This window comes from Sus scrofa, chromosome 1 (genome assembly GCF_000003025.6).
Source record: "Sus scrofa isolate TJ Tabasco breed Duroc chromosome 1, Sscrofa11.1, whole genome shotgun sequence".
Lineage (NCBI taxonomy): Eukaryota > Metazoa > Chordata > Mammalia > Artiodactyla > Suidae > Sus > Sus scrofa.
In genome coordinates, this window is record NC_010443.5 from 175,851,078 (window position 1) to 175,995,256 (window position 144,179).

At 35.8% G+C, this 144,179-nt stretch overlaps 2 long non-coding RNA genes across 3 annotated transcripts; one reads left to right on the top strand and one right to left on the bottom strand.

Moving 5' to 3' along the window:
- LOC106506887 lies at nt 304-7,275 on the bottom strand. The gene is made up of 3 exons (XR_001302533.2): nt 7,077-7,275; nt 5,311-5,401; nt 304-2,294 (listed from the first exon to the last, which is right to left on the bottom strand). It is a non-coding gene; the product is annotated as an uncharacterized LOC106506887 (long non-coding RNA).
- On the top strand, nt 49,773-107,744 carry LOC110262095. 2 transcript variants are annotated; one of them, XR_002346644.1, is made up of 3 exons: nt 49,773-51,167; nt 55,557-55,618; nt 105,697-107,744. It is a non-coding gene; the product is annotated as an uncharacterized LOC110262095 (long non-coding RNA). The 2 variants fall into 2 exon arrangements; XR_002346645.1 differs by lacking the exon at nt 49,773-51,167 and adding an exon at nt 53,843-53,985.

A 144,179-nucleotide genomic window follows, 5' to 3' on the forward strand; every position in this document is an offset into this window, starting at 1 on the left:
GAATTATAAATTCAAAGTGGGTAATTAACAGTATTGATTTTTAAAAGCTATGAGAGATAGTTATATTAAAGGGCTAGAAGTAGGTATCCTAAGATATTGATTATTATTCAACTTTTTTTTTGTCTTTTTGCCATTTCTTGGGCCGCTCCAGTGGCACATGGAGGTTCCCAGGCTAGGGGTCTAGTTGGAGCTGTAGCTACCGGCCTACACCACAGCCATAGCAACGAGGGATCTGAGGCACGTCTGCAACCTACACCACAGCTCACGGCAACACCGGATCGTTAACCCACTGAGCAAGGCCAGGGATCGAACCCGTGACCTCATGGCTCCTAGTCGAATTCGTTAACCACTGAGCCACGACGGGAACTCCTATTCGACTTTTTATTAGGGAATTGTTCTAATTTGATCTTTGGTTTCTAAGAATTTCTAAGGCAGGGAAAGAGAGTCAAGAATACATATGGAATATAATAACTCGCATTGAGAAAAAAGATTCTATGAGTCAGTATGTTGAGAGGTTTTTTTTAGCAGGATGGAGAAGTTTCAGAACTTTTCAAGCATATGAAAGGGAATTATGAAAAGGATTGTATTCAATTATCCTTCATTTCTACAGGGGATTGATAGAGAAGCAGGGAGCTTAATTTACAGCAAGAGGAAGAATTAATTTAGAGGATTTTTTTTGGCCCAAATTGTGATTAAACAATGTATCCGTCAACTGAGAACTGCTAGGAGTCCCTGCTTATTTATTTTTTTTTAAAGTGTGAATGGAGACATCTTAAATCCTTATTCATGTAAATATACATTCTTCCTTCACGATTCTTTGATAATTCTATATGGATTCCTAGCATTTCTACAGAGTTAAAAGCATTAAGGGGAGATACATTTGCTGGAAGATTTTTTTCCCCCAAGCATATTATTTTTTGTTTTATCCTTTAAGATAAAACCCAGCACACACTGTCTGCTTTGATAGCTAAACAAGCCTATGAACATTCATGTTAAAAAGGTATTAGAGAGGCCAGGCAAAAGCTGTTTAATTCTTTTTTGCCTTTCTCCATTTTTCTGGTTACAGTGTAAATGTAAAATTCATTTGAGAATTTGCTGTGAAGTTGTGTGGGCTGCTACTTTCTCTGTCAGCACAGTGCATGGCCTGCCAGTGCCTCTGAAGGGAGATGGGCTGGACCTGTGGCACTTTCCAGGTTTGTTTCTTAAACTCACTTCATGGATAAACAGCTTCAGTGAGTTTTTCAAGTGATTCCCAGGAGGTGGAGAACCTCCCTACTGTTCTCCATTAGAGTAAAATTTATCAGACAGTTAAAAGCATTTCATAGTCTCAGAATGGAAACATAAAATAAATTCAAGTATTTGGATTTTTGCCAAGTCCTTCAGAGAAAACTCAAAAAGACTCTTTTTTTTCCAGTGGGCATATCTTGAAATTTCCCTTTAGATTATGGTTAAATAGAGGCGAGATCCATGGCTCATATCTTTCCAAGTTCAGACATAGGAAATTATTGCCCTCCTAGAGTATTTGTCTGGCATCAACTGAGCCCAGGGTTAAGGACAGTTGCATGGTATGTGTGTGTGTGTTGTTCTCCCCTTGTGTAGAGAGTCAGAGAGCAGGTAGTATCCCAAAATGAAGGGAAATAAGGTAATAAGTAAATATTTGGAAATTAAAAGAAGGTCATAGAAAAACCTAGGCGCCATCATGATTTTGAAGGCAGGTCCTAGAGATGCAAGATTCTAATTCTGGTTCTATATACTTTCCACCTTGCAAGTCCTTGGGCAAATTGCTTAATCTCTCCAGTCTCAGTTATTTCATCCATAAACAAGGAATTCTAAAAATAAGTATTTTATAGCATTGTTATGAGAATTGTCAGACAATGAATGCAAAATGACTGTTACATAACAAGCATTCAATATATTAGGTGTAGTTGCAAACGTTAAGGAGAAAATGTGTCAGAGAATATCACGAATGACAAAAATATTTAGCTGAATTACCTGGCTTCACAAGAAGTTTGTAATCTCTTAGCTCTCTGTAGGACAGTGCAGAATAAATGCTACTCTCTGGTAGGCTGGATGTTTGTTGCTATGCACTTCGGTCCCAGAGGGCTCTTGTTCTAGGCTGGCTGCTTTGCAGTGCACCTGATGCTCCTGTTGGCAGTCTCTTGAGGATACAGGGTTTGGGTCCAGGGCTTTGCCTCAGATTTGCCAGATCAAGTGAGACAGTCTTCCATCCCCATGAATATGCAAAACTCCAGGGTTTCCAGCTGCTTCCTTGTCATTTACCCCTGGCTTCATCCCTGTGAGGTAGATGTGTAATTAACATGGATTTTATCGTCACCTTAAAAGAGAGAAAAGGTTCTAACCAAGCAAATGTGAATGTGGTGGAAAAATTAATTGTCTGCTTCTTCCTTCTTAGCAACTTACTAAGAATATTGTGCAAATATTTTTCAGTTCCTAAAGTTCACTTGTGATAGAATTCAAGTTTTTTTCTCTTTTAAATAATCATTTATCCCAAAGGAAGTTTTTCTCATTTACAACAACAAAAATACACACATGTGTGACTTGCCTATGTTGATATTTATTCTTTTTCATTTATTTAAATAGTTGTAGTTGGGAAAAAAAACCCAAAAACCAAGAACTATCAAGTCCAGGGTTTCTGAGTATCAAGCTGTATAAAGGATTTTCTTTGACCTTTTGAGAAAGTCAACATGAGGTGCCAATATTCAAATAACTATATCATTAAATGATTATTACTCTTTACTCTCTCTGCACCCCCACCTCAATTCCTGCAGAATCTGAAGTTTTGATTCATTTGGACTCTAAAAAATTAATAATAATAAACAACATTTATTGGGTGCCTATTATATGCCAGGCTGTTTCCTAAACCCTTGTACATCTAGGCTTATAGAAGATGTCAAGGATAAACCTGAAAAATATAGAGCTTCCTGCTTTTTGATATTTCTTATAGTGAAAGCTCAGGTACCCACTTTATCTTTTTCAGTGGAGGCATCCAGACTTGAGAATTTAGATCTTGTGAAGTGAGAGCACTCCTGGTCTGGATGTGTGTTGATGTTGCTTTGAAAGCAACTTATAAGTTTATCACATCTGTCAATTATTTTTATGAGTGCCTAGATCCTCAGTGGCTAATTTCAAATCTTGCTCAAGATTCTCCTCTCTTCCACACTGAGCTTTCTATCTCAGGCTCAGATCACAACGGCTAATATGATTATTAGTTTAGTTAATCTACATTTTGAAAATATATTTCATTAAATAACTAAAATGTATTTCAAAGGGAAATATAAAGTGACTTTTTGTCTGAAGTTTACTTTAATGAGGACAAATGTCTGTAGTCCTAAAGTGAGGGGGAAAAGACACTATTTAGCAAACATACATTTAAAAAAATTTAAACTTTATTTTATTTTTGGCAGCTAATATGAATAAAACATCATTCTACAGACCAACTGAACAGACCGATCACTAGAAATGAAATTGAAGAGGTCATAAAATCACTCATTCTAGTATCCGAAAGACAATAAAGGTAGTTCTCCTCATTACTATTCTTTAAAAATTCAGTTGTTCAGTTCCTTTTAAAGATATCCCTTTAAGAACTTGTGTTTTATTCCTCATAACCTTCATGCCCACATTGGACCGTTTATGCTGCTGTTTGAGCTGCTGATCCTATAAACTGAATTCAACTTGAAGATGATTTTATCCAAGACCTAGTTTCATGAAAATACTGCAGTAAAAAATACCTGTATAGGAGACTAAATAACCACACTTTAATTTGAGTAGACATAAAAATTATCCTTTCCATGTGCTTTCTGGGGCATCTTCCTATACTAGGAAGTAAACTCTACGTTTGTAGGGTTCATATTCCATGCTTCATTTCCCTGTAGTGACATGAACAGGCAACCAGAAGATTGTGCTCAGTGTCTCATCTTCAGCACAACCTCTGGAAAAACATTTTGTGTGACCTTGTTATGTATGCAGTAAGTAGATATTTTTCACTGCTTTATATCCCCCAAAATATGATATGGATCTCAACACTCATCTAGGAAAAATAGATTTATATGAAGTATAATGCCTAAGTAAATAAGAATTATAGGATAATTATTCAAACACATTAAATTATAAGGGAGAGAGGAACAGAGTGAAAAAGAATAAAATACTCAAGTAAAGATATAAAAATGTATTACTTTTGAGTTTTATACTGTAGGAAAATTAAAAAATCTGATTAGTAAATGGAAACAATTTTAAAATAAGCCTTCATTATTCCATATATAAGGAAAATGGAAAGAAAATATTATAATTTACTTCTAATTTTGACTAGGTCTAAATTATTTCAAATTACAGATTTAATTGGTCCAGACCAAGAAATTGAGTTACTTGAGTTTATTTTTATATGAAACATGGAATAAAAGTAAAATAAAAATTCTTGGCACCTTAGATACTGCTATAGACACTGTATCCACTCATGCTTACAATTGCAGGAGTATTTTAAATTATATAAAGCATGACATTTTGAAACTAATCATTTGTTATATTTCCAAATTCCCACAAGATGGCAGAATTTCAGAGCGTTTTAGAACATGTGCCTGGATAGGTAGCTAGAGTTATTTTACATCTTGTAACTAGGTTAAACACAAATCCTGTTTTCTGATCAGTGATGCAAATAATACTCACACAGAGCAGGGCCCAGTTCTTCCCCTTGTCACTTATAGCTTCTACTAAACTGCAGTAATAAAACAATGGATTGCATGGGGTTTACACTGCTCCTCAGGTGGAGAACCACTTTCTTGTCGTATAACTCTAATTTGAGGTCATTCATAATCATCTAGGAAGGTACTGCCTTATTTGTGTGTTTCATTTATTTTATTCATGAGGATCAGAGATGAGCTGGGATGCAGCCTTTAACAGATGGAAATCCACATCTAGATATTTCGGAGGATCTGACCACATGGCTGGGTGGCAAGCAGTGAGGAATAGTCAGTCTTCTCCATCACCAGGCTTGCCCCTATAGATATTTAAATGGTTAGGTTTTATTCGATAAGGGTTTGATATACTCTGGACGATACACATTTGTTGTTGGAATCCTTAGGGAAGCAGACTCCTTTCCTCCCTCCCTCCCTTCCTGCCTCCCTCTTTCATGCTTGCAACTGTTAGTAACTCACCAAAGAAAAACCTCTGAGAAGCCATTTAGCTTCCATAGACTAAGAAAGGAGATGAGGTTATTGGAACCAAATTGGAATGAGCTACTCTAAATAAAAGCTTAGGAGGTAGAAGTTTGAAGTTAGCACCTATTTCAAATCTTACCTGAGTTTATATTGGTCTTCTTTTTGTCTTCATAGATGGGGTCTTTATATTCTTTAATGTCTCATGTTTCTTTATCTATGGATAGGATCATCTGGGGATAAATGACATTTCTTTTTTAGAGTCACCAAAATTAGTATGTTAGTTAGAAGCTGAATTAGACAGCTAGACTTTTTCTTCATTTGATAAGTAGGATATGTTTAATTTTGAAAATTAATATATCTAAATGATAATCTTGGTGCTAAAATTATATTTCAGCCTGAATGCAAATGAAACTTACCCAGTGCTAATGGGACTTTATGTTACTAAATGCCAAAACTCATAAGAGAAAAAAAATTACTGATGGCAAGCATGTCTAAACTGATGATGAAGAATTTGTTATCTCAAACAGTTAGAACTGTTAATTACAGGATTTGGTTAGATGGGAGTAGCTGAACTTGGAAAATGACGATGTTGGATGTTTATATGGAGGTTTGTGTTTATAACTGATATATATATATATTTGGGGCAAAGTTTATTTACATGAGCTGAATTTGATCTGTTGCACATACTGCTCCCAAAATGCTTATGGCGACCATTTGGGTAATATTTCTTAAGGTTCTGCAAGCCAAATTGTTTTGGCTCCCCAGCCAATACATGGAGACACAACCACTGAAAAGTGGGTGCCTTCATAGAAATAACAAATAGCTTTGAACTCTGCCTAACTATATACTAATAATGCCAGAGACCACCTTGGGGGTCAAGATTCTTTTGCAGTCTTATTTCCCACCTCTGGTTCACAGGCTGGCTAACACCTCTCCTGTTCCTCTCAACATGTACTTGAAAAAAATTCAAGCTGGTTTGTTTTATAAGAGAGAGCTCTAAGTAGGAAATTAATTTCTTCTGGGAGGAAAAAAAAAACTCCTGAATATTGAAGATTTCTGTCAGTTCTTTTCATTTTGAGTTTTGGAAAAACAGCAACATGGGAAATTAACCACATTTAAAAATATTTCGGTGATGATCTTTATATCCTACTCTAATGGTTAAATATACAGATGAAAAATTCAGTTGCAGAGAACTAGATCTGCTCTAGCTAGTTTAAATATAAAGGGATTTGTTACTGGATGTTAAATAGCTTATATAATCATTGGGAGGAATAAACTCCCAAAGTCCTACCACAGAAATGGACTGCAAAGTTGCTGCTGCTTCTGCTTCCATAGAGTATTTTCCTGGCATCTTTGCTATAGCCCACCCCAGGAAATGAATTTGTTGTGCCTGCCTTACCTCAGCTTACCTCAGTTTGAAAGTCAAGTCTCTCATAAGTGTGTCTAATGGAAAGCACTAGCTGCAAAGGAGTTAGGCATATTTTTTTTTTTTTAAATTCTGGTAATAAACATAATTACTGAATTTTTAGGATTAATTTTATAATTATCTAGATACATTGTAACCCTTGAGATGCTGAATTATATGCTATATCAAGTATTTACTTAAAAAATGTTTTTTATGAATTTTCTTAGACCTACCTTTTTTAAGGTTTACCGTTGTATAAAGTATGGCAGAATATTGTATGCAGTTCTGGTTCTAATATATAATAAAAGGCAAGTAAAACTTATGAAGAAAAATGTAGTGAAAAGAGGAACTCAAAAAATACTTAGAGACAAATGACAATGAAGATATGACAATCCCAAATCTATGGGACATAGCAAAAGCAGTTCTGAAAAAGGAGTTTATAGTGATACAATTTTATCTCAGGAAACAAGAAAAATCTCAAATAAACAACTCAAACTTACTCACAAGTAGGTGCTAAAAAATATTCTCCCGCATCCCACAAGGACAGCAGCTTAAAAGACAAGACCCAGGTAGGAACTTCATTTTGTTCATGGACACAGCTAGATCAGTGCACACAATAAGCACTCAATATTTGGAGAAGAAGAAAGGGAACGAGAAAGATGTAGGCAGGAGAGAGGACAAGATGGCGGAGGAGTAGGAAGACACGCTCGCCCTCTCCCACAAACACAACAAAAAAAGCACATCTACAGAATAAATGACTCGCACAGAACAGCAACCAATCGCTGGCAGAGGAACCTAAACTCCAATAACGGCAAGAAATTCGTGACATTATTGGGCAGAACAGGAGAAAAGAGGAGAGTGAGAGAAGGTGAATCCGAGCGAGACGGGGGCTCCCGAAAGGGAACTGCGGAGGAGAAAGGGATCCCGCACCCTGGAAAGTCACCTACCGGGCGAAAGATCAAACGAACCGGAGGAATCTCCAGATGCAGAGAAGAGTGTAGCAGTAAGTTGGAGTACGGAAAAGCCGATCAAGAACCCAACGGACCATCTGAACTACGGGCAGAGTCACCAAAAATTGAGACGCCTGGGTGGGGGCTGGGCACCGAGACCTCGCCTCTAAAATAAAAGGATTTATATCCCTATGTAAAATTGATCTAATTTTGGATTTTCTGTTTTATTTTGTTTCACTAGGAGGTATACTATGACTGAAAAAATGTGTGGCATGTTTCTAGTGTGATATTTCTAAATCTGACTATTCTCACTTTGCCACAGCTCTATTTCCCAGTTTCAGTTAAACTTGGCCAACTTTACTTTTCCATGTTTACTGAAGTAGGGCCTCGTCTGCTTTAACAGGACCATCTTTATGAGGGAGTTCTCTATGGATAATGTTAGAGAGTGACAGGGGCCATTGCGCAAATAATGTAACATTCACTTTAGAATTGTCTTTCAATAAACTCACAGTGTTTCACCAGCCTTAACTTGTAGGCATCTTTATTATCCCTTTTTTATAGAGCTAGGTTCCTAAGGTTTAAAATGAAACAGGCAAGTGTAGGTCAAACATTTTCCATAACAATGCTGAATGAGTGAGGAAAGAATCCAGGACCTTTATCAGTGTTTCTTCTTAAAGCTCAGATTTCTGACTTTCATTTAAAGCCATCTTTTCCTCACTGATGAGTTCTGCATGCATAGTCAGCTAATGTGTGACTAATACACTAAGTGCTTCTTCCCCAGTGGAGAGAACAAGATCACTTGGAAGAGATTCAATTCTAAACCTTCTCTTATCAGGTTTACTTTATTAGCTTTGGTGTCTGGATATACACAGTATGCCTTATTTCTGCTGCAAGTTGAATTGTTTTCTAGGAGAGGAAAACATTCTTTGCCCTTGAGAAACCTTCAAAGTGAGTGAAAATTGCTGTGATGCAAACTCTGGGAAGCAATTTGTAAACCTTTGGGCCACCAGCATTGCTATTTCACATCTTAGTGTCTGTCATCCCTATTTTATCACATTTTTATATGCTTTGTTATGTCAGAAGAATTATTTCTTTTGCTCTAGGAGGCCCAGGGATATGATCTGACAAGAAAATCAAAATGCCAAGGCAATGTAATCTAGCGAGTGAGGACAATGTTGGAATTTAAGGAAAATTCCATAGGAAAGAAATTTCATTTGTTAAGCCTGTCCCTATCCCTCCCCCTCCCCCTTTCCTTTAGTCATATTTCTTTAGCAACCTACTGGCTGATGTCCTCTTTACTTCTACACTTTAAATAACCATCATCCCACATTCTGCTGTGGATAACTTGCATCCTCTTCAGAAACATGTGCGATTTAAGGGAAACTTATAATTAAGTGTCTGTTAGTGTTGAATAAATGTTTAATGAATTGAACTGAATAAAAAAATCCTTAAAGATTCCTGGGCACAGACTCTTTAGGCTTGGTGCTCTTAGTCAGTTTCATCAAGCATGCTCTGTCAAAACCTTCACCTGAGGATGGAGTCTTTTTTGAATATTATTTTATTGAGAAAGAGGGGAGGCAAATAGGCAATGCATTGATTTAAAGAAGGCAAATATTCTACCTTACAAAGCAGTCTAAGACATAAAGCAAAATAGCAAACTTTGGTAGATAAAATATTAAAAATCAGAAGTCAGAATTTTCTTTACAAATATAAGTGAAAAAGGAATGGAAGTTGCATGAAAACACCCCCAAAACTCAAAATGCCCAATCTTCCCATAAAAGGGAACACTAATATTGTCAAATATCTAATTAGAGGAAAAATTAAATTTTGGAACAACAAGGAGTGAAATCTACTAGGGCAATATCTGTCAGATGGAACTTGGGTGAGACAAGTGAGATGTGCCATGTGATGCAGTGTGGGAGTGAATGGCACTGCTAGCTGCAATTGAGTAGGAAAGAAAGGCTGAAAGAAGCAACAACCAAAGAAGTACAGTATGACCACTGAAACCAATGAAATTTAACCCATGAGTGTCATAGCAAGCTGCCACAGTCCTGGCCTCAATCCAGATTGCTAAAGTCCTGTGGTAACAAATAAGTCTCTTTGGAAGAATCTTAAGGGATTTTATTGAAAGTCTGTTGCAAGCCATGAATAGGAGGCACCATCCCAGTGCCAGCCTGAGCTAGAGATTTTCACAAAAAGTTATAATCTTCAGAGTTGTAGTTCTCTGACAGCCTCCATTGCCTTTCTAAAACATCTAGTCACCTTCTTATGCTGGAAAAGGGTGCAGTGAGGTGAAACTTGTTGGGGAAAATTTGAACCTCCATCCTTTCTTCTTGTATATTCCAATAGGTCAAGACCATACTCAGTTTCTGGTTATTATCTCCTTGTCCATTCCCACCCCCTTGATCCCTTTCACTCTTTCTGCCCACCACTGTTTACCTCTCTGGGTTTCCTTGCTGAATGCTCCCTGTTGTATTTCACCAATGAGAGGCATTGGCAGGGGACTAGAGAGCAGAGGGAGGGAGGCTAGGATATTTCTCCCCTTCTCCCTCCCTTACCATCTCTGGCAATTGTTTTCCCACCACTGCCTCCTCAGATGGCTCTTCCTTCATACATCCAACTTTCTGTGGGTTCAGGAAATGCTTATCTTTCAGTCTCCTCAGCCCTTGTGGTAGGGATTACTTTCATTAATATTGGCCTCTGAGTGCCTCCCCATTTCTTGTTTATTCTCTCATCTTGCTCACATTTCTTACCTTTTAAGGGATCCCTTCACCAAAATCTTTTTATTTGAATCATGGGGGGATGGAGGTGGGGGCTTAAAATCTCTTTCCTGCTGGGGGAACTGACTGATACAGTATCCAACCTGGAGGATCTTTTATTCTCTAGTTTCTAAATGAAGAAAAAAAATAGGAATTTTTCTTTGTTTTAATTATGTCCTTTCTTATAGGAGCCCATGTCATGGAAATATATTTTTGATTTAATTAAATGCATGAAAAATGGAAAAAAAGATGCAGTGAGCAGATTCTAGATCTTCTTAAGTCATTCTGCCTTAATGTATTGTGTTCATTAGTACATGGTTTGGGAAATAAAATTGCAATATTTTTGCCCCCACTAAGTTCACAAATATTTAGTGTTGGATGTTTTGTTATTAATGACAATTATTAAACCAAAAGTATATGTAAGAGCAGAGTGGTAGAAGTAAATACTTCTTAAATCATGACACAGGGATGAGAAGTGAATTGTAAATACTGCTGTAGGAATACATGCTTTTAAAGACAGAAAAATACTGTTATGTGATACTGGTGATTGTCCTTCAATTACTGCTGGCTAATTAATTTTTGAGTTTGAAACACTTTGTACATGTGTCAAGAACTGTAATATTTGAAATGAGCTTTTAACTTAAAAGCTGAAAACCTCTGAAAAGCTGCTAAAATAATGGAAGACAGATCTGTTTAATTCTTTGAATGATATTTTGCCTGGGATGGTGCACCCTTAAATGCTTTTAGAGAAAAGTAATTAGACATGACCATAAAACTGAAAGAAATAGATGACTCGACTTTTATTTTATTCATGAATTTGTTAACTGTCCCCTCAAATTTTCATCTGATAAGTTGTAGTTTCTATTGCAACTATAGGAATTAAGAAATCAATGCCACAATATCTTTTCCTCAAAGGTAATACTGTTTAGTCAGAAGGAATGTTTTTGTATTTTATTAAAGTATAGTTGATTTACAACGTTTCTTCAAGTTCTGTTGTACAGCAAAGGTACCTAATCACACACAGTTCCCTGTGCTGTATAGTAGGGCCTCATTGCCCATCCATTCCAAATATAACAGTTTGCATCCAAAATACCTATCCATCACACTCCCTCCCCCCAGGCAATATCTTCCTAATTTGTGGTAGAGTTGGCTATTGGAGCCCAGTTATAAACTCATATTATCTTAATAGCTAGCAGATTCAATCAAAAGACTATGTCTCTTTCCTGATAATTGCACTTAACGTTCCAAGAAAGGTTGTGATTGTTCTGAACTAAATCATGTGCCATCCCTGAATGTCTTTGTGACTAGACCTTGATTTACCCATTGTGGTCATGTGCTTATATCTGGGGAAAGTGAAGATAGGAGTTAGGATCCCATAAATTCAGATTTCCATGAAAAAGTTTGTATAACTAGAAGAGAATGAGAAAAAGTTGAGTGAAGAAAAACTGATTATCAGTCTACTACCATTTATTTCTTGACTGCTCGACAATAAACTTTCTTCCCATATGCATCATTTCAAAATGCCACAGCATGACAATGGAAGTATCAGACTTACAGCCAGTAATGTCCTCATTCCCAAAGCAGAGAGAGGCAAGTCAGTGTCTCATTCATGTGCTGCCTTCACCTCTCCTGTCCTCACCTACATTAACCTAATCCCTTCACATTTTAAATGTTTTCACTTGCAACACTCTACTACCAGATATTTCTGAATTAGTTAGGGCTCTTTTGTATAAGAAGGACAGAAAAATAGTGGAAAATATGTTAAATCAGAAGGAACTCATTTACTCCTATAAATGAAAACTTTACAGTTGGATCTCAGGCATCATGGATTCTGGGATTAAAATGATGCTATCGGGACATTGTCTTTCCCCAGTTGAGCCACATTTTCCTCATAGTTGTTTTGATTTGAGGGCAGTTTTTATAAAATTGTAGCACACTGACCACTAGGCTCTCTAAGCTTAATTACCTCAGTGGCACAGCAGGCAATTCCAAGATTCATGTCCACTTCTTCAAGCTTCAACAAAATTTCCAGGAATTGATCTGATTGACTTGGGGGAAATGCCCATCCCTGAGCCAGTTGCTACAGATTGGTGTGGTGTGGTGTGGTGTGGTATGGTGGGGTGTGTGTGTGTGTGTGTGTGTGTGTGTGTGTGTGTGAACGTAGAGGCAGAGCAGATAGAATATTCTAAATTGCTGGACTTGTATCATATGGATACCCCAGTGGTAGTGATGATGGGGAGACGTCATTTCCACCTGAACCACATGAAATGGGTTTCACATAAAAATGAGAGTTTACTTCCATCAGAAATATGTTACACAGAAAAATAATGAAGACAAAGACCATATAACTGTCATAATATAGAATAAATTACAGAGTGAAGAAAATAAATTAGTCTTTATTGAATTTTTGTAAAGTTCCATGTGTCTGGTATATTATTTTGTATTTATCAAATAAATTTGTTACATATAACATAGTAGGGAATGGTACTAACTAGGATTTTTGGAATCTGTCTAGCAACTTAAGGCATTTTGATATACCCCTTCCCACTTTAAAGAAGTTAATTTTGAATATCCTCCTTGGCAGGACTATCAGATTTTGGAAAATTAGGAAGAGCTTTAGGGTATGTGAAGAGAAAAACAAATAAATGGAGATGGAAAAGATGAGGACATGTAAGAAATAAGGTTGGAGTTAATCTAATCAGAGGAACTCTAGAAGCCATGAAAAATGTCATTGGGGACACACTGGGGTCTTTTCATATAAGTTCTTAAATGCTGAGCTGGGATATTTGGATTTGTCTTAAAATATAATAATAATAATAATAAAGAAAAATCCTTTAAGCAGAAAGGATTTTTAATGAAAAATATGTTGACATTTTTACACAGTGGGATGCAGGGGGATTCTGGAGAAGGCAGTAGATGCAAAGAGATATGCTGCCAAACTATTATCAGCTTCTTGAGTGGTCCAAGAATTCAGTCTAGAGAAGTTCAGGAGGAATTAAAAAGCAAGGCTAAAAAAAAAAAGTAGGAGTTCCCGTCGTGGCGTAGCAGAAATGAATCCGACTAGGAACCATGAGGTTTCGGGTTTGATCCCTGGCCTTGCTCAGTGGGTTAAAGATCTGGTGTTACTGTGAGCTGTGGTGAGGGCACAGACACGGCTCAGATCTGACTGCTGTGGTTGTGACGTAGGCCGGCCACTGTAGCTCCAATTAGACCCTAGCCTGGGAACCTCCATAGGCCCAGGGTGCGGCTCTAAAAAGCCAAAAAAAGAAAAAAAGCAATGTTCAGTTGGATTATTTTGAAACTCTGGACTACAAGATAGTACTGATGGAGTGCTCTAAAATGCAAATTCCAGGGATTCTGTTCCACATGTTCAGATTCGATAGGTTTGGAGTGGGACGCAGAAATATGTATTTTAACGACTCAAGATAATTCAGATGCAGGTCATTCACAGACCACAGTTTATTTCCAAGGAGAAATAGACAGGTGTTTGATTAATTATGAAGGGCAATCAAGCTAGGAGGAGAGGGGAGTCTGCTGCTGATGGTAATTGGAAGGTTGGGAAAGGGCCTTGATTGTAGGGAGAGTTGATGGATTCTGTTTAGATAATTCTTATTCAGGTTTATGTTTGAACTTTTGGTGTGTAAATTTCAGTTGGTATTTTCTGTGTATATAAAGTCGTTGGTAAAAAGATGTCTTGAAAAGAAAGCTATTAGGCATTTGTCCTTGATCAACACTACTGGAATTGCATTAGGAACTTATGGCTCTGCCTGGTTTAAGACAGTTTGACTTGGAATAGTGATGTTACTATAATAATGAGCCATACTGAAGCTGTTGTGTTTCTCAAAATGTCTGGTTTGACATTCTTTTCCTGTCTAGAAATTATGACTATCAAAAAAAAATAATCTAATGACATAGACAAATTAAGATGTGGAGATTTTTGCTACTACGGCACATCGATTCTCACATTCTCTTAGTTTATCTCAAAGTGGCCAAGATGTGGACAAATTACTTCTTTTAAGCTAAGCCTTTTTGTCAAGTTACAGTATTCTCTCTTTTCTTCTTCTTCTTCTCCTTTTTTTTTTTTTTTTGTATTTTTGGGCAGCACTCGAGACATATGGGAGTTCCCAGGCTAGGGGTCTAATGGGAGCTGTAGCTGCCAGCCTTCTCCGCAGCCACAGCAGTGCAGGATCTGAGCCACATCTATGACCAACACCACAGCTCACAGCAATGCTGGATCCTTACTGAGCAAGGCCAGGGATGCTAGTTGGGTTCATTACCGCTGAGCCACGATGGGAACTCCAAGTTATTACTCTCTTAATTGCCAAAATAGTTTCAATAAAGGTCCACTACTCTGAGCAAATGAAGTGTTAATAGTTTTTCTTTTCTCTGTTATTTTCAGATCTGGACTAACACTTTCTGGAGCTCTGTGAATCATGCTGGGTAACCAAGATATTTTTGTGACATGATAACAGTTTAACCTCTCATAGCTCCCTGCCACAATTTCAGTTATTTCAGTGAGGGAGGGAAAAGTTGTCTTCATAAGTTAGTCAACATTTCTAAGTATCATTTACTGAGGAAGCCCTTAACCGAAAGCATTTTCTCTCCATGGTATTCTGGGTAGTGTCATGAAAGGTAATTTATATAGGTTTACTTAGAGAGAAAATGCTTTTTTACACCGCTTTTCTTTCTTAATGCTCCCTGTCTGACCTAATGGGGTTATGAGTTAATTTCTTTCATCTCAGTTCATGGTGTCCTAGGTCAATGTATATATATGTGCAGGAGCAAAGCAGAATTAAATGAAAATTTACCCCCCTCTCTGTATTTATTATCTTGATAGATTTAGATTCAGTCAGAGTCCACTTTTATCTATTTTTTATATGAACACATATAATTTTAATCCTTTGAGACTTTCTCCCTAATTCTGCTATGTTTTGCTGTATGCAATCCATATTGCTACTGTTTACCTTTCACAAAAGAAAAGAAAATGAATTATAATGATAATTATTTAAGTATATATAGCAGCTATTGATTATTCATGGAAGCTTTCCACTATTTTTCTCTTCCTTTTTGTTAAGGAATTTTTTCTGTGCAACAAGACACATTATTTTAGTGCAAGATCAAGACCAAAGCAATTAAAACTGAAAAGTTATATAATCTGTTTCCTTCTCTGTTAATTCTCTCTCTCCTCCCCCCTACCCCTTTTCTCTCCAATGTAAGCTCTAGTGCTGTTTTTCTAAGATATCAGGAAGATATGTCAGATTATTTCTTTCTTATGCCATACATAAGAAAAATCCTTTACCCTCAAAATCCATGGGTACTTATATGTATGAATCTATTTCTCTCAGGGATTGATCTCTCTGTCCATTTTTCAATTGGCTGGGTAGTGAAGCTTAACTTGAATTATGCATTCTGGAAGAAAGCAACCATCATAGAGTGTTCGTATGGTTTCCTCTGCTGCTTTGCTCAAGTCCCACAGATAACTTTTGAGACTGATTAGGAGAGTTACTGAAGTCTCAAGGAGGATCATAAAAATATTCATAATTATGACCTGACAGAAAGTGCTGCCCTACTGAATTGTTATCTTACGCAGGCTCTCTCCCCTTGGTGTCATCTTCTGTTTATAGCCCTGGACCAGAGTGCATTTGGCTTTGTCTCTAATCTCTGCCATGGCGTCAATGAGCAGTTGATTACAACTATAACACACACACACATACACATACACACATAAACCCACACAGCCCAGAAAAACTGAAGATAACATAGCTATCAGAAAAGTGTGATTTAATCTTCTTTTTGTATGTGCGGGAATATGTATATTTTTTTAACTAATAAGGACAGTATGGGCAATAAAAAATCTTGTATCTGAAATGAAAATATATCTAATTGAGCACCAGAAAGGCAATGTGCCTAAGGGATATTTGGTTTGATATTCTTAATTAAGAAACCCACTAGAGTCATGTTTGTAAATTTGTTCCACTTCTGTGAGCTTTAGTTTACCTCTTCTAAAACAAAAATCCTAGAACTCTTAATCATTTGACTTTGTGAAAACTAATGAGGAAAAATTGTGATACAGGAAAATATGAATAAAATTGGGGAAATGACTGCAACTTAAGCACCAATATTTTAGGGGTAGTTTCAATAAATAATGATCATACAGGAGATTGGATGAAATCTAAAATAGTATTTGAATGCAGTGTGTCAAAGTTTTAATACTTTTTTGGAAAATTACAGAAAAATCATCATCAGTTTTCACATACTGTATTTATTTGGCTATTAATACTGTGGTCTAAGATTTCTTTTGGTATAGTATTTTCCTGTTTTTTTTTTTTTGGTTATTTTTTCCCAAGATTTTTTTTTTAATAATTTTGTTCCCATAATTTTCTTAGCTATAATTTTCACACTGTAAAAGTTATCTATTATGAGTATGTATTCAAGGAATTCTAGTACATTTATGAAGTTCTGCAGCCATCACCACAATTCAGTTTTAGAGCAATTTGATCACTCCCCAAAATTCCCTTATGAAGGTGATCTCTGGTTCCATAAAGTTCTACTTTCTGTCTCTATAAATTATCCTTTTATGGGCATTTCATATAAATGGAATCAATATATAGGCTTTATTTCTGACTTTTTTTCACTTAGCATAGTACCCTTGAGATTCATCCTTGTTGCTGCCTGTATTAGTAGTTCATTTGTATTTGTTGCTGAATAAAATTTATCAGGTAAACCATCTGGGCCTGGAGTTACCTTTTGTGGACTATTCTCAAGTTGAAATCAATTTTCCTTTATTTTTGTTTTTTTCTTTTTCTTTTCTTTTCTTTTTTTTTTTTTTGTCTTTGGTCTTTTTATGGCCGCACCTGTGGCATATGGGAGTTCCCAGGCTAGGGGTCTAATTGGAGCTACAGCTGTCGGCCTATGCCACAGCCACAGCAATGCCAGATCCAAGCCACGTCTGTGACCCCCACCAGAGCTCACGGCAATGCCGGATCCTTAACCCACTGAGTGAGGCCAGGGATAATACCCACAACCTCATGGTTGCTGGTTGGGTTCATTAACCACTGAGCCATGATGGGAAATCTGAAATCAATTTTCCTTTTTTTTTTTTTGGTCTTTTTCTAGGGCTGCACTTGTGACATATGGATGTTCTCAGGCTAGGGGTTGGATCATAGCTGCAGCTGCCAGCCTACACCACAGCCACTGCAACACAGGATCCGAGCCATGTCTGCAATATACACCATAGCTCAGGGCAATGCCAGAGCCTTAACCCACTGAGTGAGGCCAGGGATCAAACCTGCAACCTCATGGTTCCTAGTCGGATTTGATAACCACTGATCCACGACAGGAACTCCCAGAAATCAATTTTCTTAATTCATGAAATCTATTCAGATTTTCTAGTTCTCCTGTTATTTTTGGTAATCCAAGCCTTTCATGAAATTTTCCAATTTCCTTTAGGTTTTTAAAACTATTGCCCAAATTTGGTGATGTAAATCGACAATTATTTATTATACTTAGAGTTTCTGTGGGTCAGGTATTTGGACACAGTACATCCAGATTGGCTGATTTCTTCCCAGATGTCTGTGGCCCCATCTGGGAACGCTGAAATGATTGGTAACAGGAAAACTTTCAAAGGTTTCTTCTCTCATATATCCGGTGCCAGTACTGGGATGACCTAGTCTTTGGGTTAACTGAGTCTGTTGATTGGACCACTTACATGTTACCTTCCAGCTGTGTGACTTCCTGGTCAGACTCTACTCCACTCTCAAGCAAATACTGATTAGTTTTCTGTCATAATAGATTAAATTTGTCCTTCCTGGCATTTAATAAAAATGGAGTTATGATGTAGATATACTTTTGTGCCTGTCTTTTTGTTGTTTTTCTGCATGTTATTGAACATTTTCATGTTTGTTTTATTTATTAAGTTGTATGTTAGTGCGTGGATATACTGCATTTTATCCATTCAATTCTCGATAGAAATTTGGATTTTTCCAATTTTTGGTAATTATATATAAAACTGCTAAGAACATTTATATACAAGTCTTTGTGTGGATAAATATTTCTTTTGTCTTTCATTTCTCAAGATCACCTTATTTCCTGTGACCTTGCCAAACACCCTTAAGGGATCTATAACTTTTTGTTCCTTAAGGCTTTGTACATACACCATTATTTTGCTTTGCAAATAAATTTTACCTCTTGCTTTCCAATCAGTTTGCCTATATCTCTGCCTGACTGAATTGCGCTGATTACTACTTTGAGTATATCATGGATAGTAGTGATGAGAGTAGACATTCTTGCTTTCTTCCTAATTTTGGGGGGAAAGAATTCAGTATTTCATACTAAGTATAATGTTAACTGTGGATTTTTTTTTTTGTAGATGCTCTTTATAAGGAAATTTCCATTTATTATTAGTTTGCTATAAATTTATAATCAGTGTTCATTATAATTTGTTGTATGACTTTTCTGTATCAGATGATCATGCAGTTCATTTTTAGTCTGTTCTTAAAGTGAATTAATACTTAATTTTCAAAGATTGAGGTAGGCTTGTATTCTAGGGATAAACTCCAATTGGTGATGTATTTTTTTTTTCATATTGTTAAATTTGATTTCTTTATGTTTTGTTAATGACTTTTTTGTCTATATTTGCATCTTTATTGAGGTGGCATTTCTCTACAGTTTCTTTATTTTAATGTTTCCGTCTGGTTTTGGTTTCAGAGTAACATTGTCTTCATAAAATTAGTTGAGAATTTCACCCTTTTTAAGTTAGAATAGAATTGTATTATTCTCTAAATGCTTGATAGAATTCACCAGGCAAGTCCTCTGGAGTTGAAGTTTTGGGTAGTATTTTAAAATTGAAATGAATTTTCATAACACATAAGAGCTATACAGATTTTCTGTTTCTCCTGTGTTAGTTTGGGTAACTTGTGCCTTTCATGAAATTTTCCAATTTCATTTAGGTTTTTAAAAGTATTGCCATGAATTTGCTCATAAATTTCTCTTATTGTTATTTTAGTTAATTAGTTTCATCTTTAATGATAGCTATTTATCTAAACTGTTGAATTTATTGGCAAAAAACTATTCATAATATCCCCAGGTTAGCTTTTATCAGTCCATAGGTTGTTTAGTGACTTGTTCATTTTTCTTTTATTGACATTGATATTCTGTATCTTCTTTTGTTTTATTTTAACTGGGGTTTTATATCTCTTGTTTCTATGTTTTTATTTTCTAATTTTGATTTTTTCCCCTTCTATTTACTTTGGATTTAATTTTATATTTTAAAGTTTATTTTTTTAAGTAGGATGTTGAAGATTTTAGATAAGACAGTCTTTTAAACAAGTATTTCTGGGAAACCTGGACAGCTGCAAGCAAATCAATGAAACTGGAACATACCCTCACGCCATGCACAAAAATAAACTCAAAATGGCTTCAATACTTAAATGTAAGAAAAAACACCATCAAACTCCTAGAAGAGAACATAGGCAAAACATTCTCTGACATCAATAGTACAAACGTTTTCTCAGGTCAGTCTCCCAAAGCAACAGAAATAAGAGCAAAAATAAACCAATGGGATCTAATCAAACTGACAAGCTTTTGCACAGCAAAGGAAACTAAAAAGAAAACAAAGAGACAACTTACAGAATGGGAGAAAATAGTTTCAAATGATGCAACTGGCAAGGGCTTAATCTCTAATATATACAAGCAACTTATACAACTCAACAGCAAAGAAGCCAATAACCCAATTGAGAAATGCTCAAAAGACCTGAATAGACATTTCTCCAAGGAAGCTGTACAGATGGCCAACAAGCACGTGAAAAAATGTTCAACATCCCTGATTATTAGAGAAATGCAAATCAAACCTACCATGAGATACCACCTCACACCAGTCAGAATGGCCATCATTAATAAGTCCACAAGTAACAAAGGCTGGAGGGGGTGTGGAGAAAAGGGATCCCTCCTGCACTGTTGGTGGGAAGGTAAGCTGGTTCAACCACAATGGAAAACAGTATGGAGGTATCTTAGAAATCTATACATAGAACTACCATATGACACGCCAACCCCACTCTTGGGCATATATCCTGACAAAACATTCCTTGAAAAAGACATATGCACCTGTATGTTCACTGCAGCACTATTCACAATAGCCAAGACATAGAAACAACCCAAATGTCCATATACAGATGATTTGATTAGGAAGAAGTGGTATATATACACAATGGAATACTACTCAGCCATAAAAAGAGCAAAATAATGCCATTTGCAGCAACATGGATGGAACTAGAGACTTTCATCCTGAGTGAAATAAGTCAGAAAGAGAAAGACAAATACCAAATAATATCACTTATATCTGGAATATAATATATGGCACAAAGGAATCTTTCCACAGAAAAGAAAGACTTGGAGAACAGACTTGTGGTTGCCAAGGGAGAGGGGTAGGGAGTGGGATAGCTTGGGAGCTTGGGGTTAATAGATGCAGACTGTTGCCTTTGTAATGGATTAGCAATGATATCCTGCTGTGTAGCCACTGGGAACCAAGTCTGGTCACTTATGATGGAGCATAATAATGTGAGAAAAAAGAATGTCTACAGGTATGTGTAACTGGGTCACCATGTTGTACAGTATAAAATTGACAAAACACTATAAACCAGCTATAATGGAAAAAAATGAAAATCATTATATAAAAATAAAATAAAAAAGATTTTAGATCCTTATTTTTTACCAGGATAAGCAATTATAGCTATAAATTCTTCTCTAAACACAACCTCAGTTTCATCTCATACATTTTAATCATTATATCTTAATTTTCACTCAGTTCAAAATATTATTCAAGTGTACTTGTAGGAATTTGCATTTTGCTTTTGTTGAGTGGCATACCCTATAAACACCAATTAGGTCAATTTGTATGATAGTATATTAAAGTGGTCTACATTTTTATTGGTTTTCTATTTCTTCTCTTAATTACTGAGAGAAGAGCATTGAAATTCCAACTGTAATTTTGGATTTGTCTACTTCTTTCATTTTAACTACAAATCGTGCTTTATAATGAAGTTGATTTTCATTCTGGTGCAAACTCCTTGTGCTATTACAGCATAGTACCATATATCAGCTATCAGGTCAGCACCAGTACATGGATCACATTTTTATTATCTCCTCTGGAATCATCTGTAAACTATTATTGGTATAAAGAAAGCCTTCAAATAACTATGCATTTGAAACTTCAAAATGAATGGATGAAGTCTTAATATGAAAATGAGACTGTTTAAATAACTAAGTGACTGAAAGTTATTTGAGATGTCACTAAGAGAGCCCAATAACTAATGGGAATGAGGAGATATGACAGACTCTAGTTATTTTAAAAATTTCCATATTAGATTTATAGCCTAATTAGTTAACACTTCCTACTGACACAGTTATACTTGGTATAGGAAATCTTTAGCCTGAAGCAATTTAAACTTAAGCCACCTAAGCTGTTATTTAAATACATAATTTACAGAAAACTGAGGCTTAGAGTTCAAGTTTACTTTGAGAGAACATGGTGAAACCAGGATCTTAAAAGCACATGTTCTTAACCACTTCACTATGCCTAACTGTTTCTCTAAAATTATGAGATCCTTGGCAAGGCTATTTCTTTCTTACAGTGTATAAGAATGCCTAAAGATACCTTAACTGAGAGACAATTCTTAATATTGAAAGTGTTCCTTTTCCTGATTCCATGACAACCAAGAAAACTTTTGACAAGTTGGCTCCCTCTTAGTTTTCCTACAGGGTGAGAGTCAGCTGGTCATGTCGGTATGAATATTCGGTATAAATGACAGATGTATTTCTTACTGTGATTTAATATACTGCCATTCTGCTTTATATTGATCTCTGGGAACTTGTCCTTGAGGGACAAATCCATTTTTAGTAGACCGATAAAAATCAGTTTATGAATCCACAAGGCTAAAGACCAGACTGAACTGTGTTGGATTCACCAAGACAAATGCTGACCTTATGGTATCCTGTTGGAGCTGGTACCCAGCCTTCCCTAAATCACATTGTTGGTGAAGTGCCATGATATTGGAAACCAGGAAGTATAAGAGATAGAAAGATAAAATGAGTCAAAAGAACCGGGATGAAAACAAATAGAGTGTAATGATAATACGCAGCCAGCTATAAGGTTAGTATATAAACTATATGGCATAGTAGTATATGATATATTGCTAGTGACAGGCTTTAAGTTTGAGTCTGTGCTTCTTAGAAAGCAAATCAAAGTGGGAAACATGAAAAGCTAAGGAGTCATATCAGTTTTTTTTCTTTTTCTTTGTCACTTTTTGAAATAACACAAGTAAAACTGATTATAATAGAAAAAATTTTAAATGGATAACTGTTCTTTTTGAATCATATATAATCCCTCCATCCAGAACTAATCACTTTTAACATTTCAGTGTGATTTGATATTGGAAAATGTTCATTTTTCCTGACCTCTGTTTATATAAATCTACATTAAAAATAGAGTAATATTTCCAAAACTCTTTTTACTTACCAATATTTTATGACTTCTTTTCTAAAATATATTAATTTTTATTTTTGCTGACTGCACAGTGCAGTGGTCATGATTGGATAAGTCACAACTTATGATTCTGTTTGACTCAGGTTTATTTTTTCTTCTACAGACAATGCTATAATGAACACCCTTTTAAGTCTCTAGATACATGACCAATTCTTTTTTTAGGATAAAGTTCAAAAAGTCAAATTGCTGGATCTAGATATGATCTGATAGACAATTTCTTCTTTAAATTGATTTTCAAAGAATAAGATAGATTTCAATCAGGTGATGACCCAGAAGTGAATAATAATAATACATTTCCTAAAACCTAAGTTAATAGGATATTAGGGTGTTTGAAATATAACATTAAAAATTCCATGAGGCCTAATCTGTGGACCTTTTAGCAAATACTAGTTATACATGTAAAACTGGATAACTATGAGTCTACAAGCCTAGGTCATTTTCCCTCACCCTGGTTAAAAACCAAATGACACAGCATATTCATTTCTTCACTTATGTATCAATTTATTTAATAGGTATTTACTGAGTAATTAATAAGTGCAAGGCACTGTGGTAGGCCCTTCACTACACTGCTAAGATAGACATGACCAGAAATATGTTGGGGGAGGCCATGCTTCAAACCTCCACAAATGTTTAAGTTTGCTCTTCTTTTGTTGCTACAGATTTTCTGAATCAGAATATTTTTATATGGGTTAGGCATATCCGAAAATGAATTAATATTATCATTTTGAAAGCAAGTGATCTAAAAGACTGCTTTATCTACAATTTCATTCAGTCTCTCTGAAAAATTTTCGCCCTTGGTTTGGGTTTTAATATAAAGTTGGCACAGAGCTTTCAGACTTAACTTACGATCCAGGGTTTTTATAGAGAATAATAAAAGGTTATTTAGAGTAGCAATTCTTATGTGAGATTCAAACTCAGTGTTTTGCTTTGTTTTTTTAAGCTTTTTATAATCCATTGGCCTGAGTCATGTACATGAATCCACCAATGAGTAATAAGAGGCAGTTGTGGCTGGAGGGAAGAGAGAGGCATAAATAAGGACTGAAAAGTAGGAGGGAGCAGATTACATTATGGTCTCTAGGCCTAGTTAAGGAGTTAAGTTGTGAACTTAGCTGTGTTTATATTTAAATATTCAGTTAAGAATATGTTTTCTTTAATAATTCTAACCCAGAATATTTCAGTTTCTATGGATATCTCCTGTTTTGGAAATCTTATACTTTTCACCATGGCATAGGATCTAGCCCTTAATTTTTTATTTTACTGCCTCCATTATGTTATTATTTCAACAACAAAATGTCTTTTGAGTGGAAGTTCTGTGTTATTGATAATTTTGTCTAGCATAATTCTAGACCTGTAGTAGCTATTCCATAAATATTGGTTGATTATTTATAATTCCTAAGAGGTTAGGGTAGGAAAAGAACAAAGCAAAGAAAATGCATGGCAGACATGAAAACATATGTCATTAAAGATTGGAGAATCAAACCATTTCAAAATTATTTTCTGGTAATTTGTGTCTCCTCTTCTAAGCCATATTTTAATTATATATCAGTTTTTATTTTTAAATGCTTTTATCATTAATTTGTTATTTCAGTAAGAAAGGTCTATATTAGCTTTCTTATAGAATGATTTAATATTCATTCTTGTCAAATAGTTTGGTCATGGCTCAGATGTTACTGTGAAATTGGGAAGAATACAGCATTGTTCCACTATGCTTTTGAAAAACTGCTCTATCTTTTATGTTAGGTAAATAGACACAGTTCTAAAAAGGGATATACATTTCCATTCTAATTCTTTTCATGCTTATGTTACATAAAGCATGTCCTGAGAGTCAAGAATGAACAAAAACTGCTTCTTAAAGAAGAAAGGATAAAGCAAGATAAAGACATCAAAGCTGTTGTCAATATATTTTATCCTGAAAGAAATAAGAAATTACCAGAAAAGATCAAAACTTAACAAAAAGAGGTTACTGTTACAAATCCTCCTGAGAATTTCAGAAAGGAGTAGGAAATTTTCAGGGGTGGAAATATATTTATCCAACTGACAATGGTCCTGTAAAATTTTCTACTTAATGTGAACAAGACAAGAGCTTTAATATATCTACTGGGTAACTGATGTTTCAAAAATTGGGGAAACATATCTAAAAACGCATAAAGTTGAAAATGTCTAAGACCAGATTTTGAAAAACTTTTAAAGACATTCAGTGTTCCTCAAAGTACAGGTTAAAGTTCAATGCAAACTCACTGAAAACTTGTTTCACCAAGAACCAGTATCAGCTGATTGTTAGGTCTAAATTTTCCTGGGTGCCTGGTACTAAAGAAGTGTTTTTGTTATTTTGTAATATATTATTTATTCAACAAATACTTTAAAGCTCCCACTTTCTGAAAAGCACTGTGTGCTAGGGAATGTAGAGGATTCAAAGATGTTTGAGGTAATTATTATGCCCTTAAGGAGACAATAATTGTAGAAGGTAACAATTGATGATATCTTTAAGAAAACTTATAAACATTAATTTAAATCAAATTAATGACTTATAATGAGAACTAAAATACCTCATATCTTTACTTTCAAGGAATATTTTCTTCAAGCTATACATCTGACTTCTCTCCTGGGACCTGTGTGAAAATTACCACTTTCCCTTTTGGCCCCATTCAACTGTATTGTGTGTGTCCTGAGGATCCTGGCACCATTAGGAATGTAGGACAGTTTTGAGTCCATGGTATGGAAAGAATTGCGTGCAGTTTTTTATAATAAAAAGGAGAAAACAGGGTTTCAGATAGGAATCAGGATTGGGGCATGCAAGCACTCTTCTTTCTTTGGGGGAATCTTAGTCATCAAAGCTGACATCAGGAGATCTTGGCATGATCATGATGGTGGTTTTCTGGGTTACTGCCTAGAATAACAGTACTTGTGCAAAGGGCATATTGATCAGAGATTAGAACAAACTAGGAAGATTTCTGGAAAATATCATGTGCTAATAACCTTTAACCCACAGGCAATTGTGCTCAAGGTGCCTAATCTTTAGCTTATGGGTTATTGAGTTTAGGGTGCAATTAGGCCAGAGGGAAGGACAAGGAAGAACTCTAAGTTACTCATTTTTTTTTCTTTTTTAAAAAATTAATAAATTAAGTTACTTTTAGTATTTTTATTGTATGATTGTTATTTTTTCCATTATATTTGATTTACAGTGTTCTCTAAATTTCTGCTGTACGGCAAAGTGACCCAGTCATACATACACATATACATTCTTTTTCTCACATTATCTTCCATCAAGTTCCATCACAAGTGACTGGATATAGTTCCCTGTGTTATACAGCAGGATCTCATTGTTTATCTACTTCAAATGAAATAGTTTGTATCCATGAGTTTTTTTTTTTTCCCCCTATGGAAGGGTTCATTTGTGCTGTATATTAGATTCCAGATATAAGTGATATCATATGGTATTCATCTTTCTCTTTCTGACTTACTTCACTCAGGATGAGTCACTAGTTCCATCCATGTTGCTGCAAATGACATTATTGTGGCTGACAAGTATTCCATTGTGTATATATACCGCATCTTCTGAATCCATTTGTCTGTCGATGGACATTTAGGTTGTTTCCATGTCTTGGCTATTGTGAATAGTGCTGCAGTGAACAAGTGGGTGCATGTGTCTTTTTCAAGGAAAGTTTTGTCAGGATATGTGCCCAAGAGTGGGATCGTGGGGTCAAATGGTAGTTCTATGTATGGTTTGCTAAGGTACCTCCATTCTGTTTTCCAAAATGGTTGTACCAGCTTACCTTCCCACCAACAGTGCAGGAGGGATCCCTTTTCTCCACACCCCCTCCAGCCTTTGTTACTTGTGGACTTATTAATGATGGCCATTCTGACTGGTGTGAGGTGGTATCTCATGGTAGTTTTGATTTTCATTTCTCTAATAATCAGGGATGCTGAGCATTTCTTCATGTGCTTCTTGGCCAACCGTATATCTTCCTTGGAGAAATGTCTATTCAGGTCTTTTGACCATTTTTCCATTGGGTTGTTGGCTTCTTTGCTGTTGAGTTGTATAAGTTGCTTGTATATATTAGAGATTAAGCCCTTGCCAGTTGCATCATTTGAAACTATTTTCTCCCATTCTGTAAGTTGTCTTTTTGTTTTCTTTTTGATTTCCTTTGCTGTGCAAAAGCTTTTCAGTTTGATTAGGTCCCATTGGTTTATTTTTGCTTTTATTTCTGTTGCCTTGAGTGACTGACCTAAGAAAACGTTTGTACTATTGACGTCAGAGAATGTTTTGCCTATGATCTCTTCCAGGAGTTTGATGGTGTTTTGTCTTATATTTATGTCTTAAAGCCGTTTTGAGTTTATTTTTGAGCATCGTGTGAGGGTGTGTTCCAGTTTCATTGATTTACATGCGGCTGTCCAGGTTTCCCAGCATCACTTGCTGAAAAGACTGTCTTTTTCCCATTTATACTCTTGCCTCCTTTGTCAAAGATTAATTGACCATAGGTGTCTGGGATTATTTCTGGGTTCTCTATTCTGTTCTATTGGTCAGTATGTCTGTTTTTCTACCAGTACCACACTGTCTTGACTACTGTAGCTTCATAGTTTTTCTGAAGTCTGGGACAGGTATGTCTCCTGCTTGGTTTTTGTTCCTCAGGATTGCTTTGGCAATTCTGGGTCTTTTGTCATTCCATATAAGTTTTTGGATTGTTTGTTCTAGTTCTGTGAAAAATGTCATGGGTAATTTGATAGGGATCACATTGATTTTGTAGATTGCTTTGGGTAGTATGGCCATTTCCCACCCGAGAGCATGGACTATCTTTCCAATTTTTTGAATCCTCTTTAATTTCCTTGATTAATGTTTTATAATTCTCAGCATATAAGTTTTTCACCTCCTCGGTCAGGTTTATTTTTAGGTATTTAATTTTGGGGGGTGCAATTTTAAAAGGTGTTGTATTTTTGTATTCCTTTTGTAATATTTCATTGTTAGTATACAGAAATATGACTGATTTCTGAATGTTAATCTTATATCCTGAAACTTTGTTGAATTCATTGATCAGTTCACATAGTTTTTGTGGTGATTCCTTAGTGTTTTCTATGTGTAGTGTCATGTCATCTGCATACAGTGACAGCTTTAGCTCTTCTCTTCCAATTTGAATACTTTTTATTTATTTTGTTTGTCTGACTTCTAATACTATGTTGAATAAAAGTGGTGAGAGTGGGCATTCTTTCTTGCTCCAGATTTTGGTGGGAAGGTTTTCAGCTTTTCTCCATTGAGTATTATATATTTGCTGTGTGTTTGTCATAGACGGCTTTTATTATGTCAACGTGTGTACCTTCTCTACCCGCTTTGGTAAGAGGTTTTATCATGAGAGTATGGTGGACTTTGTCAAATGCTTTCTCTGAATCTGTTGAGATGATCATGTGGTTTTTGACTCTTCTTTTGTTAATATGGTGTATAACATTTATTGATTTGTATATGTTGAACCATCCTTGTGCACCTAGGATGAATCCCACTTGGTTGTGGTGTTTGATCTTTTTGATATGTTGTTGGATTCAGTTGGCTATAATTTTGTCGAGAATTTTTGTGTCTATGTTCATCAAAGATATTGGCCTGTAGTTTTCTTTTTTGGTGGTAACTTTGTCTGCTTTTGGAATTAGGGTGATGCTGGCATCAGAGAATGTCTTTGGGAGTGTTCCTTCTTCTTCAACCTTTTGAAAAAGGTTAAGGAGGATGGGTATAAGTTCCTCTTTGGATGTTTGGTAGAATTCTCCTGTGAAGCCACCTAGCCCTGGGCTTTTATTTGTAGGGAGTGTTTTTATGACATATTCAATTTCATTTCTACAGAGTTTCATTTCTGTTCAGTTGATCTGTTGCTTCTTGATTCAGTTTTGGCAGGCTGTAAGTCACTAGAAAGTTTTCCATTTCTTCTAGGTTTTCAAATTTGTCAGCATACAACTGTTCATAGTATTCTCTCATGGTTTTTTGTATTTCCGTAGTATCCATTGTGACTGCTCCCTTTTCATTCCTTACTTTGTTTATTTGGGTGTTTTCCCTCCTCTTTTTGGTGAGTCTAGCCAAAGGTCTGTCAATTTTGTTTACTTTTTCAAAGAACCAGCTCTTGGTTTTATTGATTTTTTTCTATTGTTTTTTGAATCTCTATTTTATTAATTTCCTCTCTGATCTTTATGATTTCCTTCCTTCTGCCGACTTTAGGTTTTGTTTGTCTTGGTTTTATTGATTTTTTTCTATTGTTTTTTGAATCTCTATTTTATTAATTTCCTCTCTGATCTTTACGATTTCCTTCCTTCTGCTGACTTTAGGTTTTGTTTGTTCTTCTTTTCCTAATTCATTTAGATGGCGAGTTAAGTTGTTGATTTGAGATTTTTCTTCTTTTTTGAGGAAGGCCTCTATTGCTATGAAATTCCCTCTGAGCACTGCTTTTGCAGCATCCCATAGATTTTGAGTGGTTGTGTCTTCCTTATCATTTGTTTTGAGGTATTTTTAAATTTCCTTCTTGATTTCCTCATTGACCCATTGGTTTTTGAGTAGCATGTTGTTTAGTCTCCATGTAGTCAGTTTTTTTCTCATTTCTTCTCCCGTGGTTGGTTTCTAGTTTCATGCCATTGTGGTCAGAGAAGATACTTGAAATAATTTCTATACTCTTAAATGTGTTGAGGTTAGTTTTGTGCCCCAGTATGTGGTCAATCCTTGAGAATGTTCCAAGTGCACTTCAAAAGAATGTATATTCTGATTTTTTTGGAAGTAATGTCCTGAAAATGTCTATCAAGTCTAACTTTTCTATTGTGTCATTTAGGATCTCTATTGCCTTATTGATTTTCTGTACAGAGGCCCTGTCCATTGATGTGAGTAGGGTGTTAAATTCGCCTACTGTTATTGTATTCCCATCAATTTCTCCTTTTATGTCTTTTAGTATTTGTTGTAGGTATCTGGGTGCTCCCATATTAGGGGCATATATGCTGAAAATTGTAATATCCTCTTCTTGAATGGATCCTTTTATCATGAAGTAGTGTCCTTCTTTGTCCTTTTTTATGGCCTTCTTTTTAAAGTCTATTTTGTCTGAAATGAGTATTGCAACTCGTGCTTTCCTGTCTTATCCATTGGCATGAAATATCTTTTCCCATCCCCTCACTTTCCATCTATATGTGTCCTTTGCCCTAAGTTGAGTCACTTGTAAACAACATATTGTAGGCTCTTGCTTTTTAATTCAATTTGACACTCTCTGTCCATTGATTGGAGCATTCAGTCCACTGGCATTTAAGGTGATTATTGATAGATATGTATTTATTGCCATTTTAAACCTTGTTTTCCAGTTGATTGTGTGTTTTTCCGTTGTTCCTTTCTTTCTTTGGTTGGATGATTTCCTTTTATTTTATGTGTGTCCTTTTCTTTTCAGTTTTTGTGAATGTAATATTTGTTTTTGATTTGCAGTTTCTCAAGTATGTTAACCCCTTCCTGTGTCTGCTTGCTTTAGCCTCATAGTCATATAGGTTCAAACATATTCCTAAAAAAAAAAAAGTCCATATTTTCTTACTTTCCTTCCCCATATTCTACAATTTTTAAGTCCTTTTTAAACATCTTTGTGTGTCTTTTGCTATTCCTTGTGTTTATCATCACTTTTACAGTATTTTTTTTTCCTTTACATCTGTATACTGACTTATTTTTTGTCTTTTTTTTTTTTCCTTCTTTTCTGGGACTGCACCCACGGCGTATGGAGCTTCTAATCAGAGCTGTATCCGCTGCCCTATGCCAGAGCCACAGCAACGTGGGATCCGAGCCACGTCTGTGACCTACACCACAGATCATAGCAATGCCAGATCCTTAACCCACTGAGCAAGGCCATGGATTGAACCCACAACCTCATGGTTCCTAAGTCGGATTTGTTAACCACTGAGCCATGACAGGATGTCCTGTCTACTGACTTATTTGAGTGATTGCTTTCCAGTTATGATTTCCTACATCCTACTTATTCTTACCTCATTTTTATTTAGAGAGGCACTTTCAGTATTTCTTTTAGAATGAGTTTAGTATTTCTGTACTCTTTCAGTTTTTGTTTGTTGGAAAATTTATTTCTCCTTCTATTTTAAATGGTGTTCTTGCTGGATAGAGTATTCTATGCTGCAAGTTTTTCCCTTTTAGAACTTTGAATATATGTTGCCACTCTCTTCTGTCCTATAGTGTTACCGTAGAGAAATCAGTTGATAGCCTTATGGGGGTTCCCTTATAATTAATGCTTTGTTTTTCTCTTGCTCCCTTTAGAATCCTCTATTTGTCTTTAACTTTTGCCATTTTTGTTATATTGTGTTTGGTGTGGGCCTGTTTCAGTTCAACTTATTTTGGCCTTCTGTGCTTCCTGTATCTTGATATCAGTTTCCTTTAGATTTGGAAGTTTTCAGCTGTGTTTCTTCAAATATATTTTCAATCCCCTTTTCTTTTTTTTCTCCTTCTGTACTCTCAATTATGTGTAGATTGGCCTGCTTTATATTATCCCATAGGTATCTTATATTGCTTTCATGTTTTTTCATTTAGTTTTATATCTGCTGTCCTGATTGGGTGATTTCCATTTTTCTATCTTCCAAGTCACTAATTTGTTCCTCAGCATTATTCATTCTGCTCTTTATTGCCTTTAACTCAGATTGTGTCTCTGCAATTGAGTTTTCTTTCTTCCTCCTTATTTATTTTTTTTTCAGGGCCACACCTGTGGCATATGGAAGGTCCCAGGCTAGCAGTTGAGTTGGAGGTATAGCTGCCAGCCTATGCCATAGCCACATCAATGTGTATCCAATCTGTATCTGAAAACTACATCACAGTTTATGGCAATGCCAGATCCTTTGCATACTGAGCAAGGCCAGGGATAAAACCCACAACCTCATGGGTCCTAGTCAGGTTCTTTAACCACTGAGCCATGAAGGGAACTCCCTTCCTTACATTTTCTAGTTCCTTTCTAATGTAATTTGCATTACTGTTTGTATCTGCTCTTAATTCGTTTGTATTTACCCTTAATTCCTTGAGGATTTTCATGATCTCCCTTTTGAACTTGGTGTCTATTAGACTGCAGAGGTCTGTTTCATTGTTTTATGGTTCAAGTGAATTCTCCTGTTCTTTTAACTGGGAATGGTTCTTGAGCTTCTTCATTTAGCTTATATTTTTCTTTTTCTTTGAGTTTAAAGACACCAACTACTGTGGTCTTGGAGGGCTATTTCTATGCAAGAATACCCCTTTGTCTTTTGTGAGGGGTTAGTATTTATTTTTGGCATGGGAGTTTGGATATTTGCTTTCTCTTTCTTTAGTGTAAGCAGTCTATCCCTTGATAGGGTGCTGAGTGTGTTTCCAGGGAGAAGGAGGCAATGGGCAGGGCTAGTAGTCTGTGCCTGGCTGCTGGACTCTTGACAGTAGCAAGGACCTGCAGGAAGGTGGTACAGGCTACTCCTAGTTGCAGGGTCCTGGGAAGTGGTAATGAGCCTCAGGTAGATTTAGCCAGGGCCTGGAGCAATTGGCAGTGGCAGTGGCAGTGACAGAGTATGCAAATTCCCAGGGGAATGAAAGCAACAATGGGCGGTGTTAAGTCACAATTCCCTCCTCTGTGGTGCCCTCTGAGGTTATTGGGGCCACAAGTGGTACCTGTTCATGGAGCCCAGTGGTGGCAGGCCACGCCCACCTCTGGAGTCAGAGAAAACTGTGGTGGTTTGCCTCCACCACCTGCAGACCACACAAGAAGCTCGCTGTACCACTTAGACCACGCAGGAATTACTGCACAGGTTGTTGTAGGGTCCTGGGAAGTGACAGTGATCAAGCATGTGTGAGCACTTCCCAGAGCATTTGGCAGTGGCAGCAGCATAGCAGGTGCGTTCACAGGAGCATGAGAGCATCATTGGGTGGTGCTTGGTTGCAGTGCCCTGTTTTTTTTGCCAATCTCTGAGGTGACTGGGGCCACAGGTGGAACCTGTTCACAGACCCCTAGTGGAGACAGGCCATGCCCCACTCTGGTTTCTGAGATGACTGCTGTGGTAGGTTCCCACCTCCTGTAGATCACACAAGAAGCACCACATTGCACTGAACCTCCTGCTGTCCTTAGCTCACTCAAGAGGCACCTGGTTTCCTACAACCTGAGCAAGTGGCCTCTCACCACCCATAGCCTATGCCAGAGGTGCCCCACCCTCTGAGTGCCTGTGTATGTTCAGGGAATGAGATTCCTATGTCAGTCCACCCTCCTCCTCTAGCCCTCCCCAACAATGGCACCTTGCTTCTCCTGCAGGCCCAGTCCTCCTCCCAGGTTCTCTCAGCCTGTGGCACACTGCTTCCTAGCCCTTCGGGCTGTCTCCACACAGCCAAACCTAGTCCTATCCCTGGAACTGACCTCCAGAGCCTGAGTCTCAGCACACAGCCCTAGCCCAAGCAGCTCAGGCTGTGGTGTTCTAGGCAGTGGTGCAGATAATCTGCATGGCTTTCACTCTGCTTTTCCCTCCTCAGTCCAGCTGCTGTGCTTCTCTCCACGACTTTGAGGTCCCTCCATCTCAGCTGATCTCCCTGTCTGTTAGGTGGTTTCCCAGGGTATGGGCTCCTTTTCTCTTTCACACCTCCTTCTCAGATTGCTGGTCCTATCTTGATTCCTTTTCTCTCTCTCACTTTTTCTTTTGTTCTACCCAGTTATGTCAAGAGTTTCTTTCCCTTTTTGGAGGTTTAAGTTCTGCCAACACTCCTTAGAGGTTCTGTGCAAATCATTCTACATGTAGATGTGTTTTTTTGATGTGTTTGTGGGAGAAGGTGAACATGATGTTTTATTCCCCCATCAACTTGATCCTTCTCCCTGTTCAGTTTTAAAGTATTCATTTCTAAAAGAAGCATAAGAAATATAACTTTTCTCTTAGGTATATAAGATTCCTACATCATTATGTGTATCCTTTGTGAAGAAACCAGGATCCTGCCCCCTAGGCTATTTCTTGACTCTTCCTCCCTTGTCTTTGCATACCCTTCCTTCCCTTATCATGAATGGTCTGGACCTGCCCCTTGGAACACAGAGAAGGCCATGGAGGCTGAATGAGGCCTATTTCCTAAAAATAAGAAATGGAGGACACAGAAAATCTTTTGTGCCAAGGAGCCCCACACTGCCCTTCTTGGTTACACTACTAATATGAATATTAATTACTTTTTAAGTCCAAAGGCCAAGTTGTATTTTTATTGTCATAGAATCCATGCTGTCGTGTCTTGTTTTCTAACTGCTTTATGTACACACATCTTTGTGTATTCTCCTGGTGCAAGAACATATTTCTTTGATACCTCTAGTAGTTGGCAAAGCAGAAAACAAAGAAAAGTTTATCCTAAACAAATTTGGTAGAATTTCAGTAAAGGGTTTAAAAAAATATTCATCTGTTCACGTTTAGCAGGCAATTATACTCAAGATACACGATATATACAACTCTTTGCTTTTTAGGATAGACTATTTCACTAATGGGAACTTTAAGCCTAACTTTTGAGCTCTTTCCTGTAAGTTGGCCACTCTGAACTTAAGAAAGAATGTGGGAAAAGTTTAAAATGTGTAGAAGTTTTTTGTAAATTTAAAATAGCAAAACTTTTCCTATTTCCTATTGCCATGGATATTAAGTTCAATGAGGTCAAGAAAAGACATGGATATTTGGTCATAAGAGATTTTTAATCAAGCCTTTGTAATACATATATTTGCAATATAAATCACATGATTAAGGTATCCCCCATTAATTTAAGAAAATTATCTGTTCATCCATTCATCAAACACTTGTACACTTAAAATGTGCAAGACATTGTAAATATATGAATGAACAAAACATTTAAAAATCTCTGCCTACAATAATTATTGGTACTATTTTAAAAGAGGTTTAACTTGGGCTAAGTTTCTTCAGTGGTCTCTACCAAATTTCCCACTCTTTAAATCTACCATGGGTGAATTTAAATATATTGATTCCTCCTCCACCCCCACCCCCAGTTTCCAAATTGTATTTTGCAAGTATCTGTTGCTTTTAAAACATAGAATTGGCTACTTGAATAACTAAACAAAGAAAGTAGAGATGTTATTCTTAAGGAACTCCTACTAATTAAAGGGAGAGGAGTCTACACTTGAAAAAATCTAAGTGAATACACTCATATAAGTGTCAGAGAAGAGATGCAAGATAACTGATGAACATCTTTGATGTTTAGTCAGGTCACTAGATTTAAAATGGGGGAGGGTGGAGCAAGATGGTGAAGGAGTAAGAGGTCACACATACCTGCTCCCACAAACATCAAAAAAACACATCTACATGTAAAACAGCTCACACAGAACATCAACTGAATGCTGGCAGAAGAACTTAAACCTCCAAAAAGGTCAAGAAACTCTTGACATAACTGGGTAGAACAAAAGAAAAAGAGACAGAAAGAGAAAAGGAATCAGAATGGGACTAGCATTCCTTAGAGGGAGCTGTGAAAGAGAAAAGGAATCAGAATGGGACTACCATTCCCGAGAGGGAGCTGTGAAAGAGAAAAGGAACTCACATCTTGGGAAGTCACCTAACTGACAGAAAGATGAGCTGAGTTATCTGGACCTCAAAGTCGCCAAGAAATGCACAGCAGCTAGACTGAGACAGCAAAGCAGAGTAAGAGCTGCACAGATCATCTGAACCACCAGCCTGGACACCACAGCCTGAGATGCTCGGGCAGGGTTTGGATGCTGACATTAGGCTCCAGAGGTCAGTTCCAGGGATAGGACTGGGGTTGGTGGTGTGGAGACAGCCTAAGGGGCTAAGGAGCAATGCACCACAGGAGGGCTGGGAAGGAGAATGCCACAGCAGAGGGAACCTGGGAGAAGGTCTGGACCTGCAGGAGAGGCAAGATGCCATTGTTGAGGAGGGCGAGAGGAGGAGGGGCAGACCACCATAGGAAACTCCCTGCACCAGAGTGGGCACATGCCCATAGGCTTGCAGAGGGCTGGGTGACTCTAGGTGCAGGCTATGGGTGGTGAAAATCCTCTTGCTCATTTAGGGGAGACTGGGTGCTTCTTGTGCAGGCTACCAGTGGCCAGGTACCTCTTGTGTGGGCTAAGGGCATCAGAGGGCTAAGTGCAACATGGTGCCTCTCACACGATCTGTAGGTGGCAGGGACAGACCATGGTGGTCATCTCAGAGGCCAGAGGGAGGCATGGCTTGCCACCACTGGGGTCTGTGAATGGGCTTCACCTGCGACCTCAGTCACCTCAGGGGTTGGCAAAAAAGAAAAAAAAGAGGGCACTGCAACCAAGCACCAAATGCTCTTGCTCTCACTCCCCTGGGAACACACCTGCCTGCCGAGACCAGCTCAGCAGGATGGGGCTGAAGAATGGGTGCTGTGAAACTTAAGGAAAAAAGTTAACATAAAACAAGACAGAGAAATGTATCTTAAGTAAAGGTGGGAACCGGGAGACTCAAGGTCTCAGGGACCAAAAGTACCGCCTTAAGAAACCACACTGCTTTTATTGTGTTTTTTAGGATTACGTCAAGTGAGAAGGGGGTTGTAGGTGAAGGATATAGGTTTTTTTTTTTAAGTTATTTTAAAAATCACATAACTGGTTGCTGATTAAGCTTTTACTCTGACCTTTAGGCATTTAACAATCACTAGCATTTGAGGAAGCTTGGCATCAGCTATCTATGCGTAGCATATAGAGAATCATCATTCTGCTTGGGCAAAGGGCATGCCTATCTGCAGCAACCCTGTGTGCCTAGGTTTGCACCTTGGTTCTCCTTGCTAATGCATATCCTGGTAACGACCTCTCATAAACCCCTTGGGGCCATGGGGCTCCTCTTTTATTCCTAAGAAGATGTATCATGCTATGCAAACAACGTGCCAATCTGCACAGGTCCAGGGTGCCTAAACCAATGTATTAAGTCCTCATTCAACTGACCCTATGAATAACTTATGCTTTTAGGTCTTTGTTCTTAAGCTTAAGTCATTCACCAGCACTGCGACTGTTTTTCAAGCAGGAAGATGGGGTAAAGTAAAGCAGGACAAGATAGAGTTTTCAGCAAAGAGACTAAGAAAATATTGCAGAAATATGTCTCACGACACCTGCCCTACAGCTGACACTACCAAATGCTCTGGGTGGCATTCGGATGCTTGGTCACTGTCCCTTCCCAAGACCCTATAACTAGGAGCAGCTGGTGCAGCACCTCCTGTGTGGGCTAAGTGCGACAGGGTGCTTCTTGAATGGTCTGCAGGTGGTGGGGGAAAACCACAGCAGTTACCTCTGACCCAAGAGGTGGGCGTGGGCCAACGCCACTGGGGATATCTGAATAAAAGTCACTTGCAGCCCCAGCTACCTCAGAGGGCAACACAGAAAAGTACAGTGCAATAGAACACCACCTGTTGTTGCTCTCATTTCCCTGGGAGCACACCCGCCCTGCTGCTGCCACCGCCAAATGCTCTGGGCAGTGCCCAGACACTTGATCACTGTCCCTTTCCAGGACCCTGCAACTAGGAGCAGCTTGTGCAGCACCTCCTGTGGGGGCTAAGCAGGACAATATGCTTCTTGCATGATCTACAGGAGGTGGAGGCAAATTACCACAGTTATCTCTGGCTCCAGAGGTGGGAGTGGCTCTCCACCACTATGGGTCTGTGAACTGACACCATTTGCAGCCCCATTCATCTCAAGGGCACCATAGAGGAGGGCATTGTGACTGTCCATCGCCTGTTGGTGCTCTTGCACACCTGGGAACACACATGCCCTGCTGCTAAAACTGGTCAAATGGTCCAGGAAATACCCACACTCCTGATCTCTGTCACTTCCCTGGATCCTGCAACCAGGAGCATCCTGTGCAGCACCTCTCATGTGGGCTAAATGAGACAGGTTGCTTCATTCAAGGTCTGCAGGTGGTGGGGCAAACCACCACAGTTATCACTGATTCCAGAGGCAGTCATGTACTGCTACCAATAGGGGTCCCTGAACAGGCACCATCTGTTGTTCTAATCACCTCAGAGGAGGGCATTGCAATTGAAGACAAGCTGTTGTTGCTCTCACACCCCTGGGAATTCACACATCCTGCTGCTGCTACTGACAAATGCTCTGGTCACCTTGTAGATCTGTCTAGAGCTCATTACCACTTCCCAGGGCCCTGCAGCTAGGAGTAGGCTGAGCCACCCTCCTGCAGGCCCTTGATGCTATTGATGACCAAATGACCAGGCACTGAATGCTGGCTCTTCCCATTGCCTCCTTCTCCCTGAAAACACACAGAGCATTCTGGGGATAACAGCCTGCTCACAATGAAGAAAGAAACAACAAATATTCAAACTCCCATACCAAAAATAAATAGTAAGTCCCCCCAAAATACAAAGGGGTATTCTTGCATAGAAGTAGCTTCACAAGACTACAGTTTGGCTTCCCCAAACTCACAGAAAAAGCAAAACACAAGGAAGATGAAGAAGCTCAGAAACCGTTCCCACTTAAAGGAACAGGAGAATTCACCTAAAGCAGTCATCAATGAAACAGACCTCTGCAGTGTGACAGATATTGAGTTCAAAAGGAGACAGTGAAAATACTGAAGGAATTAAGAAAGGATATGAACAGTAATGCAGATTCCTTTAGAAAGGAACTAGAAAATATAAGGAGGAGCCAACCTAGAAAATTCATTTGCAGAGATGAAAACTGAGCTAAAGGAAAAATGAGCAGAATGAATAATGCAGAGGAATGAATTAGTGACATGGAAGATAAAATAATGGACAGCAGAGAGAAAACCAAATGAAAAAACATGAAAACAATATAAGAGACCTATGGGATAATATAAAGTGGACCAATCTACACAAAATAGGAATTCCAGAAGGAGAAGAAAAAGAAAAGGTGATTGAAAATATATTTGTAGAAATTATGGCTTAAAACATCCCAAATCTAAAGGAAATTGATATCAAGATACAGGAAGCACAGAGGGCCCCAAACTAGTTGAACCCAAAGAGACCCATGCCAAGACATATTGTATGAAAATGGCCACAGTTAAAGATAAAGAGATGATTCTAAAGGCAGCAAGAGAAAGCAAAGTGTTAATTATAAGGGAATCCTCACAAGGCTATCAGATGATTTCTCTGCAGAAACACTATAGGCCATAAGAGAGTGGCAAGATATATTGAAACTGCTGAAAGGAAACAAAATTTCAATCAAGAATACTCTATCCAGCAAGAATATAATTTAAGATAAAAGGAGAAACAAAGAACCCCAATTCGAAAGCAAGCATTTAAGTAAGCCTGCATACCGATATAAACATGAAGATGTTAAAACAAACAAACAAATAAACAAAGGACATCAAAATCACAAGCTGAGGGGAAGGAAAGTAAGAAAATATGGACTTTTTTTTTAGGAATATGTTTGAACCTATATGACTATGAGGCTAAAGCAAGCAGACACAGGAAGGGGTTAACATACTTGAGAAACTGCAAATCAAAAACAAATATTACATTCACAAAAACTGAAAAGAAAAGGACACACATAAAATAAAAGGAAATCATCCAACCAAAGAAAGAAAGGAACAACGGAAAAACACACAATCAACTGGAAAACAAGGTTTAAAATGGCAATAAATACATATCTATCAATAATCACCTTAAATGCCAGTGGACTGAATGCTCCAATCAATGGACAGAGAGTGTCAAATTGAATTAAAAAGCAAGAGCCTACAATATGTTGTTTACAAGTGACTCAACTTAGGGCAAAGGACACATATAGATGGAAAGTGAGGGGATGGGAAAAGATATTTCATGCCAATGGATAAGACAGGAAAGCACGAGTTGCAATACTCATTTCAGACAAAATAGACTTTAAAAAGAAGGCCATAAAAAAGGACAAAGAAGGACACTACTTCATGATAAAAGGATCCATTCAAGAAGAGGATATTACAATTTTCAGCATATATGCCCCTAATATGGGAGCACCCAGATACCTACAACAAATACTAAAAGACATAAAAGGAGAAATTGATGGGAATACAATAACAGTAGGCGAATTTAACACCCTACTCACATCAATGGACAGGGCCTCTGTACAGAAAATCAATAAGGCAATAGAGATCCTAAATGACACAATAGAAAAGTTAGACTTGATAGACATTTTCAGGACATTACTTCCAAAAAAATCAGAATATACATTCTTTTGAAGTGCACTTGGAACATTCTCAAGGATTGACCACATACTGGGGCACAAAACTAACCTCAACACATTTAAGAGTATAGAAATTATTTCAAGTATCTTCTCTGACCACAATGGCATGAAACTAGAAACCAACCACGGGAGAAGAAATGAGAAAAAAACTGAATACATGGAGACTAAACAACATGCTACTCAAAAACCAATGGGTCAATGAGGAAATCAAGAAGGAAATTTAAAAATACCTCAAAACAAATGATAAGGAAGACACAACCACTCAAAATCTATGGGATGCTGCAAAAGCAGTGCTCAGAGGGAATTTCATAGCAATAGAGGCCTTCCTCAAAAAAGAAGAAAAATCTCAAATCAACAACTTAACTCGCCATCTAAATGAATTAGGAAAAGAAGAACAAACAAAACCTAAAGTCAGCAGAAGGAAGGAAATCGTAAAGATCAGAGAGGAAATTAATAAAATAGAGATTCAAAAAACAATAGAAAAAAATCAATAAAACCAAGACAAACAAAACCTAAAGTCGGCAGAAGGAAGGAAATCATAAAGATCAGAGAGGAAATTAATAAAATAGAGATTCAAAAAACAATAGAAAAAAATCAATAAAACCAAGAGCTGGTTCTTTGAAAAAGTAAACAAAATTGACAGACCTTTGGCTAGACTCACCAAAAAGAGGAGGGAAAACACCCAAATAAACAAAGTAAGGAATGAAAAGGGAGCAGTCACAATGGATACTACGGAAATACAAAAAACCATGAGAGAATACTATGAACAGTTGTATGCTGACAAATTTGAAAACCTAGAAGAAATGGAAAACTTTCTAGTGACTTACAGCCTGCCAAAACTGAATCAAGAAGCAACAGATCAACTGAACAGAAATGAAACTCTGTAGAAATGAAATTGAATATGTCATAAAAACACTCCCTACAAATAAAAGCCCAGGGCTAGGTGGCTTCACAGGAGAATTCTACCAAACATCCAAAGAGGAACTTATACCCATCCTCCTTAACCTTTTTCAAAAGGTTGAAGAAGAAGGAACACTCCCAAAGACATTCTCTGATGCCAGCATCACCCTAATTCCAAAAGCAGACAAAGTTACCACCAAAAAAGAAAACTACAGGCCAATATCTTTGATGAACATAGACACAAAAATTCTCGACAAAATTATAGCCAACTGAATCCAACAACATATCAAAAAGATCAAACACCACAACCAAGTGGGATTCATCCTAGGTGCACAAGGATGGTTCAACATATACAAATCAATAAATGTTATACACCATATTAACAAAAGAAGAGTCAAAAACCACATGATCATCTCAACAGATTCAGAGAAAGCATTTGACAAAGTCCACCATACTCTCATGATAAAACCTCTTACCAAAGCGGGTAGAGAAGGTACACACGTTGACATAATAAAAGCCGTCTATGACAAACACACAGCAAATATATAATACTCAATGGAGAAAAGCTGAAAACCTTCCCACCAAAATCTGGAGCAAGAAAGAATGCCCACTCTCACCACTTTTATTCAACATAGTATTAGAAGTCAGACAAACAAAATAAATAAAAAGTATTCAAATTGGAAGAGAAGAGCTAAAGCTGTCACTGTATGCAGATGACATGACACTACACATAGAAAACACTAAGGAATCACCACAAAAACTATGTGAACTGATCAATGAATTCAACAAAGTTTCAGGATATAAGATTAACATTCAGAAATCAGTCATATTTCTGTATACTAACAATGAAATATTACAAAAGGAATACAAAAATACAACACCTTTTAAAATTGCACCCCCCAAAATTAAATACCTAAAAATAAACCTGACCGAGGAGGTGAAAAACTTATATGCTGAGAATTATAAAACATTAATCAAGGAAATTAAAGAGGATTCAAAAAATTGGAAAGATAGTCCATGCTCTCGGGTGGGAAATGGCCATACTACCCAAAGCAATCTACAAAATCAATGTGATCCCTATCAAATTACCCATGACATTTTTCACAGAACTAGAACAAACAATCCAAAAACTTATATGGAATGACAAAAGACCCAGAATTGCCAAAGCAATCCTGAGGAACAAAAACCAAGCAGGAGACATACCTGTCCCAGACTTCAGAAAAACTATGAAGCTACAGTAGTCAAGACAGTGTGGTACTGGTAGAAAAACAGACATACTGACCAATAGAACAGAATAGAGAACCCAGAAATAATCCCAGACACCTATGGTCAATTAATCTTTGACAAAGGAGGCAAGAGTATAAATGGGAAAAAGACAGTCTTTTCAGCAAGTGATGCTGGGAAACCTGGACAGCCGCATGTAAATCAATGAAACTGGAACACACCCTCACACGATGCTCAAAAATAAACTCAAAACGGCTTTAAGACATAAATATAAGACAAAACACCATCAAACTCCTGGAAGAGATCATAGGCAAAACATTCTCTGACGTCAATAGTACAAACGTTTTCTTAGGTCAGTCACTCAAGGCAACAGAAATAAAAGCAAAAATAAACCAATGGGACCTAATCAAACTGAAAAGCTTTTGCACAGCAAAGGAAATCAAAAAGAAAACAAAAAGACAACTTACAGAATGGGAGAAAATAGTTTCAAATGATGCAACTGGCAAGGGCTTAATCTCTAATATATACAAGCAACTTATACAACTCAACAGCAAAGAAGCCAACAACCCAATGGAAAAATGGTCAAAAGACCTGAATAGACATTTCTCCAAGGAAGATATACGGTTGGCCAAGAAGCACATGAAGAAATGCTCAGCATCCCTGATTATTAGAGAAATGAAAATCAAAACTACCATGAGATACCACCTCACACCAGTCAGAATGGCCATCATTAATAAGTCCACAAGTAACAAAGGCTGGAGGGGGTGTGGAGAAAAGGGATCCCTCCTGCACTGTTGGTGGGAAGGTAAGCTGGTACAACCATTTTGGAAAACAGAATGGAGGTACCTTAGCAAACCATACATAGAACTACCATTTGACCCCACGATCCCACTCTTGGGCACATATCCTGACAAAACTTTCCTTGAAAAAGACACATGCACCCACTTGTTCACTGCAGCACTATTCACAATAGCCAAGACATGGAAACAACCTAAATGTCCATCGACAGACAAATGGATTCAGAAGATGCGGTATATATACACAATGGAATACTTGTCAGCCACAATAATGTCATTTGCAGCAACATGGATGGAACTAGTGACTCATCCTGAGTGAAGTAAGTCAGAAAGAGAAAGATGAATACCATATGATATCACTTATATCTGGAATCTAATATACAGCACAAATGAACCTTTCCACAGAAAAGAAAATCATGGACTTGGAGAATAGACTTGCGGTTTCCGAGGTGGAGCGGAAGGAAGTGGGACGGATGGGGAGCTTGGGGTTAATAGGTGTAGACTATTTCCTTTGGAATGGATTGTCGATGAAATCCTGTAGTGTAACACTGGAAAGTATATCTGGGCACTTATGATGGAGCATAATAATTTGAGAAAAAAGAATGTATAAATATGTGTGTAACGGGGTCACCATGCTGTACAGTATAAAATTGACAGAACACTATAAACCAGCTATAATGGAAAAAAATTACAATCATTTTATATAAAAAAAATCAAGGGGACTATACTATTGAGTAAATCAAATATTCATTGGTCCTTACAATGACTGTATGTTTTCATTTGCCTTGCTGTTTTTTAGGGAGGCAAATCTTTTTGGAAGCATTTTTACTTTATCCTAGGGAAAAGAGTCATATTTAAAGTGGTTGAAGCTTCTATAGTGATGGTAGCCTTCTCTGCATAACAAAATCATGAATACACTAGGTTCTAGACATGTACAGATTTAAGATTCATGGTTTTAACTATTTGCCAGTTATTTGGAAAATTTTAATACTTTACTGAAAGAAATTCGTTTCAGTTTCTCTGTAATACTAGTAACTGAAAAGAATCACTCAGATAAGTGAGTTTGTCCAGCAAGCACTAAATCTCTTAGTGTTTTTCTTGTTCTAAGTCTCCTAAAATTATACCAACCTTCTTATTTTATGAATATTTCCCATTAACTAAAATTTGAATATACAAATTATGATGTGTGACTTGCCCAGGAAATAAATGTAGTACTGGTTGGAAATTAGATTCAAAAGAAAAAAAGGTGGCTACATAAATACATATAATCAAATTTGGAGATTTCATAAGACATATTTTTATAAAATTACCCCACGTCTATTGTTTGGAACACATTATTTTACCTTGTTAATATTTAATCGTAAATTATTTGGATTTAGGTAAATATTTTTTGTATTTTTTTTTCTTCTTTTTTGGCCACCCTGTGGCCTATGGAGTTGCTGGGCCTGAGATCAGATCCATGTGGCAGTTGTATCCTATGCCACAGCCGTGGCAATGCCAGATCATTTAACCCACTGTTCTAAGGCAGGGACGGAACTTGCATCTTGGTGCTGCAGAGATGCCACTGATTCCTTTGCACCACAGCGGGAACTCATGTGTTTAAATGTTTAAACATATTTATACCATGTTTATCATGAGGATGAGTATTAAAAGTATTAAATTCTTACTAATGATTTGCTTAGTAAGTTCTTTGAAGTACAGTGAAGACATGATGAAGTTTTGTTATAAGCATTTTAACTATATTTACACTTCAATCAATAAAACCATTTTAAAACCTTGCCATTTCTGCCGGCGGTCACATTGACAGTGGCAGGTTTCATAGCCGTGGTATGATTTGTAGCAATAGTCTCACTGATAAGAAAGAAGGTTCAAATAGGAAGCATTTATTGAGTTACTGGACTGCATGTTAGTGTCCTGAATATGAGGTATTTTATAATTGCATTCTAGTATCTTACTGTCTTGTTAAAGAGAGAGAATTTGTATAATATCAAACAATTAGAATACAGTCAAAGCAAAGTGACCATTTAAATTTAATCAATCACCAATGTGTATGACAAGTGCAGTAAAAGTTCAGGAAAGATTTAATGGAAGAATTTAATCCAAGGATAGATCTTGAAGGTCTGGCTCCTTCTCTGGCCTTGATAAAGTGGAGTAGACCAAATGGTTGCCAAAATCATAAGCTAAACTATGAGCACTTGACTAGTGTGATTTTTGTAAGACACTGAAGAGGTCAAGGTCAGCTGGGCTGTAGAGAAGGTATAGGAGAGAAGCTTCAACACCTCCTGGGGCCTGATGATGCCTGACCTGCCATGCGTATCCTTGTCTAGGAAGGAGTTTGGACTCTATCCATTATGCAGTGGGAAGTAAATAAGTTTTGTGAGTACAGAACTGTCAAGTCCTGGGAATTTTTTTTTCATAACATTTGTGCAAATAATTTTAAATAAATCCATATGTGTATTTATCCTGATCCAAACAAATATTTAGAGAAGGACAAGAAATTCTGAGTTTGGATACTATTTAATTAGATTTTCTTCTTAGTCTAACATTTTATAAAATTTCTGAAGTAAAAATATAGTATTTACTCAGGTCTTATAATACTTGTATTTTTAAAATAATATATGCTAAAATTAGATGTTTAAAATTTGGGTAAAAAATGCAGTTTTCTAGAATGATGGAAGACCACGGGATGCTAACCTCAGAGCTATAAAATATAATCTTGAGATAGTCTCTGTAATAAGAATGAGAATTTTTTTTCTTGTCAGTGCGGATGTATATATTTGAGCAATAGCACACACATTGTGGCCAGAACTTTATAAGTAAAAGTGAAGTGGAAGTTTTGGCCAATATTTACATTATTAATACAAGATTTAAAAAAATCTGGTTAAGTAATAAAACACTGCTAATTACTTGTACATAATTTATGAAATTCTTGTTTTTTCTGGAATCACAAAGAGGAAACTCTCTGAGGACAGTAATGTTGAATAACAGAATTGTATATAGGTGGTGTGATATTTACGCAGAAAAAATTAAATCTAGGACAAAAGTTGAGAAAAACGGTTATCAGTTGGAAAGTGAAAAAGACTGGGAAAGTATTTTAGAGGGCAAAGTCTTTGTCCCTACTCCCTACAGGGAATCCCTTACTTTCTAAAATCTGTGAGATAAAAAAGTCATTTGAATATTGCTTTATAATACTTCCTAAATAGTCCCTAAAGTATTTGTTTATTTTAATATGTCTACAGGATGTTTTCAAGGAATGCTTAAGGACATGAAAAAATGATCACAATGTGAATGGAAAATGGAAACAAAATTATAAATACAATTTCTATTCTGTAATTATAATAAACAAATATATAAAACTGAACTTATAAAATGATAACGCAGTGCTTTTGGGGGGTTAAGTTCTAACTTATTGAAATTTTTTCTCTCTCTCTCTATTTTTCCAAATTATTAATGTTGAACATTTATACTCGCAGAACAGGGAATGATCTGTTTATTATCATGGTTCTTATTTTTTTAATTGAAGCTTCAGTTTTTGTCTCATAGATGTATGAATTTTTTGTATATCAAGAAAAATAATCCTGGAATGTTGTATTAATTTCATAAATTAGATTTCCTTGTAGTGTTATGAATAGTTTTAAATCACCCTGAATGACTAATCTTTTTCAATTTCAGGAGTTTGCTGTTCCCATTCTGATTGCAATATACATGGTGACAACTTTTCATTCATGGTTGATCGTAATGAAAATGCAGATCTATTTTATTAACTCAAGTTCATAATTTATATTTCCAAGAACAACATGATGAATACATTAAAATTACAAGGCAGCAGATAGCTGCCAACCCAGCAACATGGTATAGGGTTGAAGAGAAGTATATGTTGCTTCACTTAAGCTGCCAAAGCTGTTATCATTCAGCATATAATCATCATTTTTTGATGGGAAGATGGAGAATTTGAAATCCAAGGTGCTGCTTATTTTATCAGAAAGTTAAAGACCCAGTAATGGTTCATTTTAATAGGTGAATACTAGGAGCTGGCTGGGTAGATAATTTCATCTTTCTTGGAGTCCTAGGTACTTATTCCTTGAGGATTAGTTGGCTTTGAGTATAATGTTTATGAAACATGTAAGAGGTTGTTCACATTAAAAAAAAAGTGCTTACGGAGTTCCCGTCGTGGCGCAGTGGTTAACGAATTCGACTAGGAACCATGAGGTTGCGGGTTCGGTCCCTGCCCTTGCTCAGTGGGTTAACGATCCGGCGTTGCTGTGAGCTGTGGTGTAGGTTGCAGACGCGGCTCGGATCCCGCGTTGCTGTGGCTCTGGCGTAGGCCAGTGGCTACAGCTCCGATTCAACCCCTAGCCTGGGAACCTCCATATGCCGCGGGAGCGGCCCAAGAAATAGCAAAAAAAAAAAAAAAAAAAAAAAAAATGCTTAAAGGTGTGAAGTCTACATTGCGCAACAATTCTCTCTCTCTTTTTTTCTTTAAGGCCCTGGGAGTGAAAATAAGTAGCTCGTTGTTTAAAATAGAAAACAAAACAAAACTTACTGTTGAATGCCTGCTAAATTTTACAGTGATCTTAAAATGGCTTCATATGCATTTTAATGTCTTAGTGATTTATAGTTACTTGAGGATCTAGGGATAGAGAAAAAACATCTAAAAACACAGTAACCTAATTCATATGCTTTGAATATGCTCTTGGGAGTATATATAGTAAAATTATTACCACAGTATGAATAATTAGCATCACCATCACCTCATATAATACCTTTTTTTTGTTTGTGAGATGAGAAAACATATATTCTTTTAGAATCTTTTGAGTATATAGTATTATTACTATAGTCACCATATTATACATTAGAAAATCAGACCTTATTAATCTTATACCTAGAAGTTTGTGTCTTTTGATGAACATCTCCTCATTACTCTGACTCCAAACCCCTGGCAACCACCATTCTACTCTGTTTCTATCCGTTCAACTTTTTAGATTCCACATATAAATGTGATCATGCAGTATTTGTCTTTCTCTGTCTGATTTATTTCATTTAGCATAATGCCTTCATGTTTAACTGTGTTGCCTGAAATGATAATATTTTCTTCTTTCTTGTGGCAGAATAATATCCCATTGTATATATGTTAATACATCTCTATACACATTCATTTGTAGATAAGCACTTAGGTTATTTCCAGCCTAAGTGGGACCATAGTTGGTGATTCAGTTGCTTAGTGCAGGTCTATCTTCTCACAGTAGCTCTCCTTGTTCTTGGTCTGCACTAAGGTTTCACAGTCACGTATCTGGATCTCATGGCTCCCCCAAAGATGTATTAGTCCATGGTTGGATCCCAAATTATTGGTGTTGGGGGAGTGGAATATGAGCAAGGGATATCTTATTTGTCTATTGTGGTGCTCTCACTCATATATTTTCTGTTTTAAATGTGTGAATTTGGTAATTTATACTTTTTTATTAGTTTCATTTGTATATGTCCTTTTAAAATGTAAAATTTTAAGGGATAAAATTATGAGATGAGAAGTAACAAAATTTTCTTTTTATGAATTATAAAATCAAGCTACTGCATGATTTTATTTTCCTAAATAATTTCTGAGGTACTCACGAGGGGGAATTATCAACACAGAAAAATGATACTGAAGTACAAGGCAGGAATTCAAACTGCAAACTGACTCTGAAAGATAATTTGTTGCTTTAAAATGAATAACTAATGTTAATCATCTTTGTCACAAATTGGTATATTCCTTGTGATGTTTTATTTTTCTTTCCATCAAGGGCTTATTATATGCCAAGTGTTCTGCAAATATAAATGCACTTAATCTTTGTATTAATCAGGTATTATTTTTCATCTTATAAATGGGAAAACTGAAGATTTTTATGTCATTTAATATTATTTAGAATGAACTATGACCTAGGCACTATTTTTGGCTCTGAGGATAAAATAATGAATGAAACAAACACTATCCTGCTATTATGGAGCTTATATTAAATTGGGGATAGGTAGCAGATGAACAAACAAATATGGTTTTAGGGCCATAAAGACAATATAAAGCAGAGAAAGGAGGTAGAGCAGTGAGACTGAGGATGGAGGTCTTGGAATTCCTTTATATGGTATAAATGGTGTAAATGAAGAAGATTACTCTGGTTGTGTGGACTGTCAACCTGAATGAAAAGAATGTGTGAGACAAGATAGTGTTTGGAGAAGGAGTATTCTAAGGAGATGAAATAAAAGATATTCAAAGGTTCTGAAAGTTTTGAAGCAGTAGTTTGCTTGATGTAGAAAGAAGAGTCTTGTTGGAAAGGTATGACTATGGATGAGAGTGATAGGAAACAAGTACAAGGGGAACAGAATATTAAGGAAGAGGGTTAATTATGTCGGGCCTCTGGAGGCTTTGGTGAAGATTCTTAATAGGATAATCCTGAATGGGATGGAAGCCATGGAGCAGATTTGAAGCAGAGCAGTGACATGCTCTGATTTACATTAAAAAATGTGATTTCTTATTGACTGGAGTAGAGCAATGATGAAAATAGCCTGCTAAAAAAGAATCTCAGTAGTATAGGTAAGAGACTAACTGATTTGATAATGTTGGATGGTATTAAAAAGTGGTTGGTGTCTAGGTTTATTTATTTATTATTTATTTATATTTAACATTTTGGCCACACCCATGGTATGTGGAAATTCCCAGGCCAGGGGCTGAGTCTGCCACAGCAGTGACCTGAGCTGCTGTAGTGACTATGCCGGATTCTTAACCCACTGTGCCACAAGGGAATTGCTAGGTTTATTTTAAATATAGAAAGCAAGAGAGGAATTAAAAAGGAGTCCAATGTCTTTGATCTGGATATTTGAAAAAAGTTAAAGAGCTATTTTATTAAGATTAGGGAAATAACATGTTTTAGGGTAAAATTAGATCAAGACTTTCGTTTGCAGTATGCTAAGTATGGAACTTATGTTAGATATTTCAATGGCAATGTCAAGTAAGCAGTTGGAAATGGAAGCTAAGTTTCAGGGAATGGATTATACTTAATCCATGGGATCAACTAAAATCACCTGGCAAGTGTGTGTAGCTACACAAGAGATCTGAAGAAAATAAGGAAATTTCAGCAAGATACAAAGAAATGATGAAAATAGGTAGCCTGCTAAAAAAGAATCTCAGTAGATAAAGTCCTGAGAAAACTGATTTGATTTTCAATGTGGAGGTCATTTTTGACTTTAATGAGATGGTGGAAGGATGGAGAGGTTATCTTTGGTGTTCCTGTTTTCCATAGAATTAAGAGCAAAGAAATTATATAAGAGTTAGGAGGGAAGAGAGGATTAGGACAGTGTTAGAGAAAGGTGAAAAATCCTCATCTAAAAGAGTAGGAAAATAATTTTAATTTGGCATTTTCATGGAGTTCCAGGCAACCTTATCTCTACCTTTGAGGTCTATGGTCATGTACTTAAACTGAGACCACTATGACTCCAAGATTGTCTTTAGCAACTTTCAGGTGCTCAGGTAAAAGTAGGAAGTAGGTGAAAACTGTAAGTTAACCAGAGTTAGACTCTTACCAAGTTAGTATACTTAAGGGAAAGGAGGAGAAAGAAGTATTGATGAACCATGGAATCTAAACAGGGTAAGAATAAAAAAAAATATGAAGGAGATGATGGAGAAAAAAATTCAATAGATTAGAGGTTCCAGTGAGGCAAATAATTGTTGAAGTTGGGATAAAGAGGACCCAACACTATCTTAATTATGGAGAGCGGGGTATTAGAAACAGCCTGGAAAGATTGTAGTTATTGGTAATAACAAGCGGTTACTGAGTCAGGTTGTTTTGCTGATGACAGACTGTAAGTTTCTCAGGGCAAAGTGAAAGAGTATCTGAAAATGAGAGAGGAGTGGGAAAACATGTTAGATGAAGGATTATATGGAAATATAAGGGACTTAGATTCATAGTCTTGTGATTTCTGAAGGCAAACATAGGCTGAGGAACTCTTAATAGTGTTTTCAGGAGTGATAATCAGATCTAATTAGAGCCTCCTTCTAAGTCAGTTGTTCGCAGCCTTGACTGCGCATTAGAGTCACCTGGAGGAACGTAAGGCTTTCCAATGCCCAAGTTTCACCCTAAACCACTTAAATTAAAATCTCTGGGGGTGGGACCCAGAAATCAGAATATTTTAAAGCTCTTCAGATGATTGCAATTTGCAGTCAAGGCTGAGAGCCAGGTCTTCTCCTCTCTGAGGTCAGAAGCAGCAGCAAGAAGTTTTGATTCTAGAGCCTGGGCTCTGCATGCTATGATAGAACACCTCCAGCTCTGTTTGCATGTAAGGTAGGAGTCAGATTTGCCCTCCTTCTGGGTCTGAGCATCTAATGAGCTAAGGTTTATGAGAGAAGCAAACCAAATGACTCAAACAATCCAGTAGATATCTTTGTGTTTATTAGCCAGTAAAAAGTAAAAAAGTTTCCTCCCCAAATGCTGAATGATCACAGTTTGAGACTGTACCACAGGACAGCAGGTCATGGCTGAAATGGCAATTGATTATATACACATTGCTCTGAGGGCTCCTTAAGAACTTTTACTTTTTTGAAAGAACATCAGGTGAAAGGTTCACAGCACAACTTTTCACAGTTAATTAGTAGTAAGAATCGCTTCAAGAAATCGAATAGGGAGGAGCAGATGGATTTGCAACTCACCTTGAGGCAGTAATTTGTATGCCCCAGCCATTAGTCTTGGTTGCTAATAACATCATCTAGAGGTAATGCAGTCTTTAAATTTTGCTTATTTTCTATTTGGTTGCTAAAGAATTTAATTGCAAAATTGAATTTCTGTTAAAAAAGAAAAACTAAATAAAATCTTTTAATCACAGCTATTTAACTTGTAACATGTTACTATTATAATCTGACATGGGTGGAACATCTAACACGCCCCTAATTGTTTTAAATCCTCAGATAACTTTGATATGCTCTAGTAAGTGAACAAGTTCTACTTGCAAATTTCAAAGAACACATTATATTTTATAGGCATCTCAATATAATAAATTACAGAGTAGTAAAATTTTGCTTTTGGATTTTAGAAAGAAAAATCCTTTTGTTTTAAAACTTACATCTTTAAATGGCTCTGATTTTTTTAACAAAATTAGCTGTCATATTTTAGAAAGTTAGTATTGTCCATTTATTGTGGAAACGTTTTTACTGTATTTTTAACACAAATCTTTACTCCATATTTATAGCACTCTGAGGTTTTATTTATTTTTTTACTAGCGCCATAGCTTTTCAAATTGAAATGTAGAAACATGCACCATCATAGACTCTTGCATTTTGTTAAAAGTGTGGGTCTGAGTGACATCGTTGGTCTAGGAGAGAGTGCTAATTCTTCTATCTTCCTCTGGAAATATGTGTTCGTTCTCTGAAAAGAAAGTGTTACTTAAATTTAACTTATTATTTTCCCAGTTGGAGTAGCAGAGAATTCTGGGTGACCTTCATGAAAATTTTCTCCATCTGAAGTAGAGAAAATACCTGTAGAACTAAGGACTATGGTGAAGACAATGGTTGTCAAATATTTTTTTGTGCTACTTCTCAGAAAGAAGTCAGTTGTGATGAATAGACTTTAAGAAGTTTCCTAAAACACTTTGTGCCAAACTTCCAAGTCTATCTATTCTTCATCAGGCTTTTGCACTCTAATTAAGCCATGCTGATGAGTCAGAGTTGGTTCTAGGCAAAATACTGCAGTGAACATTTTAAATTTATACCTTATCTCTTTGTGTCTTTCTCCTCTATCTCTCTACAATGTGCCCATGGCTTTCTTCTATTTACTTTAGCATACATAGCAAGTCCACCTTTCTCCATAAAGCCTGTGTGTGCCCAAGTCAGCCCCATTTCAAGTCTTTGTTACTAAAAAAGAAATATTATGTGGCTCCTCCCCCAAACCAATTAAATCAGAAACTCTGAGGATGTAGCTTGGAGAATTTTTAGTTACCAGATAAGTAAAGAAGATATTTGTATACCAAAAGTCCTTTCAGGCTATTTATAAACCCCAAACTATTGAGAGGACACTGTCTCAGCAGCCTGAAGGATGACAGCAGCTAAGCTAACAATGATATTTTATATTGCTATCAATTCCCTCAGTGGCCATTTACTTTTTTTTCATCTCAGGCATTGGGTTATCTATAATCATCTATCACATACTGAATGTATTATTATTCTCCTTGTATCTGATAGCATAATGTCCACTAACAAGAGATTAACTTCTAAATTTGTGGGTATAGGGAGAACTGCAGAATTACTTGCTATTATGTCACAGTGCATTTCTGATTCTAAAAAACATCTCCAATCACCACCATGACAGTAGAATTACCTGTTTTCCTTACAAGCTTTGGTTAACTTAGTAAATCTCTGCTTGCTTGGAGTTGGTTGTCCCTCTGTTCAGAATGATTAGAAAGATGGCCTCAGAATTCTAAGAATGCTAGGACATCATTCATGGCCATGGAGATGTTAGGTTCAAAACAGTAGTTTCCTAAGCTGATTGCTTTTTGAATGTTGGAATAGGTATTAGAAAATAAATAACTGAAGTTTGTAGTCTCTCATATTCTTGAAATAAGAATTTACTTTTACACATATGGTGAACATAGAAGCCTTTGGTGAAAAGTATGTGATAAGGAACAATATGCTAACTTTTAATTTCAGTTTTTAAGTTCCTGTGAACTTGTACCCTGAACCTGATGATAGCAAATAAAACCTAATTTATTGCTGTTTCAACAATTTAATAAAATTGAGAGTGCTGAAATATCTGACTTTGTTCATGCCCATATTTCTTCCACTGCACTATGACTTAGAAGACATCCTTTAAATATATTTTAGGGGCATTGATCCTGCTTCACGCTCACTGTAACCTTTGAGAAGAGTGCTAGTTAGTTGAAAACTAGGATATTATTGAACAGTTTTGAGGAGTTAAGCTTTTTGTATAATGGTGGAAATGATGAAAATCTATTTTAAAACTTCCGGTTTCTGGTTCTGCATCAAATATAAGGAGCCTGGAAATTGTCATTCTGTCCAACAAGTGAAAACGGAACAGATTTCTTGCACCTGTAAGAGAGGGGAGACACAGGACAAACCACCGTCCCCCAGGATTGAAGAGTCAGGCAAGCACAGTAAGTAGAGACTCAGGGAGTGGAAACCACTTCAGGAACTAGTGCTAAGGTAGGAAAATCTAACTGTACTTGACAATTGCTGGTGGCTCAAGGAGGGACAACTCTGAGGATTAAAAACTAGACCCTGTCACAGTGGTGGTGGTGTGTGCAGGAGGCACACAGTATTGTGAGATTTACTTCTAGAAACTTGTTCAGGTTCCCAAAGTAAATATAAGAGAAAAATCCCTTCAGGCTTTTGGCAGAGGGGGAGGAGAAAAAGAACCATTTTGAAATACCCAGGGCATTGGTTTTTCCTAACAAGGCCTGCCCTCAGGGGAAACTAGATAGCTGGAGCCTCACTGACCTGGTGGAAGGAAAATATCCAACTCCAGTACACTTAGCTATCCTGTCCCACCTACAGGCTGGGGAACTGTGGCTGAGAAACACTTGTGTAGTTCACAGTGCAGAAGTATAGGCCCACTGAAAGACTAAGACTTAATGATAGGACTAAAAAAATGCTTTCCCTCGCACTGACACCTCACCACTATATTACCAAGAGCCTTTTTTTATAGCAGTTTCTTTTACTTGGTACCTTATATCAAGCTGTCAAGAAAAAAATTGCAATGCATATTAAAACATATGGAGGTTTAGCATATGTGATTCATTTGCAATCAAACGATAATTTTATCCTTCATGTTGATGAAAACTTATTTAGAGGGGCAATGTTCTTGACCCTTGATGAAATCTTGGCAAGCCAGACACTTCTTGTTAATCTCTGTTAACAACAATCTTATGTTTTTAGTCCTTCTAAATTACAAATACAGTGTTAATTCATTAAAAATCTCCAGTTCCTAGAGATCTAGAGATCACTCTGTATAATAATGTTTTAATCACCCTGTATAATAATCCTAGAGGTCACCCTATATAGTAATATTTTGATCTTCATTGAAGATTATTGCTCTGTCTCCCTCTATGGGAAGGTCCACCTAGTTGTTGATAGTCTCTCATTTTCTTACCAAGACCTGTAGCAGATGGAAACCTTTGATTTAATAAGAGAGTATTCTCAGCTTCTACTACTACTAGTACTACTAATATTATTATTACTACTACTACTTCTGCTGCTGCTTCTTCCTCCTCTTCTTCATCTTCATCTTCTTCTTGCTGTGCCTATGGCATATGGAAATTTCCTGGCCAGGGATTGAATCTGAGCTGCAGCTGCAAACTGCTCTTAGCCAGATTCTTAACCCACTGCACCACAGCAGGAACCCCTTGGATTCCTTTTTTTACATCCATCTTCCTCCCTCACCTCCTCCTCCACTCTCTAACTTCAACAAATGGAAATAGGTGAGAGAAGGGAGATGATAACATAGAACAGAGAAACTAAATCTTGGGAGTTATCTGGTGATGCCATGTGTTGACTTCAAGCTTTCTGGGCAGATTTCCTTTTCTTATTGGTGCGTGCGTGCGTGTGTGTGTGTGTGTGTGTGTGTGTTTCTGGAAGATGCTGTCACTGAAGACTTGTCCAGCTCTACCTCTCATGATATGCCCAGTACAATTCATTACCCAATCTACTGATCTTTCTTTATCCCTAGGTTTTCTGGTGGTCCACTCCACAAAGAAGCTATTTATATTTCCACATCTTCCAGAAGTAAAGGTAGGAACTTGGACTTAAAATGGTTCTAGTCTTTCTTTTTCTGGCATGGCTTACCACCTTGGAAGTGGCACTCTCTGGGTATGAAGGCCAGTCCCAACAGAGCCACATTTATTCTGCTCCCACAAGCCACTTTAAGACTTTGAGGCATTTTCTGTAACTTCATACTTTAGGGAACTCACATTCTAGGATCTAGGAGTAGTACTATGGAAATGCCCATTCTAAGGCTTTAGATGGAAGACTTAGTACTTTTCACCTATCCCATCCCTCTTCAAGGAGGCTGGGGATTTCTACCAATGAGTCTTCTCAGAAATCTACTCTCTCCATACCTTGGCCCATTTAATTATCTATGATTTGCTGGAGGTGTCCAAGAATTGCTGCTCTTGATATTTTCTTTATAAATTTGTATTTGGTCATCTGCCTTGTACTCATTTCTATATTTGATGTGTGTCATATTTTTTGTCTCAACTGAAATTGAAACATAAAGACTTATGTTTTAACATACTATTACAGGTGCATTTGCTTGGAGTTTCTTCTCTTAATAGCTCTTCAAGAACAAGGGATACTAATAGGCAGGTTCTTTAAGAGAATTGAGATAACAGTATTTGGAATTGTCTCATTTCATTATGACAAACCATCTTGTTAATTAAACAAAACAAAACAAAACAAAACAAAACATAACATGGCTTAACTTGCCAAATGCAATTTCTCATAAATTTTGGGTTATTTACTAGAGAAAGGAAAAAGATATTTGAAATAACCGCTATAAAAAGACAAAAGTCTAGTGGGAAACAATGAGCCCTCCTTTAGAAATAGATTTCTATGAATTGAGTCACAAGAGTTACATTTACTTTATAAGGTCTCCAGTAGGTCGGATAATTTAGATAAGCTTTAGGAACCAAATAGCAATAGAGTGCACTGGGTCTGTCCTAATTCATGAGGCTGGAAAAATACTTCCTAACTCATCTTTAATTGGCCTTCTGTACCCAAGCACCATAGCTCACATTAAATGGACCATGCGAGTTAAAGTATTGCTGTGCTATCTGGACATTCATATTAGTGTATCAGACTTTACTAGCTTTGTAGGATTTGCAGAGTTAGGGCATTTGAGGCATTAATAACTGTGATTATATTTTATACAGTTAATTATTTTAGGCCTCTCTGGTATGGTGAAATAAAGTATTTTTTCTTTCCTGCAAGGTATGCAAGTTTTTGAGCTGTGGATTGTAGCCCTTTTTTATCCCTTAAAGGTGAATTACTTTCAAAATTTAGACTGTAGTTTTATATATTTATGCCTATATTTACCATGTTTGTGAGCCAAGAAGTTATTCTATAAAGAGGTTTTATATTTGAGTTTTTCTAGTTTATTTAGATTCAGAGATTTTCTTTTTCAGAAAAATGTCATCTTAGTACTTTGTATGAAATAGAATTAGTCTGAGGGCTTTAGGGACTCATTTAAAGAACTGAGTACATATATTGCTTTTATAAAAAGAGACTCCTAGTAGATGGTTGAACAACTAGTTGGAAGGCTCCTGGACCTAAGTGAGCATGTGAAACAGATTACCACACCCTTCCCCAATCATGCAGTTAACTATGACATGTTTCTTGTGTATGTATATTAACTATGATACAAGAAAAATAAATATGCTATTAATACATTAAGCTACTGACATTTGGGAGTTGTTGATGTTAATTTTATTTAACTTAATATACCTCTGCTTGTTTAAAATTGTTTGTCCCTGTGTTCAGAATGCCTCTATATTCAGAATGATTTAGAAGGATTTTCTCAGAATTGAAAACACACTGTAATTATCATATATAAGCTATATTTTAAATTAAAAGGCCTGAGTTTTTTAACATGTAAGAATGGACAGTTTTGCATTATCTGCTGTAATGTAGCTCAACTAGTTGGGTATATTTGGAAATAGTATGAGTGCGTGCTACCAAAGGTCTAGTATAGTGAATTGAAGAGGCTAAAAATTCTTTCTCATCAAAGAGTACAGAATTTTAACAGTGGGGAAGGATTGTAGTTGTAAAGAAAAGTAGAAATATGTATAGAGGGAATTGGGTCATGAATTAACATAGTAATACTAGGAATTGAAAATTAGTGGCACATTAAAGAGATATTTTATAAAACAGTGAATCTAATGCCTATGTGCAACAAAAACATTTAAATTTTTTTTAAAATATAGACTCTTGGGCTTCAAACCGGACTTACTATGTTAAAATCTCTATTTTAACATGATTACATGAGAAAAATTTTATCTTTTGATCCTTAAATGAAATAACTGTAGAAAGTTCTCGTAAAAGTACCTAGTATAAGTAAGCATTCAATAAATGTTAGTCATTGGTATTGGAATTCTTATGCACACTAAAGCTTGAGAAACACTATTATAGAAATGGATCACTGAGTGTGATTTATCATTTTTATGAGTCTGTATTATTATGTCAAAAGGAGAATAGTTGATTAGCTGAATGGAGGATTAAAATACGTTTTTAAAAATTATAGTTGATTTACAATGTTATGCCAATTTCTGCTGTATAGTATAGTGATCCAATCATTCATATATATATATGAATATATATATATATTCTTTGTCTCATACTATCTTCCATCATGTTCTATCTCAAGAGACTGGATATAATTCCCTGTGCTATACAGTAGGACCTCATTTTTTATCCATTCTAAATGTAATAGTTAGCATCTACTAACCTCAAATACTTTTAAAATGATAGTCTTACTTACCCTTGGAAAAGTTGCAATGGGCAAAAGAATGATGTAAAGTTTACCTTTTTATTTCCATGCACAGCTTAAATTGACAACAGATCAATTGACCTGATAATAAGCAGTGTAAAAAAGAACAACAACAATACAAGAACATTTTTTGTTAAGTTAAATTTGGTTTCAGTTAACACTTGAGTGGTTAATGAGCTGTCTCTCTGGAAATATCTAGAGGTATTAGTCTGGAGCTCATAGGTAGATAGGAAGTCAAATTTGGGTGTCAACCAAGTAGAAATGACTGTATACATAAAATAACTTGAAATAACAGCCAGAGAGAAGTTGTAAAATTATAACGTTGAGCAATAAGGTTTAAGATTAAAAACTGGAAGAGACCTACATAAGGGGGAAAGTATAAGATAAAATGACTGAGAAAAGCCTAATCTGAGAATGAAGAAGGGAACAATTAGACTGTATTGTCCTGGAATCTAAGAAAAATTTTCAAAAAAGAAATAGGCCAGTAGTAAGAAATTTTACAGATATTGAACATGACAGTACTGATATTTTCACTTTGTAGTGAAAAGTTAGCCCCTTTCCCGAGCATAAGACCATGACTTTACTTGGCATTTCCTGTTTCTAGCACAACATCTTGTATTATATAATGCCTTCAGGATTCATTGAGCCTTTATTGTGGGCCAGAAAGTATAAGTCTTATGGAAGCTGAGATGACTCATAGTATTTCTTTTTATATCATGTCCTCAGGATCTGTAATATTCATGTTAATTGGGAAAGAAACTATGTCTTGTACATTTTAATTAGAGGAAAATTTATTGCTGAATTAGTGGGTACATCTACTATCTAACAGTTAGTTGATCAGTAGGCATGTCAGTTATTTCTTTCCTCAGAAGTCTTCAGCCTTCATTATTTAAAATAACTCCCCTTTTGAGATCTTAGACTTGACCTTTCTCTCTGCAATTATAGCCTCATTTCCCCACAACAGAAACTTCCCTTTTCGTATCCCCACTATTCACTGAGTTCCAAGTTATTTGTATGTTAATCATTCTGGTTTTCTGTTTTCTCTCTTATCTAGATCTTTAGTAGGTATCTCCACTTATAAAACATTACTCAAGGCTGTGGTACATACTACTCTGGATAACTCTCAGTCTCCTATTTTATATGCAGACTACTAAAAGTTACTGGAGAAAGTGTGTAATTGTCCTGCTTTTTGATTACTACTGAGTTAGGCTTTCTAATGATGACTTCTTACCTTTTCTATTTAAAAATAATTTTATTCATCTCTTACTAATCATTATAGCAACAGTTTTAAAACTGTTCACCCTCCTTAAGAAGGATCCAGAGAGGACTTTATAATTAACATTTTTGAGAATATTCAGGCCATTATTTGTTAAAATTCTCAATTTCTATTCCTTACATTTCAAATTATTTTCTTTATTCATTCTCTGTTTCTATATTAAAGAAGCACCTCTCTTCCTCTACAAAATGAATTGCCTTGCTCTGCTTTTAGCCATCCAGTCATGTCTTAATACCAAATGTTGTTTTATTAATAATCCTTTTTCATTTGAATTTTGTCCTTCTTATAAACTCATTCCTTCTTCTTAGCCAATTAGTAAGTTCAGAACATTTATAAACAACAAATGGCCTTCTTAAATTATCCTCTTGTCTATTTTCATTTATAGATTTTATACTCTATTTGCTGCCTCTACTCTCTTACCATTTTACTCCCTTAAAAATCTTCCTACTTTCCCCTTTTTATTTACCTATTCAGATGTCATCAATGACTTCCTTCTCCCTTTTAAAACCAATATTAATTCCTATTATTAGTAACTCTCCATTTTTTTCTTGTCTTGTCAGGAGTTTTCTTCTTCTTTTTTTCTTTTCTTTTCTATTTCTTTCTTTTTGATTTTTAGGGCCACACCCTGTGGCATATGGAAATTCCCAGGCTAGGGGTTGAATTGGAGCTACAGCTGCTAGCCTACACCACAGTCGTAGCAACGCGGGATCCGAGCTGTGTCTGCAACCTACATCACAGCTCACAGCAATGTCAGATCCTTGACCCACTGAGCGAGGCCAGGGATCAAACCCGCATCCTCATGGATACTAGTTGGATTTGTTTCCACTGCACCACAACAGGAACTCCCAGGAGTTTTCTTTTCCTTGACACACTCTTCTTCCTTAGCTTACTTGATGCTTTGTTTTATCTGATTTGCCTCCTGTTTCCTTGCTTAATTCTTTACTTTCTTCTCACTCTTTAGATGTTTTTATAAGGAGAATTCCACAAGATTCTGTTCTTTCCTCTTATCAGTTTTCTTTCACTCTCTGGGAACTCATTTAGTCATATAATTTAAATAATTGCTTTACTTTAGAGAGACTTCAAATATTCCCTTCTCACTTCTGATCAATGTGCTGACCTCTGTATCTTTCCAATATACTGTTAAGTATATTTTTCCTGTTTTTTTTTTTTAAACTTAACTGTCTTCTCAAAATTATCATCCATTCCTTTTGATGTTATTTCTGCCAGTATTTACCATTTCCCCATTTAAATTCGTCCAGCCATTTTTATCTTTCATTCTGTTTTCACTCCGTTTTTCTGATTGGACAATTTGTATTGACCTATATTTAAGTTTGTTGACTCTTTTTTTTCTTTTGGCTGTTAAGCCCATCCAGTGAATCTTTTATTAAATTATAATTTTCAGGAGTTCCCACTGTGGCATGGTAGATTGAGAACCTAGTGTTGTTGCAGCTGTGGCATAAGTTGCAGCTGAAGCTTAGATTCAATGCCTGGATTAGGAACTGCCGTATGCTTCATGTGCAGCTGAAAAAAATTATAATTTTCAGTTATATAATTTTTATTTGGTGTTTTAAAATAATTTACATTTTTCTCAGAGTTCCTATCTGCTCATTCATTTTGGGTATATTTAATTCTTGAGCAAAATGTTAAAATCTTTTAAAATACTTGAGTGCTAAATCCAACACCTGGACCATGATAAGTTTTGTTTCTGTTCACTGTTTTGTTTTCCTTGACCTTGGGGCACATTTCCTATTTCTCTATATGTGATTTTCATTTTATACTTGACAGTCTCTATGATATGTTGTATCTCTATATTCCTCTGAAAAATCTTATTTTTTTTCTATGGGGAAATTTAATACCCTAACTTGTATGGGATTTATTTTATACTTTGTTAGTACAGATTTATGAAAAATCCAAGTCGTTTTCCAAGTCTCTATATATTGGCAGACTTAACCTCTGCACTCTTTCTCCTGCAGATCTTTCATGGCTTGGTTTTAAGATTTGTTATGGCATGTCAAAAGTAAGCTCTGGTTTTGGCATGGCTTGGTCTTGAAAGCACAGGCTTTCTGATGTTTCGTTGGTTTGTTCAAGGTGTTAATGAAGTGTTAACCTGGTTTCTCCATTATGGTTGGCTTGAACTCCAATGTCCCCTTGCATTGTTTGATCTCTCATATCTCTCTGCGCTTTTAAATCTATAGCAGATGTACTCTGATAAACTTTCGTCTTGCCCTACCATGTATGTACAGCCCATTCTTCAGCCAAGGACTATGTGGGATCCCCACATGGAATTCTGTGTCCCATTTATGCACAGATCTCTTCTTTCAGGAGCCCTGCACCACAAATTTCTGGCTATTCCCCAGCTCCCATGAACTCTGATCTTTATCCTTAGCTCAATGGAATTGCTGTACTCTGCCTGTCTTCCACTCCTTGTGTTGTGATTGGGAAATTGTCCCCAGATAGAGAGAGAGGGCAATTGTAGTTGCCAGTCTCTTAGGAATCAGGATTGCACTGATTATTGTCTAGTGATTGAAAAGAGTTGTTGTTTGTATATTTCTAAATTTACAGTTTTGCAGGAGGAGGGCTAATTTGGTAACAGATACTCCATCAAAGTCAGAAGTCTTGAAACCTTAACATCTTTTTTGATTTCTTTCTTACAGTCAGGCTTCCAATCCAAACTAAATCCTTTTATTCTTCCTTATCAAAGCTGCTTATTTCTACCCAGTCATTTCTGTGATCATTGCCTACCATCCTGAAACCATTATTTCCTCAAACCTCTATGATATCCATACCTTTCTAATATCTCTCACAGATGTTATCACTTTAATCATATCATTTGTTTACATAAGTTATCTACCAATTACTCAATCTGTACTATTTAATTAGAAACCTCAGTTCCTCAAATTACCTCTACATGATATTTAGCTTTATCTTCTACTATTCCGTCATACAGATGATAGTTGCTAGAATACCTATATGTGTGATTCCTTGACCTTGCTTATATTATTTGTTTTACATAGACTGCTTTGATGAGTTCCTATTGTAGCTCACTGAGTTAAGAACCTGACATAGAGTACATGAGAATGTGGGTTCTATCTCTGGCCTCCCTCAGTGGATTAAGGATCCAGAGTTGGTGCAAGCTGCAGGGTATGTAGCAGATACTGCTCAGATCCCATGTTGCTGTGGCTTTGGCATAGGCCTGCAGCTATAGCCCTGATTTGACTCCTACCCTGGGAACTTCCATATGTCACAGGTACGGCCCTAAAGAGAAAAGTTAAAAAAAAAAAAGAATGCTTTGATTCTTCAAAATTATTTTTTCAAATATTTATTAGGTGCCTAAGGTGTACCAGATACCATTTTAATTTATAGGATCATGGGAATGAACAGTGTAGTTTCCATAGAATTACAGAACTTATAATTTAGTGGAAGAGATAGAAATTGAAGAAAAAAATTCACACAAATAGCAATTATGCTTGTGTTAGGAGCAACAGTAGAGAAACATACTGGGTCTTGCATGTATTTACCATGTAGCCTTATACTAGACTTTAGAATGATTTTACATGGGGAATTAGATTTGAGTACTTAAGTAGGATTAAAAAGTAAGTTGGATGAAATACAGGTGGAGGACATCTTTCTAGGCAGAAGGAACAGCTTGAGAGAAAGCCCCAAGGGAGGAAGGAACATGATTCTATAGGAACTGAAAGTAGCTAGTGAGCCTAGAGTACAGTGACAAGTAAATGGTGAGTAAATTACCATAAGTGGGCTGGTAAATTACTATAGTGTCAAATGATGAAGGCCCTGTAGGTTATAATGACACTTCTGGATTTTGTCCTAAGAACAAAGAGAAACCTGCAGGTTACCTCAAAGCTTTCACCAAATTTGCTAGTAGGCACCAGGACTCTTTAGACAACCTCTTTACTCTTCAAACTGTTATTGCTGGAGATGGAATGCTAATGTGCAGCAAAGTTTAGAAAGGGTCATAAATTCTGCTCATATTGCTCTTATACTTATTATTGACAGAATGCCAATATTTGTGGACATGACATGTAACAATGCAGGAGTGTGGGACTGTGTTAATCTTTCTTTTAATTCTTACCTGCGTAACATAGTCAAACAAACTTGTTCACCTTCTGGCCCACAAAGCTGTTAATAGTTTTAAGTTTTAAGTAATATTAGAATCACATTTTATTAAGATCTCCCTTATTGAACTTAGGGAAAATTTTTGAAGGGGCATGAAGTAAGAATGAAACATAAAAGATTAGTTAAAATGCTTGAGTCCAGGCTAGAATCTTGCAGCTTTGAATAGGATATTTACTGTGGGAAGAACTAAGATAAGGGACCATTTAATTGGCACCACTTCCCTCCTTTGATGACTTTACAGTGAGTGACTCTTATCAGTTCTCAAAATGGTGGGAAAAAAATCCTCTTTAAATCCAAGTTCCCATATGCCAGGCAAGGGCTAACTTTGCAAGCAAGATTTCTAAGGATATATTGTTAACTCTTCTGGATGACGGTCATAATAAAATTTGTAGATAATCCTTTGTTTTCTAGTTCTTTGTGCTAATTTATACTTTATGTAATGTATTCTGAAGCAACCTATTATTTGTACACAGACTCTTTTTGTACTTTTGGGTCATCATATTTCTTCACTCTTTTTTAATGCTCTGTTGCAGGCTATATTTGATCAAGATTTGGTTTGGTGGAATTCAATCCATGCTTCTTTCTTTCTTCTAATCTCTCGTCACCGTTTATTGATCTCATGTCATATCTAGGTTTCTTGAAGGTTAATGGGAAAAATATCCTTTACTTTGAAATGCCTTTTTAATATAAGATTATAATTTATCTTCCTAACAATTTGTAAATCTGCTGAAAATCTATAATATTTTTGATAAGAGTTGAGATAGTATTTATGGGAAGTTGTAAAATTTAATGAAAGCTCATGAAGAATTAGTAGTTAGAATAATCCTAGTGTGGAAATGTATTATCCAATAACAGCTTACCTTGTAAAAATTGTATGCAATTTCTTTTCTTTCTTCTTCTTCTTCTTCTTCTTTTTTTTTTTTTTTGCTTGACCCGTTTTGAATTTGCCAGATACTGGGTTTCCCATACTAATAGAAATTGCTGAGATGATTGTGGTGGCCAGAATTATAATGAATCAGACTGTGTTTGACTGTGGTTTTGGCTTAGTTTTAATGAGGGTTAGTATACTGACCTATCTTTTGTATTACTCCACTAATGCCAAGATTTTTTTTTTACCTTTTTTTAATTCCCAGAAATTTTTTCTCATCTCTGATCCCATGTTATTCAAAATGTGGTCTATGGACCAGTAATATTGTGGTTACCTAGGAGTTTGTTAGAAACACAGAATCTCAGGCCTATTCCCAGACCTGCTGAGTAAGAATCTGCTTTGCACCAAGATCTCCAATTGATCCATATATATATTTAAGTTTTGGAACTGCTGCTCTAAATTCTGCCATTATCTTTGTCTTTTAAAATTCCATTATCAACCTGCACCTGTTTCACGATACACATCTGGTCATACTGGGAATTATAAGCATGTTTGGAGTTAGGAAATTAAAAAGGTCTGTGAACCAATGAATTGATCATACTCAGTATCTGTGGGGAACAGTCATAACTAACCAAAATTCCCTAAATTGCATTAATTTGGGGAGTGCTGCTATAGCATTAACTATGAATAAATGCATTGTTCTTTTGTGATACTGTTTGCATTCTTAGCTTCTAATTTCCCCAGTTGAGAGCCACTTTCCTGAGTGCACTAGGCAACTGCCTTAAAAATGCCTTTAGCACAGTATCAACTCCAACGCTGATGCCTCTAGCTGAAATTCTTTTGGCTTCTCTTTGGTTATTTTTAGGCAAGCAGTCATTGAGCTAGGCCATTATTTTGATTTTTAAAGAAATTTTTTGAAGTATCATTGATTTACAATGTGGTATTAGTTTCAGGTGTATAGGAAAGTGATATATACATATATCACATATAGCATACTATATATATAGTACGCTTTTTCATTATATGTTATTACAAGATAGTGAATGTAGTTCCTTCCCTCTGCTACACAGTTGGTCCTTGTTGTTTATCTATTTTATATATGGAAGTGTATATTTGTTCATTTCAAACAAGATTGTTTTCTATATCTGTCAATCTGTTTCTGTTTTGTAAATAAGTTCATTTGTATCATTTTTTTAGATTCTTCATATAAGTGATATCATATGATATTTGTCTTTCTCTGTTTGACTTGCTTAACTTAGCATGATAATCTCTAGATCCATCCATGTTGCTGCAGGTGGCAAAATTTCATTATTTTTTATAGTTGAGTATGGACTATTTTTTTAAACTGGAGTTAGTCAACTTCCTCTTTTTCTAATATTTCTGCCGCTCAGTTCATTATCAATAGTTGCTTGTGCCCAGACTCTAGGACAGATCAAAGGGGGGGGGCCATAACTCTAGGCAATTTAATGATGCTCTTGGATCTGTCCATAAGGGTATATTTTGGTCAACAAGAAGGGCTTTAGGGAGGTGGAGCAAGACGGTGGAGGAATAAGAGGTTGTGCTCACCTTCTCCCACAAACACATCAAAAAAACACATCTATATGTAAAACTACTTGCAAAGAACATCAACTGACAGAAGAACTGGCAGAAGAATTTAAATCTAGAAAAAGGGCAAGAAACTCTTGACACAACTGGGTAGAACAAAAGAAAAAAAGAGAGAGAGAGAAGGAATCAGGATGGGACTAGCATTCCTGAGAGGGAGCTGTGAAAGAAAAAAGGAACCCACATCCTGGGAAGCCACTTAACTAACAGAAAGATCAGCTAAGTTTGTGGGACCTCAAAGTCACTGAGAAAATGCAGCAGCTGGACTGAGAACAGCAAAGCAAAGTGAGATCTGCACAGATCATCTGAACCACCACCCAGGACACCACAGCCTGAGATGCTGCAGCAGGGGCTGTGTGCTGAGACTCAGGCTCCAGAGGTCAGTCCTGGGGAGAGGACTGGGGATGGCATGAGGGGCTAAGGAACAGTGTGCCATGGGCGGGGGAGCAGTACACCATGGGCTGAAGAGGGGAACACCATGGCAGAGGGAACCCAAAAGGTCTGGACCCATAGGAGAGGCAAGGCACAATTGTTGGGGAGGGTGGGAGGGGGTGGACTGCCATAGGAAACACCCTGCATTAGAACATGCACATGCCCATGGGCTTAGAGGGTAGGGTGGCTCTGCACAGGCTATGGGCAGCGAGAAGCCTCTTGCTCATTTAGGGGATATTGGGTGCTTCTTGTGCAGGCTACCAGTGGCCAGGCACCTCTTGTGTGGGCTAAGTGCATCAGGAGGCTAAGTGCAATGTGGTGCCTCTCACACGATCTACAGGTGTTAGAGACAGACTGCAATGGTCATCTCAGAGGCCAGAGAGGGGCGTGGCTTGCCACCACTGGGGGCCTGTGAGTGGGCTCCACCTGCAACCCCAGTCACCTCAGGGGTTGGCAGAAAAGAGGGCACTGCAACCAAGCACCAAATGCTGTTGCTCACACTCCCCTGGGAACACACCCGCCCTGCAGCTGCCACTGCGAAATGCTCTGGGTGGTGACCAGACACTTGGTCACTGTCCCTTCCAAGACCTTATAACTAGGAGCAGCTGGTACAGCACCTCCTGTGTGGGCTAAGTGGGACAGGGTCCTTCTTGTGTGGTCTGCAGGCGGTGGCGGAGGGGAACCACCACAGTTATCACTGACTCTGGAGTCAGTCATGGCCCACTCCCAATAGGGGTCCCTGAACAGGCACCATTTAAAGTTCCAGTCACCTCAGAGGAGGGCAATGTAATAGAACACAAGCTGTTGTTGCTTTCACTCCCCTGGGAACTCACACACCCTGCTGCTGCTACTGACAAATGGTCTGGTCACCTTGAAGATTGGCCTAGAGCTTATTACTACTTCCCAGGGCCCTGCAGCTGGGAGTAGGCTGAGCCACCTTCCTGCAGGTTCTTGCTGCTGTTGATGACCAAATGACCAGGCACTGAATGCTGGCCCTCCCCCATTGCCTCCTTCTCCCTGAAAACACACAGAGCATCCTGGGGATAACAGCCTGCTCACAATGAAGAAAGAGACAGCAAATATTCAAACTCCCACAGCAAAAATAAATAGTAAGCCCCCCCTCCAAAAAAAAGGGGGTATTCTTGCATAGAAGTAGCTTCACAAGACTATAGTTTGGCTACCCCAAACTCACAGAAAAAGCAAAACACAAGCAAGATGAAGGAGCTCAGAAACTGTTCCCACTTAAAGGAACAGGAGAATTCACTTAAAGCAGTCATCAATGAAACAGACCTCTGCAGTGTAACAGACATTGAGTTCAAAAGGGACTCAGTACTGAAGGAATTAAGAAAGAATATGAACACTAATGCAGATTCCTTTAGAAAGGAACTAGAAAATATAAGGAGGAGCCAAGAAAAACTAGAAAATTCATTTGCAGAGACACAAACTGAGCTAAAGGCAATAATGAGCAGAATGAATAATGCAAAGGAACAAATTAGTGACATGGAAGATAGAATAATGGAAATCACCCAATCAGGACAGCAGAGAGAAAACCAAGTGAAAAAACATGAAAACAATATAAGAGACCTATGGGATAATACAAAGTGGACCAATCTACACAAAATAGGAATTCCAGAAGGAGAAGAAAAAGAAAAGGGGATTGAAAATATATTTGAAGAAATTATGTCTGAATCCTCCCAAATCTAAAGGAAATTGATATCAAGATACAGGAAGCATAGAGGGCCCCAAGCAAGTTGAACCCAAATAGACATATTATATGAAAAATGGCCACAGTTTAAAGAGAGGATTCTAAAGGCAGCAAGAGAAAAACAAAGCATTAATTATAAGGGAACCCCCACAAGGCTATCAGCTGATTTCACTACAGAAACACTACACGCCAGAAGAGAGTGGTAAGATATATTGAAAGTGTTGAAAGGAAAAAATTTGCAACCTAAACACTGTATCCAGCGAGAATATCATTTTAGATAGAAGGGGAAATAAAAAAGTTCTCCAACAAACAAAAGCTAAAGGTGTACAGAAATACTAAACCCTTTTTAAAAGAAATTCTGAAAGGGCTTCTCTAAATAAAAAAAGAAAAAAGAAAAAAAGAATTAGGATAGAGAAAACCACAACTGGAAAGCATTCACTTAAATAAGCCAGCATATAGATCTAAACATGAAGACGTTAAAAAAAAAAGACATCAAAATCATAAAATGTGGGGAAGGAAAGTAAGAAAATATAGATTATTTTTTTATCTTAATGATGTGTTTGAGTCTACATGACTATCAGGCAAAAGCAAGCAGATATAGGAAGGGGTTGACGTACTTAAAAAAACAGGACCAGCACAAATCAAGACCAAACATTACATTCAAAAAAACTGAAAAGAAAAGCACTCAAGCATAAAATAAATGGAAACTCTCCACCCCCCCCCAAAAAAAAGAAAGGAAAGAAAAACAGAATTAACTGGAAAATAAAGTTTAAAAGGGCAATAAATACACATCTATCAATAATCACCTTAAATGTCAGTGGACTAAATGCTCTAATCAAAAGACACAGTGGCAGATTGGATAAAAAAGCAAATATCTTCAGTCTGATGTCTACAAGAAACTCACTTTAGAGTAAACGACAAATATAGATTGAAAGTGAGGGGATAGGAAAAGGTATTTCATGCTAGTTGACAAGACAGGAAAGCAGGAGTTGCAATATTCATATCATATAAAATAGACTTCAAAATGAAGGCCATAAAGAAAAGGAAGGACACTATTTAATGGTTAAAGGATCCATTCAAGAAGAGGATAGATATTACAATCATCAACATATATGCCCCTAACATAGGAGCACCCAGATACTTCCCACAAATACTAACAGACATAAAAGGAGAACAGAAATACAAAAAACCATGAGAGAATACTGTAAACAGTTGTATACTAACAAATCTGACAACCTACAAGAAATAGACAACTTTCCAGAGACTTACAGCCTGACAAAACTGAATCAGGAAGAAATAGATCAACTGAACAGGCCAATCACTAGAAATGAAATTGAATGTATCATAAAAACACTCCCTACAAATCAAAGTCCAAGACCAGATGGCTTCACAGGAGAATTCTACCAAACATCCAAAGAAGAACTTATACCCATCCTCCTTAAACTTTTTCAAAAGCTTGAGGAAGAAGGAACACTCCCAAAGACATTTTCTTTGGCCACCATCACCCTAATTCCAAAACCAGATAAAGATACCACCAAAAAAGAAAACTATTGGCCAATATCTTTGATGAATATAGATGCAAAAATTCTCAACAAAATTTTAGCCAACCAAATCCAACAACATATAAAAAAGATTATACACCACGACCAGGTGGGATTCATCCCAGGATGGTTCAACATTTGTAAATAAATAAACATTATACACCACATGAACAAAAGAATAGTCAAAAACCACATGATCATCTCAACAGATGCAGAAAAAGCATTTGACAAAGTACAATATCCATTCATGATAAAAACTCTTACCAAGGTGGGTATAGAGGGAACATACCTTAACATAATCAAAGCCATTTATGGCAAACCCACAGCAAATATAATACTCAATGGAGAAAAGCTAAAAACCTTCCCACTAAAATCTGGAACAAGACAAGGATGCCCCCGCTCACCACTTTTATTCAACATAGTATTAGATGTCCTAGCCAGAGCAATCAGACAAACAAAAGAAATAAAGGGCTTACAAATCGGAAGAAAAGAGGTAAAAACTGTCACTGTATGCAGATGACATGATACTATATGTAGAAAACCCTAAGGACTAAACCCCAAAACTACTTGAACTGATCAACAAATTCAGCAAAGTAGCAGGATCTAAGATTAACACTCAGAAATCAGTCATGTTTCTCTATACTAACAATGAAATACTACAAAATGAATACAAAAATACAATACCTTTTAAAATTGCACCCCAAAAAATCAAATACCTGGAAATACACATGACCAAGGACGTGAAAGACTTATATGCTGAGAACTATAAAACATTAATCAGGGAAACTAAAGAGGATTCAAAGAAATGGAAAGATATTCCATGCTCCTGAGTGGGAAAAATTAATATTGTAGAAATGGCCATACTACTCAAAGCAATCTACAGATTCAATGCAATCCCTATCAAATTGCCCATGACATTTTTCACAGAACTAGAACAAATAATCCAAAAATTTATATGGAACCACAAAAGACTCAGAATTTCCAAAGCAATTCTGAAGAACAAAAACCAAGCAGAAGGCATCACTCTCCCAGACTTCAGGCAATGTTACAAAGCCACAGTCATCAAGACAGTGTGGTACTGCTACCAAAGCAGATACACAAACCAATGGAATAGAATAGAGAACCAAGAAATAAACCCAGACACCTTTGGTCAATTAATCTTTGACAAAGGAGGCAAGAATATAAAATGCGAAAAAGATAGTCTATTCAGCAAGTATTGCTGGGAAACCTGGACAGCTACATGCAAATCAATGAAACTGGAACACATCCTCACACCATGCTCAAAAATGAACTCAAAATTGCTTCAAGACTTAAATATAAGACAAAAGACCATCAAACTCCTGGAAGAGATCATAGGCAAAACATTCTCTGATATCAGCCTTATAAATGTTTTCTCAGATCAGTCTCCCAAGGCAACAGAAATAAGAGCAAAAATAAACCAATGGGACCTAAACAAATGACAAGCTTTTGCATAGAAAAGGAAATCAAAAAGAAAACAAAAAGACAATTTACAGAATGGGAGAAAATAATTTCAAATGATGCAGCTGACAAGAGCTTAATCTCTAAAATATACAAGCAACTTTTAAAACTCAAAGCAAAAAAACCAACAACCCGATGGAAAAATGGTCAAAAGACCCGAATAGACATTTCTCCAAGGAAGATATATGGTTGGCCAAGAAGCACATGAAGAAATGCTCAGCATCCCTGATTATTAGAGAAATGCAAATCAAAACTACCATGAGATACCACCTCACACCAGTCAGAATGGCCATCATTAATAAGTCCACAAGTAACAAAGGCTGGAGGGGGTGTGGAGAAAAGGGATCCCTTTGCACTGTTGGTGGGTATATAAGCTGGTTCAACCACTATGGAGAACAGTATGGAGGTACATTAGCAAACTATACATAGAACTACCATATGACCCCACAATCCCACTCTTGGGCATATATCTGGATCAGACTTTCCTTAAAAAAGACACATATACCCCATGTTCGTTGCAGCACTATTCACAATAGCCAAGGCATGGAATTAACCCAAATGTCCATCAAGAGATGACTGGACTAAGACCAGGTGGTATACACATACAATGGAATACTACTCAGCCCTAAAAAAGAGCAAAATGATGCCATTTGCAGCAACATGGATGGAACTAGAGACTCTCATACCAAGTGAGGTCAGTCAGAAAGCGAAGGACAAATACCATGTGATATTACTTATATCTGGAATCTAATATAGGTTATGAATGAACCTTTCCACAGGAAAAAAATCATGGACTTGGAGAATAGACTTGTGGTTGCCAGGGGTGAGGGGGAGGGAGTGGTGCTTTCAGTTAATGATGCAGACTATTGCCTTTGGAATGGAGAGGCAATGGGATCCTGCTGTGTAGCACTGGGAACTATGTCTAGTCACTTATGATAGAGCATGATAATGTGAGAAAAAAGATTGTATTCTTGTATGTATAACTAGATCACCATGCTAGAAAGCAGAAAATTGACAGAACACTGTAATCCAGCTATAATGAAAAAAATAAATAAGTATATAAATAAACTATGCACCATAAAAAAATTTAAAAAAAGAGAAGGACTTCAATACTTTTTCTCTTTCCTAATCCCCACATTTGGGCAACCTGCTTGCATCTCTGGCTCTTTTTGCCTCTTAGTGAACACCTCTCTCTTGTTCTCTCTCTTCAATCCTTCTACTTCTAGCCACTCATCCCCTCTCTTAGTTAATTCAAGTTAAGGTTGTACTTCTCTTTCAAATTTTTAGCTTTAGTGGCTCAAATTTTCCAAGGATTAAATTATTGATGACATAAAATCATTACCCTTCCAATTAAAATGCAAGTTACTATGAGAAAATAAATGATCAAATAAGTGTTCATATAAATTATAATTTAAACTCTGAGTATCATTAGTCAGGTTTTTCTAGAAAGATGTTAATATTGGAATTTAATCTACATATTGAACAAGTTTACTTATTAAAAAGGAGTTCATATTTATTGTGTTGATTTATAATGAAGGGAAATATCCAGTCTACTCATTTAAATTCTATTTCTTTTGTTTGTTTTTTATTTTTTAGGGCTGTACCCATGGCATATGGAAGTTCCCAGGCTAGGGATTGAATTGGAGCTGTAGCTGCTGGCATATACCACAACCATAGTGACACCAGATCTGAGCTGTGTCTGTGACCTACACTACAGCTCGTGGCAATGCCGGATCCTTAACCCAGTGAGCGAGGCCAGGGATCAAATCTCTGTCCTCACTGATCCTAGTCAGATTCATTTCTGCTGCACCACAATGGGAACTCCAGAATTTATTTCTAAAATAAATAGTTTTACAGTTTTCTAAGACTAGGTGAATATGCAAAGTGATTAAATACAGAAATAGTGGATGGGTCTGATTTTTTTTCCACTATGAATGAATTCTATTCTCTAAGTTGCAGGGTACTTTATGTTACCTCTTTCTCTTAAAATACTGTTTTATTAAGTCAGAGTGAACTGGATCTCCTCAATGTAATGGTGCTGAAGTCATTAATCCTAGCACTTATCTTCTTATTATTTATAATTTATTATGACTATTTGATGAAATTGTACAAAAATGTGTTTACCTATTTCATTTCAGATTTATATTGAGAACTTAGTATGAGAACAACAGTTTTTTTTAAAAGTAATTGAATTTATCTGGGACATGTAAAAGTAATTTTTAAAAACTTTGCAACATGGTATACTTTAAATTTCTTAATATGATCATTTAAAACCATTCTTGCTATTCTAAAGCATTCTAAAATTCATGCTATAGCTTTATATGTACAAGATAATAAAGTCATTATATATGGAAATTTATGTCTAAAACAGACAAAGGAAAGAAAATTTGTCTTAGAATTTTTTTTCTTGGGGCCTAACTTTGATAGCATGCTCCAATAAGCCTGTTTGTAATCTCAAGTCAGATAATAAAATCCCTCCCATGGATGCAAGATGACTAGAAATTGCAAACCCAGTTTCCTTCAGGTTTGGGCAGTACTCTAGATTGATGAGACTCTGAGCTAGAACATGCATGTGGCACATGTGACATACCTAATTATGAGAACCCGGACATGCCTAAAGTTATATTACGGCTTTCCACAGTATATTTATAGTTCATAAAGTCCAGGTGCAATATACCAGTCATAGATCATTTTCACTACAGGTAAAAGTTGCTTAGTAAAAAAAAAAAATCAGTTTTTTATCTTTATCAATTAAAGAAAAACTAAGGTAGAAAGTTAACAAAATGTCAGATTCTCATGCAGAGGGAGAATGGGTTTTGTTAATGCTTGCTCATAGAGCTTAATCAAAATAACCATAATGACAATACAACAGTAATTGCAGCAGTTGGGGAAACTGCTTGGTAAGAATTGCAAATCTTGTCTTTTAATAATCTGACAGTGAACAACTGCAGAGGAGATCTGAAAGGTCCTGTTGACTTTACATCAAAAGTTTAGTATGTGGTTCCTTAAAGAGACAGTGCAAGTCAGAGACTGAAGTATGAAATCCAGGACCTTGGACAGAATCTTCACTCTAAACATATTGACTAGATGTGTTTAGTGAAGAGGGATATGCTTTGTGATGAAACAAGGCTGCTTCTGAATTGTATGTAGTAAATTTAATCAATTACCTCTGGGTCCAAGTTAATTGTTAGATATGTAGTATTGTTAATGAGTACATATATAAGTTGAGGCAGCCTTTCATGAATATGAGCTCTGGATTTAGATTGCCTGGCCCTGTCATGCCTTAGCTATGTGACCCTGTGGGAGTGCCCTAATCTTTTGAGTCCTTGTTTTTTTTTTTTTTTTCTGTAATATAAAGATAATAAATATAGCTTAGTCACAGGGTTGTGTGAAACTTAATATAAGTAAAACTCTCATAGTGCCCTGAATATAGTAAAAAAAAAAAAAATTAAGCAAATGAAAGTAATCATTCATAAATAGTTAGGCAAATGTAGCTTATCCATATCCTGTTTACATTATTTTAAGTTGTTCACATTAATAATGACCAGAATTAATGTATTGTGAAATACTAAAAAATATACATATTGGTTTCTGCCCTTCATTTCTTATGTAGAGCTCCTAAAACCTATAAGTAGGGGTACTAGGAGAATCTATGTTCAAATATTTGATCTTGACATAGAGCTCTTATGACCTTGTGAGTTCCTTGTGAGTTCCTTGTGAGTTATCAGAACCTTGTGAGTTCCTTGTGAGTTATCAGAACATCTGACACAAAGGCACTAAAATCCTTTGAAATTTTCTGAGTAATAGGATTTTTTTGCTGTTGTTTTTCTAATAAGGCAACTCTTGGTGGGATCCTGGTTTGAGGCTGATTACCAGAAGGATTAAACTATAATTAAGCTTCATTTTGGAAGTTCAAATTAGGTAAATGTGAATGAAGTGAGTCTTAAGTGACCACAATGATTTCCTAGGCCAGTGATAAGCAAACATGGCTACACCTTTGAGTCATGTAGAAAATTTTTACAAATATGGAACCTCAGTTCCCACTCTATACTTACCCAGACTGTGTGTCTGGGAATTGTTCTCTTAGAGTCTGCTAGATATAAACCCTCAGATCTATTAATTGAGAACTGATACTATAATTTCTCTAATTAGAAGTATACAAAGTTAGGTTTTAACATATAATTATATATGTTTACCATTGAATATTTACTATGATTTATTTTTTCAAGCATTATTTTCATAATTCAGAATAGAAATGTCAAGGTTATAAATGTCCAGATTTCCCAAAGGTGTGGATAACTGAGTCACTTACTATAGATTACATCTCCACATTCACTTAAAACATTTATCCATGAATTAAAATGAGCAGGCAAAATGTTACAAATTTCCAGTGTGTGCTGGTGTGGCGTCATATATGTGTATACATGTGCACACCCACATGAATATTAATTGTACCAGATATGTCAAAATTGCTCAGTAACTCTTCCTCATGAACTGCCTCTCTATTCAAAGAAGTCCTACCCTATGATTTGGGCAGTGTTGGCCACTGGTGGAGTAGGAATATGTACTTCATCTTAAGGCAGATTATACTGGACAGTGATAGATGAGGTATTCTGTTATGACAGATTCTAGACATATGACATTGGTTGAGACCTTTCAGAAGTGAAAAAGCAAAAGTGTTTCTTATACAGAATCATTGTAAAGAAAATGTAGTTTAAAAATATTTTTATTTTAGAAATACCACCAAACTTATCAAGAATTTGTATTTCTTAAAATATTTCAGGTGTGGAAAATATTTAGTTAAATAAATCAGCCTATTTTCCCCTGGAATTAAGACTGGGAATTGCAGAGAAGACTGGCTGGTTGGTGGTGAGAAGTGAACAGTTGAGAAGAGAGTAGAGAGAAACATCCAGGATTGTAGCGGATTCAGTTAATGGTAAAGTCAAAGATTAGAACAAACCTTCCTCACTCTACCTACTGGCCAGTCAGCCCAAAGAAACCCAAGACCTGATAACATCTGAACCAGCAATGATGAAAGAAACCCAGCAATCTCAACGTCAGTAAATACTGAGAGTAAAAGAGAGATAACACTCTAGCAGTATCACTGATCATAGCACCCTGAGAGGTGTGGATGTAGAGGGAAATACCAAGATGGCTGAGTATTGGGGCAGAGCTGCTATTTACCCTTTCAGTAAATCCCTACTCTTTATCCAGTCTTTGTTTTCATTGTAATTCAAAGGCTTTAAAAAACACACACACTCCCTCCAATGTAAAGCAAGACTTAAAAAACATGAAGTCTTAGGCTAAGATCATACCTTTTCCACTAACAATAAACCATTATCAATCTGCGTCCTGTTTACCTGGAATCAGGGTCAGGGTCAGGGGAGGTGATTGACAGAGGAAACATTTTATGGTGCTAAAATAATTCTGTATCTTTTGTCCTAGTGATTGTTACTTACCTCTAGGCAATTCTCTATATCCATCAATTTGTAAACTTAAAACAGGTAAATTTTATCTAATGTGAATTATATCTCAATAAATAAAGCTGTAAATAAGTCCAGCAAAAAAATAAATGAGTAAATAAAATGAAAGGATAGGGAACCCCTTCAGCTGTAGAAAAGTAAAAGTTTAGGCCAGATGTACATATCTCAATGGAAGGGTTAATTATACCTTAACAGTTGAAGAGGAGGGGGACCTTTCAAATTATTGGTTGAAAAGAATTGGATACAAGCTAATAACCCAAGTATCGTATGGAATTAATACCTCAGGAAATTTATGAAAGAGATTGAAATTTTTTATGGTTTACACTGAGAAATTAATTTGGAAAATGATTAAGCAATCTGCTTGAGGTTACAGAAAGAAAGAGACAATAAAACAAAAATTCTTTGAAAGTTGAATAATTTGGAGAAAATAAAATTTTTTCTTGGTTCTCTGGTAGATTTGATAGAATGAAAGTTAATTACCTTCTCATTTATTGAAAATAAGTGGAATTTCAATTTCCTAATTTTAATATTTCAAAACCATCTACCACATTACATTTGTTACTGACTTTCCATTTCACAGGTTAACTTACAGTTTGTGTTTCATGATTCCCTCCTTTCTCACTAGCACTCAGAACTAGTTGTATAGTTACTGTAAATTTCAGTCTAGCTGATAGGCCCAGTAAGTGCATTTAAAAATAGCAAATGGTCAAATCTGACCTTTGGATTCTGACAGCTGAGGGGTAATTGCATAGAAATCATTACCTTCCAGGGAGGAAAAGCTTGCTGAACACTGACCCCCTGCTTAAATAAAATGGGGTTATTTTTTCCTTATCAGGTGAATCTTTTGACACTTTAATGCCAAGTGTCATTACTTCTGTCTGGCTTGTGGATTGCTAAACCCTGTAAGTGTGATTTAATAGCCTGAATCTGTCATGAAATATTTATAACTTTTTTTGTGCTTTGAAGATTTTGAATTTTACTGTAACCATATTATTAATGAAATGGCCTATATAGGAGATGCCCCAATATATCATATTTATCTTGTGCAAGTGCAGTTTTTCTGATACTAGTGTATATTTTTAATATTTTTTTAATAGAATTTAGCTTATATCTAGTGAAAAGTCAAATATTTGGTCAACCATGGTGGGTGTCATCTTTCATAAACCTTAAGAGGATGATTTAATAGAAAGAGCTATTTTTCAGTCAGTTAAATTTATATTTTAATATAGTTAAACTAAAATTTAAAAGCAAAACTGACAGATTATGAGAAATATATACAAATAATAAGTTAATATTTATTCAATATTAAGAATTTTCCAGGCAGTGTGCTAAGCACATTTACATTAATGAAATTATGATTTCTAATTCAAAGCAATTTTCTCCACTATTGTTTGTGTATCTTATTATTTATGCATCATATATGTATCACATATATGCATATGCTATGAACTGAATATTTGTACCCTGCCCCCTAAATCCATATGTTGAAGCCCTAATTACCAATATAATGGTATTTGGAGATGGGGCCTTTGAGAGATAGTTATGGTTAGATGAAGCCACAAAGGAAGGGGCCCTCATGATGAAATTAATGTTCTCATAAAAAGAAAAAGATAGGAAATCTCTGTCTCTTTCCTCACACAAGCACCAAGGAAAGGATACATGAGGATGTGAGGTGAGGACAGGCCTCTGGAAACTAGGAAGAAGAAAGGCCCTTACCAGACCCCTAATCTGTCAGCGTCTTTCTTCTTTTTTTTTAATTTTATGATTTCATCTGTGGCCCAGATTCAGCCCCTGACCTGGGAACTTCCATATGTCATAGTCAGATTCTTAACCCACTGCACTACAGCAGGTACTCTGATCTGTCTGCTTCCTTTTTGTTGTTGCTACTTTTTTTAAATTATTAAAATATAGTTGATTTACAGTGTTGTACCAATTTCTGCTGTACAGCATAGTGATCCAGTCATACACATATATACATTCCTTTTTTCATATTATCTTCCATCATGTTCTATCCCAAGAGATTGGATATAGTTCCTTTTGCTATGCAGTAGGACCTCATTGCTTATCCATTCTAAATGTAATAGGTTGCATCTACCAACCCAAATTCCCATCCATCCCACTCCCTCCCTTCTTCCCTCTGGCAACCACAAGTCTGTTCTCCATGTCCATGATCTGTTTTTGTTTTGCAGATAGGTTTATTTGTGCCATATATTAGATTCCACATATAAGTTATATCATATGATATTTGTCTTCCTCTTTCTGACTTACTTCACTTAGCAGGAGAGTCTCTAGTTGCATTCATGTTGCTGCAGATGATATGTTCTTTTTTATGGCTGAGTAGTATTCCGTTGTACATATGTACATATCTTCTTAATCCATTCACTTGTCAATGGACATTTAGGTTGTTTCCATGTCTTGACTATTGTGAATAGTACTGCAATGAACATAGAGGTGCATGTATATTTTTGAAATGTGGTTTTGTCTGGATATATGCTCATGAGTGTAATTGCTGGATCATATGATTGTTCTATATTTAGTTTTCTGAGGAACCTTCATACTGCTTTCCATAGTGGTTGCACCTATTTACAATGCCACCCCCAGTAAACGAGGGCTCCCTTTTCTCCACATCCTTTCTAGCATTTGTTATTTGTAGACTTGTTAATGATGGCCATGGTTACCAGTGTGAGGTGGCATCTCATAGTAGTTTTGATTTTCATTTCTCTAATAATTAGTGATGTTGAGCATCTTTTCATGTGCCTACTGGCTATCCATATGTCTTCTTTGGAGAAATGTCTCTTTAGGTCTTCTGATTTTTTGATTGGGTTGTTTGGTTTTTTGTTGTTGTTGAGTTGTATGAGTTGTTTGTATATTTTGGAGATTAGGTCCTTGTTGGTGGCATCATTTGCAAAGATATTCTCCTATTCTGTGGATTGTCTGTTTATTGTTTTTGTTTTCTTTATGGTTTCCTTTGCTGTGCAAAAGCTTTTGAGTTTAATTAGGTCCCATTGGTTTATTTTTGTTTTTGTTGTCATTATTCTAGGAGGTGGACCAAGGAAGATGTTGCTGTGATTTATGTCAAAGGATGTTCTGCCTATGTTTTTCTCTTGGAGTTTTATAGTGTCTGGCCTTGTTTAGATCTTTAATCCATTTTGAGTTTAGCTTTGTATATGGTGTTAGGGAACACTTTAATTTCATTCTTTTGCATATAGCTGTCCAATTTTCTCAGCACCACTTATTGAAGAGAATGTCTTTCCCCCACCACATGTTCTTGCCTCCTTTGTGATAGGTTAGCTGACCATATGTACTTGGGTTTATTTATATCTGTCAGCTTTTAGATTTTGGACTTTCTAGCCTCTGGAGCTGTTATAAATAAACTCATAGTTGTTTGAACCACCCAGTTTGTGATATTTTGTTACAGCAGCCTGAGATGACTAAAAAAAATATGAATATATTTGATATATATTTTTATTGAGTACTTACTATGCGCTCAGGCACTAATCTAAATGTTTTACAGTTAGTAATATATTTTGTCTTCACTACAAATAAATGAAATAGGTGCTATGATCATTCAATGTTAATGAGAAGGAAACTGAAAATAATTTGATTGGCTTCTCAAATTCACCAAGCTGATTGAACTCAGACAGGCTACTCCAGAACTTAATATCTCTGATGCAAGTCACTTGTCATATTTGGTAGAAAAAGGTTATGCCATTGAAAGGAAAATGACCTAAATTATTTAAATTTCAAAAACAAGTTTTCTATACTAACTCTTTTTAAACTTTGACTACTTTTGTTTTCATTTATTAAGGAACCATTTCTCTTTTTAGGTTATATACCCATAATTTTTTTTCCTTTTATGGCTATGCCCATGGCATACTAGAAGTTCCTGCACTATGGATAGAATCCCAGCCACATCTGTGACCTATGCCACAGTTGCCAGCAATGCTGAATACTTACCCCACTGTGCTGGCCTGAGGATCAAACCAGCAGTGCCATAGATATAATCCCAGTCATTAACCCACTGTGCCACAGTGGGAACTCGTATACACTCATAATTTAGAATAATGCATTTTACAGTTTATCTAAATGTACATTCCAATGAAAGTAATGTTCTTTCTTTTTAGTACAATAGCATTTTTCCTGCTCAAAATTCTTTTCTTATTGTTACCTAAGAGCACTATAAAAAGACCAGCAATTACTTAACTCTTAGCATGTATCCAAGGAGTGCCATGTTATTTCCTTATTCAGAAACTAGTAACGTCAGATTATTATTCAATTATAAATAGTAATCACTTAGTTTATTTATTTATATTTGCCCTTTTTTTGGGGGGAAGTTCATACCTGTGGCCTATGGAAGTTCCCTGGATAGGGGTTGAATCGGAGCTGCAATTGCTGGCCTATGCAACAGCTACAGTCATGCCAGATCCAAGCTGTGTCTACAACCTACACCACAGCTCACAGCAATGCAGGATCCTTAACCCACTGGGCAAGGCCAGGGCTTAAACCTACATGTTAATAGATACGAGTCAGGTTTGTTACCACTGAGCCACAACAGGAACTCCAATAATCACTTAGTTTAAATTAGTGTTAGCACCTTCTTTTTTTAATTTAATAATTTTTATTTTTTTCATTATAGCTGGTTTACAGTGTTCTGTTAGTTTTCTACTATACAGCAAGGCGACCCAGTCACACATACACATATAGGATCTTGGTTGTGATTAGTCAAAATATAACCAGTCTTGTGTATTGTAGAATGTAAAATGTGGCAATTTTAATTACATAATCTTTAATAATTAAAGCAGAATATTCAAGCAAATATTTGTGTTTAAAATTGATATCAGATGTGTAAATATGACTGTTAAAATATATGATAGTTGTATTTTCCTTTGAGAGAATGTTTAGCTGTCAATCATTTATGATACTTATTTTGAGACTATTTTCTGTCATAACTTATTTTCTTTCTTGTAAGAAATAACCTTTTGATTGAAGGCCAGGTACTGGTAAAAGGCTTGAGTGAAAGAAGAAAAATTACTTGTGAATAAATGAATCTATTCTTTTAGACTTTAGCTGTCAGGATTAGTTGTTTATCTAAACTTTCATAAAATGGGATTATAATTACTAAGATTGTTTCCTTGCTGTTTAAAATGGAAACTTAAAAAGTCAAGATGTGTTTATAAAATACTAATACAACTTATAAACAAAAGCTATCAAGCCAACACTTAAAGAATAAAAAATTTGTGAAAATTCTAATTACTCTTAAGACATTGCATCTTAACATTGCATAGTTTGAAACTTGCTACATATGTTTTAAGTCTGGCCATACTGAAGAGTAAAAAAAATTACTAAGGGGAGCTTTTAGGGGAAAGATTTTTAGTTTTAATTTTTCTACAAAAGAATAAAATGATAGTAGCAAACTATATGAAGTTAGTTGTGCTCCTACTTATTTCTGCAGTATGGAACTAAAACAAAGTAATTACTAATGAAACAAAATGTAATGATATTTTTTGAAATTTTGTTTTACACATGGCTTCAATCTGTTTCCCAATAGCAAATTTAAAATACGCTTAAATAATTATTAAGCAAATAATATGACTAGTATAATTACAGTAAGTTACCTAAATAGGGTAATATGACACAATTTTAAGAAATTAGGCACAAAACAGCTAAGAGAAAATGAACTGAATCCTTTCACAGCAACATTACAATAAGAAACAGAACAATATCCCTTTTCTTTCTTCTCTCTCTTTTTTTTTTTTAAACCAAGACTAGACCCTCTTGAAGTCAGCAAAACATTTGCTATTGTGAAAGTGAAACTCGTAGGCTCTAAGTTCCCTAAATGGCTGGAACCATGTCTTACTTATCTTTGTACTTAATTAATGCTTCAGGTGGTTCCTGACATTGCATAAATTTGTGTGAAATAATTGAAATAAAATGAATCATAGTACTATACTGACCCTTATTTTTAAAAAGGAATTATGCACTAGTGGAAAATTTCTTACCTTTGAAAAGTACACTAAGAGCTTGACTCAACTGACAACAATAGACAAAAGTTAATCAATATAAAAACCAGCTAGGGAGTTCTCGTCGTGGCGCAGTGGTTAACGAATCCGACTAGGAACCATGAGGTTGCGGGTTCGGTCCCTGCCCTTGCTCAGTGGGTTAATGATCCGGCGTTGCCGTGAGCTGTGGTGTAGGTTGCAGATGCGGCTCGGATCCCGCGTTGCTGTGGCTCTGGCGTAGGCCGGTGGCTACGGCTCCGATTCAGCCCCTAGCCTGGGAACCTCCATATGCCGCGGGAGCGGCCCAAGAAATAGCAACAACAACAACGACAAAAGACAAAAGACAAAAAAAAAAACAGCTAAAAATACATCACGCTATCCCTGAATTCATGTTGTCCTTCCTTATTCATCTCATGAACTTTTGAAATGGTGATTAATCTATATTTATACATATCTGAAGATTTGTATTGACCACTTACTTTTCTATTTTTGTTAGGTATGTAACCCTGACATACTAATTGTATTACCCCCAAAATTCAATACATTTCTTTGTGAGGAAGAGTTTAGTGAAAAGAGAGTGTATCAAGTGCCTGAATTTCTTGTAATTCACTCAATTTTTCCTCTAAAATATTTTTAAAATAAAATGAATCTGGTACAATAAGAAAGGAACAGATAAAGTTTTCAGGGGTATATGAAGTGGAAGAGTAGTTTGCTTCTAGTCTTCAAGAAAGTAATGACGACTGTGCCTTGAAGGGCTGCTGTGTGTTGGGTAGAAGGATTTTACATTTTCTTCCAGGCCCAATTATTTATGCATTTAATTGTATTTCTATATATTCAGAATTAACAAAACATATATCTAAAACTCTTGGTCGAAGAATTAAACAAGCAAGAGTTAAAACTTGAAAGTTTGTCATCAGAGCAATATTTGCTTAGCTAAATATCAAAATGCTACCATATAATTAAAGAATTTTAATTAAAAACAAAGGCAATAATTTTTCTGTATTAAATTATCAACAATTTAAAAAAATATAATTTTCAGGAGAAATGAGTACTACAATTAATTTCTGTGGAAATATAAATTATTATAATCTTTGTATTTATCTATCTGCTTATTTACTTTTGGAAGCTGACCATGTATATGAATAACTTTGCAAATACTCACATTCTTCAAAATAGAAAACCCCCCACTTTAAGAAATGTTTCAATGAAATCAGAGCCTGCTACATTGTTATACCACTATTACAAATAAGGTTTCAGGTATATTTAAAGGCTTAGAGGAAAAATGCTTACAACATGATATTAGGATAAATATATGCAGGATTAAATTCTAATCATACTTTTGCCAAGTTTTATTCAAAACATAAAGCATGGAAGAAAATAATAGTTATTTAAGTGATAACACTGCAGGGACTTTTTAAAAGATCTTCAACTTTTGAAAAATGTTCTACAGACTTGTGGTTGCCAAAGGGGAAGAGGTTGGGTGAGGGATGAAGTGGGGGTGAGGGATGAGCAGATGTAATTATACACAGATGAAGATAAACCACAAAGTCCTACTATATAGTGTAGAGAACTATATTCAATGTTCTATGATAAACCTTGATGGAAAAGGATATAAAAAATGCATGTACATATAACCGAATCATTTTTTTGTACAGAAGGAATTAACTCAACACTGTAAATCAACTATACTTCAATAAAGAATATATAAAGAAAAAAGAAAAATGTTCTGTAGTAGGTATAAATTAGTAAAAATAAAGTGCTATTTTTAAAACTGAAAACTGTCTTTTATTTAAATATCATATTCTATTGGGATAATCATCTGAACATATTACTGTTTTAATCTGATACCTTTTCACAATGTTAATGGCAGTGGCAAGTAAAATAATTAAAAATAACTTCATAAATGCAAAGTGGCTATCCCTGCTATATAACATTAAATTAGATGTTAAAGAATCATCCTCAGTGGTATTATCTCAAAATGTAATGGTATTATCTCAAAATACAATGGTATTCTGCTTCTGTCTCTATAGATATAGCTTTTCCAGACACTTTTTATTAAAAGGAATCATATAAAATGTAGTCTTTGCATTTTTTTTTGGTCTTTTATACTTTTAGGGCCGCACCAATGGCATATGGAGGTTCCCAGGCTAGGGGTCTAATCAGAGCTGTAGCTGCTGGTCTACACCACAGCCACAGCAATGCCAGATCCGAGTCGCATCTGTGACCTACACCACAGCTCATGGCAATGCTGGATACTTAACCCACTGAGCAAGGCCAAAGATCGAACCCACAACCTCATGGTTCCTAGTTAGATTAGTTTCCGCTGCACCACGAAGGGAACTCCTGCATGTGTATATTTAAATGGGCTTCTTGTTCATCCATTATGCAACATGTATCAGTATTTTGAACCTTTATATCTCTGAACAGTATTTTGTTTATCTGCTCACCAGTTGATGGATATTTAGATTGTTTACAGTTTGGGGTTATTATGAATAATGGTGCTGTGAACATTCATATACTTGTCCTTGTATGGCCATATATTTCTTAGTTTTTGGATAGATTCCTAAGGTGAAATTGACAGTCATACTATAAGTGTTTTCTTAAATTCTATAAGATTTCAAAATACTGATTTTCAAAGTGACTATGCTACTTTGCCTTCCTAACATTTTATAATACTGCCAGCAATGAACAAATGGTCTAATTTCCTTGTATTGTCTCCAACACTTGGTATGATCTAGCTTTATGTTTATAAACATTACTATGGATGTGTACTATTGTTTCATTGGGTTTTTATTTTCATTTTGTTTTGTTTTTTATGGCTGCACCTGTGGCATATGGAAGTTCCTGGGCCAGGGGTTGAATCTGAGCTGTAGCTGAAACCTACATTGCAGCTGCAGCAACAGCTGGATCCTTTAACCCACTGCACTAGGCCAGGGATCATACCTGCACCCCTGCAGTGACCTGAGATGCTGCGGTCAGAGTCTTAACCCACTATACCACAGCAGGAACTCCTTCATTGTAGTTTTAATTTGAATTTCTCTAATGACTAATGATGGGCTTCTTTTCTTGTGCTTACTATCCATTCATATATCTTCTTTCGGTCTAATGTCTATTTAAATCATTTGCCCATTTAAAAAATTGGGTTATTTTCTTATTCTTGAGTTTTATAGTCTTTACATATTTTTGGTACAATTTTTTGGTTAAATATTTGATTTATGAATATTTTCTTTGTGTTTGACTTTTCATTTTCTAAATAGAGTACATTGAAGTGTAGAAGTTTTTAATTTTTATGAAATACAATTTATATTCTCTTAATGAATTGTAGTTTTTGGTGTCTTACCTAAGAACTTTTTCTCAAAGCTCATAAAGCTTTTCTCTTGTGTTTCTTTTAGAAGATTTTGTTTTAGGTCTTACATTTAGCTAATTATCCATTTTGAATTAACACATATATTGTGTGATGCACAAGGGCCTAATAAAATTCACTTTTTTTTTTTTTTTTGCATGAGGACATTGAATTGTTTCAGTTCTCTTTGTTGAAAAGATTATCATTTCCTGCATTGAACTGAATTGACATCTTTGTTGAAAGTCAATTGATCTCTTCCTGGACTGTTACACCTAGGTCCTCATTTCTGTTCTGTTGATCTATATGTCTATTCTTGTGCCAGTACCACACTGTTTTAATTACTGTGGGTTTATAGTTATTTTTCAAATTGGACAATTTAAATCATCTAGCTTTATTATACATTTTCAAAATTGTTTGGTTAGTCTGTCCTTTGCATTTCTACATAAATTTTAGAATCAACTTCCAGTTTCAACAAAAAAGCTTAGTATTTTGTTAGAGATTACATTCCTTTTATGAATCAATTTTGAAATAATTGCTGTTTTGATTATATTGAGTATTCCAATCCGTGAACATGAAATGACTCTTCATTTATATATATCTTTAATTTCTTTCAGCAATGTTTTATATTTCAGTGTTCAAACTTATGCTTGTTTTTTAAATTTTTTATTATATACATTTTTTTTTATAATTTTTTAATTTTTTGTCTTTTTTCTAGAGCTATACCGGCAGCATATGGGAGGTTCCCAGGATGGGGTCTAATCAGAGCTACAGCTGCCAGCCTACACCACAACCACAGCAACCCTAGATCCAAGCCATATCTGTGACCTACACCACAGCTCACAGCAACGCTGGATCCTTAACCCACTGAGCAAGGCCAGCAATCAAACCCAGGTTGGATTCGTTTCCACTGCATCATGATGGGAACTCCTTTAAATACATTTTAAAATATTACTGTGAATGAAATTTCTTAATTTCAATTTCTTTTTTTAATTTTACATTTAATTGAAGTAGAGTTGACATAATATTATATAATTTTTCAATATTCAGCATGGGGAGTCACAAATTTTAAAGGCTATATTCCATTTGTAGTCATTTTGAAATATAGGAATGGGATGGGATACAGGGTAGGTTTCAGCTAAATATGTAATCTTTAGAAAAAATTAAATATGGCAAAATGTTACCTTTTTAAAATATGGGTGCTGATACATGAATATCTGTAATAATCTCTAAACTGTTCTATATAATTAAAATATTAATGCAATGGGACTCATGAAAATACATAAGAATAATCCTAACAGCCAAATTCCTAACAGCCAAAAACTAAAAATAAATCAACTATCAAAAAAATAAAGTCTATTTTGTCTGGTATAAGCATTACCTTGACTCTCTTTTTATTTCCATTTTTATGAAATGCCTTTCTCCATCCCCTCATTTTCAGTTTGTCTGTGTCTTTAGATCTGAAGTGAGTCTGTTGTAGCCAATGTATATATGGATTTTTTTTTTTTAAATTCATTCAGCCACTCTGTTACTGGAGCATTTAGTGCATTCACATTTAAAATAATTATTAATATGTATGTTCTTATTGCCATTTTGTTAATTGTTTTAGGGTTGTTTTTGTAAGTCTTTTTCATTCCTTCTTTTTTCCTCTTGTGATTTGCTATTTTTTATTATATTTGGATTCCTTTTTCTTTTGTGTGTATATATGTTATAGATTTTTGGTGTGTGGATACCAAGAGGTTTATATATAGAAATCTGTATATATGTGACTGTTTTAAGTTGCCTACCTCTTAATTTAAGATGCATTTTAAGAACCCTGCATTTATTTTCTCCTTCCTTTATGATTGCTGTTTTTGATATCATATTTTACATCTAATTGTTTCATGTATTCCTTACTTATTTTATATACAGTATTTGTCTTCATCTAAATTATTTCACTAAACATAATATTCTCTAGGTATAACATCTTGCTGTAAATGGAAGTGTTTTATTTCTTTTTATGGCTGATATTACATTATATATATGTAGTATATTCCATTATATATGCCATTATATATGCCATGTATATGCACATACACACACACAAACACACACATGCCCCATTTTTTAAATCCAATCATCTGTTTATGGGCACTTGGGTTGCTTCTATGTCTTGACTACTATAAAAAGCACTTGTATTAACAATGGGGTACATGTCTCTTTTTTGAATTAGTACTTTTGTTTTTTATGATATATACCCAGGTATGGAATTGCTGAATATTGTGGTAGTCCTATTTTTAGTTTTTGAGGTGCCTCCATACTACTTTACACAGTGGCTGCACCAATTTACATTCCCACCAACAGTGTATGAGGGTTCCCTTTTCTTCACAGTCTCTCCAACATTTTTTATTTGTGGGCTTCTTGATGATAGCCATTTGTGAGGTGATACTTCACTGTGGTTTTGATTTGCAATTCTCTAATAATTAGTGATGTTGAGCATCTTGTCAAGTTCCTATTAGCCATCCATATATCTTCTTTAGAGAAATATCTGTTCTAATCTTCTGCCTGTTTTTTGATGGGTCTTTGTCTGGGTTTTTCTGATATTGAGTTATTTGAGCTCTTTGTATATTTTGAATATTAACTCCTTGTCAGTTGCATCTTTTGCAAATATTTTCTCCCATTCCATAGGTTGTCTTTTTATTTTGTCAATAATTTCTTTTGCTTTGCAAAACATTTTGAGTTTAATTGGACCTCATTTATTTTTCTTTTATTTCTTTTACCTTGGAAGACTGATCTAAGAAAATATTGCTATGGTTTATATCAAATATTGTTCAGTCTGTGTTCTCTTCTGAGAATTTTATGTCTTACATTTAGGTCTTTAAACTATTTTGAGTTTTATTTTTGTATATAGTACAAATGAATGTTCTTCTTTCATTTTCTCACATGTGGTTGTCCAGTTTTCTCATTATCGCTTGTCAACAAGACTGTCTTTTCTCCATTTTACATTTTTGCCTCCTCTGTTGTAGATTAATTGACTGTAAGAGTGTAGATGTATTTCTAGTCTCCCAATTCTGTTCCATTGACCTATGTGTCTTTTTTTGTGTTTGCTAATATACTTTTGGAACATTTTGTAATTACTAATTCAATTTTTAAATTTCTTTTAGGTCGATTCACATTTCTAGTCCTCTTGAGTTAGTTTTGGTAACTGTTGTTTTTCTAGGAATCTGTCCATTTCATAAAAATTGTCTAATTTTTTTTGGGGTAAAGTGTTCATAGAAGTTCTTTTTTATTTTTGTAGTGTCAGTAATAATGTCCTTTCAGTCACTCCTAATTTTGGAATGTATGTCTTCTCTTTATTTTAGTTTAGCTAAAGGCGTGTCGATTTTGTTAATCTTTTTAAATAGACAACTTTTTGTTTTATATATATTCTCCATTTTTTATGTTTTATTTATCATTGCTTCTAGATCTAATTTTTAACATTTTTTTCATGTTTATTTTGCATTTATCTGTTCACCTTGCTCATCTTTTTTAAGGTGGAAACTCAAGTTATGATTTAAGATCTTTTTCTGGAGTTCCCATTGTGGCTCAGTGGCTAATGAATCTGACCAGGAACCATGAGGTTGCAGGTTCAATCCCTGGCCTTGTTCAGTGGGTTACGGATCTGGTGTTGACATGAGCTGTGGTGTAGGTTGCAGACATGGCTCGGATCCTGCATTACTGTGCCTCTGGTATAGGCTGGCGGCTACAGCTCCAATTGGACCCCTAGCCTGGGAACCTCCATATGCCATGGGAGCGGCCCTAGAAAAGGCAAAAAGACAAAAAAAATCTTTTTCTGATTAAAACTATTAAATTTCCACTAAGTACTGCCTTACCTGAAGTCAATAAATTTTGGTACATTGTTTTCATTCACTATTATTATTTATTGTGTTTATTTATATATTATGTTATTCATTCAGTTTCCGATATTTCCTTCTTTTCTTGTAATCTTCGTCCTATGAATTATATGGAAGTATGTTGTTTAATTTTCAAATATTTGATTTTCCAGATTTCTTTCTGTTGTTGATTTTTAATTTATTGGTGTTGTAGTTGAAGAGCATACTTTATATCATGCCAGTCCTTCTAAATTAACTGAGACATATTTTACAACCTAACGTATTCTTGCCTAAAGAATAATCCACATGCACTTTTTAAAAAAATGCATATTCTGCAGTGAAGATGAAGTTAGGCGATAGTGTTATTCAAGTTTTCTCGCAGGTTATTTTATTTATTAAAGTGGGATATTGACATCTCAAACTAAAATTGTTGAATTGTATTAGTTTTACTGGGTTTAAGTTGATATTATTAGATTAATATAAACTTATGGTTGTTATATTTTCCTGATATCTTGACCCTTATGTTATTATTATGATATTCTCTTCTTTGTCTCTAATACTGTCTTTTGCTGTAAATTTTGTTTTTGTCTTATGTTACTCTAACCACTCTGTTAGAGTTGCTCTACATAGTACATACTTTTCTTCCTTTTGATTTCAACTCATTTGTGTCTTGAATATAAAGTCTTTTCTCTTATACACAGCATGTAATTTGATAGTGCATTTGTAAGATAGTCGGAATATCTCTGCTTTGTCTTTGGAATATCTAGACCACTCACATTAATGTTATTATTGATATCTCTAGATTTACATTTGCCATTTTGCTATTTGTTTTCTTTATGTCTTCTTCCTTTTGTGTTCCTTCTTGACTGCTCTCTTTTGTGTTAAATGAGCATTTTAAAAAATATATATTTTCATTATTTTTTATTTTTAACATTTAAGAGATTATTCTGTGGAATACAATATGCATCTTAATTTATACAATTTACTTTAGATTGATACTAACTAAATTCCAGTAAAATAGAAACTTTTATTCCAATATAATTCTCCTTCTTCCACAATTTTATGCTATTATTTTCATATATATTACATCAAGATCTGTCAAAACTTGGCATTATTGTATTATAATTATTGCTTCGTACAATTTTATGTTTCTTCTTGAAGAAAAAAATGAAAATATATTTATAGAGTATTTTAAATTAACCCACATATTTACCATTTTGGATGCTGTTCATGTATTTCTTTGGACTTCTGCCATTTCTACCTTTCAGACAGTGAAGTTTGCATCACCTGAAGAAAGATTTGTGTATTGCTATAATGCATTAACCATTCAGGCTGTTTTCAGATCCATCCCGGTTTTGCCTTATGCTCAGTCATTTCAAGTCTCTGAGTACACTTTTACAGCTTCATGATAGACCAGGAGTGTGTGAATAGCTTGGGGCCTCTCTGACACAGACATGAGTGTGTGGAGCTTCATCCAAGAAAAATGTGTGGTCGAGTCAGTATCACAACCTCAGTTAGTAGAAGAGACCCAAACTAACATTGACAGAGCTTGGGGAAGGGTGAATATATGAGAATTTCCCCCAAACAGAATGTCACACATTTTTATTCTTACCTGAGTTTCAGAAGATCTTCAAGCATAAATTTTTCTCAGATCATTGTGTCCCTGTGGTTGGTTTCTAGGAGCAGTGATTTTCTTAGCATTTATTTTTCTTTCTTTTTGGGGGGTCACTTCTGTCCAGGTTTATAAGTGCTTTCTTTTGAAAATGAAATTGCTGTTCTCCTCACTTGGCTGTAGCGAGAAGTCTCACTGAAGGTACTATTTTTTGAGGCATAGAGGATTATTAATTGGAAAATATTATCCAAATTAGGATATAGTTCTTCCCAACATTTACGGCTAAAGCATTTCTGTGAAATGAAGCCAAACTTTGAATTCTGTCAAATCATTAACATAGGAGATAGAGTCTAACAACCAGAAATATTGATTATCTATAAGGGAGATAAAGAAAATAGCTAAGGTGAAGTTAAGTGAAAAACATCAGATTGAACATCCTGTGTATACCTCAAGTCTAGTGTAAAGAATTCAAGAAAGTATGTGCTTGACTAATTTTTGGGCTGATTAATTGAAATGAGAGTCAAATTAGTCATTACCAGTTAAATGCTGTTAGAATTTCTAGATTTGTTTAGTGATTTACCTTGTGTAAAAATGTGTAAGTGTTCCTTTTAATAATGAACTGCCTAATTTGCCTTTTTGGTAGATCTAAACCTTGGAAGGAATCTTATTCTAATTTGGTTTTATACACTTTTTAGAGGTATTTTGAAGATTAATTCTTATTTTGCAATTTAGTGCTTTATTAAGCCCTCTTGTAAGAAGGGACAACTCTATTAATAATAATTGAAATAGTTAATGCATTGTAGGAAAATTTCTAAGGGCTTAATCATAACAGGAAAACTAAATTCATTTACATTATGAGAAGTAAACAAAAATGAAGGGAGTATGTAGGAGTTAACTAAAGCAGTTTCAATTTAAAGGTGAGAATATTTTATGTCGACTTTGAAATCTGACTAAATAGAAGAGATAGTCTGTTTACAGCAATAGAGCCTTGATGAAATGAAGCTGAAGTGAGATGTTAGAATGACTGCAGAAGAATAAGGACAAAAATGGCATGTAAGCCAGGGGAGTTGAGTATTTTAAGAAGGGAGTTAAATGTCAAAGATTATAAAGGGAATAAAAACTGAGAAAAGTTCTTTGGATCTGGATAGTAGAAAGTATGAGATCAATCTTTGGTTCTATTTTCTGGCTTTACTTTACCAGTATATGAGGAGGGACTGTGCCCCAGTGCCAGTTTCACAAGCCAAATCTTTTTTTTAAAAATATATATTATTCAATGAATTTATTACATTTATAGTTGTACAATGATCATCAAAACCTAATTTTAAACCATTTCCATCCCACAACCCCAGCGTATCCCCCACCCCCCAAAATGTCTCATTTGGAAACCATACGTTTTTCAAAGTTTGTGAGTCAGTGTCCATTCTGCAAAGAAGTTCATTCTGTCCTTTTTTCAGATTCCACATGTAAGTGATAGCATTTGATGTTTGTGTCTCATTGTCTGACTGACTTCATATAACATCATAATTTCTAGGTAAATCCATGTTGCTAAAATGCTGTTATTTTGTTCCTTTTAATGGCTGAGTAATGTTGCATTGTGTATATGTACCACATCGTCTTAGTCCACTCCTCTGTTGATGGACAATTAAGTTTTTTTCCATGTCTTGGCTATTGAAAATAGTGCTTCAATGTACAGTAGAGTAACTGTGTCTTTTCGGGTCATGGTTTTCTCTGGATGGATGCCCAGGAATGGGAATGCCAGATCAAATGGTAGTTCTAATTCTAGTTTTCTCAGGAATCTCCAAACTGTTTTACACAGTGGTTGCACCAAATTACAATCCCACCAACAGTGTTAACATGGTTCCTTTTTCTCCACACCCTCTCCAGCACTTATTGTTTGCCAACTTTTTCATCATGGCCATTCTGGCTGGTGTAAGGCAGTATCTCATAGTGGTTTTGATGTGCATTTCTCTAATTATGAGTGATGTTGAACATCTTTTCATGTGTTTTTTGGCCATTTTTATGTCTTCTTTGGAGAATTGTCTGTTTAGATCTTCTGCCCATTTTTTTGATGGGGTTGTTTGTTTTTTGTGGTATTGAGCAGTAGGAGGTATTTATAAATTTTGGAGATTAATCCCTTGTCAGTTGATTCATTTGCAAATATTTTTCTCATTCTGTGGGTTGTATTTTTGATTTATTTAGGGTTTCCATTGCTGTGCAGAATCTTTTAAGTGTAATTAAGTCCCATTTGTTTATTTTTGTTTTTACTGTCATTGCTCTAAGAGGTGGATCTGAGAAAATGTTGCTGTCGTTTATGTCAGAGAGTATTTGGCCTATGTTTTCCTCTAAGAGTTTTCTATTATCTGGTCTTACATTTAGATCTTTAATCCATTTTGAGTTTATTTTTGTGTATGGTATTAGGGAGTGTTCTAATTTCATTCTTTTACATGTGGTTGTCCAGTTTTCCCAGCACCGCTAATTGAACAGGCTGTCTTTTTTTTCCGTTGTATATTCTTAGCTCTTCTGTCATAGATTAGTTGGCTGTAGGAGCATGGTTAAATTCTGGGCTTTCTATCCTGTTCCACTGATCTATCTTTCTGTCTTTGTGCCAGAACCATATGGTTTTGATGATTATTGCTTTGTAGTATAGTGTGAAGTCCAGGAGCCTGATTCCTCTAGCTCCATTTTTCTTTTTCAGGATATCTTTGCCTATTCTGGGTCTTTTGTGCTTCCAAACAAACTTTAAAATATTTCGTTCAAGTTCTGTGAAAAATGTCCTTGGTAATTTGATAGGGATTGCATTGAATCTGTAGATTGCCTTGGATAGTAAAGTCATTTTGATAATATTGACTCTTCCAATCCAAGAGCATGATATGTCTTTCCATCTATTTGTGTCCTCCTTGATTTATTTCATCAGTGTAAAATAGTTTTCAGAGTGCAAGTCTTTTGTCTCCTTATGTAGGTTTACTCCTAGGTATTTTATTCTTTTGGATGTGATGGTAAATGGGTTAGCTTCCCTAATTTCTCTTTCTGATCTTTCATTGTTAGCATATAGAAATGCTGTGAATTTTTGTGTAATAATTTTGTATTCTGCTAATTTGCCAAATTCATAGACGAGCTCTAATAGTTTTCTGGTAGAGTCTTTAGGATTTTCTAGGTATAGTATCATGTCATATGCAAATAGTGATAGTTTTACTTCTTCCTTTCCAATTTGGATTCCTTTTATTTCTTTTACTTCTCTGATTGCTGTGGCTAGGACTTCCAGAACTATGTTGCAGAGTAGTGGCGAGAGCAGTCATCCTTGTCTTGTTCCTGATCTCAGTGGGAAGTCTTTCAGATTTTTACCTTTGAGAGTGATGTTAGCTTTGGGTTTGTCATATATGGCCTTTTTTAATGTTGAGGTAGTTTCCCTCTATGCCCACTTTCTGAAGGGTTTTTATCAGAAATGGGTGTTGGATTTTGTCAAAGGCTTTTTCTGCATCTATTGAGAGGATCATATGGTTTTTATTCTTCAGTTTGTTAATGTGGTGTATCACACTGATGGATTTGTGGATATTGAAGAACCCTTGCGTCCCTGGGATAAATCCCTCTTGATTATGATGTGCAATCCTTGTAATATATTGTTGGATGCAGTTTACTAGTATTTTGTTGAGGATTTTTGCATCGATGTTCATCAGTGAAATTGGCCTGGAGTTTTCTTTTTTTGTGTGTGGTATCAGGGTGATGGTGGCCTTATAGAATGAGTTTGGGAATATCCCTTCCTCTGCAATTTTTTTGGAATAGTTTCAGAAGGATAGGTGTTAGCTCTTGGGCTCTAAATGTTTGTTAGAATTCGCCTGTGAAGCCATCTGGTCCTGGACTTTTGTTTGTTGGAAGTTTTTAAATCACAGTTTCAATTTCAGTTCTTGTGATTGGTCCATTCATCTATTCTATTTCACCTTGGTTTAGTCTTGGAAGATTGTATCTTTCTAAGAATTTGTCCATTTCTTCTAGGTTTTCCATTTTATTGGCATATAGTTGCATCTAGTAGTCTGTTATGACCCTTTGTATTTTTGTGATGTCCGTTCTTACTTCTCCTTTTTCATTTCTAATTTTATTGATTTGAGTCCTCTCTCTTTTTTTCCTGGTAAGTCTGCCTAAGGGTTTATCAATTTTGTTGATCTTTTCAAAGAACCATCTTTTTGTTTCATTGATCTTTTCCATGGTTTTCTTCATGATTTCTGCTGTGATCTTTATGATTTCTTCCCTTCTACTAACTTTAGATCTTGTCTGTTCTTCTCTCTCGAGCTGCTTTAGATGTAAAGTTAGCTTATTTGAGCTTTTTCTTGTTTCCTGAGGTAGGCTTGTATTGCTATAGTCTTTCTTCTTAGAACTGCTTTTGCTGCATCCCATAGGTTTCGGAGTCATTTGGTTCTATGTTTTTTTTTAACTTCTCCTTTGATTTCTTCAGTGATCCATTGCTGTTTAGTAGGATGTTGTTTAGTTTCCAAGTGTTTGTGTTTTTTGAAGTTTTTTTTCTTGTGGTTGATTTCCAGTCATATAGCATTTTGGTTGGAAAAGATGCTTGATATGATTTCAATTTTCTTAAAGTTACCAAGGTTTGATTTGTAGCCCAGGATGTGATCCATCTTAGAGAATGTTCCGTGTGCACTTGAGAAGAATGTGCATTCTGTTGCTTTTGGATGGAATGTCCTATAAATATCTATTAAGTCCATCTTGTCTAATGCTTCATTCAGAGGCTGTGTTTCTTTACTGATTTTCTGTCTGGATCATCTGTCCATTGCTGTAAATGGGGTATTAAAGTCCCCCAGTATTGTTGTGTTATTGTCAGTTTGTCCTTTTAAGGTTGTTAGCAGTTGCCTTATATATAGTGGTGAATCGATTTTGGGTGTGAAGATATTTAAAATTGTTATGTCTTCTTCTTGGACTGATCCTTTGATCATTATGTAGTGACCTTCCTTGTCTCTTAAAATATTCTTCATTTTGGAGTTCTCGTTGTGGTGCAGTGGTTAACGAATCCGACTAGGAACCATGAGGTTGCGGGTTCGGTCCCTGGCCTTGCTCAGTGGGTTAACAATCCGGCGTTGCCGTGAGCTGTGGTGTAGGTTGTAGACGTGGCTCAGATCCCACATTGCTGTGGCTCTGGTGTAGGCCGGTGGCTACAGCTCCGATTGGACCCCTAGCCTGGGAACCTCCATATGCTGTGGGAATGGCCCAAGAAATAGCAAAAAGACAAAAAAAAAAATTCTTCATTTTAAAGCCTATTTCGTCTGATATGAGTATTGCTACTCCAGATTCCTTTTGATCCCCATTTTCATGGAGTATTTTCTTCCATCCTCTCACTTTCAATTTGTGTGTGTCCCTAGAAGTGAAGTGGGTCTCTTGAAGACAGCATATATATATATGGATATATATATATGGATCTTGTTTTTGTATCCATTCAGCCAGTCTATGTCTTTTGGTTGGGGCATTTTATCCATTACCATTTAAGGCAATTATTGATATGTACATTCTTATTGCCATATTATTAGTTGCTTCGAATTTGTTTTTGTTGCTCTTTTTTCTTCCCTTCTTGTTTTGTTCCCTCCTCTTGTGGTTTAATGACTATCTTTAGTGTTGTATTTGAGTTGATTTTTCTTATTTATTTGTGTATCAATTGTAGATTTTTGGTTTGAAGTTACTCTGAAGTTTTGATATAGCAGTCTCTATGTATACGAGATTGTTTTAAATTGTTGTTCTCTTAAGTGCAAGGGAATCTCCAGTGTCTGCATTTGTACCCTCTTCTTCTCATGTTTTCTGATTTTGATGGCATAATTTTGCATGGATGATTTTGTATCTTTACTGTGTATATACCTTTACTGGTGAGCTTTGTCGTTTGTGGTATTTTTATTTCTGGTTGCAGCCTTTTCTTTTATGCTTAGAGAAGTTCCTTTAGTATTTGTTGTTAGTGGTTTTGAATTCTCTTAGCTTTTGCTTATCTGTGAAGCTTTGATTTCTCCTTCAAATCTGAATGAGAGGCTTGCTGGGTAGAGTAATCTTGGTTGGAGGTTTTTTCCTTTCATCATGTTAAGTCTATCATGCCACTCCCTTCTGGCCTGCAGAGTTTCTGCTGAAAAATCTGCCATTAACCTTATTGGGGTTCCCTTATGTGTTATTTGTTTCTTTTCCCTAGCTGCTTTCAATATTTTGTCTTTGTCTTTCATTTTGGTCACTTTGATTAATATGTGTCTTGGGGTGTTCCTCTTTGGGTTTATTTTATATGGTACTCGTTGTGCTTCCTGGATTTGAGTGAGTGGTTCCTTTCCCATGTAAGTGAAGTTTTTGGCTATTGTCTCTTGCAATATTTCTTCTGTCCCCTTCTCTCTCTTCTCCTTCTGGCACCCCTATAATACGGATGTTGGTGCGTTTAACGTTGTCCCAGAGTTCTCTGAGACTTTCTTCATTTGTTTTCAATCTTTTTTCTCTTTTCTGTTCTGCATCCATAATTTCCACTAATCTGTCCTCCACCTCACTTATTCATTCTTCTGCCTCCTGTATTCTGCTGTTGGATGCTTGTAATGAATTTCTTATTTAAGTTATTGTATTTTGCATCTCTCCTTGTTTAAGTGGTATATCTTGTATCTCTTTGCTCACTGTTTCCTGTAATTATCCATCTTTGCCTCCAGTTTATTTCCAATGTCTTGCATCATCTTCAGCATCAACAGTCTAAAGTCTTTTTCCTGGAGGCTGAGAACCTCCTCATCACTTAGCTGTTTCTCTGGGGTTTTTTCTTTCTCCCTCATCTGAGTTACAGGTGACTGTCTCCATTTTTACAGGTTTTTGGTGTGGTGAGCTTTTTACAGATAATAGATTTATAGCCTCTCTTACTTCTGGCGTCTGCCCCCTTGTGACTGAAGTTGGTACAGGGGCTTGCTGTATACTTCCTGATGGGAGGGGCTGATGCCTGCCCACTGGTAGGTGGAGCTGAGTTCTATCCCTTGGTGGCTGGGGCTTTGTCTTTGGATTGGATTAGAGGTGACTGTGTGCCCGGGGAGTCTTTAGGCAACCTGTTTACTGAGGGGTGAGGCTATGATCCCACCTGGATTGTTGTTTGCCCTGGGACTTCTCCACACTGATGGGTAGGGCCAGATTTTCCCAAAATGGCCACCTCCAGAGAAGCATATGCTGATGAATATTCCCAAGCGCTTTCCTTCCAATGCCCTTCCCCCACAACAAGCCACACTCACCACCTGTTTCCCAGGAGGTCCTCCAAGAACTACAGTTAGGTTTGGCCCAGATTCCTCTGGAGACTTTGCTTTGCCCTGGGCCCCAGTGCACGTGAAAGTCTGTGTGAGCCTTTTAAGAATTGGGTCTCCATTTCCTCCAGTCCCATGGAACTCCTGTGCACAAGCTCTCCTGGCCTTCGATGTCAAATGCTCTGGGGGATCTTTCTCCCAATGCCAGATCCCCAGGCATGGGGACTTGACATGGGGCTCAGAACTTTCTCTCCTGTAGGTGATTCTCTGTGATACAGTTACTTTTCAGTCTGTGGGGCTTCCCACCCAGGAGGTATGTGTTTGCTTATATCATATAATCTCCCCTCCTACCTCTTGATATGGCCTCCTCTTTGTCTTATAGAGTAGGATATCTTTTTGAAAGTCTCTGGTCCATTTGGTTGAAGATTATTCAGCATTTTGTTGTAATTTTTTTGTTTTTAGGAGAGAAGTTGAGCTCCATTCCTTCTGTTCCACCATCTTAATCCTGTCTCACAAGCCAAATCTAAATTTGAATACTTTTCCAATTAAAGGCTTGTGCTAAAATATGATATATATGGCCTTTTTGACTTGTTACTAGAAAGTAAATTTCATGGACTCTTATGGCACTATTTAATCATTTGTTGGGTCTAAAAGTTTATTTAGCCCTTTGCAGTGATTGGGTGCTTGGAAAAATAGCATTTTTATTTCAGTTTTTACCTTTTACATGTCTTTGTATTAGTTATTTGCTGTAAAACAAATTACCACAAACTTAGTGATTTAAAATGATACACATTGACTTCCTGCTTAGTTCTAACATGTTAAAAGATTGGGAATTGTTTCTTCTAAGTTAACAACAAGAAAAATCTGGGAAAAATAAAAATTAACACCTCTTTTTTGGACCTTCTAGAAAACTGAATTTGTACAGTACATTGCCACTGAGAAATTTTGAGGGACAGGTGAATCTAGAGAGGCACTTTGAGGGACAGGTGAATCTATAGAGGCACAGCTGTGATCTACTCACCTGGAATAGGAGACAATGTACATATAAACTGTCAAGAACATTTAAGTGTTAAATTTGCTGAATTGCTAGAGGTTGAGCATGGACTAGCACAAGAGTGAGCAAATTCTGGTTTTAGAAGGGTCCTCAAACTTTCATGAGCTTTATTTCCAGAAAGCTTACCATATTTTCATGATGCAGATCTGTGGAATATCTCTTGAAGCTCTGGCATTAGGAGTGAAAAAAGGAGTAACCTTTGTGAAATACAGCTATAGCCTTCTTCATAATAGAGGCCCAGTCCCTAGATAACCCCCCCTTTATTTTTTACCAGAGACATGTCCCAAAACTGTGGATGAAGAACATTTATCTCATTCCAGCCCTCAAAAATCTTCCTGTCCCCCCTAAGGGAAGGGAAGCCACACAAAGAGAAACATTTGTGAAGGTCACTGAATGGAGATACAGGCATATGAAAAAACTGAATTTGGAATAGAAGCTTACTGGCCTTCTCTCCAACACCTTAGCATAATAACACCAGTAGGGCTCCAGTATAATAATAACAGCTTATATCTGAAAGACTCATACTGTTTCTGAGCAGCAGTACTTACGGAATTTCCAAAACAGCAGACAAAAACACTAGGGAAATTGAAACTTCTGGCACCTACATCTATAATGAAAATTAAACAAAGCCCAATTGTTAGCCATATTAACATAAATATTTACATTAGAGGCCCAATTACATCAGTTCCTATTGCCCAATACAACATGTCTGGCTTTTAACAGAAAATCACAAAGCAACCTAAAAGGCAAGAAAAAAACAAAGTTAGAAGATATAAAACATGTATCAGAAATCAGACCCAGATATGACACAGGTATTGGAATTAACACATAGGATATTCTAAAAACTATGATTCCATGAAGAGATCTAATGGAAAAATTGTACAGATAAAATAATCAGATAAATTAAAATTCTCAGAAAGGATTGGAAGGAAAACTGAGGAATATCTATAAAGAGTCCCTATGATGATACAATAGAGTTGAGGAAAGAATCAGTCTGCTTACTGATTGGTCTAAGAAACTTCCCAAACTGAAATGTTAAGAGAAAAAGAAAGAAAAAGAAAATAAAACACACATGCCAGAACTGTGGAAAATTTCAAAAAGGTGTAACAAATGCATAATTAGTATACCATGTGGAGAAAAGGGAAAAGAGCTGAAGAAATATTTGAGGTAAGTTGTCTGAAAACTTTCCAAAATTAATGATAGACCTAAAACCACTGATCCAGGAAAATCAGAGGACTGAAAAAAAGAATGCATACCAAAAAAACAAAACAAAATTATACCTAGACATGTCATATTGAGACTGCAGAAAAATGAAGTTAAAGAGAAGACCTTGAAAGAAGTCAGAGGAAAAATAAGACCTTACCTATAGAGGAACATGAATTAATAATGACATTGGCCTGCAATTCATAATCCATGCAAGTGAGAGGAAAGTGAAGAGAAGTATTAAAAATGGTGAAAGAACCAATATTACTGACCTAGAATCTACTGATATCGCTATCTACTGATATTACCCTTCAAAACTGAAGGAAGATTAAGACCATCTCAGACAAACAAAAATCAAGAGAATTCATTTATAGTGGACTTTCGCTGCAGAGACTTTAACAGAAGTTTCTTAAGGGAAAAGGAAATGATATATTAGAAACTCGGATCTCAAAGAAAGCATTAGCAGAAATAAATTGAGATAAGATAAAACTTGTTTTTTTTAAATTCTTGATTAAAAGATAGCTGTTTAAAGTAATAACAGTAAAAATGGATAGGGTAGTTAGTGCACATGAATAAGGGAAATGAATGATAACTGTTTCAAGGAATGGAGGGAGGAACAGGCACACTCTATTAGGTAATTGTACTACTTGTGGGGAAGAATAGCATTATTTGAAAGTGAACTTTCGATCTTCTCTGACCACAATGCCATGAAATTAGAAATCAACCATGGGAAAAGGAAAAAGAAAAAAACCTACTACATGGAGACTAAACAACATGCTACTAAAAAACCAATGGGTCATTGAGAAAATCAAGAAGGAAATTAAAAACTACCTTGAAACAAATGATAATGAAGACACAACCTCTCAAAATCTATGGGATGCTGCGAAAACAGTGCTCAGAGGGAAATTTATAGCAATACAGGCCTTTCTCAAAAAAGAAGAAAGATCCCAAATTGACAACTTAAAACTCCACCTAAATGAATTAGAAAAAGAAGAACAAAAAAGTCCTAAAGTCAGCAGAAGGAAGGAAATTATAAAGATCAAAGAAGAAATCAATAAAATAGAGATTCAAAAAACAATAGAGAAAATTAATAAAACCAAGAGCTGGTTCTTTGAAAAGGTGAACAAAATTGACAAACCCCTGGACAGACTCACTAAAAAGAGGAGAGAAAGAACCCAAATAACCAAAATTATAAATGAAAAAGGAGAAATCACAACGGATACAGCAGAAATACAAAAAACCATAAGAGAATACTATGAACAACTGTATGGCAACAAGTTTGACAATCTGGAAGAAATGGACAATTTTCTAGAATCTTACAGCCTGCCAAAACTGAATCAAGTAGAAACAGACCAACTGAACAGACCGATCACTAGAAATGAAATTGAAGAGGTCATAAAAACACTCCCTACAAATAAAAGTCCAGGACCAGATGGCGTCACAGGCAAATTCTATCAAACATATAAAGAGGAACTGGTGCCCATCCTCCTTAAACTTTCAAAAGGTTGAAGAAGGAGGAATACTCCCAAAGACATTCTATGATGCCACCATTACCCTCATTCCAAAACCAGACAGAGATACCACCAAAAAAGAAAACTATCAGCCAATATCATTGATGAATATAGATGCAAAAATTCTCAACAAAATCTTAGCCAACCGAATCCAACAACATACCAAAAAAATTATACACCATGACCAGGTTGGGTTCATCCCAGGTTCACAAGGATGGTTCAACATACGCAAATCAATCAGCATCATACACCACATTTACAAAGGAAGAGTCAAAAACCATATGATCATCTCAATAGACGCAGAAAAAGCATTTGACAAAGTCCAACATCCATTCATGATCAAGACCCTCGCCAAAGTGGGTATAGAGGGAACATTCCTGAATATAATCAAAGTCATTTATGATAAACCCACAGCAAATATAATCCTCAATGGGGAAAAACTGAAAGCCTTCTCACTCAAATCTGGAACAAGACAGGGATGCCCACTCTCACCACTGCTCTTCAACATCGTTTTGGAAGTCCTAGCCACAGCAATTAGACAAACGAAAGAAATAAAAGGCATCCATATAGGAAGAGAAGAGATCAAACTGTCACTGTATGCAGATGACATGATACTATATATAGAAAACCCTAAGGACTCAACCCCAAAACTACTTGAACTGATTAATCAATTCAGCAAAGTGGCAGGATATAAGATTAACATTCAGAAGTCAGTTGCATTCTGTATACCAGCAATGAACTATTAGAAAAGGAATACAAAAATACGATACCTTTTAAAATTGCACCTCACAAAATCAAATACCTCGGAATACACCTGACCAAGGAGGTAAAGAACCTATATGCCGAGAACTATAAAACTTTAACCAAAGAAATCAAAGAAGATGTAAAGAAATGGAAAGATATTCCATGTTCCTGGATTGGGAAAATCAATATTGTAAAAATGGCCATACTACCCAAAGCACTCTACAGATTCAATGCAATCCCTATCAAATGACCCATGACATTTTTCACAGAACTAGAACAAACGATCCAAACATTTATATGGAACCACAAAAGACCCAGAATCTCCAAAGCAGTCCTGAGAAACAAAAACCAAGCAGGAGGCATAACTCTCCCAGACTTCAAGAAATACTACAAAGCCACAGTCATCAAAACAGTGTGGTACTGGTATCAAAACACACAGACAGACCAATGCAACAGAATAGAGAACCCGGAAATAAACCCTGACACCTATGGTCAATTAATGTTTGACAAGGGAGGCAAGAACATAAAATGGGAACAAGAAAGTCTATTCAGCAAGCATTGCTGGGAAACCTGGACAGCTGCATGCAAAGCAATGAAACGAGAACACACCCTCACACCATGCACAAAAATCAACTCCAAATGGCTGAAAGACTTAAATATACGACAGGACACCATCAAACTCCTAGAAGAAAACACAGGCAAAACACTCTCTGACATCAACCTCATGAATATTTTCTCAGGTCAGTCTCCCAAAGCAATAGAAATAAGAGCAAAAATAAACCCATGGGACCTAATCAAACTGAAAAGCTTTTGCACAGCAAAGGAAACCCAAAAGAAAACAAAAAGACAACTTTCAGAATGGGAGAAAACAGTTTCAAATGATGCAACTGTCAAGGGCTTAATCTCTAGAATATATAAGCAACTTATACAACCCAACAGAAAAAAAGCCAACAACGCAATGGAAAAATGGGCAAAAGACCTGAATAGACATTTCTCCAAAGAAGATATACAAATGGCCAGCAAACACATGAGAAAATGCTCAATATCCCTGATTATTAGAGAAATGCAAATCAAAACTACCATGAGATACCACCTCACACCAGTCAGAATGGCCATCATTAATAAATCCACAACTGTGGAGAAAAGGGAACCCTCCTGCACTGTTGGTGGGAATGTAAACTGGTACAGCCACTATGGAGAACAGTTTGCAGATACCTTAGAAATGCATACATAGAATTTCCATATGACCCCACAATCCCACTCTTGGGCATATATCCGGACAAAACTCTACTTAAAAGAGACACATGCTACCCGCATGTTCATTGCAGCACTATTCACAATAGCCAGGACATGGAAACAACCCAAATGTCCATCAACAGATGACTGGATTCGGAAGATGTGGTATATATACACAATGGAATACTACTCAGCCATAAAAAAGAATGAATATAATGCCATTTGCAGCAACATGGATGGAACTAGAGAATCTCATACTGAGTGAAATGAGCCAGAAAGACAAAGACAAATGCCATATGATATCACTTATAACTGGAATCTAATATCCAGCGCAAATGAACATCTCCTCAGAAAAGAAAATCATGGACTTGGAGAAGAGACTTGTGGCTGCCTGATGGGAGAGGGAGGGAGTGGGAGGAATCGGGAGCTTGGGCTTATCAGACACAACTTAGAATAGATTTACAAGGAGATCCTGCTGAGTAGCATTGAAAACTTTGTCTAGATCCTCATGTTGCAACAGAACAAAGGGTGGGGGAAAAAATGTAATTGTAATGTATACATGTAAGGATAACTTGATCCCCTTGCTGTACAGTGGGAAAAGGAAAAAAAAAAAGAAATAAGAAAAGATACATGGACCCCAGTGTTCATAGGAGCACTGTTTAGAATATCTAAGATATGTAAACACGCCAGGTAGGTGCCCATCAATATATGAATGGACAAAGATATAGTTTATATATACAGGGAATATTTATATATAGTTTATATATACAGGGAATATTATTCAGCTATAAAAATGAATTTGTACTACTTGCAGCAATGAGTATTTTCACATAATTATAAAAAAGACAGAGAAAGTTTACTGTGTTTCCAGTCACCAGCTATTCCTACCTTAAGATCTTCATTTTGAAATCTCAAAAAAGCAAAACTGTAATTTATCTTGATAGAAAACATTCCCCTAAGAATGACTGAAAACCTTACAGAGTTATTAAAATAATTTCATGTCAAAATACTTTTTATCCCACAGAAACTGCCTTCTCCAGTAAAATCCCCAAGGTGAATCTGCCAACGTTACTTAGGTTTGTAATGCATGCTTTCTTACTACTTCCTCATTTGTGAAAACTTTTTTCATAGCACTTAAGGACAGGGCTGAATGTAGCAGAATTGGATGCTACTAAAATATTCAACTGATTCAGTCCACCATGGCTAGAAAATGAATTTTTATAAATACAGAGCAGCACAATTCTATCATCACTCACATGGCAGTCTTTCTCAATTGGTGGTAGATAGAACCCAACAAATATTTTTGTTATATCAAGTCTGTCCATATGACCCATCACATATACTATGAGAAAACTCTAGCACTGTGGATAGATTTCTCTGTTATTAAAAATGTTGTAATCTCAGATAAATTACCTAACCTCTTGAGACTCAGAGTAAACATTTATAAAAAGTAAGTTAAGTTAAATGAGCCTCAAGGTTTATTTGATTTCAACAATTCTGTGTTTTTGTGATCTTGCCTTAAACACTATATTCTCCAGTTATCTGTAAACCATCTTTGAGCTGTGAGGGCTCAGTACATATTGCATTGTTGGATGAATAGATGTTTGAATGCAAAAATAAATTAATAGAGATGGATAGAGGGACAGAGACATAATTATTTACAAAGTAGTTTTCTTACCTAGAAGAAATATATATATTAATTCAGCTTTTATATTTTTATCCCATTACACATACTTTCCTCAAATACAGCTTTAAAAAAAAAACTTTTTACTATAAAATTTAAATACAAAAGGGAAAAAAATTACAATGAATGCCCACATACCTAATCACCCAAGTCAAAAGTATCGACTAGCTACCATTCTTTACCTATCTTTACCACTTTTTATATTAAAATAAAGCAAATCTCAGAGATATCATCTCACTCATAAATAAAAGTTAAACCACATTGATGATAAATTCTGCTTTCCAATTTAACTATAGAAACTGTAACACTTTAGCTGAATTGCTGGTGGTTCACCCATTATTTTCTGCTTATTTTAAATGTCAGAATCCTAGAAAAAAACTCCTTAAAAATTTAAACATTTACACAGTATTTGTACTTTCAGAGGGATATGAGAGGGGTAAGAATGGTTAGCCTGTAATTTTCATCAATTCTACAAACAATTCAGTTAGAGTGTAAACTGAAGAAGAAACTCATAAAGATTCAGGAGAGGAATGTGGAATAAATTCCTGAATCAGATCATCATTATAATATTTACATTTTTTACTTGATTTAAATTCCATACATGAAGACCAGCTAAGCTCCACATCCAACTTAACAACACACAACACATTTTCAAAGTTAATTATAAATATTTAAAATTCACCTACATTTTATAAATGATCATATTTCTGTCCCTATTTATCACAAAGGAAAAGAGTAAAATTAATTAAACTCTGTGTGTATACTTTTTCCTTTCCCTACTCCTCCACACCCTTATCTGTCTATCACCCTTTCTTGGGATGATTTTATTTGCAGCCCCAAATTTTGGTTAAATATCATCAATCATTAAAACATGCCTAAATCCCCATTAAATTCAGACACATCCTTTTCTTATTGATTTCTAAATTGTCTTTGATGAACTAATTAATGTCTTCCTAAACTACACAGATCACACAATAGCAAATGAAATGGACTTAGATTTATATTTCATTGTAAATCTAGCTTTCCAGCCCATCTGATATTAAATTGCCATTCCTAAGAAGAATACCTTCAACATTTCCTCAAAGATCATTGCTCAAAAATCCTAGGGTTTTTATTTTTGTTTATTGTTTTCATCAAACTCTTAGATAAATAAGAAACAGGGAAAGGAAAATTAATTTGAAATAAATTTCAGATGGATCAAAGGTAGAACCAAATAAGTAGGTTTAAAACTACAAAATATTCTGAAGATGATACGGAAGAGTATTTTTATAACATCAGTGTAGGAAAAGATTTCTAGATAAGATACAAAAGTTATAAACCATAAACAAAACAACTGATAAATTTGGATAAAAATTAAGAACTTCTCATTAAAGACAATTTAAAGTTAAAAACAGGCCCTACTATGGGAAAAGAATGTGGCAAGATACATATCTAATAAAGACCCTTGTAATCAGAAAACATAAAAATATTTTCTCAGTTTAAAAAAAAAAAATCCTCAAAGAAAAATGAGCAAAAGACATGCACAGAAACTCTTAAAAAGTGTAAATCTACTTGAAACTGGGCTCAACCTCATTACTAATTAGGGAAATTAATTTTGTTTGCAAAGATACTACTGTATGCTCATTCAATTGGTGAAAACTTTAAAGTATGATTATAACAAATGTTGGTGAAGATGTAAAGAAACTGAAACTTTAATAACCTTCTGGTAGGAGCTTCCAAAACAGTTTAGTGTAATAGTATAATAGTAGAGTTCAAGATAAGATTCTCTGTAACTTTTAAATCACATTCCTAAGCATTTGCCTTAGAGAAACTTGTATACACTGGGATATACACATATATTTATACACTGTGTTAACTTGCTGAGCAGCATTCCTGATGTAAGCAAAAATGGAAACAAATTAAATGTTCATTAACAGCTGAATGGATAAATACCATATGGTAATAAAAATGAGATGACATCTAAATGCAACATCACAGATAATCATACAAACACAAATACTGAGCTAAAGCAGCAGCAAAAGAATACATACACACACGTATAAAGAAAAATATAATTTAATTAACAAAAATTTCAAAAATAGGAAAACCTAAGCCTGTTTTAGTTCCAGCTGATGTAATGTTCTATTTTTTGACCTGGTGGTGATTTTTGTGGGCATTTTAATAATTACTAGTTCAACTGTGCATATGTATTTTATGTTCTCTTTGGTGTGCATATTTTATTTCACAGTAAAACTTCTAAATTTCATTAATCTCAGATACTCCAATATATGTCTTCCCTTATTAGTCCTTAATAATATTCATGTGTAGCTATGAGTCAACATTTTTTTTTCTTTTTATGGTCACATCTATGGCACATAGAACTTCCCAGGCTAGGAGTTCCCATTGTGGCACAGTGGAAAGAAATCCGACTAGGAACCATGAGGTTGAGGGTTTGATCCCCCTCCTCGCTCAGTGGGTTAAGGATCTGATACTGCTGTGAGCTATGGTGTAGGTTGCAGACATGGCTCAGAGCTGGCTTTGCTGTGGCTGTGTCATAGTCCGGCAGCTGTAACTTCGATTAGACCCATAGCCTGGGAACATCCATATGCCATGGGTGCGGCCCTAAAAAGCAAAAAAAAAAAAAATGAAGTTCCAAAGCTAGGGGTCAAATTGGAGCTACAGCTGCAGGCCTACACCAAGCCACAGCAATGCCAGACCCAAGCCACATCTGTGACCTACTCTGCAGCTTGTGAAAATGCAGGATTCTTAACCCACTGAGCAAGGCCATGGATTAAACCTGCATCCTCATGGATAATAATCAGCTTCTTAACCCTCTGAGCCACAAGAGGAACTCCAATATAAGAATTTTTTTTTTTTTTAGTCTTTTTGCCATTTCTTGGGCCGCTCCCGCGGCATATGGAGGTTCCTAGGCTAGGGGTCGAATCGGAGCTGTAGCCACCGGCCTACACCAGAGCCACAGCAACGTGGGATCCGAGCCGCGTCTGCAACCTACACCACAGCTCACAGCAACGCCGGATCGTTAACCCACTGAGCAAGGGCGGGGACCGAACCCGCAACCTCATGGTTCCTAGTCGGATTCGTTCACCACTGCGCCACGACGGGAACTCCCAATATAAGAATTTTAAATGCACTTTTTTCTTTACATTTTAACATACAGAATAGCATAAGGGTATAAGATTAGAGTTTATCATAGGAATGTAGCTAAAGCTACTCCCTTATCCATTTCTCTACTCTTCCTCCCCTTAGATAATCATTTTTTGTTTTTCTTAAATTTGGGAGTAACATTATAGCATGTAATTTTTAAAATTCACATATATAATTATAACTATTAATAATACAGAAAACTGCTTTTTAAATGTATATGAACTATCACATTACAGCTACATTTTTACACCTAACTTTGCTTCCAAATTATGCTTTTGATATTTATGTATGTTAATGAATATTCTAGTTTCTTTTTTCCATTTGAATTTATGCAGGATATTAATCTTATTAATCTATTCCCTTATTGAGGGATAATTAGTTTTATTCTTTTATTTGCTATGACAAAGAATGTAGCATCAAAAAATTTTATATATATATTTTACATACAGGTTAGAATACCTCAAGAATTTTAAAAATATGGATAACACTAAAATAAAATGTAAACCATTCATAATCTCACCACTACAGGTAACTGTTTTAAATATATTTATATAGCCTATTTTTTTCAGACATGATGAACCTGGGAAATTGTGTAACACATACATATACATATGGCGGCTTTATGTCCTGCTATTTACTTATTATGAATAATTTTACTTACCATAAAATAGCCTTCGGAAACATATTCAGGCTACATGGTACTCTTTTATATAAATGGGCCATAATTTATAAAACTATTACTCATCATTAGACATGTAGCTGTTTCCAGTTATTTTGTTCTCTCCCCTGTTTCCTAGGTGATGGTTTACTCTCCTTTCCTACATTTTCACATGGCTAGATTATTCTTATCTTTGAGATCTCAATGTTAGTATTCCCTGGCCAAAGAGATATTCCCTAATAGCTCGTTCTAATTATTTTTTCTCTTTTTCATATGCTTTTTCTCCTCCTAAATAATATTTAATCTGATCATGTAACTATTTCAATATATCTTTATTTTTGTGTCTCTCCATGAGGGCAAGGACATAATTATTCTTGATAACCTTCAGTGTTGAACACTGCATAATTACAGGTGGAATATTTGTATAGTAATTATTAGAGGTTTGTATATTACAAGTGTTCTAGCAGAAGGCCATAAAACATTTTGAGAAAGAAGTCCCTTTAAATTTCATTCAATGTTAGCTTTGGGATACTCAAACAGCTATTAAATGAATAAATGAACCTCTATTATAACTTACTGGTTATTCCCAACACCAAGGTTTTTCATGTCTTCTTTCTCTCTACAGCTCCCCAGAACTCTATGTTACCCAGATATTCACTACACAAGATGATTTCAGGAAACATAATCACAAAATCTTTGTGGCACTTAGTTCAAGCTCGTTAATGTGAAATACAAAAGACTGGATGCAACATCGTGTGTTTTTCGATACTTAAAAATATGAGTCCTAAACCATTACAAATATTTAATTAACTCAGTAAAAAAATTAAGTAGGTAGATAACATGTAAAGTGGGCTTAAGAATTCTGTTTTGCTTGCATAGGGCTAAGAATACAATGTGCTTTTTTGAGGGCATTATTTTCATACTTATTACATAAAAATTAAATTTTATTATCTATAATGAAAAATATAAAAGATTGCTTAATATTGAAACTACAAATGCTCCCAAATCTGAGAATACTATCCACTGACACTTCTGTAGACCTCAAGAATCTACTCCACTTTCCTTAAAGCAAACACCATACATGCTTGTGAAATTAAAAATAGTGAAACTATATTTGGCATACTAAAAATAAGATTCCTTCTATATCTGACAGTGTGAAAAATAAACTGTGGCAGCTATATTTAAGCTATGACAGGAACTTTCTGACAGCTTTCCTCTCTATTGCTCTTAAGTAGAGGACTTAAATGAAATAACGTCAGGTGGATTAGTCAGATTCTGTTCAAATTGACAGAAGATCATGTCTGTACAGTTACTTTAAACTCTCAACATTAGTCTAAAGTACAGGAGAATGCCCTGTATTTAAAATTGAGTGAACATTTTAACATTAAGCATATTTCTTTGAGGAAAGTTGGTATTACTTTTAACTGGGGGTGGGGGGAAGTACAGTTCAGTCAATTACAGCACTAAAACTATCTAATAAAACCAGGTTATAATTTATATACTTATGCAATTAAGTTTTTACCTTATAGACTCATAACTGAGCTGGATAAGATGCAATAAAATAACATGTTTCCCTCACAAAAATGTAGTTTCAGGCAAATCAAAAACATGGTTTTTAAAGCTAGCAAAGATCCTCTGAGATTAAATAAAGCAATGCTTTATTTCACAAATAAGGGATTAGGTGAAGAGCAGAAAAGTAAAGAGTTATCTGAAGTCATATGGCTAGTTGATATCAGAGTGAGAAGAATATAAAGTCTGATTATATACTAGTGAAGAAATTTGATTTATTTTAGAGCCTCTGCAATGGCCAATGGGCACCAAAGGACAAAAAACACCAGAACTACAATTATGGGGTAATTTTATTATTCTTGAAATAATTACAATTAACAATTTGTGTGATGGTATTAAAACCTGAAATTTAAGATTTCTAACGCTGAAATTAAAATGTTTTTGGGAGTCATGTGACACAATTGGAGCTGTATACAATTTACAGTGTTTCAGCATATAGGATAGGTTGGAATGATGACAGTAAGTGGGAAACCAATTAGTCCAGAAAAAAATGGTAAAAAAGGAAAAATTATAGTGAATTAGTTTAGAAATTGATAAAAAACTGGATCAGGCAAATAGAAAATAATTTTCCAAAGAAAGTTTTCCTTAGAGTATAAGGAACAGAAGCCATATGTTACTAAGTTGGAGAGTAGATGGGAAAGGAAAAAATGAAATCAGTGACTCTAGAATACTGTTCAAGACTTCCTAAAAAAATAAATAAAAGCAAGAAATAGGAGAATATCTGGGAGGTAGAGAAATTTTTGTGTATGACAATACAATAATATTGGCAGGCTAGTGAAGACAGATGACAGTGCATGCCATTCAGATAGGAAAGAGATATATATTCCTTTCCATCTAAGCCAGAGAAGTGAAAGATAAAACAAAGATAGACTAGTGCATCCAACATTCAGGGAAACAGCTCAGATGGTTCAAGGCTGGTGATCTCTGTCTTCTCTGAGAAAAAAAAGGCATGGAATCTATGAAGTCAAGATAGGAAAGGGATTTGAAGAGAGTAAAAATAGCGTAAAATATTTATACACATCCAGGCACTTCCTTCTCAACTTGACATTGTAAAGTTACCATAATGTGTAACTTTTTCCATAGAAAAAGTCCCTTACATATGAGAAACAATGACTATGGCAGAGAGACCCAAGATGGCCTCAGTGATCACCTACTGGTATCCATATCTTTGAGTAATCCCTCCCCTTTGAGAGTAGACAGAACATGTAACTTGATTCTAGTGATTATAATGGATGGGATGTCACCTCAGTGATTACCTTACCCAAGACTAACTTCCATCATTCTACCTGTCTGTCTCCCTTGCTGGGATTAATGAAAAAAGGTAGCATGTAGTGAACTACCCTATGGAAAAGTCCACTTGTTAAGGAAATGAAGATGGCCTTTTTTTGTTTATCAATTATATTTCTTTAAACATTACTTTAGAGGTTACCCTAGAGTTTATCATATACATTTTTAACTAACGAAAGTTCACTCTCTTTTTTTTTTCATAATTTTATTTTCCCACTGTACAGCAAGGGGATCAAGTTATCCTTACATGTATACATTACAATTACATTTTTTCCCCCACCCTTTGTTCTGTTGCAACATGAGGATCTAGACAAACTTTTCAATGCTACTCAGCAGGATCTCCTTGTAAATCTATTCTAAGTTGTGTCTGATAAGCCCAAGCTCCCGATTCCTCCCACTCCCTCCCTCTCCCATCAGGCAGCCACAAGTCTCTTCTCCAAGTCCATGATTTTCTTTTCTGAGGAGATGTTCATTTGCGCTGGATATTAGATTCCAGTTATAAGTGATATCATATGGCATTTGTCTTTGTCTTTCTGGCTCATTTCACTCAGTATGAGATTCTCTAGTTCCATCCATGTTGCTGCAAATGGCATTATATTCATTCTTTTTTATGGCTGAGTAGTATTCCATTGTGTATATATACCACATCTTCCGAATCCAGTCATCTGTTGATGGACATTTGGGTTGTTTCCATGTCCTGGCTATTGTGAATAGTGCTGCAATGAACATGCGGGTAGCATGTGTCTCTTTTAAGTAGAGTTTTGTCCGGATATATGCCCAAGAGTGGGATTGTGGGGTCATATGGAAATTCTATGTATGCATTTCTAAGGTATCTGCAAACTGTTCTCCATAGTGGCTGTACCAGTTTACATTCCCACCAACAGTGCAGGAGGGTTCCCTTTTCTCCACAGTTGTGGATTTATTAATGATGGCCATTCTGACTGGTGTGAGGTGGTATCTCATGGTAGTTTTGATTTGCATTTCTCTAATAATCAGGGATATTGAGCATTTTCTCATGTGTTTGCTGGCCATTTGTATATCTTCTTTGGAGAAATGTCTATTCAGGTCTTTTGCCCATTTTTCCATTGCGTTGTTGGCTTTTTTTCTGTTGGGTTGTATAAGTTGCTTATATATTCTAGAGATTAAGCCCTTGACAGTTGCATCATTTGAAACTGTTTTCTCCCATTCTGAAAGTTGTCTTTTTGTTTTCTTTTGGGTTTCCTTTGCTGTGCAAAAGCTTTTCAGTTTGATTAGGTCCCATGGGTTTATTTTTGCTCTTATTTCTATTGCTTTGGGAGACTGACCTGAGAAAATATTCATGAGGTTGATGTCAGAGAGTGTTTTGCCTGTGTTTTCTTCTAGGAGTTTGATGGTGTCCTGTCGTATATTTAAGTCTTTCAGCCATTTGGAGTTGATTTTTGTGCATGGTGTGAGGGTGTGTTCTCGTTTCATTGCTTTGCATGCAGCTGTCCAGGTTTCCCAGCAATGCTTGCTGAATAGACTTTCTTGTTCCCATTTTATGTTCTTGCCTCCCTTGTCAAACATTAATTGACCATAGGTGTCAGGGTTTATTTCCGGGTTCTCTATTCTGTTGCATTGGTCTGTCTGTGTGTTTTGATACCAGTACCACACTGTTTTGATGACTGTGGCTTTGTAGTATTTCTTGAAGTCTGGGAGAGTTATGCCTCCTGCTTGGTTTTTGTTTCTCAGGACTGCTTTGGAGATTCTGGGTCTTTTGTGGTTCCATATAAATGTTTGGATCGTTTGTTCTAGTTCTGTGAAAAATGTCATGGGTCATTTGATAGGGATTGCATTGAATCTGTAGAGTGCTTTGGGTAGTATGGCCATTTTTACAATATTGATTTTCCCAATCCAGGAACATGGAATATCTTTCCATTTCTTTACATCTTCTTTGATTTCTTTGGTTAAAGTTTTATAGTTCTCGGCATATAGGTTCTTTACCTCCTTGGTCAGGTGTATTCCGAGGTATTTGATTTTGTGAGGTGCAATTTTAAAAGGTATCGTATTTTTGTATTCCTTTTCTAATAGTTCATTGCTGGTATACAGAATGCAACTGACTTCTGAATGTTAATCTTATATCCTGCCACTTTGCTGAATTGATTAATCAGTTCAAGTAGTTTTGGGGTTGAGTCCTTAGGGTTTTCTATGTATAGCATCATGTCATCTGTACCATATATCTTTTCTAATTAGTGTTTTCATTTTTTTTCTGGATATATTCTCAGGAGAGGAATTGCTGAATCATGTGATGGTTCTACTTTTAGTTTTTTAAAGAACCTCCATACTATTTTCCATAGCGGCTGTACCAATTTATATTCCTACCAACATTGTACAAAGTGTTTCCTTTTCTCCACATCCTCACCAACATTTGTTACTTGCTTTTTCTTTTTGCTTCTCTGAATGAATGAATTCTAATCCCCTGTCTTTGAGTTTGCTGATCTTTTCTTCTTCTTAATCTCATCTGCTCTTGATCTCTCTCTTGAATTTTTCAGTTTACTTATTCTTTTCTTCTGCTTTGTATTTTCATTTGGTACTTTCTTATATTTTCCATCTCTTTGTTGAAATTCTTTCTTTGTTCATACATTGTTCCCCGACCTGGATGAGTATTTTTATAACCATTATTTTGAATGATTATTAGGTAAATAACCTTTTTTTCCATTCAATTAAGATTTGTTTCTGGAGTTTTATCCTGTTCTTTGGTTTAGAACATATCTTTTTCTGTTTCTCTATTTTTCTAGAATTTCTGTGTTGGCTTCTGTGCATTAGATATAATAGCTATCTCTCTTATGTAGGAGATGAATCTCATCAATTAGTCTAGCCCAAACTCTTGGTTATCTCTCAAACCTGTACAAGTTGCCTTCTTTATTCTTAGTGGCTTCCAGCATTCAAGGGTGTGGTAAAACTGCCAATGTCCCAAAGGGGTGAATTTCAGCAAACACCTCAGTGCAGGCTGATGAAAACTGAACTCTTAGTCAGCAGCAGGGAAAGTATGTATTAGTGTCCTTCCTAGGAGAAATGGGGAGATGGGCTTATCTACTACTCTGTGCTGGCCCCAATAGTATATAGAGTGATGCTCCTGTATCAACTAATAACTGCTTTTTGTTATATGCTATGGGACTCATGAATGCAAGCGTCTTTGTAATTAGAGCCAGATAATCCATGTGCTTGTCCCTTTTGCAACAGTCATGAAAGATTGGTTGCCAGACATCTGTACAAGGTCATTTATGGAAGATATTGGCAATTTGTAGTGAGCTTAAGTAAAAAGGGGAACATAGTGTCTGCTGTCATTGTTAATCTGCAGTGAGGCTCATAGTTGCCTTTAGAGGCCTGTTAAATTAGAACTGATTTTTGTTTGTTTTTTTGATGTAGTCTGTGAGTGTTATGGACTCAAAGCTCCATTGGATTTCAGAGCTAGCGGTTTTGGGGGCCATCCCTCAGGTGGAGTCTTTAAACTTAAGTACTAGATGTAGAGTTCAAAGATTTTACTGCTTAGGGAGAAGCTGGGAGTTGGGAGTTCCCCTCAATGCCATGTTGTGGCAGTGTGCTGGGGGTGGTGTTTCTGGTGAGAATATGTCTCAGTGTTTGGTAGAGAATGTGTCTCAGTGTTTCCTACCAGTTTGTGGGGGATGTGTGTATTTTTTCTTTCACTTGCTCTGAAGGGACCATTCCACTAGTTTCTGGATTTCTTTCAGAGGGAATTGCTTTGTATATAACTTTAGATTCAGTGTATGTATGATGAGGTAAGTTCAAGAGGCTTTTATGTCACTATCTTGAACGGAAATCTCCTCTAATTTTCAAATATGATAATATTTTGAAGGCAAATATTCACCTATGCAGCATCCATTCTCTCTGTCTTCCCTAGAAAGAGGACCCAAAAAACCAGAGGGCCAACTGAGTTATTTTAGTAGTGAGATATGCACTAAATCAAAGTAATATCAGATCAAATTTGCTAGTAGGCACTTCAAAAATTAGTACTTAAGGCATGTTTATGTTGAAGAGAAGAAAATAACTATTCATGGCTAGGGAAAATCATACTCTTGACAACATACAAATGTTTCCTGGTTTGTATCAGAGGAAATATCCTCATAGCCAGAATTGTACATGAATGTAATAAATGTGCCTAAGAAGTCAGCCAGTCTCACCTATGGCAATTTCATTCAGCAAGGTCAAAAAACCATTTTGCCAGCATGATGAAGCCTTTTCTGTGAATGTGGTCTGCAAAGGTTAGATTATTCAGCAATTCAACCTTCATTACCTCTCTTTTTTTAAAGTAGAGACCTACTTGGCTCATATTTTAATAGTACATCTCTGTAATAGTATAGCTACAGTGAGACCCTGGGTAGTAAAAAACTATGCCAAGGTGATTTGGATCCATTTTGATAGCTTCTAAACCTGAGCTCCATAGCTGCAAGGTCAATTTTCCTTACCATTCAATAGTTTCTACCTAGAGTGGGACACAAAAGCCTATTTTTTATGTACTGACACCCTTCTAAAGAAATGAAAATCCAAGGTTATATCACTCTGCATGGAAAATAAAAAGCTTTTTAATATCTCTTTTAGATGAGAGCTTATACTGCTCTCCTTGATCATTTTCTGGGTTTTTGTTACTATGTCGAGTGGCATCACCCTTCTTAGAGTTGACTGCATTTTTGAGTCTGAAGGACTTCAGGGCCCTTTGGGATGGAAACCACTTTTGTTGCTAAGTGCTAACCATTTTTATTGTTATTATTGTTATTAAGTCAATTCCCAAAGTCATATCTACTAACATGGCATTTTCAAAAATGACATATTGCAGGAGTGTACTGGGAAATGCTGTTCAGCTGGCTTTCTGATGCCAGCCTCATAAGTATTGCTATTGTGGTGGTACTTTGGGGAATGAAATTTCTCTTTGGTGGCTAACAGTGCCCATAGGTAGTAAGCTATTAAGGGAATAATGATGGGCAAAAGCAGGTGGCAGATACTTTATGACAGGCTCATCTTCCACCTAAGGCATCTGTTGTTTAAGAATGTATGTAGTCACTGTCCATAAAGACTGGCTCTTGAGAATAATGCAGAATGACAGTATTCAAACACTTTCTTTGAGAAGCATTAGAGTAATTGGCTTAAAATGCACTGTGTTAGTAGGCATCAATTCTATGGAATATGTCAAGTTTGTGGAAGCATGGGTGGGTTTTCTATTTAACTTCCAGAGGGAATTTGCATAATGCCTTTTCACTACATGATGGAGAAAACTGCAGTGCATATTGACCAGAAATTAGACAGCCATTCAGAATGAGAAACTAAGAGACAAAGTAATCATCCAGATTTTCATAGCGCAAGGTAAATCATTAAGTACACCTCAAGAATATAACTTTCAAAATATCCTTTTGATGGTACTGATTGCTTGTGTAAAGAAATAAAAAAGTACTTTTGGGAAAGATTTTTGAGGTCCTACACCTATGCATTGGCTCCTAGTAGGATATAATTTAGAGTTCTAATATGAAATAGAATAAGCTGTTTTTATATTTTTCTCCATTGCACCTGGTAAGTTCTGCCTATCCTAGATAAGAGACTAAAAGGAAGCAGTGGATGAATTCTAGGCTGAGTGCTTAGGCTCAGTGAAGGCTTTGTTTTACAAGAAGTTAGCACATGCCCCCAAAAGCATTTCTCCAGACATACCTTACAGATAAGAAATCATAGAGGTGACCAGGGACTCCACTCCCCCATTCAATCAATAACTTTTTTTTACAAGTGACATGCAGACATTGTGTGATGATCTTCATAAAAGTAGATGTTGAACACCTGAAGGGCAGACCCTGTGGTATATTTATCTTAATATAACTCAGCCTTCCCCAGAGAGTGACTAGAACAAGGATTCAAAGTGTATCTCCTGAATCTGATCTTGATTGAGCCCTGGAATATGTAGGGTTACATTTTAGGTGTTTTGCATATACTAAAATTTGATAAAAATTAGCTCTTAAAATGTAGAGCAGTTACATATATTTTTATATTCTTTTTTGGTTCTCTCTTTGAATACAAGTAGACCTAGCCCAGGTTTTCTCTCTTAAGAGAAGAATTAAAAGGGAGTGTTTGGTCCAAATTCCTTATGGAAAATTTGAGTCTGTTATTAAAAGAATTCTATCTTACAGAGATAGCTGTAAGTCTATTATCTTAAGGAATCATTTCCTGAAATTCTTGAATAACTAATTACTAATGATGTTTTCGAAAAGTTGCCCACTGCAAAAAAGAGAAATGTAACCTATATATTTGATTTTTAATAAGGAGTAAAGAATACAGCCAAATTTTACGTAACATAAAATAATTGAAAGCATTACATTTATATCCTAAATGTTTGTCTCATTTTAAAGATTATCTATTTCAGAATAATTATAAAATGCAGGAGGACGTCTCAATGTTCATGAAAGACAACCTTTGAGTTTTCCTGTCTTTTCTTCTTCAGATCCAAGCCACAGAGGCATCATGATAAGATACTGCCTCCAACATCCTCCTTTAGACAATCAATAAATGTGATAGTGTCTTTGCTAAAAGTCACAATTTGTAAATAAATTCACTTAATTCATTACACTTTTGAGAAGCCAAAATCCTCTGAAATAGCTTCCTTACTTCTTCTGTTTTAATTTTTAAAAAGTTTTATTAAAGTACAGTTGATTTACAATGTTGTGACAATTTCTGCTGTACAACAAAATATTCAATTATACATATACACACATCCAATATTTTTCAGATTCTGTTTGCATGTAGATTATCATAGAATATTGGGTACAGTTCTTTATTGGCCCATCATTCCATATACCACAGTGTGCACATGTCAGTCCCAAACCTGGAGTCCATCTCCCCCAACACCTGTGCTCTTTGGTAATCATAAGGTTGTTTGCAAGGTCTGTGAGTCTGCTTATACTCTGCAAATAAATTCATTTGTATCTTTTATAAATTTGGTTTCTACATGCAAGTGACAATGCTTTTCTTTCTCTGACTTACTTCACTTAATGTGGTAATCTATAGGCCCATCCATGTTGCTACAAATGATATTATTTCATTTTTTTGGTCTGAGTAATAGTCCACTATATCTATGTACCACATCTTCTTAATCCATTCCTCTGTTGGATGGACATTTAGGTTGCTTCCATGTCTTGGCTATTGTAAATAGTGTTGTAGTGAATAACATTGAATGTTGCAATGAACATTGGTGTGCGTATATCTTTTCAAATTTTGGTTTTCTCTGGATAGATGCCAAGGAGTGGGAGTCCTGGATCATAGGGTAGTTATATTTTAAATTTTCTTCCTTGCTTCTTATTGTAGAATAATTGAGAAAAGTTGGGTCTAAATTAAATCGCAAAATTAAACTGAAACTGAGAATTATGATTAAAATTGATAAATCCTGACAGAATACAAGATTCTAAATTGGCCAAACTGTCACTTCCATCTTTCCACAAATGGCAAGAGTATATAAATTAATTTGAAATACTGATTATATCAAATTTGGACTTATGCAGGCTATTCAATGAGCAGCAAAAGTTGAAATTCTTATATAGTATAATAGGAACTGTAACTCTTTATGTTAAATATGATTTATTTGTATTTCTATTTATATTTAATAAAAGTGAGTAAAGTACATGTTTTATAGATGATATTAATGAACCTTAAATTAAAAAAAATCCTCTTTGATAATGATTTTTATTTTCAATTTTTCAATTTTAATATTCTGTAGACTCTCATGAGAAGTCAGGATGTTTACATATAGCTGTAATTTCTTAGAAATATATTTGTCACTTTATTGCAATGGATTTGTAGAATGTTTATTTTTACATATTGATATGGTAAAAAGATAGCGTTTTATTCCATTTAATATATTTATTCATCTCTCTCAATTGATTTCCTTCAATTTAATTTCCTTTGATCTATACTTATCTCAAAAGTAAAATGAAAACTACCTCTTTATTTATGGACTATCAATTACTACTCTCAGTTTTTTGTCTTGTATTGCTTTCTCAATACTAATCCAACTTAATTTTCTTTCTTGTTTTGGTTGAATCATTTTGAAAACTCAAAACTTATATTTGGTTTGCACCACTGATATGAAATACATTATTATCTTTCATAAATTGCCCTTGACACTATTTGTGGAGGTATTAAATAGTAGATATTAGATTAAAAGAAGCAGATGAAACTGGTTAGCTAAAATAATACTATTTTTACATTGGATATTTATAGTAATCCATATGTTTCAGATATATACCAAAAGAGATAAATAAGAAATACATGGATAGTTGCTATCTTTTTGTAAAGTTATCTCTATGCCACTTTTAAATGATCCTTCTAAGTGCTTTTTAAATTTATCATTTACAAAAATTATTTCTCTGGGAAATATGTGCTTCACAGTATATTTTGAACATTTAAAGATAGGACTAATTAATCATACTGGAATGTGGAAGACACTGTTACCATTGCATAAAGGAGAATCATGAAGTTCCAGTGTACCATAATTAACAATTATGGGCTTGTGGTGATTTATTAAAATTAGTAATTTAAAAGTCATTTGAATATATATTTTAAGGTAAGAAGGAGGATGCATACTGGAATGGAGAGAGTACTGAGGCTTTGAAGTGAGTTCTGTGATAATGAATCTCTTTATTTCTTACTAATTATGCAATTTTAGGTGGGTTACTTAATCTTTCTAAGCCTCAGTTCTATTGTTTAAAAATTTTATAATGATTTCTATTTTTTCCATTATAGCTGGTTTACAATGTTCTGCCAATTTTCTACTGTACAGCATGGTGACCCAGTTACACATACATGAACACATTCCTTTTTATCACATTATCATGCTCCATCATAAGTGGCTAGATACAATTCCGAGTGCTATACAACAGGATTTCATTGCTTATCCATTCCAAAGGAAATAGTTTACATCTATTAACACAAAATTCCCAATCCATCCCACTCCCTCCTCCTCCCCCTTGGAAACCACGTCTATTCTTCAAGTCCATGATTTTCTTTTCTGTTGAAAATTTCATTTGTGCCATATATTAGATTCCAGATATAAGTGATATCATATGGTATTTGTCTTCTCTTTCTGACTTACTTCACTCAGTATGAGATTCTCTAGTTCCATCCATTTTGCTGCAAATGGCATTATTGTGTTCTTTTTTATGGCTGAGTAGTATTCCATTGTGTATATATACCACATCTTCTGAATCCATTTGTCTGTCACTGGACATTTATGTTATTTCCATGTCTTGGCTATTGTAATACTGCTGCAATGAACATGCAGGTGCATGTGTCTTTTCCAAGGAAAGTTTCATTTGGATATATGCCCAAGAGTGAGATTGCTGAGTCATCTGGTAGTTCTATGAATAGTTGCCTAAGGTACCTCCATACTGTTTTCCATTGTGGTTGTACTAATTTACATTTCCACAAACAGGGCAGGAGGGTTCCCTTTTCTCTATACTCTCTCCAGCATTTGTTATTTGTGGACTTGTTAATAATGGCCATTCTGACTGGTGTGAGGTGGTATCTCACGGTAGTTTTGATTTGCATTTCTCTAATAATCAGGGATGTTGAGCATTTTTCATGTGCTTGTTGGCCATCTGTATATCTTCCTTGGAGAAATGTCTATTCAGGTCTTTTGCCCATTTTTCCATTGGGTTGTTGGCTTTTTTGCTGTTGAGTTGTGTAAGTTGTTCGTATATTTTAGAGTTTAAGCCCTTGTCAGTTGCATCATTTGAGACTATTTTCTCCCATTCTGTAGGTTGTGTTTTTGTTTTCTTTATGGTTTCATTTGCTGTGCAAAAGCTTGTCAGTTTGATTAGGTCCCATTAGTTCATTTTTGCTCTTATTTCTGTTGCCTTGGGAGACTGATCTGAGAAAACATTTATAAGGCTGATATCAGAGAATGTTTTGCCTATGTTCTCTTCTAGAAGTTTGATGGTGTCTTGTCTTATATTAAGTCTTTCAGCCATTTTGAATTTATGTTTGTGCATGGTGTGAGAGTGTGTTCTAATTTCATTGATTTTCATGCAGCTGTCCAGTTTTCCCAGCAAAACTTGCTGAAATGAGTATCTTTTCCCCATTTTATATTTTTGCCTCTTTTGTTGAAGATTAATTGACCATAGGTGTCTGGGTTTATTTCTTGGTTCTCTATTCTGTTCCATTGGTCTCTCTGTCTGTTTTGGTACCAGTACCACATTGTCTTGATTACTGTGGTTTTGTAATATTGCCTGAAGTCTGGGAGAGTTATGCTTCTTGCTTGGTCTTTGTTCCTCAGGATTACTTTGGCAATTCTGGGTCTTTTGTGGTTCCATATAAATTTTTGTATTGTTTGTTCTAGTTCTGTGAAAAATGTCCTGGGCAATTTGATAGGGATTGCATTGAATCTGTAGATTACTTTGAGTAGTATGACCATTTTTACAATATTAATTTTTTTCCTCCAAGGGGCATGGAATATTTTTCCATTTCTTTGAATCCTCTTTAGTTTCCCTGATTAATGTTTTATAGTTCTCAGCATATAAGTCTTTCACCTCCTTGGTCATGTGTATTCCACGGTATTTGATTTTTTGGGGTACAATTTTAAAAGGTATTGTATTTTTGTATTCCTTTTCCAATATTTCATTGTTAGTATACAAAAATGTGACTGATTTCTGAATGTTCATCTTATATCCTGCTACTTTGCTGAATTCATTGATCAGTTTGAATATCTTTTGGGTTGTGTTCTTAGAGTTTTCTATGTATAGTATCATGTCATCTGTATACAGTGACAATTTTACCTCTTCTCTTCCATTTGGGTACCTTTTATTTTTTTTTTTGTCTGATTGCTGTGGCTAGGATGTCCAGTATTATGTTGAATAACAGTGGTGAGAAGGAGCATCCTTGTCTTATTCCAGATTTTAGTGGGAAGGCTTTCAGCTTTTCTCCATTGAGTATTATATTTGCTGTGGGTTTGCCATAAATGGCTTTGATTATGTTAAGATCTGTTCCCTCTATACCCACCTTGGTAAGAGTTTTTATCATGAATGGACATTGTGCTTTGTCAAATGCTTTTTCTGCATCTGTTGAGATGATCATGTGGTTTTTGACTTTTCTTTTGTTAATGTGGTATATGACATTGATTTGTGTATGTTGAATCATCCTTGTGAACCTAGGATGAATCCCACCTGGTTGTGGTGTATGATCTTTTGTATATGTTGTTGGATTCAGTTGGCTGAAATTTTGTTGATAATTTTTGCATCTTTATTCATCAAAAATATTGGCCGATAGTTTTCTTTTTTGGTGGTATCTTCGCCTGGTTTTGCAGTTGGGTGATGGGGGCGTCATAGAATGTCTTTTGGAGTGTTCCTTCTTCAACCTTTTGAAAAAGTTTAAGGAGGATGGGAATAAGTTCCAGTTCCTCGTTGTATGTTTGGTAGAATTCCCCTGTGAAGCCCTCTGGTCCTGGACTTTGATTTGTAGGGAATGTTTTTATGACACATTCAATTTCATTTCTAGTGATTGGTCTGTTCAGCTGATCTATTTCTTCTTAATGCAGTTTTGTCAGGCTGTAAGTCTCTAGAAAGTTGTCCATTTCTTCTAGGTTGTCAAATTTGTTAGCATACAATTGTTCATAGTATTCTCTCATGGTTTTCTGTATTTCCCTAATATCCGTTGTGACTTTTTCATTTCTGATTCGTTTATTTGGGTTTTTTTCTCTTCTCTTCTTGGTGAGTTTGTGCAGAGGTTTGTCAATTTTGTTTACCTTTTCAAAGAACCAGCTCTTGGTTTTATTGATTTTTTTCTATTGTTTTTTTTTTAATCTCTGTTTTATTGATTTCCTCTTTGATCTTATGATTTCCTTCCTTCTGCTGACTTTAGGTTTTGTTTGTTCTTCTTTTTCTAATCCATTTAGGTGGTGGGTTAAGTTTTTGATTTGAGATTTTTTCTACTTTTTTGAGGTAGGTTTGTATTGCTATAAATTTCCCTCTGAGCACTGATTTTGTGCCATCCCATAGGTTTTGAGTGGTTGTGTCCTCATTATCATTTCTCTTGAGGTATTTTTTAATTTCCTCCTTGATTTTCTCAATGACCCATTGGTTTTTTAATAGCATGTTTTTTAGTCTCCATGTGGTTAGTTTTTTTCTCATTTCTTTTCCTGTGGTTGATTTCTAGTTTCATGCCATTGTGGTCAGAGAAGATTATAGAAATAATTTCTACACACTTAAATTTGTTCAGGTTAACTTTGTGCCTAAGTGTGTGATTTATCTTTGAGAATGTTCCATGTGCACTTGAGAAGAATGTATTTTCTGATTTTTTTGGATGTATGTCCTGAAAATATCAATTATGTCTAACTTTTCTTTTGTGTCCTTTAGTATATGTTGCCTTATTGATTTTCTGTCTAGAGGATCTGTCCATTGATGAGTGGAGTGTTAAAGTCTACTGTTATTGTAATTCCATCAGTTTCTTCTTTTAGATTTGTTAGTATTTGTTGTATGTATCTGGGTGCTCCTGTGTTAGGAGCATATATAATGATGATTGTAATAACCTCTTCTTGAATGGATCCTTTTACCAGTAAATAGTGTCCTTCTTTGTCTGTCTTTATGTTATTCATTTGAAGTCTGTTTTGTCTGATAGGACTATTGTAACGCCTGCTTTCCTGTCTTGTCCATTGGCATGAAATATCTTTTCCCATCCTCTCACTTTCAATCATTATGTGTCCTTTGCCCTAAGGTGAGTTTCCTATAGAGAGCAGATTAGAGGTTTTTTCTTTTTTATCCGATGTGCCCCTCTGTGTCGTTTGTTTGGAGCATTCAGTCCTTTGACATTTAATTATTGATAAATATATATTTATTGCCATTTTAAATCTTTTTTTCCTGTTGATTCTATGTTTATCCTTTCTTCCTTTCTTTTTTTGGTTGTATGATTTCCAGTTATTTTATGCTTGAGGGCTTTTCTTTTTAGTTTTCATGAATTTAATATTTGGTTTAGATTTGTGGTTACCCTGTTTTTTAAGTATTTTAACCCCTTCCTGTATCTGCTTCCTTTAGCCTGATAGTTATATAAACTTAAACACATTCTTAAAATTAAAAAAATAATATATATTTTCTTACTTTCCTCCCCCATATTCCATGATTTTGAACTCTTTTTTTAATGTCTTCATGTTTGTCCTTTCACTGTTCCTTTTGTTGCTTTTACAGTAGTTTTTTTTTTCTTTTCTTTCCTCATTTAGATTGTATACTGACTTATTTAAGTGACTGCTTTCCAATTGTGGATTCCTCCATCCTAGTTCTTCTTCTTCTTCTTTTTTTTTTTTTTAAAGTGCCCTTTCAGTATTTCTTTTAGAATGGGTTTGGTATTGCTCTACTCTTTTAGCTTTTGTTTGTTGGAGAAATTCTTTATTTCCCCTTCTATTTTAAATGATATTCTTGCTGGATAGAGTATTCTAGGTTGCAGATTTTTTCCTTTCACCACTTTAAATATATCTTGCCACTCCTTTCTGGCCTGTAGTGTTTCTGTAGAGAAATCAGCTGATAGCCTTATGGGATTTCCCTTATAATTAATGCTTTGCTTTTCTCTTGCTGCCTTTAGAATCCTCTTTATCTTTAACTGTGGTCATTTTTATTATAGTATGTCTTAGTGTGGGCCTGTTTGGGTTCAACTAATTTGGGGCCCTCTGTTCTTCCTGTATCTTGATATCAGTTTCCTTTAGATTTGGGAAGATTCAGACATAATTTCTTCAAATATATTTTCAATCCCCTTTTCTTTTTCTCCTTCTGGAATTCCTATTATGTGTGGATTGGTCTGCTTTATATTATCCCATAGGTCTCTTATATTGCTTTCATGTTTTTTCATTTGGTTTTCTCTCTGCTGTCCTGATTGGGTGATTTCCATTATTCTAGCTTCCAAATCACTAATTCGTTCCTCTGCATTGTTCACTCTGCTCTTCAATGCCTTTAGCTCAGTTTGCATCTCTGCAAATAAATTTTCTAATTTTTGTTATATTTTCTAGTTCCTTTCTAAAGTAACCTACATTACTATTCATATCCACTCCTAATTCCTTAATACTCAGCCTTAATTCCTTCAGTATTTTCACTACCCCCCTTTTGAACTCAATATCCATCAGACTGCAGATGTCTGTTTTATTGTTTGCTGCTTCAGGTGAATTTTCCTGTTCCTTTAACTGGGAATGGTTTCTGAGCTCCTTCATCTTGTTTGTGTTTTGCTTTTTCTGTGAGTTTGGGGAAGCCAAACTGTAGTCTTGTAAGTCTATTTCTCTGCAAGAATAACCCTTTGTATTTTGTGGTGGGTTACTATTTTTTTTTTGGTATGGGAGTTTCAATATTTTCTGTCTCTTTCTTTAGTGCGAGTAGGCTGTTATCCCCAGGGTGCTGACTGTGTTTCCAGGGAGAAGGAGACAATGCGTAGGGCTAGTAGTCAGTGCCTGGTTGCTGGGCTCTTAACAGCATCAAGGACCTGCAGGAATGTGGTACAGGCTTCTAATAATTGCAGGACCTTGGGGAGTGGTAATGGGCCTAGGCAGATTTATTAGGTGCCCAGAGCATTTGGTAGTGGCAGTAGCGGGGTGTGTGAATTCCCAGGGGAGTGAGAGCAACACAAGGCTGTTTTTGATTGCAATGACCTCCTCTGAGGTGATTGGAGCCACAGGTGATGCCTGTTCAGGGACTGCTAGTGGTAGCAGGCCATGCCCACCTCTGGATTCAGTGATACATGTGATGGTTTGTCCCTTCCACCTGCAAACCATGCAAGAAGCACTCTGTCTCACTTAGCCCACACAGGAGGTGCTGCACAGGCTTCTTCTAGTTGCAGGACCCTGGGAAGTGATAGAGATCAAGAGTGTGGGCTTTGCCTGGAGTGTTCAGTAGTGGCAGCAACAGGGCCAGTGTGCTCCCAGGGGTGTTAGAGCAACAACAGGTGGTATTTGGTCACAAGGCCCTCCTCTGTGGTACCCTTGAGGTGCCTGGGGCTGCAAGTGTTGCCTGTTCATGGACTCTTAGTGGTAGTGGGCCATGCCCACCTCTGGAGTCAGAGATAACTGCTGTGGTTAGCCCCCACCACCTGTAGACCATGCAAGAAGCACCTTGTCCTGCTTATTCCCCACAGGATGTGCTGCACCAGCTGCTCCTATTTGTATATTCCTGGGAAGGGACAGAGATTAAGTGTCTGGGCACTGCCCAGAGCATTTGGCATTGGCAGCAGCAGAGCAGGTGTGCTCCTGGGGAGTGAAAGCAACAACAGGTGGTGTTCTGTCACAATGTCCTCCTTTGTGGTGCCCTCTGAAGTGGTTGGGGCTGCAAGTGGTTCTTGTTCAGGGATCCACAGTGGCGATGGGCCATGCCCACCTCTGGAATCAGATAACTGTGGTGGTTTGTCCCTGCCACCTGCAGACCATGCAAGAAGCACCCTGTCCTGCTTAGCCCATGCAGGAGGTGCTACACCAGCTGCTCCTACTCTTAGGGTCTTGGAAAGTGAAGTGATCAAGCATCTGGGCACTGCCCAGAGGATTTGGCAGTGGCAGCTGCAGGGTAGGAGTATTCTCAGGGGCCCGAGAGCAATAACATGTGGTTCTTGGTTGCAGTACACTTTTTTTTTTTGCCTACCCCTGAGGTGACTGGGGCCACAGGTGGAGCCCACTCTCAGGCTCCTCGTGGTGGCAAGCCATGTCTCCCTCTGGCCTCTGAGACAACCAACATAGTCCATCCCTGCCACCTGTAGATCACGCAAGAGGTGCTATGTTGCAGTTAGACCCTTGCTGCCTTTAGCCCATACAAGAGGTTCCCAGCCACTTGTAGCCTGCATAAAAAGCCCTCATGTGTGCATGCACTGGGACATTCTTATAGTGGTCTGTGCCTCCTCCTCTTGCCCTCCACAACAATGGTGCCTTGCCTCTCCTGCAGCCCAGACCTTCTCCCGGGTTTCCTCTGCCATGGCCTTCCACTCCCAGCCCATATTACACCACTCCCCTACCCGTGTCATACTGATTCTTAGACCCTTAGGCTATCCCCATACAGCCAACCCTAGTCCTCTCACTGGGACTGACCTCCAGACCCTAAGTCTCAGTGCCCAGCCCCCACCTGAGCATCTCAGACTGTGGTGTTTGGGCCAGTGGTGCAGGTGAGCTGTGTGGCTCTCACTCTACTTTGCCCTCCTCAGTCCAGCTGCTGCACTTTTCTCAGTGACTGTGAGGTCCCTCCATCTTGGCTTATTTCCCTGTGACTTCCAAGGGTGTGGGCTCATTTTCATCTTCACAGCTCCCTCTAAGGAATGCTAGTCCTGTCCTGATTCCTTTTCTCTCTCTCTCTCTTTTTCTTTTGTTCTACCCAGTTATGTCAAGGGATTCTTGCCCTTTTTGGAGGTTTAAGTTCTTCTGTCAGCATTCAGCACATGTTCTGTGTGAGTTGTTTTACATGTAGTTGTGTTTTTTTAATGTGTGGGGGAAGCTGAGGGTGACATTTTACTCCTCTGCCATCTTGATTTGCCTCTGAATCTCAGTTCTATTTTATATAAAATTTATATAATACTGCATACCCAATATATTTGTTATAATAATATAATAAATGTTATATCATGTGTAGATACAATGTTCTTTTGTATGCTTTACCCTGACAATCTAAAATGTGGCACAAGTAAACCTATCTACAGATAGAAACAGACTCACAGACATGGAGAACAGACTTGTGATTGCCAAGAGGGAAGCGGGACAGAGTGGGATAGACTAGGAATTTGGGGTTAGAAGATGAAAATTATTATATAGAATGGATAAGCAATGAAGTCCTACTGTACAACAAAGTGAACTATATCTGCTCTCTTGTGATGGAACATGATGGAAGATAATGTAAGAAAAAGAGTGTATATATGTATGACTGGTCTCTTTGCTGTACAGTAGAAATTGCCACAACATTGTAAATCAACTATATTTTAACTTTAAAAAAATTGAAATCAATCTTCCATTTAAAAAAAGAAACAATATTGAGGGAATAAGATCAAATTTCCAGGATGCTAAACCATCAGGCATACACTCAAGAGTGCTTCTCTGGTCTTTGGTGAACCATACAGGTTAGTCTCAACTTCCATTTATAAGGGCTATTTTAATTAGTTTATTTTGTTCTAAGATAATAAGTATCAGCTTAGATTTAAATGAAATGTTTTGAAAAGGATTTTCACTATATTTAGTGAGCAGTACAAACCTAGTGATGGAAGGTGTACTAGTGGCCCCTAAGTACCACTTGTTTTTTAGAGATTGATTATTATATTTTTTCTGAAGAGAATCTTCCTTTGCTAAATTCTCTCAAATGTTGAAGTGATGGCAGTCCTTTACACATTTATGTGAATAAATTTAATCGCACTGTCTGTGTTTACACCTTGTAATATTAAAGAAATGAGAAATTTTGGAAGTCAGCCTATGGGGATAAAGGAAAGATCATTTAGAGAATTTGTGTGAAATCAGAAGAGGCTGAAATGAGATTTATGGAGACAAACATGTATCCTTGTTTCTTGTGAGAAAGGAAAATGCTTAAATATATGCAGAGAAATGTTAATGACAGTTTTCCAATTATAATTTTCCAAGTAACATACTGAATTGAAAACTTCCTTTTTTAAATTTTTTCCTTCAGCATTTAAACTGCTTCGGGGCTGCTTATATGCTAGGAACCCCATGTCCTAACCCTCAGTGGAACTGTGGCCATTTTTGATATGCTGGAGCAAATTGGAGAGATCAAATTCTACATTACAATTAAATTCATCTGGTTTTGGTATCTAATAACTGTTATTTTAATGTTTGTCTTTTGGGAAAATATAGGTTTGTATTCAGTTTTATTCACACATGTCTAGAGGCACCGTAATGGATGAATTTTACAATGAGAAAATAAAATGAAATAAATAGTGAGGCTATAAATAAACACATTTGTCACTGCTGGTAAGTGAATTCTACACACAATTGTTAAAGTAATGGCTTTGAATGAATATATAAAGTATGGTGAAAAATCAAAAACTACAATTCTAACTAAAGTTAAATTTATTGTACTTTCAGGCAAGCCCTTAAAAAGCTGTGATCTTCCACTTAATTTACATTGTGTAGTGGATAGTGGTGCGGTTTTTTTTCCTCTTAAATGACAATGTGCTGTCTGTTGGCATTTCCAGCCTGCTGCTTTAATATGCATAAATCCCATTATACTCTATGGTTGATGCTTTTAAGATGAGATGGTGGCTTTCCTGACCTATTTGTTGATTTATTTTAGCAACTGAGAAAGTACCAAACTACTGAAGTTGGATCCTATTAATCTTTACTTGCTTTCTGTCTTTTCTCTATGTAATTTTTATTCTCAAAGCTAAAAAAGAAAGAGTGTTACCAAGTATGCATATAATAGAAAAATGTTTTAAATTGGATATGAATCAAAGTTTGGAAATTGATTGTGTTTCATGGCACTGGAATAATGAAGAACTGTTTTAAAACACATTTGTTTGACTTGCTTGAAGGATTCACTGTCATATTAATATGAAAGTTTTTGAGGTCTAAGTTTTTATTTCTCTTAAAATAAGGGTTTATGCACCTGATAAAGAGCATGCACTTTTGCTTTTGGGAGAGGTAAACTGATATATGTTTCAATAAATAGATTTTTAACTTTTTGAGAACATAATCAGTTTTCTGTAAAGACATACCGTATTTTTAAGCTGGAACATACTGACCAGAGGGAAAATGTTATGTCTTTTGCTTATGTACTCTTTGTTCAAATTTTTTAAACTTTTACAACAGGAAATACCAAAATGTGTTGACATTTACACCTAAAATCCTGTACTCATCATTAGAATAAAAATCCTGATGGGGAGCTGAGGGTGACTAAAATACTAATAGCTTATAAAAAGTAAAATTACATTGACAAATATAAAAAAATAATATTAAGACTTGAAAAAACTACTGATTTGAATTAAGGTAGAAGAAGTACTACCACAACTTAGTTTGTCTGCCCTGTCTGAAAATGCATAAGTATGAATTAGGGCTTTTAGTGGCCCTGGAATTATTCAAACTTTTTAAATTAATAAGGCAATGAAAAGTATAATTTACTTGAAAATACTTATCATTTGTCCTTTATTTTTTAGTTACCTATCTCTGTATAACAGACTATCCCCAAATGTAACAGTTAAAACAGTTAAAATTTATTTTATAGTTTTGGAGAGTTAGGAATCTGAAAGAAGTTTAGTTAGATGGTTCTGGCTTAAGATCTCTTATAAGGTTGCAATCAAGATATCAGCTAGGGCTGCAGTTATCTGAAGGCTCGGCTGGGTTGGAGGATCTGTTTCTAAGCTCATTCAGTGGTATTGGTAGCAGACCTCAGTTTCTCATGTGGGGCTACTCATGACATGAGGGTTGCCTTTTTCCATATCAGATGATGCAAAACAAAGGCAGTGAGCCCCAAACAAGAGCTACCATACCTTTTATTTTTTTATTTTTTTAAATTTATTTTTTTTACCATACCTTTTAAAATTAATCTTCCAAGTGACATTAATCTCTTCTCCTGTATTCTATTGATTGTACAGGCTAAACTTGGTGCAGTGTAGGATGTTACTATTAGAAGGTGTGGGGCTCATTGGGAACCATATTCAAGGCTTTTTTTCCTCATCTTTGTGCTTAAAAAAATAGGCATAAATATGAATACCACCAAGACTCCCATTGTTAAAGATTATTTTTTTGTCAGAGTAAATTCAGGGTCAATTTTTTTCTTATTTTTCTGATAATATGTCTAATTATAGCACACAAATACTCATATAAAAATCCATTTCTTTTATGAAGTTTTATATCTAAAGGAATACATTAGCATTGTTTGGTATATATATATATCTTCTCAAATAATTTAGGACAAAAAATTCCCATTTTTGTTCTTTGCCTCTTCTAAAAGTCTAATCAAGAGAAGTCAAGATTATTTTTTTTCAAAATTATTTTTAAGCGAGAAGTTCACTGCAGAATGAAAGAAACAATTTTCTTTGGTTACACTTTATTTCTTAGGCATTGAGTACCAATTAACTCAGTAGCTTACTTCAATTCTAGCTTAAGGTCATTTATTGCTTGAAAAACTGTTAAATTTGTATAGTTAATGAATTTGCACAAATGAATTTTTGCCAGAATTTCAGACAAAGGTAGTACTGATTTGAATTTTAGTTGATTTATATTGGATGAATGCTTATTCTATCTTTATATATCCTTTTTTTAAAATCTTTCTTCCATGGAAAAATATAGTGAGAAAGGTTCTATACACTGATTCACCAACCATTGTGAATCAGATACTTTATACCATAGTTCCAAGTTGCAGAAACCAGCATGTAATTGCCTATGAAAAATGGGAGCATTTATGATAAGGACATTGAAAAATGTTGTGGAATACAAGGAGGAATTGTGCATTCTTGTTAACAGTAGCAGATTCACCTCTGGTCTATGCCTTTTCTCTAGATATCTGTTTGATTGTTTTTTTTTCCTTGAAGATGGACTCTCCACCTCCTTTCCTCAATGTGTAGTTTGGGAAGGGGTCCTAAAATGTTCTGCCTTTTACCTATCCATTACCCAGCCATAAGGATAGAGGCTAAATTAAATATCATAGCTCCAGTTCCAAATTTACAGGGAAAGATTTGTTAGCCCCATTTGGTTGAATTGTTCATCACTTTCTTCTCCAAATGCATTTGACAGACTGTGAATAGCCCAGTTTTTCTCTGATTCATTCTAGACCAGTCAATCATGTTTGGGGGATGGTATTATATTTGTGAATCTGCCCATCTATTCCTTTCAACCATGTGAATACAGCTCATGAGCTTTCACCTAGAAAATTTGGGTAGCTAATAGGTCTCTCATTTGAGCATTCTTTGATTTCATAAAAATCTAGCTATGTTTTCCTATTAAATGTGGACTATTCTTCTGGTGTATTTTTCTCATTTTCTTCTCTTAACTTATCATTACTCTGACAGATACATGACAAATGGATCAGAGTAGAACAAGAATAGTGGCAGAGAGACCAATTAAGAGACAAAAGGAGAAATATAATAAAGGGGATAAACAAAGATAGTGGCAGTAAGTGAATGGATAATTCCAAGACGTTAAAGTTATTGCATAAGTACAGTTGGTGACTAATTAAATATGATAAGTAGGAGAAGAGAGCCCAGCTTTCTCTGCCTTCAGCTGCTGAATAATTGGTAGTGTTGTTTACTGAGATAGGGGAAGTCAAGTTTGGGAAAAGGAGAAGGAAAATGAATAGTTCCTTTGGGATAACATGACCTAGAATTCCCTAGAATGGGAATATGGACATATAGTGCATAGAGGAGTCCTAGAAACAGAAGAAGAAAAACCTGGAAGATAAGAGTATTTGGAGATATTCTGGGACAAAGCAAAAGATGAACTTTAAAAGGACAATTAGGGACCACAGCCACACACTGTTGAAGTACTAGGTGAGGAGTATTAAGAATTTAGAGAGGAGAAATTTTCAAGAATTAGTTGTGGTTAATAGAGTTAATGTATATAACTTGATCCCCTTGCTGTACAGTGGGAAAATAAAATTTTAAAAAATAGTTAATTGCTATAGAAATATCAAAATAATTGTAATGTTTATTCCCAATAAATTTCATAATGACTCAGTCATTTTTGATCTGAGCCATAGTCATGTTTGTAGAATAATAGGGCAGAAGCCTAATTGGCATAAATTGAGGAATTAATGAAGGGGAACAAGTAAAGGAAGTGAATGTAATCAATTCTTTCAAGTGGCAGAGAGCAAAAGAATGAGAGTAGTTGTATGGGAAGCATTTTAAAAGTATGGGGAAGTGTTTTACAAATTTTTATTTTTTTCTTTGTCTTGATTTTAGGCTGTAAGATATGTATTTTAATAGGCAGACAAGAGAAAACTAGCCAAAAATGTAAAGATGTTTCCATGTCTTGACTATTGTGAATAATGCTGCAATGAACATGCAGGTACATATGTCCATTGACAGATGATTGGATTAGGAAGATGTGGTATACATACACAATGGAATACTACTCAACCATAAAAAAGAATGAAATAATGCCATTTGCAGCAACATGGATGGAACTAGAGAATCTCATACTGAGTGAAGTAAGTCAGAAAGAGAAAGACAAATACCATATGATATCACTTATATCTGGAATCTAATATAAGGCACACATGAAATTTTCCACAGAAAAGAAAATCATGGACTTGGAGAATAGACTGTGGTTTCCAAGGGGAAAGGGAAAGGAGTGGGGTAGATTGGGAGCTTGTGGTAAATAGATGCAAACTACTGCCTTTGGAATGGATTAGCAACGAGATCCTGCTGTATAACACTGGGAACTATGTCTAGTTAGTTATGATGGAGCATGATAATGTGAGAAAATAGAATGTATACATGTATGTGTAACTGGGTCACCATGCTGTACAGTAGAAAAAAAAATTGTATTGGGGAAATAATAATTTAAAAAATGTAAAGATGCACTAGAAAAGGGTAATTAACAGAGTGAATTTTCTAAGGCAAAGGAGATATGAAATAGAACAAATGTAGATGGATTAGCAGTGAAAGAAATATGTGTACCTCTTTTATCTTCAGTGACATTCTATGGTATATTTGCCTACATTGAACCAGGAAATGCCCATTTCCTTTAGTTATCCATATACTAACTGGACTGTGGTGTGTTTACATTGGACTTTTCAGCCTTGGCTGAACATCCTGAGGAGTCTAAGTATGTTCTACACCCCCTCAATTTCTTTCCTTTGCCTTCTTTTGCTTTCATTGATGATGCCGATTGATAGATTTTAACATACTTATTTTTATTTTAACGTGTTTATTGAGGAGTACTTGACATACAACAAACTGCCCATGTTTGAAGTGTACATTTTGTAAGTTATGCCTTGAAATATCACCAGACTCAAATAAGGAACTTACCCACTTTCCCCAAAAGTTTTTTCCATATAAATATTGGTTGTGTTGAACTCCTAAAAACTAATATAATGAGCGTCAGTATAGGTTTAGTGTGTGATTTGTTTTTGCTGAACTTCTTGAATCTGAGTATGTAGTTTTTATCAAATATGGAAAAAAATTGAGATGTTATTTTTCTCCTTTTCAGCTTTATTGAAATACTATTGACATATATGTAAATTTAAGTTATGCGACTTGATAATTTGATATTTGTATATATTATGATATGATTACCACAATATAGCTAAATAACACTTTTGTTCTCTAATAAAATTGCCATTTATTTTTTTATGTGTGACTATAAAACTTAAGATTTACTTTGAACAACTTTCAAATATTTAACCCAGTGTTGTTAATTATAATCACCATGATGTATATTGGAACCTCAGAACCTATTCATTTTATATCTGAAGTTTGTCCCCTTTGACCAACATCTCCCCAAGGCCCTGTCAACCACCATTCTACTCTATTTCAGTGATTTCATATAATATTTAATATTTTGTGTATCATATAAAAATATGATAATGTTACATATAATATTTGTCTTTCTGACTTATTTCATATAGTGTAATTCCTTCAAGGCCCATCCACATTGTTGCAAGAGGCAGAGTTTCTTTTTTTTAATGGCTGAATAATAATATTTCCTTATAAATAAATGTCACATTTTCTTCATCCATTTATCTGTCAATGGACATGGATTATTTCCACATCTTGGTAATGTTAATAATAAAACATTATTTCTTTAAATATTTTATGCATCTCTGACCCATGTCACCCTTTCAGGGACTTCTTTTACATGCATATACATCTTCTTGAAGTTATCCCACAGCTCACTGCTCCTCTTTTTATATTTTAAATTCTGTTTTATTTCACTTTGAATAATTTTATTGCTATTTCCACTTTATTAGTATTTTCTTATGAAATGTTTTATCTGCCATCAATTCCATCCCCAGTGTATTTGTTATTTTACACATTGTTAATATTCATCTTTAGAATTTTGATTTGTCTTTTTTGTTAATATCTTCTATGTCTCTACTTTGTGAACATATGGCATATGATTTTAATAACTTGTAATGTCCTTATCTATTAACATTTATGTCTTTATTTGAATTTACTTTTTTCCCCTTCATTATGGGTAACACTTTTCTGCTTCTTTGAAGGCCTGGTAAATTTTTGGTCTTTGTTCTGGGCTATAGTTGAGATAATTAGAATCTCTTGATCCTTTGGGGTCTTACTATTAAGAATTTTTTTAAAAATTAAAAGGGAGACTCAAACAGTGCTCAGCTTGGAGCTAATGTTTTCCTACTACTAGAGAAAAACCTCTCTGTACTCTACCCATTATCCTATGAATTATGATATTTTCCAGTCTAGCTTGTGGGAGCAGGTACTATCTGCAGACCTGTGTGAGCACTGGGCACTGTTACCTCTAATTCTTTCAGATGATTCTGCTCTTGGACTTATTTGCATACATTGTACATAAACTAGTAGTATACTCATATATACTATGAGTACTCAGCTGAATACTTGAAGAGACCCTCTGCAGCTCTCCAGTATTCTCTGTACTATATGTTAGTGACCCAAATGCTTTCCCACTTTGCTTTTACCTTTGCTTTCCTCCAGTATTGAATATGGAGAGCTAAAATGACCTTTCAGACTTTTTTTGTAGCTAAAGGTGATCCGGTTCCAAATAATGAAATGTCACGGGTGGGCATTCTGGGACTGCTTAGGCTGGCATGCTCCACTGGCCTTGTCCTTTTCCCCCTTTTCAACATGAGATAGTAATGTGGGGCCTAGAAGTGCTGTAATCATCAGGTCACCATAAGTAAGAACTAAAAGTGACAGTTCAGGAAGATAAATGTCCTTGTGCAGATGTATCACCCAAAAGTATTGACCTCCAAATCTTCAAATTTCTACATGAGCCAAAGTAAACTACTAAAGTGAAAGTCATTGTTGATGAAGTTTTCTGCTGCTTTCAGCCTAATATAATAGTGATTAATAGAATCCATTTTAACGGCCAAACCAGAAGATCATGTAGAATATCCCTGTGGAACTGTCTTTCCACATTTCAGTCCTTCTATGATTGACAGGAGAGATCATCACTCCCCACATATGGAGTGTCATAATGAGTGATGCAAAAGTCATTCTCTTTGAAGAAAGATGAGAATAAAGAAAATATTTTATTTTATACATGTTTTATTTTGTGTTTTATTCTGCATGCTATAAATTTTACATTGTCCTAAGCTGTTAAGTACTAACTAGAATTTCTGTGAAAATTTTCATACAAGTGTGTGAGCACAAGTAATAAAAATGTTCTATATTATTATATTTAAACTCTCATTTCTATAAAATATCAATACTTTTATTTCATGCTTTGTCATTGCTAGAAATATATTTCATGAAAGTTTCAAAGAGAATTATTCTCAATATAACCTAGATAAAAGCATTATGAAAAATAAAGTTATCTAGATGATTGCATATTTCTGTCTAAATTATGTGTCAGTGGGTTTCATTTCACATAGAAAAAACCTTTTGTTTTAAAAAAAATCTCTTTAGAGTCATTAATTTTTGCACTTGAAAAACAGCATAAATGGAATAAAATGCTATTCCTTTTATTTCTTCTTTGATAAAGTGATAGGGTCATCAATATCTAGTATTAAAATATTTATTTTGCCTGAAATTTTAGTTTTTTTGAATATGATATATTGAAATTCATACTCTACAGAATAAATGCTCACTAATTATCATATTTAATCATCCATAGTGACTCACACGTTAGTGACTCATCCCAAAATGTTTCAGACAAGATCAGGAGCATTTGTAAAATTTTCAGACTATCAAGTTATTTTAAAATAAGCCCTCTTCTTATTCTGCAAAGGAAGTTGATGAATAGAATTGACATAAAGAACTAAATAAAAGTACATTTTTAAAGTATTATTAGAGGTTTTAAGTAAGTTTAACATGGCAAGAAATCTTGCTTCCAGGAGAACATGAATTTCTAAGGTAATTTATTCAAATTAGCCAGTATTAAAAAGAAGGATGCAAGTTGATCATTTTCAACACTGACCTTGTCCTTTAATGCTATTGGTAGCATCTTTCTTCTGATTAGTGAACTTCTTGATTTCAGATAGTTGAAATTAGACATGTCTCAAACTGAAAACTTCATTTTGCTCTTAATTCCCCTGTCATGCTTCTTTGATTTGGTCACTTTGGATTATTATTTTCCTTATCACTCAGGTTTAACATTTCTCATTTAATTGACTCCATTTGATTTTTTTTATTCCACTTCCAACAAGTCTTCAAATAACATGCTGACTGCAATTACTACGTGGAATAGCCCCCCACTGCTTCATCATTTGCAGTTCAGCTGTTCTTCAAGCTCAACCCAGGTTGACTTCCTTCATCAAGGCTAGAATCGAAACATTCTAAGACAATGGAATCTTTCCTTCGCCTCATCTTTTTAAACACAGGGGTTTTTCTCATTGCTTTGGTATTTATTTGAAACATTTTGTCACAGTTGCCACATAGTTGTTTGGAAGGCAACTATACTGACACTCACTGTTATGTTTCTACTCTTCTCTGAAGCCAGAGAGGTTATGAAGAACCTCACATTTTAAAGAAACCTCCCAATAATTCAGGTCAGACATTCTCAGACCTATGAATAGGCAAAAAGCATAGTCAGTATTAATTTATATTTACCCTATTGTCACCCTTTTTGGTGTTTTTTATTCCTTTTCATATAATGTATTTCTCTCTGTGACCACTTTTGTCAGACTGAAGTGTAGAAGTTCTGTTGCATCAGCTTTTATTTTTCTGAAAACATATTTACCTTCATTTTTTTTTTTTTTTCATTTTAAAGTCACACCTGTGGCATATGGAAGTTCCCAGGCTAGGGGTAGAATTTGAGCTGCAACTGCTGGCCTATGCCACAGCTGCAGCAACACCAGATCAGAACCATATCTGTGACCTATACTGCAGCTTGTGGCAACACAAGATCCTTAACCCACTGAGCAAGGCCAGGGATAGAACCTGCATCCTCAGGATAATAGTTGGTTTCTTAACCTGCTGAGCCACAATGGGAATTCCTGCCTTTATTTTTAAAAGATATTCTTGCTGGACATGGAATTATAAGATTGGCAATTATTTTACATTTTTATTGGAAAGTCAAATGTAAATCTAATTTCTTATTGTTATTTACCTTTAGTGTCTCTTTAAAGACTTTCAGAATCTTTCCTTGTTTTTCATATTCATAGATTTCCTGCTGTCATATTCACCTGTGATTTTTTTCTTTCTTTTCCTTATTCGAACATTATATCTTTCAATCTGAGATTTTCAGCTTTCTTAAACTCTCTAAAATTTATCCTATACTTCAAATTTCTCTCCCCTTGTTTTTACTCTTCTTTCTTATATCTCTTATTATCCAGATATTGGCATTTCTATTTCTATCACCAATATTTCTTTATTTTCCTTTACATATGCTGCTTGTCTATAGGAGATGACTCTACTATGGCACCCTAACAACCTTGCACATATCCACATAGGTCATGTAGAAAAGACTTAAACTGTAGCAAATCTGGATCTTGACAAAATGCTCTGTAATGCTCCTCCCAGCACATGAGATCATGAGAGGCTCCTGACTATTTCCCAGTCATCTCTCTATCTACCAAGGAGGCTGTCATGATGCAGTTTCTCATCCCTTCCCTGGTTCCAATGAAAGTGTAAGAATACCAGCTTTACCTATCCTAAAGTGTATAAGAGGCTCTAAAACTGCTGTAAAATGAATTAGCTGTCGCATGTCTTTGGCTTTTTGGCAACAGTGTGTCCCATCATTTATATTACAGTCTTGTACCTTTTCCTTTCAGTTCCAACTGGTGGGAGCAGTGATGCATAGAGCCAGCATCTCTTGCTATTTTTACTTTCACTGTGTATATAAATTAATAAACTAAATGAATCTTAAAAGGGTGTATTGTTTCTTTACCATCAGAATCTTCCAGGCTGTTTCTTTAGCTGTGTCTATCATACTATTTGTCCCATCTGTAATGTATCCTTGGTTCAACAATTATTATTTTTGTATGTATATATGTATTAATTTATTTCATTTATTTATTTTTAGGGCTGCACCTGCAGCATATGGAAGTTCCCAGGCTAGGGGTTGAATCAGAGCTGCAGCTGATGGCCTACGCCACAGCCACAGCAACACCAGATGTAAGTTGTCTCTGCGAACTACACCACGGCCCACTGCAACGCCAGATCCTGAACCTCCTGAGCAGGGCCAGGGATCAAACCTGCATCCTCATGGTTACTAGTAGGCTTTGTTACCACTAATCACAACGGGAACTCCCAGCAATTATTTTTATACCTAATAATTTTTGATTTTTAGCAATTCCTTGTTCTCTCATAGGCTAATATATTTCTTCTTATGTATGATCATCATTCTTACTTCAATTTTTGGTCTGTCTCTTATAATTCTACTTTAATTCCTAAATTTTAAACTTTTCAAAGTTGTCATTTTACTCATCAGTTGTTTAAATTATTTTACCAGTGAGCTCATGTTTCTTTGGGTATATCATCTGTTCTTTCTGGTAATCCAAGCTATGAAAGGGCCAAAGACCAAGTCCTGGTTTATATCAGTCCTACTGAGTTTAAAGATAGTGAGGTTATGAACCTTGGAATAGATGGTTCCTATCAACAGAACTGCTATTAGTGGCTTCCATTTGCTGTCAACCTGCCAAAGAAGTCCTCTGCTCAGGGTTTTTACCTTTAAACCCTGAGAGAGAGAGGAAGCATGAAGGGAAAATATCTTCTTACTTTGTTGTCCTATGGCTATGTTTTAGGTAGTAATTATCCAAAAGTATTGTAACCACCATAAAACTGTTCAAGAAGCTTTTCTTCCCCACTTGTGTCTGTCTCTGTCTTTCTCTACTTCTCATTCTAGTTATTTGAATTTATATTTCTTTCTGGAAGCTATAGTTTTTCCAAGTTTGACTTTGAAGAGGGAACCAACCAGTCATGTTAGTTTTCCATCATACCAAGAATCATATATTACTAAATTTTGTAACTCAATCAAACCTTAAATATTATACATATATATTTTTTTCTTCATAGGATGGTTCAGAAACAGTAAACTTTGAGTAGGTAAATGACTTCTCCATGGTCATATTATCAGTTCATGATTGAGTGGAAAGTATATTCAGCTCTCTAGATTTATTTATTTTTTTCATCTTTTTAAGGGCTGAACCTGCAGCATATGGAGGTTCCCAGGATAGAGTTCGAATCAGAGCTGTAGCTGCTGGCCTACACCACAGCCACAGCAACATGGGATCCAAGCCATGTCTGTGACCTACACCACAGCTCACAGCAATGCCGGATCCTTAACCCACTGAGTGAGGCCAGGGATTGAGCCAGTGTTCTCATGTATGCTAGTCAGATTTGTTTCCACTGAGCCGCGACAGGAACTCCAGCTTTCTAAATTTCTATGCCATAGTTCTCCATTAAACATTGCTACATTACCGTGAGCCCTCTGGGCCTCACCTGTATTAACTGTCTGTTCATATGTGTTGTGCAAAGGCCTTCTTTGCCAAAATGGCTCTTCCTATTATGAGAACCATCAAATCTATAAAGAATTTACTTAAACTACTAGAATTAACATGATTGGAAGAAAGGTCTGATCATTGTAATTTTAGAGAGGTGAGGTAGGCTGGTGCTATCATCTGATTGTATCCCCCTCAAAATTCATATGCTGAAATTCTAATCTCTAGTGTTATAGTAATAGAAGGTAGTGCCTTTGGGAAGTGCTTAGGGCATGAAGGAGGACCATAATGAGAAAGATTAATTCTTAAAAAAGAGACCTCACAGAGATCCCTTATGCCATCTACCATGTGAGGACACAATGAGAAGCTGGCAGTCTGCAAACCAGAACTGTTCACCAGAAACCAACCATGCCAAAACCTTGACCTTGGAATTCCCAGCCTCCTGAATTGTGAGAAATAAATTTCTGTTGTTTATAAACTACCGAATCTATGGTATTTTGTTAGAGTAGTTCGAATCTCTAAGACAGATGGCATGTTTACAAGGAGGTGAAAGAAATGACCAAATCTGGACAGTGTCAGTATCTTCTACTATTCCTACCATGAACTCTTTTACATATTTCAGTGTAAGTATGCAATGGATGTCGAAAAGCTTTAAAATGAATATTTTAAATACTAGTGTATATCTGCATTAACAGATATTAGGTTGTACAATCATGTTCTTATAGTACAGCCATAATACACACACAAAAAAAATCTTCTTATAGCTCCTTATTTTCAGGCTGGAACATCAGTACTTTAGGAACAGAAAGTATATCTGACTCATATTTTATAAAACAACCAGATGTCAGTCCTCTGACATGCCAGCTGGGAGCTCTACACATTTGGGTGAATTTAGTAAATCATACGCATGTTAGCACAAAGGGTCAAATTAATATTTAAAACTTAATTCGTATGGTTTCTGTGGATTTTTTTAAAAATAGAAAGTCACATTAATTCAGATGAATGGCGTGAGAGTAAATTTTGTCTGTCATTATATCTTTGGTACACTAGATAATTCTTTATTGGTCATGAAGCATTTCTATTTCCATGAATTTGTTTAAGAGGTTTTAGAGTTCCTCTTTCTCTCTAAGTGCTAGATTTCTATGCACTACTCAAGCTTAAAGATATAAGTATAGGGTGAAAATTAGGATGGGTAACATAAAGCTACATTCCCTCAAACACTTTTTAAGATTGTTGAAACATAATCATGTAATACTACAAGTATGCTCTCATGAACTGGCTAAGTAAGTATGATAAGAGTAAGCCTGAGGGAACAGGTTGGAGAGTCAGATGGATCTCCTCTAAAAACCTGGTTTTCTTACTCACTAGCTGAAGATCTTGTATAAATTATTCTGGGTTTCCTGTTCATATCTGTAAAGTGGGAATAAAGCTACCTCAAAATTGTTGTGAGGATTATGTGGGGTGAGTTTTATAATACTTTGTATAACACCTATGCATGCTAAATACTCAATAAATGGCTTTAATAATAAGCAAGGTTGCTAGAAATAACTGGCATGTAGTAGATATTCATAGAATATTATTTTTCTAATTTTTAAAATCAGAACTTTAATTTTTTTTTCTATTTTTCAATTTTATGGATAGAAGGACCTAAAAACTTGCATTTGATCATTGATATGAAATACATTCATATCATT